This window comes from Paramacrobiotus metropolitanus, unplaced genomic scaffold (assembly GCF_019649055.1).
Source record: "Paramacrobiotus metropolitanus isolate TYO unplaced genomic scaffold, Prichtersi_v1.0 Parri_scaffold0000050, whole genome shotgun sequence".
NCBI classification, from domain to species: domain Eukaryota; kingdom Metazoa; phylum Tardigrada; class Eutardigrada; order Parachela; family Macrobiotidae; genus Paramacrobiotus; species Paramacrobiotus metropolitanus.
Window position 1 is genome coordinate 155,527 of NW_026570270.1, and position 121,896 is coordinate 277,422.

Sequence of the window (121,896 nt, forward strand, 5' to 3'; positions counted from 1 at the left end):
CACCGGTAAGTTCACCCTCTTGGATGACCCGGTAGAATTCAGCCTGCTTAATCTGATCCACCAGTTGATTGTGGTAAGCCAAGGCTTCCCGTTCTGTTGCGGTTAAGGCCGGTTGGATCGCATGCAGTACCGACTGAAGCTGGGGGGCCGTCTTGTGGCTCCCACCCGGCGTCGGTCGTACCTTCTGACGAGGCTTCGATGGGTCCGAAGCAGTTTCCCGCATCACAATCTCTCGGACCTGTTCGAGGGTCCGGACTTGTCTTGGTGGCGATGAGAACAGCTTCCGTTTCGGGCCTTTGTCCTCATCCCTATCCTTAGACCGAGGCTTCCTCGTAAACTTAGGCGAATCAGGGCCTCCGGGCTGGTGAATAGCCCTACCATCTGGGGTTCTCTCCGGGTCATCTGACTGTTCGGTCGGACGTCGGATAACTAGCACCTGTTCCGTTCGTTTTGGCCGGGCCGAACCACCTATTGGGGGTACCGGCAATGTTGTTGGCCTCGGTGCCTTACTAGTACTCGGTCGCTCCGGGGTTAAGTCCCGTGTCCGAGCATAAGCTTCCCGTTCCGCAGTGGTGGGTTCAAGGGTCTCTTCTTCGCCTTCTAAGGGTGGGACGTCCATAGGTTCACCGGGCGGCGTGGCTGGTTTGTGGCAGATGCTTTAGCCTGTTGGGCTTTTCGCTCTGCAGCCTCACGTCGCTTGTTACGGTAGTAACCCTCGGTGATCCTTTTTATGTCTTGCAGCGCCTGGATTAGGGTCTCCTCGGTGTCTGCAGACCTCTTCGCTGATAAGGTAAGTATGGTGGCGATGGTTTTTCGGCTCGTATCCAAGGTATTGGTGTCAACGTCGAGCCTTGCTACCCTAGGATCCCAGGCGTTCATAGCATGCAGTTGGGCATGCATCTCATGGCTGGCATCCTCGGCGCGCTGAAGTGCTCGCCGGATGGTGTCCTCCATTCCGGGTACTGTCAGTGGCCAATTTCCTGACGGTGGAGTAGCCGTCGAGGGTGGCTTGATGGTCGGTCTCCGGGTTGATCGGTCAGATGTACCCTGCTCTGGGGGTTCGATCTGCCTAATCCGAGATTGATCCTTGGAGGCTCGGTCTGCCTCTCGCCGTTCTTTGGCCTGTTTTTCTTCTTCGTAATCCCGGATGAAGGCCCGAGAGCCAAAGCACGCATGATTGCAGCTGAGCCTGGCTGTACTGGTGTTTCGGAGTCTCCGGGTGTAGGAGTATGCGGGTTGCCCGGGTATGGTTCTCAACTCCGGTGATGTCACCATCCAATTTGAAGAATTCCGCACTGTGGCGGTCGCAGAAGTCTCGGCGAGTCCGCATCTCGGTCAAGATATTATTTGCCCGAGTCATCGCTTCAACTATGTAGGGTTGAGCGTCGGGTGGCAGGACTCCCGGGTCCGCTATATTTTCCATCGCTCGCACTACTGAGCGGGGTTAAAGACGTTGAGTCGGTGCAACCTGTTGGGTCGCTACCGGCCGTTCCGGTTGCTGCGGTAAGTTCGCGGGGGTTTGGGTCGGCGGAGTAGCCGGAGGCTGAGTTGCCTGGTTTGTCGAGGCTTGGGTCGGCTGAGTGGCTGGAGGCTGAGGTGGAACCGTTTTGCGGCTCTCTTCCTCATGCTTCCTTTTTGCCAGTGCCACTTCTAGGTCGGCTTTTAAGCTCTCCACATCCATCATGGCCATTACGTACTGGTCTTGGATCCGCTCCTTCAGCTTCTTCTGAGCCGGGGTCCGATCCTCCAACTGATTAGCCTGAGCGGTTAAGTCCCGGGCATAGCCTTCGTTGAGGGCTATGTCATCACGGATGGTTTGGATTTCCTGCTCCGTCGGGGCTGGTTGAGGTTGGATTGGCTCTGGTGGGTTGACCCTTGAGGGTCCGGGGGTCCGAGGTTGCGGAGGTCCCGCTGGTTTAGCCTGTTGAGGTCCGGAGGTCCGAGGTTGAGCCTCCTTGTGGCTTCTTTCCTCAAGCTTCCTCCGGAGCTTCTCAGCATGTCCCCGAGCCATGTCACGCTGTTCGGTGATGGTCCGTCGGGTGACCTCATCGTCAGGCTGTAGCGTGGTGATCCGTTGGGTTAGAAGGTCCGCTGTTAGCTCAGTTTCGGCTAAGTCCCTCCGCAGTTCTTCGGTGGTTATAGTAACACCAAAGTCCATTTCTGGTGGGTCGTCGAACATTTCTATGTCCGGTGAGGGTATCGGTGACGGAGGTTCTGACATCGGCGATGGACTTCTTCCCATCGGTGGAGTGTCCAGATCTACCACGTTCGGGGGTGGGCCAAAGCCGGGGATCACTATTGGTTCTCCCCCTCGGCTGTGGCTTCGACTGTGGGTTGGGGTATACTCGGAATATTCGTCTGTATCCAAGTTCCCCTCTTCAGCAATACGTCGCTGCAGGTACCTAAGACAGGCCTCCAGGTCCTGTATCTCGTCTGGTGTGGTTGGGATCCCTGCTTCGGTTAGCGTGGCAACGTGGCGTAGATTGTGCGTTATGTTGTTAAGGTGGTTGTACACCCTTGATTGTTCCATAGTCTCCTCTGGGCCTTCCTTGGATAGGCTGCTTGCTTGTCGTTGAAAGTTCTTGCGTAGCTTATGGCCCTGTTCCAGGATCCCTCTGATCTGTTGCCATTTCCGAAGCCTTGCCTCGGTCTCATCGGGCCGGTTTGCTGGGTCATCGGAGAGGACTATGCCGTAATTGTCGGCACGTCGCTCAATGGAAGAGAGAAGTCTCGGGAGCTCGCGGGTTTCCCAGGGTCCTGTTGGGAGCCCTTCCCAGACGAGGCCTGTGATGTCGGCTGTTTCCCGGTTAACTTCGGTAATAAGGTCGGAGACTCGTCGGGCAGCCTCTTGTCCGTTGAGGCTGTAGGCCTGATCACGGCGTCTTATCAACATCATTATGATGTTGTCGCTGAGCCTCCTCCCTCGGTTGACTCTTTCCCAGAGTGCCATTCTGTCTCTGGCTCGGTCGTACGCTTGGCGGGTTGCGGGGCTTGGTTGTTGCCCTTCCGGTCCGGCTCCCTCAGTTAGGTTGAAAGCCGCTATCTGTTGTTCGACGTATGCCACCGCACCCTCCAGGGTCCATCTGTCGCGGACACTTGCTGGAATTCTGTCATGGCTGAAGCGTTCGACTTCTCCGAGCTTCAACTGGATCTCGATGATAAGTTTCTCAGCTTCCGCCCATTGTTCCGAGTCGAAAGGGTATCGGTCTCGGCGTCGGCGTAATTCCGTTAGGAGCCCGAGTCCCTGTTGCCGAGTTTTACGGATGGCCACCAGTGCGTCTGACTTGGCTACGTCGCGCGGGGTCGGTGACGCTGGGTTTTGATGATCATCGACGAGCTTACGTAAGTTCCGGAACGCTTGCCGGATTTGCTGGGCTTGCTGTGGGGTCGAATTGTTAGTTTCCATTGACCGTCGGAGAAGGTAAGAATCGTGGATAATGCGGTTGACGACCAGTTCCTGATCCAGATATCGAGGGTCAGTTGGCAGGGTTTCATGGTGCTCACGGTTGAGACGCACCAACAAGTCGTCTGCCTCCCTTAAGGTGGCATAGACCTGTAACCTATTCGGGTTCGCTTCCCGGTTGTCCGACGTTTCCGGTGGCGCGGAAGCTGATGGGTGACGCGAAGCTGTTGTTCCAGCCGAAGCCCCCATGGTTGTGGTTGCGACGGCTGATCCCCATTCTCTTCCTCGGCTCGTCGATCCGGGCACGTTATCCACCGTTCTCGGGGGTGCCAGAGGGTGTTCGTCTCGAGCCTCCTCGGTTAGGGCCTTTAGGGTCCAGTAGTGATCGCGGATTAGATCCAACTGTTCTTGTTGTAAAGGGGTTCGCGACAGCAGTTTCCGAAGTATTTCGGCTCCGAAGCTCAAGGAGCTGACCCACGTCTGGTCGGGTATCGGACTTTCCAGTCCTTCGGCTTGTAGCTGACCTCTCATTCCTTTCACGAGAGCTTCAGTCTGTCCGAGCAATGCGTGTGCTTCGGCCATTGAAGGGTGAGGGGGTGGGTTAGTCGATCCAGCCGAAGCCCCCGTAGTTGCGGTTGCTAAGGCTGATCCCCATTCCGTTTCTCGGTTCGTCAGTCCGGGCGCATTATCCGCCCTTCCAGGGGGTGCCGGGGGTAGTTCCGTTCGAGCTTCCGCCGCCCGGGCTTTTACGGCCTGAAAGTAGTCGAAAGCCTCCTTCACCCGGGATTTTAGGTTCTGGTGGTGGCCTTGGAGTAGCTGGGGTTGAAAGGGGGTTTGTGTCGCTAGCCTCCGGAATACTTCAACATCCCTGTTCAGGATGTGGATGTATGCCCGTAAGTTGTGTCGCGGTTCATTCCCCGAGGCTTCGACTTGTTGCAACCTTGGGTTCCGCATTTGTTCGATCAAGGCTCCGGCTTGTCCGAACAGCGCGATTATTTCAGTCATTGAAGGATTAGGGGGAGGGTTAGTCGATCCGGCCGAAGCCCCCGTAGTTGCGGTTGCTAATGCTGGCCCTCTCTCCGAGGCTGGAGTTTCGGAGGTTGACTTCCGGGCTCGAAGTATGGCCCGAGTATCCTGGATGTATTGTTCCAGTTCTTTCATCTCCGAGTTCAGTCGGGTCAATTCTTGCGCAAAGTCGGGATCGCTCAGCTTGAGAGCTTCTATCTTGCGCTGGACGATGGTCCATTCGCTTTCTGCTTCCATTAGACCCAATGTGAGTTCTTCCGAGGGTCGTATCTGCCTTCGCGATCCGGCCGAAGATGCGGCTGAGATCGGTTCAACCGTAATTGCGGCTGCCGAAGGTCTGGAAGTCGAAGGTCCGGCTGTTGAGGGTCCGGCTGTCGGTTGTGCCGGGGTTGCCTCCGCCGATGGTGTCGAAGGCTTCGGTCGTTTCATCATATGGACCGAGAAGGCCTTCGTTCCGTCCTCATAATATCGAGTGAACGGGGATGGTGTCCGTTGACGTTCCGGTCGAGCCGTCGCTGATACCACCGGAGGCATATTTGTGCCATCCTGACGTGGCGCCGCCGGTAAAGTCGGCTGTTGCGAGGCTCCAATGGGTCCGGTGACCAAGGGGTATCCCATCAGAGGGTTGACCACGCCGCCTTGTGGCTGGTTCATACCCATCTGAGTGTACCATTGCTGGAACATGGCGAACATTTGGTTCGGCATGGGATTCATCCCGGCTTGAGTCATCAGCGGCCCTATTGGGGCCGGCTGGATGCTCGTCACCGTAATCGGGATGTATGGTACCGTCGGTGGCATAACTGGTCCGGGGTTGTATGGTCGGTAGAAGTGGCGGGCGGATCTGACCTATTGGGTCGATCGGTGCTGCCGGTGCGTTCTGACCGGTGGCCGCGCTCACATTCACCAAAAGTCCAGTCTCATCGAGCATAGTGCCCGGTGGCAAGGTCTGAAGGGGGATCGTCCGGGGTTGAGTGACCATCCGTGACCCGACCGTTAAACCTGCCAAAGAATCTGCCGCTATGTTCGCATGCGGGTTTATTACCTGTGGGATTGGAGTCTGGGTGGCCGAACGCGTTTCAGCCCGTGAACCCGATCGGTCGTGCGGGTACGGCTGGGGTCGTCGGTTGTCGCGTCGGCTGCTGTTCGATCCGCTCGATGGAGGGTCTCGTCGTCGGTCAGACATCGTGATAAGAGGCTATTAGGATAAAGGAGATACGGCTCGTTAGCATTCTGATTAGGCCAAATAAATTCAACTGAAGATTCCATGCACAACTGAAGAGGTTCCATTCCGACACCAAAGGTCCATTCTTAACTAAGTCCTAGCTAAGCCCTAACTTATTCTAAGTTAACTATGGCCCTATGTTTGTGGTGTGGTGGGTTTTGTTGTTTTGGGCTTCTTTAGTGGTTTGGTCGGTTTGACCGGTTCTGCCCGTCCTTCAGCAATCCTATCGAGGATGTCCTTGTGTGCTTCATCTTCGGCCACTTGAGCTTCTTCGAGTACCTCCTGAGCCGTTAGCTTAGGCTTCTTAACCGTCCCGTACTTCCGCTTCGGAGCCGGGGGTTCAACCGCAGTGCTGGTTGATGCTGCCGGGACCGGTGTGTCGGGTCGTTTCTTCACCGGTTTCTTCTCCTTTGCCGGCTTCTCCTTCGGTGATTTGGGCTCCTTAGGCTTGGTTGAGGTAGCCTCAGGTTTTGCGGCTAAGTCTACCGACTTCTTCGGGTTAGCCTCGGATGATCCGGTCAAGTCCTTAGGCTTCTCCGGGACAGCTTCGGGTTCATCCTCTATCACAGCCTGCTTCTGCAATTCCTGCAGAGCTGGTGTCTCGAAGTCCGACGGGGGTTTCTTCCTCGGTCGGCCACGTCTTCCTTTCGGTTTAGGGGGTTCCTCGGGACTTAGTTTGTCGGACGGACCCTTATTGGGGTCCTGAACCGACGTTAAGTCCGGTTTCTGAGGTTCTTTTGCCGGTTCCTTCGGCTTTTCTTCGGCTGGATTTGCCTTCCGGGCCCGGGTATTGCGAGCGGGCTGACCCTCATGGGGGTACGGCACCGTTGCAAGGTTGTTACCCGGGGTTCCCTCGGCTTTCTTCTGGCCGTAAGATCTGGTGATCCGCCGACGCTTGTTGCTTGGATGATGTTTACATCTATCCACGGCGACGACGTCCTCCTTTCCGGTTTCGACGTTGCGGAGCCATAGGTTGTTGGGTCCCTTATAGTTGAGCACTGTCCATACTCCATCGTACCGTTCCTTCCTGGTAGGATCCTTATTGGGATACTCTACCAGGACGAGGTCTCTCTTCTGGAAGTCCGGTACCGATTTCCTCTTGTTATAGAGTTCAGCGGCCTTTTCGAAGGCTTCGTCGATGTTCGTCTTCGCGATGTCGTGAGCCCTCTGAAGCCGTTCTTTCATCCTTCTGATGTAGTGTTCCTTATCGGTGTAATGTTCCGGTACATTGGTTCCGGTAATGACGTCCTGGGGTATGGTCATCTCACGTCCGTACAACATGTAGTAGGGTGAGAACCCGGTGGTCGCGTGTTTCGCTCGGTTAATTCCGCACACTACGTACTGTAGGTTCCGGTGCCATCGGTGACCATCCTTAGCGTCGCATTCCTTCCTGATTCCATCCCAAATCGTCTGCATGGAACGTTCAACTTGGCCTTGACCCTCCGGGTGATAGGCTGTTCCGAAGGTATGCTTGATTCCGAAGATCTTAGCCACCTTGGCGAAAGTCTTAGCCGTAAAGTGGGATCCTTGGTCGGTATGAAGGTGGGTCGGCATGCCGTACTTTAGGACGACATCCTCCACGAAGAATTTTTCAAATTCTTTTGCCGAGTTAGTCTTGGTCGCTCGGGCTATGGTGAACTTGGTGAACTGGTCGGTGACGACCGCGATATACTGGTAGCCTTTTGACTCGGTCCGAGGTAGGGGTCCTTTGAAGTCCGCATAGACTCGGAACCATGGTTCGCCAACTTCCATCTTCTGGAGTTTACCGGGTGGTTTAGTCCGGGGCTTGTTCACCAAGGTACACCGGGGGCAGTTATCCACGTAGTCGTGGACGTCGGATAGCATCGGGTCCCAGTAGTACCGAAGCTTCGCTGCCTCCAAGGTCTTCACGCGGCCGAAGTGGTTACCAGTTTTTCCGTCGTGAAGTGCCCGGATGATGCCTTTTCGCATGAAGAGCGGGACCACAAACCGTCGTTCCAACTTGGTGTTGTGGGTGGTCAGCCGGTACAGTATGCCTCCGCTCATCTGGTAATGTTCCAGCAGCTTGGATTTATGGTCAAGCTGGTCTTGGTTCTCAAGTTCGTCGATCAGCTTCCGGAGGTGAGGGTCCCGGAGTTGCAGTCTACGTAACTCCTTGTTGGACTCCATCGGCTTTTCCTCATCCTCGGGTTCGCCTTGTGAACCCGGAGCCTCCGGTCCGTTGACTTCGGTAGTCCGTACCTTTGCGATTCCGACCCTTGACTCGCCTTGTGAGCCCGGATCGTCCGGTACGACTACGTTGATTACCCGTACATCTGGGGTGGACAGGTCATTCCAGTCGGAAATGACCTTACATCCGGGCAGGGGGGTTACCTTCGGAACGGGGCGACGCATATTTGTTGTCTGCCTCCATTCAGCTGCCACTCGGAGAGACCTTACTTTAGCCTCATCCGTCCAGCCTCCGGGCTCGAGTATGAGGTCCGGATGTTTTCGGCTCTTTTCCTTCATTTCATGTCGTTGTGCCCGGAGAGACCTTATTCGGATCTCATCCTTGAAGTCCTCAAAGTTGGGCACTTGATCCAATTCTTCATGGGGGTCGTTGTCATCGGGTCGTTCAAGGGGCCAACGAGACAGAGCATCCGCATTATCGCAGAAAACTCCGGGCTTGTACTCGATGGTGATGTCCTTCCCTTGCAGAGCCAAAGCCCACCGAGTTAGCCGGGGGTTGATGCCGGGTCTATTGGACTCACAGCGCATCAGGTTCTGCAAGGCTCGATGATCCGTTCTAACAGTAAAGGGTCCGTGGTCAATGAAGTGTTTGAACTTCTGGACGGCCCAAACTACGGCTAGGCATTCCCATTCGGTGACTCCATAGTTCTTTTCGGCTCCGTGGAGAACTCGGCTGGCAAATGCTACGGGGTGTCCATCTTGTGACAACACCGCGCCAAGTCCGGCTCCACTGGCGTCGCATTCGATTACCGTCTTCTTGGTCGGGTCGAACTTTGCGAGTACCGGGGCTGTAGTTAAAGCCTCCTTAATGCCATTGAACTCCGCTGTATGGTCGTCCGTCCAGTCTGTCCGGATGGAATTAGTCTTCCGAAGGAGTTCGTACATCTTTGATGTCCGCTGGGCGTAGTTACGGATGAATTTGCGGTAGTAGTTGGCCAACCCGAGGAACGACCGCAATTGGCGTTCTGTTCGCGGGGGTTGGTGTTGCGCAATAGCCGCTACCTTTTCGTCATCGGTCTGGACTCCGGCTTTGCTGAGGACATGTCCGAGGAAGGGTAGCTTGTCCGTCCCAACCTCACACTTCGAGGGTTTGATGGTGAACCCGGCCTCAAGTAGGCAGTCCAGGGTGGCTCGGAAGGCTTCCTTGAATTCTTCGAAGGTCCGACCAAAGAAGATGATGTCATCGATGTACGCAAAAACACCTTTCTTGCGGGCTTTTGCGGTAATCTTGTCGACATGCATCTGGAAGGTTGCGGGTCCGTTGCAGACTCCGAACGGCATCCGGTTGAGTCTATACATGCCTTCTGGCGTGACGAAGGTTGTCATGTCTTTCGAGGCTTCGTCCATTGGGATCTGCCAGAAACCGGATTGGCAGTCGACCTTGCCGTAATATTCCATCCCGGCGCACTTATCCAGTAGCTCGTCCGGGTTTGGAAGAGGGTAGTTGTTCTTCTTGGTTACTGCGTTCAACTTGATGTAGTTGATGCAGAACCTGGTTCCGACGGAGCCATCCGGGTTTTTCTTGGCTGCCAAGACCACGGGGAAGCTCCATGCTGCGTCGGAGGGTTCAATTACTCCTTGGTCCAGCATCTCTTGGACGTGTTTGGAGATGAACTCGCGACCCTTCCAACTGGTTCTGGTTGGATTCATCTTTATAGGCTTTGCGCCTTGGACATCGATGACGTGGGTTACTCCTTTGACGTCACCGTAGGGTCGCTTTGAGGTTGGGAAGACAAGCCGATACTCCCATGCGATGTCCCGTAGAACTTGTCGCTGCTCGTCGGTTAGGTTCTCTCCGAGCTTCATGGAGTTAATGGCTTTCTTTTGTTTTTCAACGGTTGCCGGGTCTTCGTCACATTCTTGGGTAAGTCGGACCCGGGCCCTTCGGTCGTCCGTCATATGTTCGTACGGCTCGACTCGACCCATTGGGGTTCCTTTCCGGATGGTTATGTCCTTATTGGTGTGATTTGCCACGAGGATGGTGAACTTCTTCCCGTCATGTGGGGTCGGACCATCCTTCATCTCGACGCCCTCCGCTAAGGCTTCCTCGGAGCCGAGGTACATTAAGTACTTGTTCTTAGCGGGGTCGACTTCTATGTCGAGGGTCACGGTAACTTCGACGATAGCCCTAGGGAGTAGTTGGACCTTCTGTTGGGTCCTTACCGTAGTGGCGTCATATTGTGTCGTCCTCGGTAAGCTGAATGGTCGGTCTCCATGCTGCGAGACTCGGGCTACTCCCATCGGGATTTCCCATTCGATCCCATCATTGTCGGGTTCAAACCCGTAAGTGTCGCTGTAGTGCATGTATCCGATCTTCGCACCCCTTCGGAGTACCTGGTTGTACTCTGTCGCATTCTGGACCTTGAGCCATGCGGTGTCACAGGTTGGTCGGATCTCCATCGTGTCTTCGATCGGCCGAACCCCGGAATGCTTCCGTCGGAAGGATTCGAAATGGATATCCCGCTTAGGATCCATACTTTTGAGGGTTCGTACCAGTATGGCACAGGTTGAGAAGGGTGGTAGAGTGCACTTATTCTCAACGAATACGGGTTGCCGATCCTCGCTCTTATCCTCGGTATGGAGCTGAAGACGGTTAACGGTTGGACCTGTAGCTATTGGCTTCGGCCTCCGTACCCGTTTCCATGGGTTATAGACGGTCTTCTCAGACTTAGTCTGTCGAACCGAGGCTGTCTTCGGTTTAGCCGAGGCTCCGTCAGGACTTGTGTTTTTATCGGGTTCAACTGGGTTGCCTCCGACGAATGTCGTCTGTTGGGCAATCTGTTCGTCATCGGTCTGAGATACCCGTTGTCCCACCACACGGACGTCGTTCGTGGGGCTGCCTTCCGAGGATTCAGCTTCGGAGGTATTAGGGTCCTGTTCCAGGCCCATTTCGCTGGACGTAGCCGAGGTTACTGGGCTGTCAGCCGGGTGAGAAACCGTAATTGCGGTTAACTCAGCCCGTTGTTGGCCCGAGCCTCCGTTCTGGGGTTGCTGGGCTTCCTTTGAGGGTTCGTTGCCGGACGATCCACCTTTTGGGGGTTCGTCCGGGGGTGTGTCAATTCCTACCCATAGAACCGAAGGGTCGAAGCCGATATCGTTGTCATCGTCATTATCAGAAGTATCCGAGGAGTTGTTGTCCGAAGGGTCGGATGGCTCGTTATCGGAGTCAGTGTCCGGTGAGTCGCTTGTGCTCTGGACATCCGAGGCCTCCGAGTCCCAATCTTCAAACTCGTTGGCTTCGCCTTCCTCCGCTGTTACGGCGGATGGTCCGAGTAGACCGTCAGTAACCCTAATTGGGGTCTGCTGAGTCGGTCCTTCCCACCTTCCCGGTTCGGGAGGTCCAGGGGATGGTGGCCTACCATGCTCCCAGACTTCTTCGTTCCGAGTTCTGAGGGCTTGGACGATCGCTCCATTGTTGTCATGGCAAATCGGGCATTCCAGAGCCATATATTGTTGATCCAGGGCATGTTCCCGTATGTTAGCCAGGCGGCCCCCATTTTGTGGGTGCACAGCCCCTGCTAACCTTACTTTCTTGGCCTGGTGCCAGTTGCAAGGCTCGATCGGAGGTTCGGAGTCCGGCACGACCCTAATTATGCGGGTGTCTTCGCCGTATCGACTCCAAAAAGAGGCAGTGTCCAGGGTACCGAAGTGTTAAGGGTCCCGGAAGTGCCACATAAGGCGTCGGCCCAATTCGTGGGACTGAATTTCCAGTATCGCTGGTATGGGGAGCTGATGTTCCGCAAATTGTGCGTGGAGTACAATCCGCTCTTCTTCCCATTCGATAATTTCCTCCTCTAAGGCTTCGGTTAGGTTAATTACCTCTTGGCATTCCTCCCTTGCGGCTCGGATCTGGTCATCCGTCCTTGCCCGACTCGATCGAGTGCGAGTCTTATACCGACTGTCCGGGTTTCAAGGAGGTGTCGAATGCCGGAAAACCAAGTTCGGTACCTTTGGTTAAGTATACCAGAGGCCGATGCCTCTGGTATCGGGATAGACTTTAGTATCCCTCGGACTGGTTCCAATCGGGTCGTCCGTACTTTCGCCAAGTATTGTTCGATGGCGTTATGGATCTGCAGCTCCGTTACGAGGCTTCGTTCGGTATCCGAGCATTGTGGGCAGATCGGGGGTCCGGGGTTTATCGGTTGCGCAAGCCGATTTATCCGAGCCTCGTTCGCTGCCGTGCCCGATGCCTCTGGTATCGGGATAGGCTGCACTACACCCGAAGATGGGTTCCGCTGACCCTCATTGGGGGTCGTTGGCGCCCGGGTGAAGACAAACTTGGAATGCAGATAGTCGCATCCGAGAAGTACAGGAACGTCCGAGTTATTGGGTTGGACGTGAAAGGTGTGGGGGCTGGTGAATCCTTGCAGGGTGACCGGTACGGTACAGCAGTGGGTTACCATGAAGGCGACTTGTCCGCCGACACCAAGTATTTTGGTGAAATAGCCCAGGGTTCAAGTTTAAGGTTGTTGGTCCGGCAGAAACGCTCCTCTATTAGGGATGTTTCGGCTCCGGTGTCCAACATGGCCATGGTTGTGGCTGGTCCAATCTGAACTTCATGTGTCCATGCCCGAACTACCTTCGGTCGTCCGGTGGTCTGTAACGGTTCAATCGTTACTTCTCTAATGGTCACTTCGACCGGGATTAGAGGTGTTGTTGATCCGCCAGGGACACTATTGGTGTCTGCACGCTGCGGTGATGAGATTATATCCGGCCTCGGTAGGTCTACTCCGTCTTGTGGGTAACCATCCGAGGGTCGGTGTGGACTTAGTCGTTTTGCCGGGGCTGATGAGCCTGGTGGTCCGGATGGAACTTCCTTAACCGAGTGATTCGCCTCTGAACGGTTAGCTACTCCGTCCATCAACGATTCGGCGGTTTCCACCGGGTGTATCCGGCTTGCTATCCGTTCTTCCATGGATGGTTGACCTTCTCGTAGGGTTGAGAGGTTATATTGCATGTTGAAGAACGTGCGCGATCCGGTTACAGTTCGTGCCGGTTGTCGCTGGAAGAGGTCCGCCTCCTGCTGCAGACAGTAGGCGGGCACCTGTGCCTCCAAGGGTACTGATTCCCAGTCTTCGAAGTACTCCGTTACGTCGTCGGTCGGAGCCTCCGGCCGTCTACTTGGTTGGCCTACCAAGGACGGTTCAGGCGTCATTCTGGCGTCCTGTGAGGTTGCGGGTCGGCGTCCCGATTCTCCGCTTGGCCCGTGGCTCATAATGCCTAATTGGGCACTGAGCCGTCCGGGCAGCCTGGTGACGTTTCTCGTCCCGGCTGGTCGGGTCCGGTTTCTCCGGCCGACATCCCCGGCTTCACCTTCTGGGCCTGGGGGTCCGGGCACGTTCTGTGTCCCGGCTGCCGATCGGATCCAAGTTCCTTGGCCGATCCTCCCAGGTACCTGTTCCGGTCCGGGAGCCGCATTCTCGGCGTGGCGAGGTTCGGGTCGATTCTCCGAGTATCCGAACCGGGGATGTTCGGCGCCTAATTGGGCTGCCGTCCCCGCCGCTAAGATTCTAGCGGACTCGCTGACCGTTGCGGAGGCTAAATCCTCGTTGAGGTTCCGAGTTGTGTCCAAAGGGTTAATCCGGTTAGTGGGGTTATCCTTATCCGGTGGTTCCGTTGGATGACAGAGGTCGAATGAGTCACCGGAGCTCACCGACCTTAGGCGTTTCCCTGGGATGTGCCCGGGACAGGCCCTCCAACTGCCGGTTGGTATCCGCCCGAGCCCCTATTGGGGGCCGGGGACGGCGGCAGTTGCGGCCGTTGGGCTGGTGGCGGGGTTGCCAATGGGGGTCGACCACCATTCTGGGGGTTCCCTCCATTTCCTTGGCCAGGCTGCCGGTTGGGGCTGCCTTGGCCGCCGAATCCGCCGGCATTCTGCTGACGGGGGCGTGGGGGTGGTACGATGTTCGGATAATTCTGATTCGCCGAACCTAACGGCCATCCGTTATCGTACCGGTACCTCCAGTCCAGGTACCATCTCCGGTTTGGATTATCTTCCAGCCGGAGGTTGGCGTAGCCACAACTCGCTTGGTTGTGGTTGCCCCATAGGCAGTGACCGCAGGAAAACGTTCCGTCCTGGGTCCACTGAAAGAACTTAGCTTCCATCCGGTCGACGTACGTCGCCTGCTGGCGAGCCTCCTGCTGTGGTGTCCGAGGCTGCCGTTGCACATTCTGGGGCTGGCCGCCTCCACCCGCGCGGTTGCCGAAGTTTCCGCGGCCGCGATTCCCGCCGCCACGTCTTCCGCCGGAGCCGCCATATTGTGAGGCTCCGCCGCGTCCATATCCGCCTCCGAAGCCATACCCCTGGTTCTGAGGTTGGCCGTAGCCGGAGTTCTGGCCATAGCCCTGTTGGGGCTGGCCGTAGCCGGGGCTCCGAGGCTGGCTGTAGCCCTGTTGGGGCTGGCCGTAGCCGGAGTAACCCTGGCCCTGAGGTTGGCCGTAGCCGGGGCTCCGAGACTGACTCGGTTGGCCACTATTTCCGTAGGCCGGCGGCGTGACCATGGTCCCTGTTGGGGCCCCATTCAGGTTCAACGCCGCCATTGCCGCCCAAGTCTGTTCGATTTGACCGCGGGCTTGAGGGGGTGGTGTCGCCGGGGGGCTCTGTCGGTGGAGCCCCGGTTGCACGTTCTGGTAACCTGGCGAATTGGGTTGGATGTATCCGGGGGCCGGCGGAGTGGCTGGGACGGGAGTCGCCGTCCTAACGGTGATGTAATTGGTGGTATTGCCACCTTTAACCACCTGATACATCGGCTTTCCCCGGGTGAAGTCCCGTACGTAGTCTCGGAACTCACGCGTCGTCTTCGGCATTCGGACGTCCAGAGCTGCCCGAAGGATTGGCTCCGTGACGTTCGTCCGCAGGTAGAAGACCGCCAATTCATCGGTGAGGTTGCCTCGTTGTTTGAGGTTTATGATGGCGTCATAGTACTGCTCGGGGATCTCTTGCCCCAGCATGTACTTTCTGGTAGTGATGTCCGCGACGGCCGTGACCTGTTTGTCAGGGTCCATGAATCGGGCCGCAAATTGCTGCAGCCAGTAGTCGACGGTCCATCCATTTTCTTCGGGTTCCAGAGTTGACTGGTTCTGGTACCATTCCAGGGCTTGTCCAGTTAGGGCAGCCTCCAGCTCTGTCATGAAGGCAACGTCCGTCATTGCGACGCCGTCAGCCTCCGAGCGGTAGATTCGCTGGATCTTTGTGATCCAGCCTTCCACCGTAGCCCCGTCGCCGTTGAACTTCGGCAACTCTGCCCGATTCTTCCGAGCCAAGATCCGGTTGTTCCGCTCTTCGTATCGGCGCCGGCCTTCCTCGTAGCCTTCCTGTCGGGCTTGAGCAATGTCTTGCTCATCGGGTGGTGGGGTCTGGCGCTGTTGGACCGCCGGCATCGCCTGTTGGGCTACCGGAGGATTCCAGGCCACTGGGTAGGCCGCTTGCTGGTTCTGCGCAGCCGGGGCGGGTTGAGGTGGGTAAGGCTGTGGTTGAGGTTGAGGGTATGGGTTACCATTGGGTACCGGCTGGGGCTGTCCAGGTCCAGGCGGAGGATTCTGCGCTCCGTACCCTTGGTTCGGTGGCGGGTTTGGTGCCACATACCCAGGCATCCTCTGAAGGACTCTGTTGTGGTCAAGCCACATCCCCGGTGGTATCACCACATATTGATCAGCTTGGGGCGCCGGACCTATTGGGTCCGTATTGCCCTGCTGAGGCTGGTAAGGGACATTGCCGACAGCGCCCGGGCCAACCAGACCTATTGGGTCACGGTTGTCTTGCCGGGGTTGGTATGGTCCATTGCAAGGATAACCAGGGTATACTGGGTCAGCCCAATTGCGCTGCCCTGCCGATACGGGTTGTACTTCGATCCTCGGCGCGTACGTGTTCTGGGAGCTTGAACGTTGTCGGTCCCGATTGGAATTCCCCGAATTGGGTTGGGAACTTCCCGCCGAAACGTTCGTCGGCGGTCGAAGTCCTATGCCAGGTCCGTTTACCGGGGCTCGGAGGTTCGAGCCTCGGGGCTGGTCTTGTCCGGTTGAAGTCGATGTTACAGGCCTGGTTCCGGTTGAGAACATCGTCGTTGTGGATGTTCCTCCGTAGGCCGTAGTTGTTGTGGTAGTGGACTGGGTCGGTACATTGGGAGTAGCCGTCGAAGTGTTTCGTTGCGGCTCCGGGGCTGCCGGTACCAACGGCGGCCTCGGTACGGGTCCAACCGAAGGTTCGTTCCGAAGCATTCCGACCTGATAGATTTGACCCTGGAGAGCCCCCGTTTGACCTATTGGGTTCAGCAAGGGGTTATCTCGACGCAGGTAGTCATCAATCTGCTGACATTTATCCTGTTCTTGGGTAGTCCGGTAGGACGGGGGTTGCTCGGTCATGGAGTCCTCAAGGTAGGTCTTTTCCTCCTTAAGGCACGCGACTTCGATGCCCAGGTCTTCTCGTTCCTGGGCCAGCTGATTGTACTTGTCGCACAACCCGGTGTATTTGCCGGTTACATCCGTGGTGTAGTCGTAAAGTTCCTGTTGGTACTTTAAGAGACGGTCCTGGTCCATCTGCAGTTGGGTCTTCTCGGACTCTAACTGTATGATCCGGGCCCGTTGAGCCTCGATGACTGCGAGTTGCTCAACGCGAGCCTGTTCGAACCGAGCCGTTTCGTTCTGAAGATGGGTGGTGAGGGCGAGGATCTGCTGGCCAAGTTGGGCCTGGCATAGCCGAAGGTCTACGGCTATACCCTCTGGGTCGTTCTGGTTCAGCCGAAGGTTCTCGTAAGCTGTCCGGAGGAAGTCGAGCTCCGAATTTAGTTCGTCGATCTCGCCCTCCAGGCCGATAATGCCCTGCTTGAGATGGTGGTTCTCCTCGCGGTACTCATCCACCCGGTCGAACATCTTGTGGAGTTCCGCCGAGCCAGGCTCGGAGTAGCCGAGGGCCTGTAACCGCTGCTCCAAGTCTTGGCGCAGGGTGGCCACTTCGGCCCGAGACTGCTCCAGCATGTCCTGGAGTCTGGTGACTTCGGCTTGTTCATGACGGCAGGGCTCTTCAGTTACTTGCAACTGGGCCTCTAACTGTTCGATCTCCTGGGTCAGGTCATCAATGACGGTGTTCGCACGTTCAAGTTCGGCAGTGAGCTACTTGCGCTCCTGCTTGTGCGATGCTACCGTCTGGGACAAAACGTTCTCCGTCGATTCAACGATGTTTTGTCCGGCTAAGAGCTGATTTTGTAGCTCGTAAATCCGTTGACGGAGGACCTGTGGGTTATCGATCTTCTCCGGTGGGGTCTTCGTCAGGTACCGCCGGGGTGTGTAGTCCGAGGCTCCGATGTGTGAGCCTGGATGTTGCTTCGGTGACGGAAACCTGAAGCCCTTTCTGCTGTCCGGACGCTCGGTCACCTTATTGGGTAACACGGTTGCGTCGAAGACATCGTCAGTCGGTGATGGAGTCTTATCAGCCCCGATGTCCGAGGGTTCGAACATCGGTGGTGTAGCCGGGAGGTCCGAGGTTGACTTTGCAACCTTCGGTGAAGCCGATTTCGACTTACGGGTAACTTGTGAAACCTCCATCCGGCTGGCTCGGGTCAGCATAGGTTCACTGCCGGGGGTTATGGGTTTCGGGGATGACGGTCCGCCAGCCGAGGTTAAAGTAACCTCGGTAACCGAACCCTCAACCTCGCCCGTGGAGGTTGCAACCGACGAGATCCGGAATTTGACCGGGAAAACGGCTTTCTTAGCCGAAGAAGTGGGGGTTGCCGGCCGGGTTCTGGATGTTCCAACCTGTTGGGTCGGAGTCCGGGCCCCGGTATTAGGGGTCCGAGCCTCGGTGTCCGAGGCTCTAGCCGACTGCAACCTTCCCGTTGGTGATTTGGAAGTCCCCGAGGTCGGCTTCGATGAGTTTGAAGTCCGAGTCGGAGTCCCAGTGAGGGTCGTCGGGTCCGGTGTGGTCACCTTCGGAGTCCCCGAGGGTCGTCTCGGGTCCGGCGACGTTGATTTCCGACTCTTGTCCGGAGATTTGGGGTTATTGCCTGTTGGTTTGGGGCTTTGAGCCAGGGTCGGTGGGGACTTAGTCGGTGAACCCGCCTTGTGGGTCACCCCCCGTGTCGGTGATACCGTACCCTTCGTTTGGCTCGGGCTCATCTGGCCTTGCCTCTGTTTGGATCCAGCCATGCTGCCCTGTTGGGGCTGCACAGGGTCACCCATGTCTGGTGACACCTCGGAGCTACTTAGCGCCGGGCTTGAGGCTCCATTGTCCGGGGTGATAGCCGGGAAGAAGACTGGCGAGGCACCTATTGGGTGCACAAGTCCAGCCGCAGGCTCGGAGTTCGCAGTTTGACCTATTGGGTCATCCAGAACCTCCGGCTCAGCCTGTGGTAGCTCGAGGAACGTCCGGTCGTGTGCGTCTTCGAAGCTATCCTCCGGTGATTGGGTGAAGTCGTTCGCCAGGATCCGCGCATCTCGCTTCTCCTTGGTCGATTTGGTCGACTGGTTGGATTTACCGGACTTACTCGATCGGTTGGAGTCCGACGAGTGAGGGTCGCTACCCGGGCCTGCATGACGGAAGGTGTACCCGCCAGCATTGTCACGTCGGGCGTAGCCTTGGTCGAACTTCCGTTCGTACGGGTTCTCTCGACCGGACATCTTCGGTGGTAGCTCTATTGGAGCTATGAAGTAGCCTCCGGGTTGTCCCTTCGGCCAAAAGTCAGACTATCCCTATTGGGGACTTGTCCGAGGCTGATAAGGCTTTTTGCCTGTTGAGGGTCCGAGGGTCCCGTGGGGGGGCTAGGGTCCGGTGGGGGGCAGAGGTCCGGTGGGGTGAGGGGTGATGGTGTGGGTGTGCTTGTACTACTTGCAACTCAGTACTGTTGTCAATACAGGGTACAGCTTACGTACGTCCTATACTACAGCACTGACCGCTATGACGTCACACACCGTTAAGTGGTCTTGCAGATTACTGCCTACGTCACGATTCTGCGCGCCGCGTGCAAAATTCCAAAAAACAGTGACTCACTACGGGCTTATAACATAGGGAATCTCCCCGTTATCCTGATTGGTCAGATTTTAATATGGTAAATCGGCCGTCGTGACGTCACAATTAATTTTTAATTTGAATTAATTATTTTTGCCGTAGGAAAATCGGCGAAAATTCCGGAAAAATTAAGAAAAATTATTTTTCACCGACCAAAAATTAATTTAGCCGGGGGAAAGTTACTCCCGTAATTTTTCGTAAATTTAGAAAGGTTGTTAACCGAGGCTCAGAGGGTCTACACCGAGGCTCGAGGGTCCGACCTAGTAAGGTTGGCTAACCCTATTTTACCCGTAAAAAGATGTTTTTAAGCCCGTTTCTCCGGGTGAAAAAGGTTTTTAGCCGACCGAAACTAGTTTTCGGCGGTGGAAAATCAAAATGGCCCGGCTATATCGGGTCTACTGAGGCTCTACAAAGTTTACCGAGGGTCAATCGACCCTTTTTACCGGGTGAATCCGAGTCGTTCCGCTGGGTTGTCCGGTGAATCCCGCGCTGTTATAGTTGCGGGTGCCACTTAAGGCAAAGGCGACCCCGATTGATGAGGCTGAGAGGGTCCGCGAGGGTCCGTACCGTCCGTTCTGTCCGGGGATCCGCGGAATCCGCCAATCAACCCGGGCAAAGTCCGTCCAAGGTCGTTTCCGCGAGGAACGTTCCGTCCACGCGCAGGGAGAAGGGTCTGCCGAGGCTTTCTGCCCGCAAGAGAGAGAAAAGAGACCAGACCGTTCTGGCTGGCGGCGATCAGATGGGGATGGGAACCTTCGGTTCTCCCCTGTCTTCTCGTCGGCCGTTACGGATGTAGGTCTACACCGTGGTCTCAGAAGGTTCGCAGAAGGAAAAACTCAACGATCTGCTATCATGTGACAGCAGGCGAACAAAGGCTCACGATAGTGAGAGAAGGCTTTATTGTGGATAGCAATAAAGTGAGGAACCAAAACACAAAGGCTCGAGGTGCGAGCAGTATCGTGAAAGTACAGTGAATGATAATGCTAGTGAACAAAGTGAACGGCATATCGAGCCAAAGCATGGGAAAAGCCTATGCGGCATACTGGGCAGATCCAACACGAGCGAACGAACGCTGATAGGCCGAGATGGAGAAGTGGGGCGTGGCTCCGCCTACATCGAGGCCGATGATTGGCCGAGACGTAAGGCTGGGCGGAAAGCTGCCTGAGTCGAGGCCGATCTAGCGCTCGACAGCGAGTGCGACTCGGTGTGAGTCAGCACACCGGAAGCGGGACTGTCGCTGGCTGCCTGCTCGTAGGCTGCCATAGCGACTGGCCCAACAGTAGCCACGTCATAGTGCATATATATTTCAGAATTTTAGCATTTCCATAACATATTGTTATTTGTTGGCTATATACCGTATTCTACACTGTGTAGCATATTACAATATAGTAAGTTGAGTTTCACTGTGGGTTCAAGGCTTCCGTACGTACTTCTTACAAGTTTAGCCATCGTACATTGCTGACCTGCCGTCGCTTGCATCCTTCCACCGTTTCAGAGTACAGGGGCAGTGTAGAAGGATTGTACTGTACGTAACAAATAGCCAATGGAGAAGGAACTGAAAGTTGCACGCGTTTGCTCAGCGCTCATAACGTTTACGCTGATTCGCTGAAGTGTTGAGCCTTCCTAGAAGTACAGTCTTACCATTATTCTCGAGGATTACCGATTTAGTGGATTACGGAGAAATGTAAATCTTAGGTTAACGTCACAATTCGAACCGTTTGGTATTAATTGCGAACGCGATTTCAGTGCTTCGTCATTACCCGTTTCGATCGGTCATCGTGATTTGTGATTAACACTTTTAACAGTAACTGCTGCGAAATGTTCCTAAAGGGCATCTGGCCTTATGGCGCTGTGGATGTCAGAGATAGCCAGGGACGAATCCTTCATGGATACGTGGTCGACACCAGGGGAAAAGACGGTCTCATCGTGGACTTTGACTATCCCCAGCACCGTGCTGTTCTGGTTCCTCTTGCAAACTTCGTTGACGGCCATCTTTCCACGGGCTCTGGTGATCCTGCGCTGACCGTTGGAGATACCGTACAGGTGCTGTATCAGCTTTCTCCATTGGAGCCATGGTGCTGGCAACCCGCCACGATCGTAGAGGGAGGCAGCCATCATGAGCATTGCGCGTATGACTACGCTTTTGTGGAGATCTGTATGCCGGACGGGAGGACGGTGCGGGATACGGTAGGATGGTGCCGTGTGCAGCCGACGGGTGACATGCCAGCGTGTCACTGGGAGAAATCACCCAATAAAGTCCCGTTCAAACGGTACACGGTACAGCAGGCACTTCTGTTTCCGCAGCTGCTGGCGGTAACGCAGCTGCCGGACTTCAAGGCAAAGTGGAACAGGATGACCGAGACAATTGCCGTGGATGTGACTGAACGAGGAGGAGTTATTTGCCTAGCGCCATCGAAGCAAGCAGCGCTTTGCATCCAGGCTACTGTTGTAAGTTCTTGCCTGGGTTGCGATGTGGAACAATTTTCCAGCTGGTGGTTTTTTTCATACCAGGCATCGACAATATATCCCACTGGTGTGTTCGGATTGAACGCGTTGCTACAGAATGTCAGGAAGCGGAAACGGGAAGATGGTACGGACACGACAAATACCTCCATTCTGGTAAGTATTCGAAGAGATCCACTAGTTTCCACCTCGGTCTCATACATTACGGGAAACTGAATGTCCATTTGCACCGGACAGCTGTCGCGTACATGATGCACGTCAAAGTTGGTATTTTTACCGTGCGTGTAAACCGGTGTTCCTGGTTTTGTGACTCATTGGCTATAGCGGGTTGCGCAACATAGTTAAGAAAGAGAGAGAGAAAGACAACGGTCAACGATGCTGCTCGCTGCTCAATCAGCTACAGCCAAAAACCGGTTTTAGGTGCAATCAACCTAATATGCAGCGTATAAGCGACAACTGAGCGGTTTTATGAATGATTTCGTTGAACAGCGTTACTGAACTAAGGCCTGTACTGCAAGTTATCAGATATGTGGTTTGTTTGAAGAAACACAGAGAAGTTTTTTTGAATGGTTATGGTTTTGCAGGTGGGACCTGCAAAAGTGCATGCGCCTTGCGCACGCGCCGGTTTTCGCATGCATGGTTTGCCTGTTGAGCTGCTAGCGCGAATCTTCTCTTTCCTGAATGCCTGCGAACGTGTCAAAGCCAGTGCGACGTGCTCCGGATGGAACACCATCCTCAAATCCGCTCCGTTAGCCGCGTGGGTTGAGATCGATACCAACCACTGCAGTGACGAAATGGTGGCCGGTTTGGTGGACAAGATGGTGCGGCCGACCACCAGGACCCTGGTCATCACCAGCATTGACCCGAAGGACTGCTGTATCCTCCGTCCCAGTCCCATCCATATTGTGCTCGACATTTTACACGCGAAAAACCTGAAGATCCCTTGGATCCTGCTGGCATCCTGTAACATCTGGAAGTCCTCGGTCTTGGGCTCGCAGGCCGGGGAGTGTCGAGCGGAATTGTCGGCACGGTGGAGTGGTGTCTGCGAAAAACTGGTTCTGAAAGACACGGTGATCGGTGTTACATGGGTGGACCGCGAGGAAGTGGCGATTTCGGAATCAACGATGCAAAAATGGCAGTCGGGAGCGTTTGACGGGTTCATTTGGAGGTTTTCAGATGGTGGCCGCTCGGAGTGGATTTCGGTTCATCGCCGCAAAGTGAAAATTATCAACACCCAGGTTAAAAGAGAATTAACTGTGTTGGATCTTGTTGAGTAAATTGCCATGGCGCTGTTGCGTTTATTGTTGTGTTTTACTTTATTGCTTCATAGAAGGAAGATTTCCTGCTAGGTTGAAAACCGTTATTAGTTAGCTCGAGGTTGGTCGTAGCGGTTTGTGCAACGTTGTCTGTTTGAAATGTGCACTTTCAATTTTGCTGTTGCTGTTGCTTTTCAAGTTTGCTATTGTTTTCTCGATAATGCACTATGTAGACTTAATGTACATAGTACAATATGTAGGTTACATACGTTTATGAAGTGGTGCGCAACTTGTTTAAAAGTTGGTAGTACTTGGTACCGTTACTGTATAACTCATACACAGTAGACTCTAGCTGTTCGTGAAAGATCATACTACAGACAGATACTGGAAGGTTGCTCATGGTTGCTAAAAATAATCACAAACATACAAGCAGCTTGGCAGTGGTCTAATTCGCATTTCGTGTAAGAGATGCTGGTCTGCGCTTGAAGAGTTGAAGTTATACATAACTACGGTCATCGTGCTGCTGAAACGCAGTCTTACAAACACGATTCAGCTTTGAAGAAGATTCAATTATCTAAGGAGCTGACGAAAGCTTTTCTTGTTCATGATCATTTTTTCCTTTATTCGTACCAGAATGTTACTCTTTTGTTCTTCGCCATGATTATTCGTCATAGGTTAGTTGGTAGTTTTACGCGTGGATGAAGTTACTTACGAGTTACGCATGCGTTTTCTATACTTTATGTGTGTAAATGTAAATGGATTGCACCTTTTATGCACCTACGTGCAACAAAAAGTATACTGTTTCGAAAAGCCGTACATGTATAGTAGTTTGGCGCTGGTTAGTCTTTTTATCGCTTGTGTTATCAGCAAAATGAACTACTGTACTTAATAGTTGTGCTGCGCAAGTACATGCAAGTACCAGCACTCAGCATTGGTCGATTGCATCAGGAATAAGCGGTAATGTTTTCCAGCGATGGATTTACCTAGTATCATATCCACAAACCGAGAACCAGCTACAGTATCGTGCCGTACAGAGGAAGTACCCCGGCTGTTACATCATGGTCGGTGGGCAGTTAATCCATCGTTCGTTCGATCAAACGCTGCCTGCATATCTTTAAGCGATAACGCAAATCAAAATACGCGTATGTGCGCTTGATGCAGAGGACTGAGAAACTGAAAGCACGAGTTTCCTACAACATTATTGATCCATCTGTCGCGAAGCAAATTAACAAAATGTCTGAAACAGAACAGCCTGTTACCGAGAAAAAACACGTCCTTTTTCTCTCATCGGCGGTATTTGGGCACCTTCTGCCGCTTCTGCAACTAGCCCGCAAAACCAGTCAAATCCACGATGTGACTTTTATCGTCTCGCAGCTGCGAATCCGTCAATTACGTGAACGAGGCGTTCTAACTAAAGAAGACGAAGCGACAATCTGTATGGTTGGTTTAATCGACGGTCTCGAAGAAAGCGGTGATTACGAAGGGTCTATCGAAGGTCTGTTTGCCATGATCGAAAAAGAGCGCGAGCTAACCGATCAACTTTTTCCGGTTCTGCCGTGCACAGCGGACTCGGCGATCACTAACACCAAGCTGGCATTACTAGACCGACCGTTACCGCGACCGGTCGATGTCGTTGTCGCCGAGTGGGCAGTATTCTTCAGCGGTGATGTGCTCATTGACCGCGGCGTCAAATGTCTTCTGTTCTATGCGTTCTCCGCGTTGATATCCATCAATAAAGTGGATGTGGATGAGAACACCCCGGAGCTGCCGAATGACGCCTTCTTCTCGGACTGGGAACGCTATGACGATGTCTCCATTACCGGCGTGCCGGAACTGTACAAGAAGGCGATTTGTAAGAGTCGTCAGCGACAAGTGAGAATGTTGCAGGGAGTCTCGGGATTCGTTTGTCACTCGCTGGAAGAGTTGGAGCCGGATGGTTTGCAACGGTTCCAGACACACTGGCAGACCAAAGGACGGCCGGTCAGGTTTGTCGCACCTTTGTTTGGTAAGGAGATGGCTAAAGGCGGAGAGGACTTCGTGAATCAGTGGCTGGATAAACAAGCAGAACGCAGTGTGCTGTATGTCAGTTTTGGATCGACAGCGCTGCCGTCGGTCGAGCAAGTCCAAGGTATGGCATGTAACAGCTAGATTTTTATATGCACCTACGGGATGTGGGAATGGTATTGGTGACCGCTTCGCACATCCTGTGATTAATGCAAACATATGACTGGAATTACTGGATCACTATAAACTGCCAACTTATTACTGCTAACAAAAAATTAAATAAAGCGAATTGATAATCTGCTTGGGTGATAATAGTCATCATAATACCCTCCCACAATGCACGTACATACGTCTGCATGGCTCTACTTTACCTTTGCTGATTTAAAAAAAGACGAGAAAGTCTTCCAAACTGATTGCATTTCATCGTAATTTCTAACAAGAGGCAACTCAACAACGTTTACAAGCACAATGTGGCGTTGCACTACGATTTCTCTCCATACAGCTACTGCTCGTACGAATTGACTTCCACGGAGGTCGACTGGCGGTGAACGACCAGGGAAGTCTTTCATGTTATGGCCAAAACATGAAAGACTTCTCTGGTCGGCCACCGCCAGTCGAAAGCGTCAATCGGGAAAGTATATTTTGCAGAGATTGCCAAATCGCTGCTGCTTTTAAAGAAACCGTTCATCTGGTCCTTGAAACCGGCCGAACATTCCCACCTGCCGCCAGAACTGCAAGCCTCCATTGCTAGCCAATCGCTATCCAGCACCGGTCTGATTTTGCCCTGGGTGCCTCAACGCAACCTTTTAGCCCACAAATCCACCGGCGTGTTCTTGACACATGCCGGATGGAACAGCGTGCTGGAAGGTCTCGATGCCGGCGTACCCATGGTCTGCTGGCCCTTGCTGGCCGATCAGTATCCCAATGCGGAAAGACTAGTCAAGCGGGGTGTGGCGCTCACGGTGCCGGGAACCGGGATGAAGTTTTCACGCACGGTGCCAGCGGAAGAGGTCGTTGATATTGTCAGTACTGTGTTTGGAGATGATAAATTTACAAGGCGTGCTTTCACAACCGGTCAGATTTTTAAGACGGCTGCAATGCCTGGTGGTAGTTCGTACAAAGCCGTCCACAGATTCATATATGATGATATTTAATGGTTGTTCCATTTCTTGCAAATTTTTTACAGTTACTGAATTTTTAATAGCAGCGTGCTAATCTAGTTAATTAACTTCTGTCACATTGTTATGATAAATGCCAGTAATAATAACCCCGCAATAAGCAATTTGACTTGAAAGCCTTTGATTCCGCTGTGCACTGTCTCACTTGCGGACTTCGCAAAATGCGCATGATTAAAGAGATTCGGGTAGTTTACCGGTTTTGGACTCTTGCTCGCGATTATCCTGGACCTGGATCCATGTGAATATGACATTAATCCACGAAAGTGTTCAGTTTGATTCACCCCAGTGCGTACTATAGCTTAAGAAATGTAGAAATAATTTTAATATGGAGAAAAGAAAGTTTATGAATAAAATGATTTCGGATCGACTATCCCATACAAAGGCTCTGCAGCGTGCGCTTTAGCTCACGATCAGGGATTCTGGTTACCGCGAGCATCTCACTGCATCTCCATTCCCGTTTGTACAAGCCTGTCGACAAATTGAACATGTAAAGGTACGTCTGTTTGTACAGGTAACGCGGAATTAGCGTGATGTTACCGACTTGCCTCTTGCCGCAATGGCCACTACACTACATTTAGCTAATAACAAATTGTTGGCCGCAGTTAGACCGTCTGTCACCGGCTTCCATCCAGTCATCATTCTTATTAATTTTAACAATACCGGTGTGACCGAATATTTGGCTTTCTTCAGCCATGCCCAATGCATGTAATGCGTAAACAGTGTGGCGTGGTGCGCCGTGGTGCGGAGATGGGAGACTGGCATAGCCCACAAATTTGTAATTTTCACTGTATTTTTGTATGCTCAGTTTGTCGACAGCCCTTACAATGAGAACATGGAATTAATCGTGTTTATGTAGTTTTTTTTCACATCAGCGCGGTGCAAACATTTACGTAACACAATTATACCCCTTCGATATTACCAACCAGTGCAATATTTACGTAAGTAATTAACGCTAAATCTTTTAAGCACCCAGCAGTATTGTTGGAATGTCAGATCCGTACACAGTGACACACGTGTGCCGCATTCACAGCTCCTCGCACCTCCATTCAGCGCCTGTCATATTTGTCCATATCCCTGTCATGTCGCATGCCGTAATGCCCACCTCCCCATCAGCTGACCATATCGGAAGTAATTGCTGGCCCCGGCATCCCCAACCCAGGAAGCACTTCCTGCAATTATAGCTCTATTGATACATCCGGCACTGTCATCTTCGCCAAAGCAATTAAAACTTTATATATACACAATGTCGTCTGTCAAGCGGCGCGTAATTCGTTCCAACTGTCATAACAACTCCCCATAAAAATTAACCAAATCAATGCAGCCTCGTGTACATTTTAAACGACTTCCCCTTCTCTACATCAGTCGGCGGGTCATATTTTTCACGGTCGCGTGACACGCGGGGTGATCGAACAAGCCGCCACCCCGCGCTTTTTCTCTTCCTCCCCAGCTAATCGCCTTATCGCATCCCTTCATTATTAATTCTTTTGTACAGATTCCGCTTCATATGCAGCGTGGTAACTAAGTAGCTCTCCTTGAAAATTTCCACTTGATCGATTTACGATCAATTACCATCTTTTATCACCCGCCGGCCGACCATCCCATTAAAACGCTTTACGGCCGCGCCATAACATCCGATCCTGTTCCCCGTCAATGAGGAGATCGCGAGCAGCCGTTGTGGTCTATTTAAGTAACAATCACCGTGGTGCTGCGTAGCAGTGGACACGCTTTAGTGTCTCGGCTGATTATGCAATCGGCATCCTAAGTGGAGCATATCGGCATTCCGACGGCGGTAGATGTTTTGTTGTCGTGCTTGTCTGCGGCGTGATCGGAACGGGTAAACCGTAACGCGACATAATAGTGTGTACTACGTGATGCATCCGTCGGAATCCACCCACTGTTTGCCGCGCCGCTGCGGGAGCGTTTTTTCATCGCGGCTGTAAATTGTTTGGGAAGCCGTAGTTTTTTCTTGGTTAAATCAAAATTCAGACAAGCGGACGTTTGGTTTAGTAATATACAGCTTCGCAACTTCCGGTCTTTTCCGGTCCAGAAGAGGTCGCGCCGGATTCGGCGCGCGCTGGATAAAATGCAGCAGCTATTTAACAACACCATTAATCCCGTTTTTGTGTTCAATGATTCGGCGTTCGACCAGTTGTCCCGTTTCGATTCCTGTGGATTTCCCCGGTTAAAGGACATGTCCGCCGAATCACGACGGGCTATTAAAGACATGCAGCTGGTGACGACGATCTCCTATCCCATCTTCCTGATTATCGGGACGATCGGCAACAGTCTGGGAATTGGACTGTTGGTGCGCAGCCGGCAGATCGCGCGGGCGGCTGGACACCGGACAAATCTCAGTCCGCGGGATATCTTCCTGGTGGCGTTATTTATTACGGATCTGATCTACTTGTAAGTGAATGAAGTTCAGTCTTCGCATAAAATTAAATGAGCTGAAGAATGTATGGCGCTGACAACGAGCATCGCTTTACAGTTTACACACATACCGTGCATAGCAAAGCGATGATTAAGCCGCGGGAGCAAGAATTTCACAAGCATTTGAAGATACGCATGGCCATTTTACTGCTTTGTATAATATGAGCCTTATAAAATGATTTATCTTTACGAGCAACGTAGCCTCGTAACGCAAATTACATATATATTTCCACTTTAAAATCTGTTAATTTAAAATCTGCGTAGATATTGAACAAATTCTGTTATGCCAACTGCCAAGTTAACTACCGTCGTAAATCGCACAAATTCTCATGAAACCGTCAAGAAAAATTTATAGAGATCATTATGCAATGATAAATTTAATTATTTACGGGATTTAACCTAATTACTGAACAGATTAATATTTTGGTGACCTCAGGTGAAAGCATCAAGGTATTTGAGTAAAACGCGAGTGCTGTTAATACAGCTGGAATCCATGAAGATAAAAATAATGATACGAGTATGCAAAGTTAATGGTAATGGTTTATACTTTTTTGAAGCGAATAGCTAGCACGTTTCCACGATAGGGTATTGCTACATAAGGAGTTATTGCACCGTGTTTTTAAATCGTGTAAATAAACATCAGATTCACAGTAAAAATTTCCCTGCTTGCATTGCGTTGTTAGTTAACGGATAATAAAAACAGGGCGTAAATATATAAACAATATAAGTTTTCGTACGAAATACAAGAACGGAAAACGATGAACTCGTAAGTCCTGGAGATATAAATGTGTCTTGAACCGAATAGTCGAGTACCAAATAATGCAATAAGCGATTTTTACTTTAAGGTGGGTATTTTTGATGGTCTCATGGGGCACCGGACTCCTTGTGGGACATGGTGACCCCACCAAAGCCCTGCCCTTCATTAATTTCCATTTGGCGACGAACGGTATTTGGATGTACATGTTGACCATCACGATCTTCGCTTCGCACGGGTAATCACACCTTTTTCTAACAGCTGACAATTTATTCATCATGATTTCGGCAAACGGTGTTTTCGGGGAGCTTCGCTGTCATTATTGCGCAACCAACCGTGAAATTTTATTTCACGTTGCGTGACCGTGGTATACAGATTACGCTCATTAATTCTGTCAGTACCGTATGATTATAATTTACTGCGCCCGGTACACACGATGAAAACAGGGATTTTCCTGTGTTGACAGCATCCTGGTGATGTTCTCCATTGACCGCTACCTGGCCATGATTAAGCCCATCCACCACAGCGTCTCCATCAAGATCCGCAAGCGCATCTGTTTCGGGTTGGTGGGCCTGACGTACTTCGCCGCGGCGGTGATCTGCATGGTGTCGCCCTTTGTCTACTATTATGTGCTGGAGCATGGTCGGCCGGGCGGAAATAGTAACCTACCCCGCCATTATCAGGCCTGGATTAATGTCGATAAATGGTTTGACGTATGTTACAGGCGGAAGCCGTTCAATACCTCATTAGCGAACCCTAACGATGTATGGGGTTATGTAAGGGAAGCCGCACAGACGGCCTAACGCCGATGTGGGCACGCTACGCACATAAGCAATCCGATAATCATTCCTGACAAATAATGATGATCGCCAGCGCATGCATGAGCAACTAAAACGTCTGTTAAGAGAATGCCGTTAAAAGCAATGTCACTTGTTTTTTAACCCAGTCGCAAATAAAGCAGAAAATGGTTTAGTTCGAACCTTAAAATATAGAAAATGACATATTTTGTGCACGCGTTATTTCAAAAGGTCAACGCAATTTCTATAAAATTCGGTAAATCCTTGACACCACGAAGTCCGCAACTGCATGAAACGGAATATAATAATTCTTGAAGAATTAATTTTTCAGCTGTAATACAGCTCCTATATATCGTAAATTAGTTAATAAATAATGGAATATGCTTTTATCTCTATAGTTTTGTACTGAATACCAAGCTAGGTACTGGAACCATAAGGTCCTTCTTAATACAACAATTACATAACTGTGCTTGCATATAATTATTTGTACACAATTATTATTACTTAAGTCTATAATATAATATATTAAATATACAAATTATTTGACAAATGATTAGTCTAGTTAACTATAATCGGATCAAATTCTAAGTCAGTAACCCGGTAACCGAACACTCTGTAGGTCATGTTTCGCGTTGGACCGGCACTGATCATCATCATCGCCAACATCCTTATCATCTGGAAGCTGTACCGCTCCCGCAACGTAACCGGACGCCGCATCGAAGTACACCACGGCGTGCATAAGAAGGAGATCACCATCGTATACAGTAACGGCAATAACCCGCACCTCCAGTTTCCCCAGCCCCAAGCCATGCGTTCCCCGCTGACTATCCTGTTCAGCAGCTGCGCCTTCTACCTGGTGACGAACGCCTTCGACATTGTCCTGGCGATCATGGAGATGATGACCCTGCAGCCGATCTGCGCGTTCCCGCATACGGATTTCCAGAAATATGTCGATCAGCATCTGCCGATTTTTCTCCTCTTCAAAAATTCCTACTACACCTTCTCCTTTCTGTTCTACATTGGGATACAGGTCAATCTGTACCGGAAGATGAAGACGCGCTTGTCCAGCAGTCTACGCTCGCGCAGCAGCCTCACAACGAAATCGTAGTGACGGGAAAACTTGCATGCTTAATTTTCGTCATTCATGCTTGGTTTTCAGTTTAGCAAAGCCATGCTATGCTCTTTTACACTCTTACCGCTTGTTATCTGCTTTAGCTGACGTAAAGTACAACTTTATCGGCTTTGAAAATGTATGATAATTTTAACAAAACTGCAACGCTGTCCCAATAATTACATTGTAACTGGCGAGAGCGTAAATCCAGTTCAATTCTTAGCTTATGTGAGTACAGTGTTGCAGAGAAATGAGATTATTTGTGGAAATACAGTATACCGCAAAAGCTATGTATAATTTTGGCTTCTACACTGGCTTCTAGTCAGTTCATGGGCAGTGCTTTAAATTCATGAGTGTGGAGTATATTTTGAGAAGTAGAAAACGTTCTCGAAGTACTCGTAGCATATATAAGAACGGTACCTCAGTACCTGTACTTTGACATTTGGTCCAGAGTAATCCGTCTAGAGAACCGCACATGTATGTACTTGTGGTTTTATCTGATAATAAAAAAACCGAAAAGCGCTTGCACGGCAATGAAAAGTGTTATTATCGTTGTCTCCGTTATACCGTTATGTGTTTTTACTTCTGAATTTTTCGATTTTTCTTATCAGAAGCCAGTAAACATAGAAACGCACGTCGAAATATTTAATATCTACGGTCTACGTTTATCAAAGTTCGATTTGAAAATGATTCCACTACTACCTGTTGTAATTTTAGCAGTTGTCAAGAATAGCTGGGTTGACAGTAAGCCACTTCCGGCGGCAAATTTTTCCTTTGCCACTAATCGTCTACTGGATATGTCGCACTCCTTATCAGCGGAGACTATATTTTGGCAAGGAGGCGGGTACAATTTTACCCTCACACATCAGGATTACGTTACGGAAGCCAATCTCACTTTTCGCTCGGGCCACTTTATTGCCGGTGAGCATGGAGGCACGCATCTGGATAGTCCGTATCATCTCAATTTTTCCGCGTAAGAAATATTTACAAACAGCACACCTACAGTGCTGCGCATATGCACTATATCAAGACTACGAGTACATTTTTACGAGTACTTTTATATGTACTTCAACGGACAACCTATGTATATAACATATTACGTATGGATGTTTATAAAAAATTGCAAGCATAGGGGGAACCAGTCTGCAATTTAAGAGGATCTTTTTCTGATTTGCCGATCATAGATGAAATACACTTCACGTTTTGTAATGCGTAAATCCTTGGCATTTATTTTTTTAATTAAATTAGTTTAATTGTACATGTACAATCCTTTGTTTTGTCGGGATTATTCTTAATTGCATCTAATGTTGATTTTAATTTCTCTATCTTGCATCGGTTTTTTTCCAGTATTAATAATATTTTAGGAAATATTATTAATGTCCATGATTTCGCTTTTAACTATATTATATCGGTCAAACAAACACAAATGAAATACATTTCCGGGTTGTCTTAGTTCTGAGCGTAACAAAAATCTTAGTGAAGTCCCTACAGTTGCAGCTCAAAGTCCAAAAATAAAGTATAGTGTTCCAATATCTTTGTGATTTGTAGAAAATATTCAACGCGTTTTAATGCTCGATTTATTATTAGGGACGGCATGGCCGATCTCACACTGCACCAGTTAACCGGTCCCGCAGTCCGTATCGACATTGTCGACAAGGTCAAAGCCAACCTGGATTACCAGCTCAGTGTCGACGACATTCAAGCCTTCGAGAACAAGTACGGCCGCATCCCCGAAGGCGCCTTCGTCTTCATGTACTCCGAATGGGGTCAACGCTGGCCGGACTACCGGAAAGTCTATAACACCGAAACCCTCGCCGACGGGCGGACCTATCATTACCCCGGCTTCCATCCGGAAGCGACGGAATTCCTGGTGCAGCAGCGTAACATCCGCGGCATCGGTGTGGACTCGCCGTCCACGGACAACGCCCGTTCCACGGAAACCATGGGCGCCCACTTGGCGCTGGCCAAAGAGAACCGGCTGGGGATCGAGCACGTGGCCAATGTAGATAAACTGCCGCCGGTGGGCGCTTTTGTCATCCTGGCACCCATGAAGAGCAAGGCCGGCACCGGCGCCCCGGTGCGGGTGATTGCGGTGCTTCCGGAATAGAAGACTGTGAATTATAAATAATTGCGCGATGTTGCAGAAGAACGCTGTAGGGCTTGTTGTGATTTTGTTAGTCATGTAGTGCTTTGTCCCGCGCTTTGACAATGACAGTAAACTTTTCTGTGGTTGATGTTATTGTGGGTTTTTATGTGTCACTGATCATCCTGACTTTATATGTATGAGAAAAAAATTTATTGCTCTTCGCTCTCCAGGTATAATTTGAAAGACAAAAATTTTGAGATGCGTTGCAGCCTTGTTGTTAGAAATACCGAGATACAAAAAGGGTTGTGCATTAACCTAATGAATTTTTATTAACCTTGAAGCAGCGTCACTGCATCCAGACTTTCATTACTTTAATGAATGTTGCCAGATAAAAGAACCTGATTGTAGGGTTTTGCTGGGCAACCTTTAATTTTACTGTTCCTTGTTTCTAGCTTCGCTTCGGTCTTAAAGTGCTAGCCGGAAGCGGTGAACTTCCCTAGTACGATCATATCCATTTGCATCGTAGCGATGATAATTACCGTACAATAGTGCTTTCTCAAACAAAATCGCGATAACCATTAGTTAATGATAGTAAAATTGCAACACTATAAATTAAGCGCTCGATGCGATGATTTCGGGAAAGTCTTGTGCTCGCAAGCTTCCAGGCGCCAGCCAACAAGCGTCACTTTAAAATTTCCCAGACAGCCTGTCGGCTAACATGCCAACAGCGTTGACCGATATTCTTTGAAATAATATTATGTACAGACAGTTGCAGTCAAAGCCGTGGTAGTTTTATGAATGGAGAGTTTGTATCCACTTGTTTCGATAAAAGAAGAAACACTGGATAACGCAGGTCATGTGGTGCATTGGATATGGAGAGGCAACCACTGATACGCAGTCGAAGAAGGAGGGATTGTGACGACCGAATTATGATATCATTGTTTTATCAAAGGTTCTCATTGACAAGCTTAGCGACAATTAAATTCTACAAATCGATCACCTTATCCATACTCTTTAAATTATTCTCCTGTGAGAAAAATGTTCATATTGTGAGATACGCATGATAATCAATAAGGCGGTACTTACAGACTAACTATCAAATTGATATTTCGGTTTATAATAACCGAGGAAACCCGGTAGAGTTTTCATTACGCAAATTGTAGTTTTTCGTTGCAGCAGATGCTGCAATGCGATCACCCTAGTTTTTAAAGGATTTAGCTTTCAAGCATTTTATGCACTGCATTTCTGTGATTTGTGTCTAAACTTACATGGCTCCCAGTGCGAATACACCGTACGAAATGTCTGATACCAGTAGGGATATTATTCCCGTAAAAAGAGTATCTGCCCTACGCTTGCGAATGGACGCAGCCGTCTTTGCACAAGAAATCCAGGATATGCGCACCAGCACAGTACTCTGTGATGTGGTTCTGAAAGGAAGCGAGCGTTGGGCGGAAGGTATACGCTGTCATCGTTTGGTACTTTGCGCACATAGTGTGTATTTCCGGGCAATGTTTACCGTCGGTTTACGTGAATGCCATCAAGAAGAAGTGCAACTGCAGAATATACCGAGCGATATCTTGAAAAGGTAAGGCGATAATGCAAACGAATACACTGTCCACTGTCCCGACTTCAGGGATTGTGACAGGTGTTGCAGGTAGAATTATTTAATGGGAGCTACCTTTTTATTATTTGCCATGAGTTTTGATTGAAATCGACAAAAAATACTAATCCATTCGCTCAAAACTAATCCGGTTAAGTACGAAGTTTTGCAAATCTGGATGGTGTTGCACCTATGTCGAAGCAAATACAAAATAAAAGCGGTGTTTCGACGCGGTCTAGATCTTATCTATGTAGGTTACTAATTACGCAACGTGGCTTCCAGTTGCCCATATCAGCTTATAATTTAATAATTACATGGCATATTTGCAGTTTGATCAATTACTGTTACTCATCCGAAATTTCTACTGATGAAGACAACGTTGAGTTGATGCTAACGACTGCTCTTTTCCTGGTAATCCCGCCGATTGCCGAAAGATGTTGGCAGTTCTTGGAGCGTCGACTGGACGAGACAAACTGCTTAAAATTGTACAACTTGCCCCAGTGCGAAATGCACCAACCAAAACTGGCTGAAAACGTCAAGGCAATGATGTTGCGTCATTTTCAGACCATTTGTCATTCTCCAGCCTTTTTGGAGTTAAACAAAGATAAGGTTTGTGTAAATATGTTTTATTGTTAGCTGAATATCGGTTTCTTTAAGAAAACATTTGTTTTGTATTTTCCTTGGTGCAGGTAACTGAACTGATAAGCTCGGATGATTTGTACGTTGACCGCGAAGAAGAGGCTCTCCACGCGGTCATTCGCTGGCTCGACCATGATATTCCAAATCGGCGTCCACATTTTTACGAAATTATACAACACATTCGCCAGGCATTTTTGAGTCCCGCTTATTTGCATGCTCATCTGGTTGCGTTCCTAAACGCGGTTAAGGACAGTCCTGTGCATGAAAAGCTACATGTTGAAAGTTATCTGCACGAAATTCCGAACCGCACAGAGGAAGCGATTTTGTCGCAAAACCGCTCACGAAAGTTTTACGGTAAATAAGTATCTGCAGACTGCAATCCAGAATTTTAAGACTTACGTTTGATCTTATACAGGTATGACAAAGGTCATTGTGTGTGTTGGAGGTGAAGCTATAAGCGGCGGCAGTGCTCTGGACTGTGTTGACTGTTTCGAGCCGGCCAATTTGATTTGGTCCGTTTGGAAAAGACTGTCATACAAAGTGTACGGTGCCGGTCTTGTGAACGTCGACGACCAGTACCTGTTTCTGTGTGGCGGATACAATCCGTTAAATGGCCGCTACATGAAACGCGTATCCCGATACAATCCAAATCTCGACAAATGGGATGAAATGGCGGATCTTCAGACCGAACGGGTTCATCCTGGCGTGGCCGTATTGAATGGCTATGTTTACGCACTTGGTGGGCGTGGCGGCAATCGTGAAACGATACAAACCATGGAGCGCTACGACCCAGCAACCAATCAGTGGCAGTACGTGGCGAGTTTGCCGATATCGTTGTCGCGTTTTGCCGCTGTAGCTTGCAAGGGTCGCTTGTACACGTTTGGAGGTTTTACGTCAGCCGGTATCGCGACCAATTCTTCCTTTTGTTATGATACTAGTACGGATTCCTGGTCCGAAGTGGCCAGGATACCTACGCCGCGATATTTCTGCTCGGCGTGTGTTGGACCAAGCGGTCTGATCTATGTTATTGGTAAAGGTCACCGTTTCGAGCTCCGGGAGTTTTGTTCTGACGTTTTGTTTTGCAGGTGGCACTAATGCTTTTCCGGTACAAAATAATCTGTCATGTGTCGAAGCGTACGATGTATGTGCAGACGCATGGCTGGCAAATAGTGAGTACAGCAACTGGCCAATGGTAAATAAGATTTCTGGTCGATCCAAACATTGATGCTGCTGTTAGGATTGCGAAGGTTGTTAACAGAATATATCTGTATCAACAACTCTGATACCCGTGTACATTAACGGAAGTATCTGAAATTTTTAGCTAGCATGAACAAACGAAGACGGGTAGCGGGAACAGTGTGTGTAGATGGAAAGATCTACGCTTTGGGAGGTTTTGATGATGGTTATGATAACTCCATGGAAATATACGAAGAGAAGACCGATACGTGGAGTATACAAGAAACTAGGATGCTTAGTGCCCGTAGTGCATTCGGATGTGTAGCAATACGTGTAAAAAAAGGTAAAACGTACCATTATTTCATAATTTTTATAAAGCATGAATTTGTGATCTCTGTGCTCTTGTAGGGTGAACTGACCATAGACAGCGCTCAAGCGCTAAAATGAGGAGCAGACAACGAATGCGCAATACAATCTGCGCCGATACGGTTATTCTGGAGATCTGTTTTTTACCAAATACTGCGGTAATTCCTGTTCGTCTTTTATTTAAATTGTGTACAGACTGATCTCATAATAATATTATCAGGCATCTTTTTTTTACCGGCGCTACATAATTTATTGTTCAACTGACGACATTAAAATCATTTCACCATCGGTAGATGTGGCGTATCAGATTTGGATTAATATCGGGTACTTGTAGTTTTCTTGGCAATTTTTTATAATAATTAGTTACGAAAACGCACTTACTTGTGCAAAACGCACGAACTTGTGCAAAACCAGATAGAGTAATTCAAGTCTTAGTTTAGCCAGATAGAGCATCGTTACAGTAAAATACGGTATGTGTTTAAACAAATCTCTTTCTTGCACTCAAAGTTCATTTCGCAACTTCATATTATACCTGCAACAGCTCCTTTGTAAGCCATATGGATAAGAATGAGTGCAAATGTATGTCTGATAGCCACAATCAAATCATATCACAGTATTGACGTGTACTGGCGTCCCTTAGTACACATCGGTACTACTTTACTACTTCTACCCCTACAACTAAGGCTTAGGCTTTACTACATCTTTTACGCGAGTCCTGACCCCGAGTCTCTACTTCGACTTCTCAGAAATCCCCAGCAGAGAACTTTGACCGCGACTTGCCATTTCGACGTGACCGCGCTTCGATGACGTAGCTCAACCTATTGTTCTAGTGTATTAGTTGACCTCATGTTCTCATTTGTCCACGTGTAGTGATGCAGCGGTGTGATTAGTCCACGTGTCCTTAGATGTCTCTTATTGGTTAGATTCTAAATCCTATTGTTCTCAGATCCGTACCTGCGCGTACGAAGAGCCAGCACTTGCGGTGCCCACGGCTATATAAGGCGCTCGTCGCCCACACAAATGTCAAGAGTTGTAATCCCAACAAAAGTAGAGTCTTGTTACTCGATCTGATTAACTTCAGGCTTTTTGCTCTGGTTTTCTCTTTCCAAGTGAGGCTGTTCAAACTGACCTCTGGGTGACCTTTCACCTATTGTCAGGGGTCATTCCTCTCTACTTCGTCGACGTGCATTATCATCTTCGGATAGTCTCGTGACGTAACAGGCTACCCACTTGATCCCACTTGATTGCCGTGACCTTTCGGTCCTTCGATCTTCATGCCCTGTAGCGCCAGGTTGATGGATTAGTCATACTCATACGCTTCAGCTACCATCTAGCGTCGGACAGGTAACGTATAACTTCACGCATCCCTTGTGTTTCCTTTCGTGTCTTCTCTTTCAGCAGGCTTTCTAGTTCCGGATCCTCTTCTTCATCCTTGCATATCATCTCATACTTGTACATCAACATCCTTAACCTTTCGCTCCATGAAATACATAAGAAGTTGAGATTAAGAGTCGCTCTATTCCCCCGACTGGTCGTGGTCCGGGAAGTGCATTATTTCCACCGCACAACCGCTTTATTTATATTTTACTTTCCCTATTGCACGACAGTATGATTAATTATGCGTCATCACTTGCATTTAATGAAATCTCATCTGGTGAATATTGCATGGACTGTGTGACTGATGTGTTTCAATTAACCATGGAGAAAAAACTGCACTTATTGTTAATACGGTGCTTTCTGCACGCTTTTATCTCACACCTATATTATATTTTCCAATTTGGCAATTTCACAGATTTCATGGCCAGGTTGATCCAGCTGGTCTGAGGCAATGTGTGTTATACGGGGTCGGAATTTCTAGTGCTTATAAACAGTTACGATTATGCAAACTCCATAGTTGTCCAAAGCCCAGTTTTGTTATTGTGAAAGTCCGCGAACACTTGCTTATCCATTTTTCAAAATTTCCCAGAATTCTTGTTATGGCGACGAAATCTACGGTCTTCCCGGTGCCGGGTGCCATTCTGAAGGCTGTTGTTTGCGATCGAAGTGCCACGTTTCTCCTGCAGAACACTTCTACTCTTTCTAACGAGGATGTACGCCCTGGTGATGCGTCTTGCGATGTAGTCATGAAAGGAAGCGAGGAAACGGCTGCAGCTATGCCGTGTCACCGATCGGTTTTAAGCTGTTGCAGTGGTTATTTCCGCACCATGTTTAGTATCGGTTTGAAGGAGTGTTATACCGAAGAAGTCCAACTGGAGAATGTTTCAAGTGAAATCCTAAAACGTGGGTCTCGTTATGCAATATTTTTGCTCTATTTGCAATCGAGTAATAACACTTTCCACTGATTTGTAGGCAACGAACTAACGAATGCACGCAGCGTCGAGATTATCCTTCATTCTTATATTTGCAGTTTAATCGATTTTGCTTACTCGTTGGAAATCTCAGTCCATAAAGACAACGTCATGCCGTTGTTAGCGGCTGCGGTGTTTTTGGAAATCAGCCCAGTGGCGGCCGCTTTATTTATATTTTACTTTCCCTATTGCACGACAGTATGATTAATTATGCGTCATCACTTGCATTTAATGAAATCTCATCAGTGAATATTGCAGGACTGTGTGACTGATGTGTTTCAATTAACCATGGAGAAAAACTGCACTTATTGTTAATACGGTGCTTTCTGCACGCTTTTATCTCACACCTATATTATATTTTCCAATTTCCCTATTGCACGACATGGCGCCCACCGTGGTATATTATATTTTCCAATTTCCCTATTGCACGACATGGCGCCCACCGTGGTATATTATATTTTCCAATATTTTCCCTATTGCACGACATGGCGCCCACCGTGGTTCAAACTTTCCCGATGGAGCAGAAAGTTTAATTTAATTTGATAGTACAATTAAATTGATGGTGCAGGATGGTTGGTGGTCAACTCGAGAGAGCCCACATTTAAGAAAGTCCGTTAGGAGCCACTAGTGTGGTGCAGGAGGTCTGCGTTCCAGTACTGACCTAGGGTAACCGAGTCCCCCGGTTGATTGATGTATAGATTGATTCGCACTTAGCGATATATATTTTGGGTGACAATACGGACTGAGAACAGTATAGGCACTTGAAAACTGTTCGTGTATGCGGCACTTTACGTGTCTATGATTGAAAAAGCACCGTAAGACCATTCGAGGTCAAAATTTCCTTTCATTTTATTTTTCTTTTCTGAACCGGGCAAGCCAGAAAGACTACGTGAATTTGAACGGCAGAACCAGCAGGATTAGCTGAGTGGAATTGTAAGTCAAACGTGCGAAAATTCGCAGTGTATTTTTAGCCGTTCTTTAATATTGAATCTTCGTAAAAATGTCGAATTTTTGTAAATATGGCACATCCGAGTTAGCGGAATAGCCATCGTACTACAATTTTGAAAATTTTCGGTAATCAACAGAGCAGATATAGCTGTCTCTTGTTGTGAAACGCAGTGTCACTGTTAACTGGAAATCAGTCACAGTGTTGTAACTAGCGGTTAAATACGATTCGCAGTTGAAACCTTAAAGGTCAGCTGTAAATACGAAATACGAGTTGCTTACTTACGCTTGAGTGCGTGTTGTAGCAACGAGATTCATACGAGTTTGTTACGCATGCTTGAGTGTGTGCTGTAACAACGAGATTTTCGGACGTGTTGTTTCGGTACCGCGGAGGTTGGTATTGAGTCAGCGTCGTCCTAACGAAACGGTGTTGTCAGGAGTCACAGCTTTGAGTAGCGTACGTGTATTTCTGTCAAGAGCCGTGGGTCATACGAGTTGGTTGATTCGTCAATCAACGGGAACAGTGTAACTTTCACTTTCTGAATCCAGTTGTAATTGGTAAGGTTAGTCGCGGTTGCATTGCAAACAAAATGTCAGAATCAGCAGATTTAACTGTGAAACGAGATGGCTTTTGGCCATTGAGAAAAGTTGAATCAGAAAGATTGCAGTCGAAAGCGGTTGAAAGCGGGTTTGACACTCGTTTTCAGTTTCCGAAGAAAGTTCCCCTTGGCTTAATGTATAGGGCAGTAGGGTTAGAACCTCCGGAGAAAAAGAGCGCGTACTGCAGTCAACAATGGGTTGACTGGGAAGACAAAAATTCAACGTTGGTAAGAGCTCCGAGTTACTATAGCACTTGGTTCTCGCACGAACGGTCTATCCCGTCAGCTTATTTGAATATGTCAGAAGCAGAGTTTAAAGCAGCAAAAGAATGGGCGACTTTGAATGTCACTGCGTATAAGGCAGAAGTGCAGCAAAGAAAGGAGTCAGGTACTGGTAAGAAATCTCGGGATACCATAGTTATGTCAGATGGGCAGTTAAACGCCTCGGTAATTATTGAGAATTCTGGGAATGCGGTAAGTGAGTCGTTGTTGGACTTGGAAGATAGTTCGGCTTCGAGTGCACAGAAAAATGGCATGACTCTGTCCAGTATGCAGTTGATTTCAAGTCAGTCAGTTGGTACGGTTAATCCTGGGAAACAGGTAACTCCGTCAGTGGTAAATCCAGATCAAGTGGTGAATCCGAGGAGATTGGTGATGTCGCAACTGGTGAATCCACATTCAGTAGGGCAGTCAGTAAATATGCAGAATGCAGAAGTGGTCAGTAATGCGGTTGAAAATTTGAATTCAGCAGTGGTAGGGAATTTCGTAACTCCGTCCAATATGGCGAGAGAACGTAGTGCAGCGGCTCAAGTTAGCGATGAACGCGGGTTTGCTATGAGCAATGATCAGAATAATAATACGGTTGGCAGTAATTTCCTTGGTAATATTACGATGAGAGAAGGAACTCCTTTTTCTGAAAATTCAGATGATGAAAATAATACGGCGTTTAATTGTGAAAAGTCATTGTTGGATGAAGATATTCCTTTCGATGAAAATGCGAATAATCTTTTGCATCCTCTTCAGTCAGATTTGCGGCATTTCATTTTTGAAAATGATTTTGATCCTTTAAATCAGGAATTTGCGCAAGAAGTAAGTGAGGTTGACGCTAAGTTGAAAGCTTCAAAATCGGAGCAAGAGGCATTAGCAGTCACTCGTGATTCATTGGGTACTATGATTCGGTGTACAAAAAATTATGTTGCATTGTGTCTTAGGCAATTGCAAAATAACGATGAGATTAATCGGTTGAATGAAATTTTGTCTAAAGATGATAAATTGAAAAATAAATTACACGGTGATATTTCGGCTTTAAGGCAGCAGTTAACGGCAGTTCAGGCAAGTAATGCAGAACATGAGAAAAATGTCCGTACACTTTCGAATAAGTGTCAGGTGAATGAAAAACGTATTCGCGATCTTGAGGAGGAAGATTCTCAGTCGTCGAAGTTAATTTTGGAAAATCAGGAGCTTAGTGCTCAGTTGCGGTCAGTAAATGAACATTTGCAGAAAGTTAAGGCGGAAGCGTCAAAATTGCTTGGTTCGAGTAATTTGCAGGCTTTAGCTGTTTTCAAAGAAAATGAGAAGAAATTGCTTTTGGAAATTGAGCAGTTAAAAGTTAATTGTAAATTGGAATGTAATGCGAAAATTGTTGCGGAAAAAAGATTTGAAATCAGCTTTGAGTAGGGAACGTAAGCTTAATGCAACGCTTGAGGAGAAAGAGAAACTAATTCATTCAGTTGGTGTCAGAATTGACGGTAAAGATTCCGAAATTCTTGATTTAATGCAGCGTATGGAAAAACTGCGAGTTGAAGCAGAAGAATTGAAAGGTAATCAGATTTCGCATGAAAGAGAGTGGAATTTCGAACCTGAAGTTCGTGTAGGTACGGGTAACTTGGCTTTTAATCAGCCACCGGCTCACAGCAATATTGCACAGATGTCAGGTCAGTCTCAGGGTTTTGTACCGAGCGGTAACGTGAATAATTATGCTAGCGGAAGTAGTCAGTTTTACGCGGGTAATTCAGTCGGTAGCAGCAGCAATCAAGTTTGCGGGGGTGAAAACTCTCTCCGAGTTCCCTTAGTTTCGCGTAATGACAGTGGTCAGTTAAACGAACCGAGATCAGATCAGCCTCGTTCGGCAGCGTCTCGTGTTAGGCATCAGTCGCAAGATAGGCGGCATACGCAGGCGGTTAATGTAGGGCATGTTCCCTTGATTAATGTTGAAATACCGGTAAATAACGGTATCGATGATGACGGTAATGTCGACATGGAAGACGTGAATGCAGCGCCGGTTGGTGGTTTGGCTGCACAGCAGAATGCGAATCCAGACTGGCTTGGTGTGATTAAAATTATGGCGGAGGCGATGAAGAATGCAAACTCCAGCAAGCCGAGTAATATGATGAAATTACAACCGTATGAAGGTAAGCGGAAGTCAGGTTCGATTGAACATTGGCTCACGCAAGTTGATCAGTGTCGATTGTCGAACGGATGGAGTGATAACGATACGTGCAGGCAAGTTGTTGGTGCATTGAAAGGTAACGCAGTATTATGGTTTCAAGGTTTACTTCGCGATAAACCAAATCGCGATTGGGAAAATTTTTATAAGAAAGAAATTCTTGAACATTTTAATATTGCGACGTCTCCGGCAGATATACGCAGGGGAATGACGGCAAGAATTTTTCGAGACGAAGATACAGTTGATAACTATGCGGATAGTTTCATTAAGTGGTTTAACGATTTGGAATTAGGCGATATTGAGAAAACTAGCATTTTGCTTGAAGGATTGAAAAGTAATAAGCCAGATTGGTACAGGCATTTATTTATCATGAATATTACTGATCCGTATGAATTGATTAAGCATATGAGAGAGTTGGAAAAACTTCAGAATATTCTCGGTGGTGAGAAAAAGTCTCCTGAAACTCAGCGTGTAAGTTCAGGCGGTAGCAATGGTTTCAGCGGATTTAGCGGCACTTTCAGAGGTAGCCGTGGTAATTATGGAAGTCGCGGTAATTATGCAGCGCGAGGTAATTCTTTCCGTGGTCAGTATTCAGGGCGTGGAAATTATACACGTCAGTATGGTAATTTTGGAAACAGTAACGGCGGTAACTGGAGTGGTCAGCCTGTTCAGATGGTTCCACCAGTTTATCAGAATCCGGTAGTTTTGCAGCAGCCTGTGTTGTCCTCAGTACAGCAACCAGTGTATGCTCCAGTTCAGTTGTCGAATCCAGTGCAGATGCCAGATCAGCAGTCTTTTGTTCAGGTAGCGCAACAGCCAGGTAGTATGGCGATGGCTCCGGTAAATAGCGGTCAGCCAGTTCAAAATTTTCAGCCCTTGCAGAATAATCAGAATATGATGAACTCACAGAATTTTCAGAATCAGGGTAATTTTAGGCAAATGGCGCCTATGAATAATTTTCGCGGACAGAATAATTTTAGACCGAGATTTCAGAACGGTAATAATTTTAATCGCGGCGGTTTTAATGGGATTAATGGTAATGGAAATTTTCGTCCTCGGTTTAACGGTAATTTCGGAAATGGTAGTAATAATTTTGGAAATAACGGCGGAAATTTTTCGAATGATATTCGAAATGATCAGCAGCAGAATAGTGGTCAGTTTAATGAGAATCAAATTCAGAGAGACAAGTGGAGATTGTCGAATGGTAGGGAAATTTGCTATAAGTGTCACGATTTGCATGCAGCGTCAGCATGTCAGCGACCCTTAGCGTATCCTCGATTGATCGAACCGACTACAGAAATGCTGCGACGTTATGGTGCGCAGGTAAATGTGATTGAGTTCGAATACGTATGGCAGAAGAAACCAGCGCAGTGCAACACGACGGAAGTTATCGATATGTCGAAGTATCCAGCGTCAGAATTGGTAATTCATAAGCCGACGTTAGACGCGCAGGCGTGGTATTGCACGATTGATGTGAATTATAAGCAGGTTAAGGTCATGATCGATACAGGTTCGAGTATTTCGATAATTTCTTTTCGATTAGCGAAGAAGTTAGATTTGCATATTTTTCTATGTCCGAGTCATGTTAAGGGTATGTTGGTAAATACGGCATATAATGGTCAGCACGCAGTTGAACCTTTGTCGACTTTAATTACTATTCATGAATTCGGTACGGCATTTGAGCATACGTGTTTGGTAAGCACAAATTGTGATCGTGATCATATTATTTTGGGAATGGACTTTTTCGTCACGAAGCCTTTTATTTTGGACTTCAGTTCTATGACTTGGCGTATGATTCGTCAGAATTCGTTAGCAAAACTTCATGAGAATGCGTTAAGGAAGACTTGCGATATGGATGAAATTGTCAGAGAGCATAATTTCGTAGAGTTAGCTCCAGTGCATACGTATTATGGTAAGTCGATTCCGGCTTTAATGCAGGCGAACATGTTGGGTTTTGCTCCGTATGCAGAATTTCTTCCGTACAAAACAGCGCATAATGTGTACATCGGTGCACCAGTCGATATTTGTCAGATGGAAATGGATTACGCGGTGAGAAAATGGCCGAGAGTTTCAGATTCGATTTGTTACGCAGACGTAGATAATTCGGAATCTCAGTTGAGTAATAATCAGCAAGCAGGTGGCGGTAAGCAAGTTTGCGGGGGTGTATCTCAATCCACCGCCCAGCAGAGAGAAGTTACGAACGATACGGCAGTAAATCGTAGTGTAAGGGATTCAGAATTAGCGGATGTTCGTAAGCGATATGATAAATTACTTGGTCATAATGATGAACCGGTAATTGTGAACAATCAGAATTTTCGCGGACAAAATAACGGCAGAATTTTTGAGGAAGAAGTTTTCAGTATTACGAACTCAGGTGAACAGCAAGTTTGCGGGGGTGAAAATAAGCGTGAGAATGTACGCGGTAATGATGAGAATGTGCGTAGTTATGCGGTCCCACCCGCCCAAACCCTTCAGAATAATTCTCAGAATAAGAGTATTGTGCAGCGACGTACTTTTCCTGATTCGAATATGGTTAAACGTAATCAGCATTTTATGGAGAGAGGTATTAATCAGCCAGCGGTTAGTGGCGATAAAGCGGCTAATAATGGTAAATCTTTGACGATTGCGGGTAAGAAATTGAACGTAGTTCCAGTCGAACAGAATAACGGTAAGAGAGTGCCTGTTAAAAGTGCACAGTATAAAGTTGATTCTGATTGGAAACGTTGGATGATACCGAGACTTGATCCGGAAACGCGTGAGATGAAACCGAGTCTTGCGGACTTCAATAAGGTCACGTTTTGGCGAGCACAGCAGAGAGCGCAGGGTGACGCTAAGTGTTGGTATCATTTGCATTTAAATCCTCATAAGGCAGATACGAATTTCATTAAGGAAGAAATTAATTGGTTTACGATTTACGATGGAGTTTTATGTCATAAGAATGAGGCGCGAGGCGCTAAACCACGTATTTTTGTACCGTATCATTGGCGTGTTAAATTGATTTTAGCAGTACATGCGGCGGTTAAGCACGAGAAAATTTTGAAAGATACTACGACTTATCGTCTTTTGGTTGAAAAATTCTATTGGCCGAATATGCTAGTTGAAATTGATCATGTCGAGTCGAATTGTAAGTTCTGTTATCCTGAGCATCGGGATACACGTCCTCCGAGACATCCAGATCCGGCAAGTAATGAGTACTTGCAGTCAGATTTGTCGAAAGATGAAGTGGCAACTTGGGTTGATCCAAAATATACGAATAAGTTCGCGGTGTTGCAAGGAGAAACTGGAAATTTTGTCGATGGAAAATTTGTACCGGCTGAAGGCAATTACGATGTTGACCTTGGTAAGGCACCTGTCTCAGCGGAAGACCAGCGTGCTATGGCGAGAGCTATTTCTCGAGTGGATTTTGACGGTCCTATTCAGGTAAATAGTCCAGGAGTAATACGTGGTCCGTTACCGAGTAGTCTGTTGGATCCGATTAAGCGGAATAGAGTAGATGCGGCGTATAAGAAGAGTGATAAGCCGACGAAGGCTAAGAAAAAGGGTAAGAAAGTGACATTTTCAGGAATAGCTCCGGCAGATGATGATGAGTGGTCAGTTCCACCTGTTCAGTCGAATGTTAAGCAAAACGTTAGACAGTCGAATGTTGAGAAGAGAAATCTTCGGAATGGGTCTGTTCCTCGGAATGAGTCTGCTTTTCGGAATGAGCCTATAGTTGAGTTGAACAAAGACGTACCTGTGGTGAGCAATGAAACGGCACGTCTTGTGAATGAAGCGGCAACGAAGCAGAATAAACCGGCAATTGATTTTCGCACTATGGAAGTTTTTCCTCAATTTGCGGTTGATATTAAACCTCGGTCCAAAGGTGTGATTCGTGCTCGTATAAATAAGTCTGAATCTGAAATTGCTGATTTGGTGAGAAATGGTTTGGTTGAGCAAAATTTCGAGTATGAAGGTAAACGGTTTGGCAATTTGCTTCTGTTTGACGGTGTGATTGATGTTAATGAAAATGGGTGTATAATTTTCTGTGCAAATTGGCAGTTTGAATTATCCTATTGCGAAATTTAGCTTGCGAGTGTTGGGCAAAAAAACTCGTTAATAGGAAAGTAGGTGTCGATAATATTGACCGAGATACGGAGGAAATGGTCAGCAAACTCGAGTCTAAGCATTTGGTGTCGGATTCTACTTTCGGAACCCCAGCGGTTATTGTCCAGAGGAGTAACGGGTCAGTAAGTTTAACTGACGATTGGCGGAAATTATCGCATGGAATAAAGGATTTACCGAGGCGAGAGTGTCAGGTAGCCACTATGGAAACAAAGAAGGTCGTTAGTACTGAAGCAGTAAAGGTTAGTAGTGGACCGCCAATTCAGAACGGTAGGCAGGAAATCGATATTAGTATTGAAGGCATGTTCGAGAGTGTGCCCGAGTCAGAACTAAATATAGTAGTTTTAGGAAAGCAAAAGGTCGTGGAAACTGTGCCGATCCAGGCAGTACAGGCGGTTAAGGAAGTTGTTTCAGTACCGGCAATACAAAGTCAGAAATCAGTAGAAATTAATACGGCAACTATGAAGCGTTTAGCAGATTTTAGTAAATTAGGGTTAGTACCTCAATATCCGATCGAAATTCAGCCGAGAAATAGGGGAGTTATACGTGCTCGTATTAATAAATTCGGAAGTGAATTAGCAGAATTAATTAAAGGCGGATTATTGGAGCAGAATTTCGAGTATGAAGGTAAAAATTGCGGTCTATTATTGTTTTGTGACGGTATTGTTAAGTTTGATGAAAATGGTTATTGCGGTATAATTGTTGTGAATAATTCGGATGATTCGATAGATTTATCTGAAAATTTTTATTTGGGAAATGTTGTTCCTGTTGAAGAAATTTACTCAGAAGGCGAAAACTATTATGTAGTTAGTAGCGGCAGTCAAGTACAGCATGTTGATGCATGTACAGTTGAGAAGCCGGCGGTAGTACATAAGCAGGTTGAATCGGAAGTCAACCTCATGGCAGTGCAACACAACGTTGTTGAAGAGTCTGTAGTACCAGTAAATGTAACAGGTTATGTGGAAGTACCAGTAGAGTTGCGTGGTAAATACGTAACACCGCAAGAGGAATCTAAGAAAGCGGAAGCTCAATGTATAGAAGTTGTTAAAAATGACGAATCTAAAGTGAAAAGTAAGCGGTCAGGGAAATCTAATAGTTTGCCTAAATGGACTAGACCGAAAACGAATGATGGTGACGAATTTTACTTTCCGTCTAATGCGGAATGGGACAGTAAAGCTTTTTGGTTGGAACAACAACAGAGGTGTGTAGATATTCAGTCATGGCGCAATTTCTATAAAAATCCGAAGAATGTAGATTCTGAGGCAGTACGTGCGGAAGTTAATTCGCTGTTAGTGGAAAATAATGAACTTGTTCGTCATAAAACGCCTGGTAGTGAGCGGTATAATTCGCATATTTTTATCCCTTTCCAATGGCGTGAGAAGCTTATGTTAGCTACGAATAAACGGGTTAATTATGAGAAAGAATTCGGTCCAGATATGACGATATTTAAATGTTTATATGAAGTTAAAAGATATTATTGGCCTAATATGAGAGAGGAAATTGAAAAGTTTGAAAGCAAACTCCCTAGGCATATTTTTAAGCAGAAATGGGGTACGAGTTGAGGAAACTGTACATTGCAGTATAAGTGTTGTTAATTTTAGTAGACATGAAATGATGTAGTGAAGCGGCGTGTACGTAGGAGCTGCAATAAGCGCCTATAGTTGCATAATCAGTAGGCAGTGCTTAATAATGAGAATTCGTGTTGAAATTAGCGATGTGAAAATTTTTATTGTGGAAATCAGTAATCGCATGTAGTGTATTGGCTTAAGTGCACTTCCACAATGCTGTCAGCATTATGATTAATTAAAGATTAATAGAGCTGTATGAAGTCAGAGCAATGGTGAATTTTGAAATAAATTTTTGTCGAATATTGTAGTGCATAGGCAAATTCATAGGGACAGTTGGCTTCAGTTCACTGAAAGTCCAGTCAATTTAAGAGACACAGCGGTTAATTGAGTCTTATGCAGCATTTAAATGGAAACTTTAAATTTTTCCTTTTTACTTAGGAACATATGGTACAATATACTTGTAAGCAGAGGAAATTAGGTCGTATGAGTTATTATTGTTTTGCGGTATGTGGAAATCAGAGTTCGGTGTTGTGGAGAAATTGTAGCTTAAAGGCTAACGAAGTACTGCATGTCGTTCAAAGCGCTCATCACACTAAATGTGTAACTATGAACGATGTTAGTCAGCAGCAGGCTGGCTAAGATAATTTTCTTTTACTGAAACTTCGTAGTGTATTGGTCCAGTGTGGATGGTGATAGATGCAAAGTACGGACAAAGAATATCCTGGTTGTTTGCGTATGAATTTGCAAATTTAAACAATTTTTAGAATCACGGCATAGTTTTTATGAAATCGTAGCAGCATAATTCGGTTGCAGTATGACTTTAAATAATAGGAGTAAATATGGAAGTTGTAGTGAAATGGTTATAAGCATTTCAAATCCATTCGAGTAATGTTCTCACAGCTCAAGTAAACTTGAATGACAGATTAAGTCGGCGCTTCGGCGACTTAAAATTTTATTTTTGCGTATAAACGTAGCGAAGTGAGTGTTTGGCAGATTCCCGTTGAACATAGCGTTGGCTTAACAAGAAAAACAATGGTTAATGAAAATTCAGGATTCATCCTTCCTTTTTGTGAAATATCGAAATGAGGAATAATGTAGGATAATCTTCCCATAAATAGCGGACATGCTATTTTGCAGTATGATTCTGATCTTGAGTGCAGATGGGGTGAACCGTAGTGTTATGGCTAAAACGCAGGGAATTCCATATATTGTTGTTTGAATCAGTCATTGATGCAAATGTGGATCTAACCAGTACAAGGCGGTTAAAGAAATTTAAGTTTTTTATGCACAAAATAGTTTTTGCACAAAAGATGTCGGTAAATTTTTAAAATTAGTGAACAAAAGGAAGTAAGAGAATGGGAGATTATGAATCGGTATCTGCTAGAAGTATAGCAAGTATTTGAATATTGCAACATGATTTCGAGTAAAGTTAGATACAGTAGTGAGTCGTAGTACTGGGGTTGAAACCCAATCCGATATCCGTTTAAAGAACCAGATCAGTTAGTATAGTAGCGGATTTTGCCAGCGCTAAGGTGGCTTGAAATTTAAGTTTTTGCGGATTTACTTAGTATTAAGGCTTGGTGAGCAGCAAGCCATCCACGGCACTAAGTCTTTAAAAGTACGCGTCAAAGTGCGCACGTTCCGATTAAAAGTGAAAATGTCAGAATTTAATTTTTTGATTTGGAGAATATGTTTTTACATAAGGAGATTTTGTTTTGGAGCGAAAAGCATCAAAAGAAGTGCGAAGGAATAGTTTTGGATGCGGTTATGAAATAATGCATATTGCGGCATGTGTGGTTTATTTGTAGTAAATATGAAATTTCGTAGAATACTGGCGTTAAGGTTCAGTATCTGCTGGTCTCGAAACGGTACGCATACTTCACTTTGAAATTCGAGCAAACGATTATTGAAATTTATTTTTATCACGAGTTTGTAGAATTGCGGCAGAGCACGGAGTGGCCGTCTCAAGCCAATGCAGTATGTGAAAATTGGTATTAGCAAATGTGGAAAAGTGTGGTGTAATGACAGCTGCAGTTCTTCTATGCTATTGTTGTCAATTAGCAGCTAGTAAAATAAAGGGAAAAGTTCGTATTTATTTTTCAAGATAATAATAAGAGAAGATTAAGTTTTTCATAAAAAGCGGATAATGTAAGAAAATCGAAATGCTTATGGAGTATGTGTATTTTTGACGAGAAACGGGTTGCAAGTCACGCAAAAGCCGTTTGATGACGTAATTCTCAGCACGTGCCAGATGAGCGGTCAGCAGTAGTGTGCTTTGTGGGTCGCGGAGTTTTGTGTTTAAACAGTGTAGTTTAAACAGTGTAGTTTGCGCGGTGTAGAACTGTCCATTAATTTTGATGGTGAATTATGAATCCTTCTCGTATTGGAAGACTGGATATTCTAGTTCAGCACTTTGATAAGTTTAGTTTTGAGAAGTCTGTCGAAATGCCGGCCTTGATTAAACCTGATGCGGAAGGTTTAATTCGCAGCGGTGCGAAGACGATCTTCGTCCGCCAGTACAATCGTAAAAATGGCGAGAAAAGTGTGTTTGTGACTACGGTCGAGGACGGACCGGAGGCGGAGAATTCGGAGTTTTGGGTGAAAGTTCACAGTCTGGTGGACGAGCAGTTGCAGAAAACTGCGCAGCAAGAGAATGCGGGTCAGAATTGACCAGTGAAACGTATGAAGGAAGTGCGTGGAATTGTCGTCTCGGTATTCTGTTATTTGGGCTTTCGGTGAAAGCCTGTCTAATTTTGAAATCTTTATTTTTGTCAGATTTACGGATTTAAAGCTTTAATTTTGTGATGTTACGCGGTTGGGAGAACTCAATGGCGTAAGTACTGTGAAAATAGCGGATGGAATGCGATTTTGCGGTATTTGTTGGCAGAAATTACCTATTGCGTTGATGGATTGCGAATTTATGAATTTTGTTAGAGAATTTGTTCTTCTTCAGTTTTGAACACTTCCGAATTGAAAGTGTTCGGTATTTGTCAATAAACTTGACGTCGACGGTGTATTTCCGGTTGTTGTACAGTATTACGTACTGAATGTATCCCAGTGGGGATATTGCTGTCAAAACTCGTAGAAAGAGTTTAAGTGTATGGAAATGCTCCGTAAAATACAAATCAGTGTGATGAATAAATGTGCACACTTCCGAATCGTAAATTCTAAGTATTTGGGAAGAAAGAGGACTTCCGAGTACTCGGTGTAGCATGACACAGCAAAATACAGAATCCTGTATCGTAGCGCAACGAAGTAGGTAGTAGGGGTATGAGTACAGTGTAGAGAACCCAACAATTTGGGGATGTTCTGTGTAAATCTCAGACGAACGCTTTTGTCTGTCAGATATAAATTTAAGGTAGAGAACTTAATCCCCTATCATCCTGAATGAAAACGAAGGAGAAATTGGCGGTCTTTGAGTAAAAAACAGCAGTTCTGTAAAGATCAGTGGTGTGGTGAGCTTAGGCTCAATAAAACAGCGGTATAACGATTGCGCAATCGCAATGTTGTGGTTTTCGGACTTCGAAATTTTTGAAATTTTAACGCTCTTATTCCTGCGAGATTTTCGTTCGTGGTTGGAGCAGTTTACTCGTTTGATTTTTGAAATTTAGCACTGGGTAGTGCGGGAGTATTGATTTTTATGATGGCAGCAGCTTTTCGTGCGGATAAGAGCGGACAGGAGTTGATTGTTCCTGTCACTCGTGTTGAGCCAGTAGAGAGTTCTGATGCGGAGAATGTTGTTGTTTTGCGAGCGGATGGCGAACCTGTTGATTCACAGCGACCTGTGGCATGTCGCCCGTGTGATTTGAAACGACGACCTGATATTAGTGGTCTGGAGAGAGCGTTGGAAAAGCTCGATCTCAACGAGGAAAAGAAAGCAGCGAAGAAGCGCGAAGCAGTTACTGGAATTTCAGTGAAGTTTGGTGTCAAACGTTCAGGATATTTTACGGTATTTCGTCGAACGGAGGTTCCGATTAAAAATACGACCATGCATTTGAAAGGAGAAACAGCCCTGGTGAACGAGCTGGTGCGGAAACTAAACGAGCACAGATTGAAGATTCGTCGCGTTTGGCAGAATGGTCGGATTGTGCGGATTTTGGGTCCCACTTACACGGTTCCGTGGCGATGGTCGGCAAAAGTGAGAAATCGTCCGATGCAGCACTTTCGGTGGTATACGTTTCCTAAGGATCGTCAGTGAAGCTGTTTTGTAACTGTAGTGGATTATGGTGTTTATTTTTGGGAAGAAGCCGTCTGAGAAATGAGCATTTCGATGTGTACGGTAATGATTCCGGTATGACTACGGTATGATTGTCGTATTTTGTTGGATTTGTATAGTGATCTCTTTTGTTATGCGTGTCGATGCGGTATTATCTTGAATAAACAGTCAGTGGAAATTGTACAGCGTGTGAATAAATTTGTGGTCTAATTATCGATGCGGTTGTATGCGGAGCCAGTGTGTAAAAGGCAACCACAGTAGAGTATCTGTCAAATGCGGTAAAATAGAGAAAATTTATAGGAAATTCGTAGTGGCCGAGTGGTTAGCGAATGCCTCTGGGTGAATCACCGGTTAAATTAACAATTGAACGTTACGAGTTCGAGGCCAGTGTAGGATAACATTTTTGGGACTTATTTTTGCCGGAAGCGATAAATAAGGTAGCAGAGTCGAGTAAAATTTAGTAGTGTATAGGAAAACAAGAAATTGTGGAATCTGGAAGATAGCGTGGTGGTTACGATCTTCAGTGAAGTCGAGTGTTTAAAACCACAGTCACGGGTATCAATCCCAAACGATTAATTTTTGTAGTTTACTTAGTGAATTATCGGTAGTTTAGTGCAAAGATACACGGTGACGCCGTAATCAGTTAAACTCTGTGTAACTGGGATCGAGTCCCTGGTAAAAATTTCATTTTTAGTATTTATTCGGAAGTAGCAGTATGTTGCAACACGTGAATGGAAATTACAAATTGCATCAGAAATCGTAGTGTAGGGTTTCAGCAGACAATTCTACAAGGACCCGAAGTGAAAACGACAAAAAATAACAGACGTGAAAACAGTTGGTTAAATTATAGGAAAAAATTTCACCTTTTTGTAATTTAGCATAGGGATGTATTTTCACTTTTAGCGGTATGAATTTCTGTAATTTTTAGTAAAGCCTCATTAGCGTAGTGGTGGAAGCCACGGACAACGCTACGATCACATACACTTGAGTAGTTGATATCCTGTCGGCATACAAGGTTGATCCTTCAGAAACCAGGATAGCGCTTGTAGGCAACTTTTTAGCCTTATTTTTAGCGAAATCTGTAGTGTCTTATGGGTAGTAACCATATAGCATCAGGCATGAGAAACCTTCAAAAGCAGCATTTGTTTCATGTGTTCTGGAGTTCAATACTCAGCACAGTCATAATTTTTGGTAAATTTTATTAGAATTTCAGTAGGATTTATATTTGTAATTATAGGGCAGTATGTATTGATAATCATCAGCGATATTTAGAATTGTACTTTTAGTAACTTCGTAGTTGGCGCAGTGAGTGCGGCCTACGTGATATTTTCGCATTGCACACCAAGAGAAACTGGTATCAACTCTTCAAAATAATTTTTGGCGCGTATTATTTTTCAGTGGATGTATCTTCCAATCAGTAACTCACGGAAAAGCCAGAATGTTATTATTTAGCAGAAATTATAGTAATTTATAGGAAATCAGTTTTTGTTTTGGCGGTGTATGCAAACTTCGATTTTAGCGGTATGTCAAAGTTGTAGAGCAGTGGCTCTATCGAACGAGCGCATCAGGAGTTATGACGAGAAATCTTACGTATAGCAGAGCTGAACATGTAGTAAAAATTCCTTTTTCTCTTATGGAGTAAATTTTGGGTATTTTGTGATATTTTTGCGGATAACAGTTTGTGTCAGAAAACCATAGAACATCAAAACCATAGCAGTACAGATGTTGGCGCCCCTCGGTGTCATCTCTCCACATCTGTTACTAGCTAATCCAATTATATTTTCGAATGAGTATGGCAGATTTTTGCTTTATTGACGGTGGAATATGTGAATTTTAGTAATTACTATAGGCAGAAGTAGTAGTACAGTGGCTATAAGATAAATCTGTACAGCAGCGTTATAATGTATGTTCAAGTGTGAAAAACTATACAGCATGATTTGGAAATTCCTTTTATTGGAAAATCAGTAGGAAATTATTTTTGGATGAAAATGCGGATTTCAGAATTTATCAAGTTGTGTTGTAATTCAGTAGCGGTAGTTATGACGATTGTGTATTTCCGTATGGTCAGCAGTGAATCAGTATGACGAATCCAGTACGTGAGTCAGTATTGCGTGTTTTGAGCGGCAGAATTTTTCAGTGTTTTAGTCTGAGTTTGCGAGAATTTCAGTGGCAGATATTTGATTTGAATTATTTCCTTGTGTTGAGAATTTTGTATTATCATGTCGAAGCGTGGTGAAATTATTAAGCAGCACAGTGGTGCTCAAGCTCTTTTGTTTCCTGAGAATGCATTTGATGATCGCGTGAAAATGGCAGACAGTGTGAGAGAGCGTGTAATGGAAGATCTCTCTTCCAAGGTTCTCGATTGCCATGTGAAAGACGACCTGAAGAACGAACCTAATGCGGCGAAAGTGGTGGAGAAAGCGAATGTTGAGACTCCAGTGCAGTCTCGTGAAGTTCCGAAAGAAGCGGAGAAGACGACGACCAGTGGGTCTCAGCAGTCAGCTATGAGTAAGGAAGAAGCGGACAAGGAGTTCTTTCGCAAGTATTATCGTCCCTATAATCTTCCTCAGCCGAGAATTGATCCTCATTTTCCTCATGGTTGGTAATGGACATGTTTTCGATTTTATGGAATGGTTCTCACTTAGTACCTTGATTTATCGGTGATTCTAGCTTTTATTCAGAGATTTTAGAGAGATTTCCTTGTGCATATGGAGCAGTATTTCTCAGCATTTTAGATATATTATTGGTGGATGTATCGGCGTTTTTGTTCAGTATTTAGTTGTAGATTTATTCAGAGGATTTATTAAAGATTTAGTTGTCGGTTTTGTGCGTATTGTTATTTGCGGATTAAAGCGGTGATTTTGCAGTGACTTTATTTGTCTGTGTATAGCAGTGTGTCATCATAATAACAGCGGCAGTAGTGGTGTTGGCGCCCCCCGGTACCAGCACACCTCACCATTCACTCGCCGTCTGTAACACCAAAAATCCAGTAAACACAGGAGAAAAAGTAGAATTATAGAATATGAGTAGTTATTATTGCACGACAATGGCGCGTAATCGTTTGTTCCTAGTTATTTTGGATGCAGGAAATGTGTATTACAGTATGAAGAAACAGTAATATTGTAGTATTGAAATTCGTAGTGTAGTGGCGTGAGATACCATCTCCAGACGTCGGTTTAGTCTACCTTTAATAACGAGTAGTAGTGGAAACTTTAGATTTTTGCAGTGAATCGTAGTATTTTTATTTCGGTGAACTTCGTAGTGGCCTAGTGGCTTAGAGATCTCGCAGTAATAATTTAACACGAATAGTAACAGCGATGATCGGAGTTCAACTCCTGACTTGTAATTTTTGTTTCGTAGCGTGTTTATTTTTAGTGGAATTATCGAATTTCGTAGTAGTCGAGTGGTTATGAAGTGGCGCTACAGATCTGGACATTGTCATCGGTAGCAGTATAGCCATAGTTCGAAACCCGAGCAAGTTGTAATTTTTGTATTTCGGAATATGTATTTTCGCGGAATTATGTTGTTGGAATTCTAGAAACTTTGTGGTAAAACTCAGTATGGTATTAGTAACAGTAATTTTTTAGTATTAGCGGTGTTGTAGTGTTGTAATTTTAGTAATTTGCGTAGTGGCGCAGGGTACATGTTTTACAGATCATAGTAGTTTCTGTCAAATAGTAGGACAAGCAGGTCTCGAGTTCAACCCGTGCTAGCAGTAGAATTTTCTTTTTCCATTCAGTTTTGAGCAAACGAATGACTTTTTAATTTTAGTAAATTGTAGGAATTGTTTTATGAATCATGAAATAAGCGGAAATTAGATTTGTAAAAATTGAGAACTGTTGCGGTAATATTTACCGGATTGTTATAGTCAGTTATCCAGTAACAGTTTAGGGCGTAGTAATTTACGGCATTGTTGTGAAAATTCGTAGTAGTGCAGCGGGTCCATTGATTAGCATATGTTAAGCTAAGTCAGATTTTAAACGGCTTTACTTCCGTAGCACTTGTTCGATTCCCCTTAAGGGCGAACTTTTTGCAAAACTTTGGTTCTGTTTTTGTGTTGTCAGTATTCAGTAATTATTTTCATTAGTATTTACGGTGAAATCACTTGAGAAATTATGAATCTCATGTTTGTGGTATTTATGCGGATAACCTTTTCCTACTTCGTATTACTCAGTGTATTATTAGCGGCTTTAGCAGTAGCAATATTGTCAGCAGTTTTACTTCGTACTTTTATTTGGATTTCGTAAAACACAGAAATTTTACTTCGTATTGAACATTGCGGCAGTATCAGAGTACGCCAGAAAAATAAAATCAACATAGAACTTTTCACCAGTGTTCATCGCAGTTGAACAGTATTCACTCGGTAATTTGTGCAAATATACAGAATAAAATCGCAAAAGGCGATCTGAATAAAATCGAACGTAAATATACAAGACGTAAGAGAAAAGATAAAAGAAATAAAATCAATACATCAATACAGCAGACACGGTAAAAGACTTCGTAATTCAGTTCTTCTTGAAACGCTTGGCAGCAGGAGTTTTCAAATGCAGAGATCCATCCGGTTTACGTGAGAAAACCATAGCAACTGATTTAGGCATGTCTCCACGTGTTTCAGTTCCTGGTGCGTTAGGACGTTCAGCAATCACGGTAGTAGGATCGCGTAGCAGAGATAGCGTGTCCTCAGCAGTTTCGGTTTTTGGCAGTAGCGGAATAGGATTTGCGGCCAAGAGTCCACACAGAGGCATCGGCCCATGCATCGCAGCAGCATCGATTTTCATGGCAGTTTGACGCAGAATACTTTGTGCCTCAGTTCCGAGATAGGGAATTCGTACTTCGATAGTAGTTCCTTCGCGAGCACAGCGATCACAGCCACGATTATGCTCCTGAACCAGCATTCCTGTAATGATAGTAAATCAGTAGGAAATTTATACAGAAATTGTAGTTGCACAATTCAGTATTAATAGTCAGAAACTGCAGATAATTAGCGGAAATATATAGCAATTAATTTTGTAAATATTTAGGCGGAAATGAAAAGTATGTAGATTTGTTGTGGTAATTGTAGGGAAATATTCGCAGTAAATTATAGGAAATTATGCAGTAATAGTTATGCGGAACTAAGAGATACAGTAAGCGGTCAATTATTTTAGCGGTTTTATCAGATTTTTGTATGTGTTTGATCTTACCGACTCCTCGTGCTAATTCGTCCGACAGTCCTTGAGTTCGTCGATCAGTCATTTCGCGGTATACGATCGCACTCACGAACTTGTCTCCTCCGATAGACGTTAGGCATCCAATTTCCAGTAAGAAGTTTCTTTCCTTGTGGTAATACTTGATCCAGTTGTGTAAGCAGACAGTGTATGTTGTTCGGATGATGCGTTGAATTTCGAATTTCGTCATTGCGTATCCTCCTTCCTCCAGCACAGTCAGAACAGCGTTTCGCAGTTGCAGTCGCGTGGTAATTTCCTCGTTGCGATCTCGCTGAATTCGTGACGATACTTCCAGGAAACAACGTCCTTCTTTCACTCTTTTGCGTAGGAACCCAGAAGTTACAGCAGTCTCGATGTACTTGTCGATGTTCAGCATGGTGAATTCATGGTGTGCGTTGTTCAGTGTAGCCTTCAGATATTCAACATCCACGTAAAATCCAGAATCGGTGTGACGTCCAATGATAGTTCGGACGGCGAATTGGAAAGCTTCGTACAGTCGCATTTTTCGTGTGTAAAAACTCGTAGTGTCACGATCGAAAATTTGTTCGATACCAACATGCAGTCCAGCAGGAGCAGTAGATAAGGCAGTAATAGCGTTTAGCATAGCGGACATTTCAGTAACTATAGGTCACGCTTTAAGAAATATAACGTCTCAGTAATTCTGGTAGGAAAACGTATGAGGAAACAGAACTGAAAATTTTTCGGAAGCGGTGATGACTTTTATAGGCTTATAGCAGGAAATTGTGCAGCGTGTTCAGTGTATGTGTGTATCGCCCTTGTATGGCAGTGTGTCAGTGCAACTCGTAGTACGTATGTTCTTCTCATGTATTGTACGCCTCAGTACTTTAGCGCGTGTTTCAGTGCAGATGTACAGTTTTACTTCTTAGAATTATGGAATTGTTAGTTTTTGCGGTCAGATTTTCAGATTATCAGATTTTAAGTAGTAGGATATCTTTTTCCTTATTGCACGACTTGCGCCCAATCGTGGTTCAATATGCGGAAATAACCTTCTGAACAGGAAAAGTCAACTTTGCGGTAATTTCAGTGTAATTAATAGCGTATGGTTAACCCTCGTGGTATGGCAGTCTTGTGTACAGTAGGTTGAGAGTGATGACAGTGCAGATTTGTTGTGGTTTTTAATTCAAAGAGATACCGACAGTGTTGTGATTTCGTCAGAGCAGTGAACTCTTTTGTTGTGGTTTTTCGATTTTTGATATTTTCGGTAATCATGCCTCCTAAAGCGATTAAGCGTAAGCGGGAAGAGAGCTCTTCTTCTTCTTCTTCTTTCAGTAGTAGCAGTTCGAGTAGTAGTGTTAACTTTGCTGATGAATCGGAAGTGTCCTTCATTTCGATCTCCAGTATTCCTTCGAATGAGTCAGATGTGACGGAAACTCAGAGATTTTTGGCAGATGTTGATCCTTACGCAGTTGATTATATTGTGAGAGAACCTGATCCTGAAATTGGTAATCGCAGTGGCGTAGCAGATGTTGAGAGTGTGCACAGCGGCAACTCCAGTGCAGGTTTCGAGAAATCAGCGGAAATGTTCGATTGTTTTCAAGAAGACGGGAAACGTTATAAAGTGATCTCTACGACTGATACTGAGAGTTTTACGACCTTGATATCTACTCCCAGCGAAACATGTGATGACGAAGATGAATGTGCGTCGTGTTCAACTGGTCCTTTACCTAACACAGCGGAGAGATTAGCTAATCTGGCGGATGTGAATGTTGAAGTTGAGTCAGATCGCAGTTCGGAATTTGAAGAGCAACCCATGGTGTATCACGAGAAAACTCCTCCAAAACGTGACGATAAAGGTAACATAGTCCTTCATCCTGGAACTCGTTTGTTTTTGAATGGCAAGTTGTACCATGCCGGAAAACTTATCAGTGTCAAGAAGTTTAACCATTTTGTGCGTAATATGTCCAGAGAGCGGAACCGATATCTTAAAACTCAGTATTTATTCGCTCATCCTGATTCGATTGAGAGTCTAAACTTGATTGCGCAGTTGCATCGGAGAAATGACAGCGTCGTCAACTTTCCCACGCGAATGATGTTCAATGGCGGGTTATTGCATTCGCAGCATGTTGATAAACCTTCCCCAGCTGCAGTGCGGAAGAGGCAGCGGGAAATCAGTCCTGAAATTGTTGAAATTCCTTCAGTTGTGTTGTCGCGTGAATCTTCTCCTGAAATCCCTGTTCAGCGTCGTAAGAAGCAACGAACTTTTTGAACCCTTTTGTTGTCGGTTCGTATTTGTTGTGTTTTTACTTGGAATGGTGTGTAGTATTACGGTAACTACGCGGAAATTGTCTTTTGTTATTTGCAGTCGTCGTACAGGAATGGTAGTATTTTTGTGGCAGTATTTTTCGCGGTATTTTCTAGTTTTTACTCTGGTCGTACGGATCGGTGTACTATGACGTATTTCACTTTTTATTCGTTGATCAGTTTTGGTGTATTTGTTCAACAGCGGCATGTTTACGTTGCAGTGTGAATACCGAATATCGTAGTGTTATGGCGTGTACTTCGTACGAAATGTTCATCCTGTGTTTGTAGCACGCTTTGATAAATTAAGGCTTGTGCCAGTGAAACTTTCCTTTTTTGTTGAATTATGTATAGGTTAGTAATTTTTGCATAGATATTAGCTTTTGTTGTGGGTGTTGGCATATTTGTCAGAAGCAGCTTATAGTCGTGGTACAGTAGTATGTGGATTTTCGTAGTGTGAGCGATAGCTTATAACACACAAGTGGTCATTTTGAGTGTATTGAGCAGCAAATTGTATTGCTTGCAGAATAATCGGTAAAACTTCAGTTTTTGGTATTATTTTTGCAGTATGAGCAGTGTTAACCTTGTCAGTGTAGGAATTCGTAGGGTGATGTACGGTCTGAACGTAGGTGATCTTGAACGTTGAATTTGTTCCAGCTTTGTGAATAACATCAGTAAGTAGTTGAATTTTCCTTTTTCTCAAAATTGATAGCGGTGTAGTATTTTTGTGCGTTCCCACCCTCCCAATCCCGTTTCAGAAATAATTATGGATGCAGCATGAAATTGGCAGTAGTATTTTTCGTGATTGTTCGTAGTAGAATGGCTCTATGAGAACGGTGCTCCTCCGGTTGCAGCGGTTTAAATCAACTGTTTCTTCCATCTTAACACGGATTGTTGGTAATTTACCTTTGTAAATAGAACTTTGTCAGTAGAATTTTGAAATAACTTTTTGCGGTAATAACTCAGTATTTTTGCTCATAACGATAACAACATCAACGATATGCGGTAATAGTGTTGGCGCTTATCGGTGTCACCAATCCGCACTATTCTCTTGCATCTGTTTTAACAATCTGTCAGTTTTCGAATTTTGATATTCAGCGCTATGTGCAGTAATTTTCATTTCGGTATCGGTAACTCGTAGTCCAGTGTTTCAAATGGAATATCAACCAGTTAGATCAATGTGTCGTTATTAGCAGTGCAGCATGTGATTTTCGGTATTAATTTTTGTTGAACTTCGTAGTGTAATGGTTTTATATCACTGTATCGGCGGTCATTAAAAGCTCACTCCAGCATATATGATATTCGCTTGAAATATTCATGAATGCAGAATTTTCAGTACCTTTTTACCTTTTGCGGCATGTTAGCAGTAACTTTTAGCAGTATCGGAGTATCGTAGAGTAATGTTCGTGTATGCAAGGAAATCGTACCAGAACCTTTCCTAATAACTTTGTGCGGTATGAGATTTTCGACTTACCTTTTTGCAGTACTTCGTAGTAGTTCGGCTTGTGGGTGTAGATAAAATTGAGCATTGAGCAGGATTCCTTAAATGTTGATATGCAGTAGTTGAAATTTTCTTTTTTGTAACACCATAATAACATCTTATATATCTTAACAACATCTTAAAACCATAATAAGTCTTGGCGCCCCTCGTTGGCCCTTAAAACTTTTAACACCTTCAGATAATTATAGATGCGGTATGTGTATGGTTAATATTTTCGGTATCGGTAGTTTGTAGCTGGTCGGCTTTGTGTTATCTATACAGATGGATGTGTGTAAAGTCTTATGTAAATTCTTGCGGTATTTAGCATTTCAGCAGTATTTTTAGTAATTCTCGTAGTTTATCGGCATGTGAGTCAGCGCGACGGTCAACGGTTTTCTTTAATCAACAGTATGTTAGAATTAATGCAGATGTTCAGTTTCATAGAAATTATCTTTTTGTCGAGATTTCGTAGTATATGAGCTTTATGAACGGCTGTGTTGCAGGACTAATTCGTGATTTTCCAGATATCAGTATATGCAGTATGTAATGCCGTCCCAATATTTTTGTGAAATTTCGTAGTAGAGTGGTGATAACGAATCTGTGGTGATAACTGACTAGTTCGGACAGATCATGTAAATTCTCACTTAAAAACTTCCTTTTCCGTATATTTGTATTTGCAGTTTGTCGGCGGTTGAACCTTATTTTTGTGAATCAGCGTAGAATTTCGGCTTTAGTGTGTGTTTCTCATCATCCAGTTATAAGCTTATAAGTCTCAGATTTTGGTGCATGTAGCAGTAAAACTCCCTTTTTCGTTGAATGTTCGTAGTTAGACGGCTTAAGATCCAGCAAATCCTTTATATCGTCTATATCTCTGTAATAATATTGTTGTGTTTAAATTTTGAACTTTTTACCTTGTTTTTCGATATTACCTTTGCAGTATGATTTTCAACAGTCTTTAATTTTGTGGCTTATCGTAGTGTTTCGGCTTTAATCGCTTGTAGATCTTTTATCATTGCATCTTAAGTGCAGATTTACTCTTCATTTTCAGTAGCAGTATAGCAGTCGGTTTTAGTTTTTGTTAATTTTCGTAGTATGTTGTCAGTCTAAGCGTTTTGCATTGCGTATCGTCTGAACTTAGTATTTCCTTATCAGTGCAGTATGATTAGTAACTTTTATCTTTTTAATTAGCTTCCGTAGTATAATGTCTGATGGTTCGTTTCCTACCACGTTTCACGGCTTAGCGCAGATATAACTTTCCTTGTTGCAGTTAGTCTTTTAATCCTCTAATTTTTATTAGTTATTCGTAGTATAACGGTTGTCAGTCGTCTCATACATCCACTTTCAATACGGAATAACATTTAAATGATCAGTCTTTAAAGCACTTAATGCTATAAACAACATCTTTTTCAACATCTTTTTAATACGATAACACCCTGGATCTCATGGACGTTCCTGCTCTCCGCCTTTCCACCTCCTTGGACTTCCGGATTGCCAGTTACGCTCCAGGATCCGATGACCTATAACACTCAAACAACTTACCGGATCAAGCGATGTTACTTACTTTTGATGGCACCGGATAGTCGGGATGGAATTTGGCGATAGTGCTAGATGTTGCACGCACTATGCGGATGGAGCAGATGTTACTTTTTCCTATGTCCCTATGTTCCTTCCTCTTCGTTCCACGTCGTTCCGCAGAGCTTCACTTTTGTTCCACTACGATCCAGAGAAATCTCGTTTGCGGGGGTGACGTGTACTGGCGTCCCTTAGTACACATCGGTACTACTTTACTACTTCTACCCCTACAACTAAGGCTTAGGCTTTACTACATCTTTTACGCGAGTCCTGACCCCGAGTCTCTACTTCGACTTCTCAGAAATCCCCAGCAGAGAACTTTGACCGCGACTTGCCATTTCGACGTGACCGCGCTTCGATGACGTAGCTCAACCTATTGTTCTAGTGTATTAGTTGACCTCATGTTCTCATTTGTCCACGTGTAGTGATGCAGCGGTGTGATTAGTCCACGTGTCCTTAGATGTCTCTTATTGGTTAGATTCTAAATCCCTATTGTTCTCAGATCCGTACCTGCGCGTACGAAGAGCCAGCACTTGCGGTGCCCACGGCTATATAAGGCGCTCGTCGCCCACACAAATGTCAAGAGTTGTAATCCCAACAAAAGTAGAGTCTTGTTACTCGATCTGATTAACTTCAGGCTTTTGCTCTGGTTTTCTCTTTCCAAGTGAGGCTGTTCAAACTGACCTCTGGGTGACCTTTCACCTATTGTCAGGGGTCATTCCTCTACTTCGTCGACGTGCATTATCATCTTCGGATAGTCTCGTGACGTAACAGGCTACCCACTTGATCCCACTTGATTGCCGTGACCTTTCGGTCCCTTCGATCTTCATGCCCTGTAGCGCCAGGTTGATGGATTAGTCATACTCATACGCTTCAGCTACCATCTAGCGTCGGACAGGTAACGTATAACTTCACGCATCCCTTGTGTTTCCTTTCGTGTCTTCTCTTTCAGCAGGCTTTCTAGTTCCGGATCCTCTTCTTCATCCTTGCATATCATCTCATACTTGTACATCAACATCCTTAACCTTTCGCTCCATGAAATACATAAGAAGTTGAGATTAAGAGTCGCTCTATTCCCCCGACTGGTCGTGGTCCGGGAAGTGCATTATTTCCACCGCACAACCGCTTTATTTATATTTTACTTTCCCTATTGCACGACAGTATGATTAATTATGCGTCATCACTTGCATTTAATGAAATCTCATCTGGTGAATATTGCATGGACTGTGTGACTGATGTGTTTCAATTAACCATGGAGAAAAACTGCACTTATTGTTAATACGGTGCTTTCTGCACGCTTTTATCTCACACCTATATTATATTTTCCAATTTGGCAATTTCACAGATTTCATGGCCAGGTTGATCCAGCTGGTCTGAGGCAATGTGTAAGTTATACGGGGTCGGAATTTCCTAGTGCTTATAAACAGTTACGATTATGCAAACTCCATAGTTGTCCAAAGCCCAGTTTTGTTATTGTGAAAGTCCGCGAACACTTGCTTATCCATTTTTCAAAATTTCCCAGAATTCTTGTTATGGCGACGAAATCTACGGTCTTCCCGGTGCCGGGTGCCATTCTGAAGGCTGTTGTTTGCGATCGAAGTGCCACGTTTCTCCTGCAGAACACTTCTACTCTTTCTAACGAGGATGTACGCCCTGGTGATGCGTCTTGCGATGTAGTCATGAAAGGAAGCGAGGAAACGGCTGCAGCTATGCCGTGTCACCGATCGGTTTTAAGCTGTTGCAGTGGTTATTTCCGCACCATGTTTAGTATCGGTTTGAAGGAGTGTTATACCGAAGAAGTCCAACTGGAGAATGTTTCAAGTGAAATCCTAAAAACGTGGGTATCTCGTTATGCAATATTTTTTGCTCTATTTGCAATCGAGTAATAACACTTTCCACTGATTTGTAGGTAACGAACTAACGAATGCACGCAGCGTCGAGATTATCCTTCTTATTCTTATATTTGCAGTTTAATCGATTTTGCTTACTCGTTGGAAATCTCAGTCCATAAAGACAACGTCATGCCGTTGTTAGCGGCTGCGGTGTTTTTGGAAATCAGCCCAGTGGCGGATGCATGTTGGGAATATTTGGAGCGACATTTAGATGAGACGAACTGTTTGATGATTTACCGTATGCGCCACTGTCAGATCCACCGAGAAAACCTAGCACAACGAGCTTGGAAACTGGTGCTTCGGCATGTTAGCAGCATTTCCCATGACAGTGACTTGCTAGAACTAGACGAAGATACGGTATGTTTGTATCACTAGCAGTGCTTGATATAAAAATCCAAAATGTTGGTCACTACTCACACTATAACCACACTCGTTTATTTTAACTATGCTCTATTTCGTCGGTTCCTACTCTACTCGGTAGTGCTCGCATTTTTCTCACAGTATACTGCCATATTTAAAGCATCTGTACATATGTGCATGCCCCGAGTTACGTGAAGCGAATGCCTTTCCGCTGGTTGCAGCTAATTCGGATTATTCTGTCGGACAACTTGAACGTGGATAGCGAAGACGACGTTCTGGATGCGGTTTTCCGTTGGTCTCATCATGACCTTACTGAACGACGATCAGCGCTGAAAGAAATTTTGCAGTTTATACGAAGGCCCTTCCTGAGTTCGCGGTCTATTAAAAATAACAAATATAAAACGGTTGTAACGGATAAAACTGTCGATGAGCAGAATGGTGCAGTTGTGGAGCTCAACGAATTAAGTATACAGGACCAAGCTACGAATCGGGAAATGCCAGTGTCCTCTTTGCAACAACGTCCGCGTAAATTTTATGGTAGCAAAAATTATGGTAGCGTAGTGACATGGCAACAGAGTTGCCATGTCACTACGCTACAAAAAACATACTGTAAAATGGTGGCTTACCATATTAGTCATATTGCATGCAAATTGCCTTTCAGATTCGAGAACGGTTATCGTCTGCGTTGGAGGGGAGGTTGATCGGAGAGGCTGGGCTGGACTGGACTGCATGAACTGCTTCGATCCTGTCGATCGTGCATGGTCGGTATGGGCGCCAGCGCCGTATCCAGTATGCGGCGCTGGTCTCGTAAACATGGGCAACCAGCATCTGTTCTTGTGCGGTGGATATCTTCCCTCCGGAAAATGCAAAACACTACATGTTCACCGCTACGATTTGAAAACCAACGACTGGGAACAAATGGCGCCCATGCAGGCTGCACGCTCCTTCTTCGGCGCAGTCGAAGTGCATGGTCTGATTTACGCTTTTGGTGGGTATGATCCTAACGATAAGCCGCTATGCAGTGTTGAACGATACGATCCGGTATTGAATCGATGGCAGTTTATGGCCAGTTTACCGATGCCGTTGGGGAGTTTCGCTGCCGCCGCACACAACGGCCGTATTTACACATTCGGAGGCTGTACTACTTCCAATAAGGTCACCGGTATTGTGTTCTGTTACGATCCACCACTGGATTCATGGAGCGAGCTAGCGACGATGCCGACTAATCGCTACTTGTGTTCCGCATGTATCGGCCCGAGCGGACAAATATACGTCATCGGTAACAGTATTGACAAAACCGGTAAAAAACTTGATGGTTTTTACGATCATATGACGTATTTTAGGTGGACGTGATAGGCCAGCCGGCTCTAGTCTAACCTGTGTCGAAGCCTACGACACCAGCACAGACTCCTGGTTGACTAAAGGTAAGCCCACGCATCTGTAAACGCAAAAGGACATACCATAATAGCATACGTACATAGCGTAGTTACGTTAAATGCATTTGCCAATGCAGTGGACAGTTCTGCAGCTATCGAATTCTGCAATTTTCAGGGGATATGAATACTGCTCGCTGTTGCGCCGCCATCGTACATGTGGAAGGAACTGTTTTCGCGTTGGGAGGGTTCGGAATCAACAGCAACAGCAGTTCTGTGGAAAGATACTACGAAGAGTCAGACAACTGGACCATGCACGAAAGCCCGTTGCCCCATCCACAATGTGCCTTTGGATGTGTCACAATGCAAATCAGGAACGGTTAAGAAAGTGTTTGGTATTCAGGTTGAAGTAGGGAATTGAGTTTCACTTTTGGGCATCGCTGGCTTTTTCGTTTACTGTAAATCATGAATCTGTGTCTTTCGCGAATTCGCACTCGCTTCAGAGCCGGCTTGCTATCCTGAGTGTCGGTACTGATTTGTGAGTACGATCATCAAAATTAAATTAATTGTACTGATAAGGAACGCACAAATAGCAGGCTTTTGACAGGTTGCTATTTTGTACTTGCGGAGACCTTATTAAAATTTCGCTCTCAACTTGAAGGCTGTTAACGCATTTAACAACCGTAAATACAACACTTCACGCATATGTACTAGAGAACTGAACTCATTTGGCGGCATATCAAAAATTAACCTGCATATAACCTGGGTAACCAGGATGTACATAAATGGGAAATGTACTATGTAGGGCAGAAATGGAAAACTAAACGGAATCAGCACTGTATCGCACTCCTTAACCGGTCTATTTATGCTATTGGAGGATACACCGACGATCAAACACTGAAATCGGATGAACGGTATGATCCGGTGACAGACCAATGGGAAACCGTGGCCAGTTTACCGATCCCGTTACATTCTGCCGCTGTTGTGGGGTACCAAGACAGGATTTATTTATTTGAAGGGGTTGCATAAGATAAATCATTTCCTGGTGTTTTGTGCTACGATCCAGCAAAAGATTTCTGGTGCCGACTGGCCAACATGCCCACTCATCGTTTGGTGTTTCGGTGTGCGTTGGTTTTCGTGCGGTAACGCAGGTTCAGTGCTCTGTAATGGGCACTTCAGAAAACGCATTTAAAATCAATCTTCACACAGGTGGACGCTTAAGGTGCTAATTTGTAGGAAGTATGAAAAAGAAACAAAGTGGGGACTGTTTAGACGAAAAGATATACGCTCTGAGCGGATTATTATTTAGTCTATCATCACGAAAGCGATACTATAAAGCGATAGCGACCACGGCTAACCCGTGATTTATGTTGTAGGTACATAAAGTACAATTAAGTTTTGATAAGGATTCGTCTAATCAAGTTCGTGCTGGAGCCACTTTGTATTCAGACCGCCACCGTAACTTATCAAGATAAGCAGTGCATTTCTTCGGTTTCTGTTCTTTAATTGATCGAGGATCCTCCAACCAATATTCTTGCGAAGAGCGTAGAAATGCAACACGACGTCATTCTTTACGGTCGCGGGCCCAGCTCCTGTTCCTGGCGGGTGCGTGCTGCCTTGGCGATAAAAAATATCGAATACAAGCACGTTATTCTCAGCAGAAATGAGCAAGACAAAGAAACCCAGAGGACACTGCTGCAAATTAATCCACTACGCCAGGTTCCGGCGTTGTATATCGATGGGCATACGTTGACGCAGTCAGTGGCTATTATGGAGTATTTGGAAGAGACGCGTCCGGAACCGGCGATTTATCCCCAGAATCCGTTAAGCAGAGCGCAAGTGAGGCAGATTGTTGAGCTGATTAATTCGGGGATACAGCCGCTGCAGAATTCCGGCGTAGCACAGTGGTGCAGCAGCGACGAAGCAAAAAGTACGGAATGGCAGGTAAAACATTCGGTGTGCTGCACTGTACTGTACATCAGCATTCCTTTCACCATCAGTAAAACTTCTCTCTTGTTTATCCGAGTGAGAGTGCATTTGCTGACACTATACTTTGTACAAACAAATTTTTGAGAGTTAAAAAACATTTAAGGTTCAGTTAAATAAAGTTGTGTGGGAGTATATTTGTTGACCTTTGCTTTAATCCAGGAAGACGTTTTCAGACAGTGCATTTGCCAAGCACGAGCGTTCTTCTTCACTCTTAAGCGTTCATTTTGCCCGTTACTAGGTGTACTGGATTGAAAAGGGATTGACCGCACTGGAAAAACTTCTGAAGCAGACTTGCGGCAAGTACAGCGTTGGCGACGAGATTACCGCAGCGGACTGTGCGCTAGCTCCGCAAATGTTCTCAGCAAGGAGATTTGGTGTGGATGTCAACAAGTTTCCAGTAGCTACTAGTATCTACAAGAACTTGCTGGAGGTGGAAGCATTTCGAAAAACTCACCCCTTTAATCAGCCCGACGCATCGGAGCACCAACGTGGGCACATCGTTTGAAGCACAGATACCGGCGCGGATTGCAGTGCATCCCGACAGCACTTGCCACTTGGCCATACAGGAAAGGAGATTTCTTGTATTCAAGGGTATTCTTTTAACTGAATTGACGCGAATTTGTGTTTAGCGTGATTTTGTACATGCTCCAACCAGTACCATCCTAAACAATTGAATATTTGGTAACCCGTCCTTATTATTAACTTGATACACCACACGAGAGTGATTGGTTGGGTCTTTCTTTTGTACTGTAGAACTTGAATTAATTGTGTGCGGTTTTGTATGTTCAAGTAGTACATAATGTAGTGCTGCCGCTTAATGCTGTGACAAAATTGTTAAGTTCGCTATTTTACAGTAGCGCCAAATTTCCTCCCAAACAAAGTTAAAGATATACTGTAATTCAAATAATTAGGCAAACGCGTGTTCACGCCGCAACCATGTACAAAGTTTTGAACGTACAATTCGGTCGCTACAATGTCATAATAACTATCGTATACCAGTATCGAAGGATCTCAAGAATCACCGTTCCGCAAAAAATTAAATGTGTTTTTAAACGAATTAGTTATATCGCGCTTTCGAAATCATACGGTAGTTGTTCTTTACTCTGTGTACTAAGCGCATTTCCGCCGATTGACCGGCTTTTAAGTGGGTTACGCTGCGGCATGCAATTATGTCGTGGCTTGCCAGTACCGGCTCGGAAACACATCTTCCGTTCAACTAGATCAGTACAAGAAGGTACGTATAAGACTCATGAAACCGTATGCTCGCCGGCTCGCTGCCAGGCATAAAAAACTTCATGGACATGTTGGCGGCTGTAAAGCTACAAAGTTGAAAGTAGTATCGGCCGCATGCTTTTACGTACTGTGTTTTGGCTACCCTACTCGTAGTACAAGAATTATTGTACATTAAGAGCGCTTGCAACAGCAGCTGCAATCGTATACAAGATACAATATCGCTCTGTACAGTGGCGGTGTACACAATGGTTAATCAAACCTTGATAAAACTTTCAGCAATCAAAGCTTGCCGTGCATATAAATGAACATTATGTGGTGTTCATCACGACCAGCACTTATCTGCCTCAAGCGTCAACTGCCGCAGTGCACACCACCACAGCCGGGATCTCTGATTTTGCCTGCTTTCCGAATAAATTTTCGAACCGTCTCCACCATGAGCGAAAAAATGCAGCACGATACCATCTTATACGGAGGCGGGGTGAGCTCCTGTTCGTGGAGGGTACGCGCCGCCATGGCCATCAAGAATATCGAGTATAAGCACGTCATTCTCAGCACCAAAGCCCCGGATGAAGCGACCCTCAAGAAACTGCAGGAGATCAATCCGCTGCGCCAGATCCCGGCGCTGTATATCGATGGGAATACGCTGACGCAGTCGGTGGCCATTATGGAGTATCTGGAGGAGACCCGCCCCGAGCCGGCGATCTATCCCAAACATCCGCTGAACCGCGCGCAGGTGCGCCAGGTGGTGGAGCTGATTAATTCCGGGATCCAGCCGCTGCAGAATCCCACGGTGGCGCAGCGGTACAGCAGTGACGAGGCCAAGCAGAAGGAGTGGCAGGTAATGATTTCCCTGATTTATATATTTGTTTTATATTATATATGCAACCATTTCCGGCGGTAAGTGTAACCGCGTATAATATTTTTTTCTATAATTTATCTAAAGTAATATTTGTTTACGGTAGTACGTACCAAAAATCACATTTAACTTTACAACACATTTAAATCACATTTAAGTCTAACTGCAGATAGGCATTGCTCAATGCAACAGAATTGATAGGGTGAGCAAATATCGTGCAACCATTTCCGGCGGTAAGTGTAACCGCGTATAATATTTTTTTCTATAATTTATCTAAAGTAATATTTGTTTACGGTAGTACGTACCAAAAATCACATTTAACTTTACAACACATTTAAATCACATTTAAGTCTAACTGCAGATAGGCATTGCTCAATGCAACAGAATTGATAGGGTGAGCAAATATCGTGCAACCATTTCCGGCGGTAAGTGTAACCGCGTATAATATTTTTTTCTATAATTTATCTAAAGTAATATTTGTTTACGGTAGTACGTACCAAAAATCACATTTAACTTTACAACACATTTAAATCACATTTAAGTCTAACTGCAGATAGGCATTGCTCAATGCAACAGAATTGATAGGGTGAGCAAATATCGTAGGCAACTGGCTTAAATGGTATTACATATAACGACAATCTTACAACAAGCAGGCGAAAATGCAGTAGTTTCCATTATACGGTAGTAAAAATTTAATTTGCAACACAATTTTTTTACATTGATACCGAATCGCGCAAAACGTTTATTAATAAAGAACATATCGTACCACAGCTACAAAGTCATTTAATACCTGTGTAATTGTTCTACTATACGAGTACGAATAATGCATCGTATCTTTATTTTCGGGTAATCTAGAAATACTGCGAAATCTTCGAGGTATACAGAGTACAACGAAATAACGTTGCAAATCTATGATATTTCATTATTTTGAAAGACAGATTGGTTTTCCAATACGGCAGATAATATGATTATGACAATAGCGAAACATTTGACCCTGCTAATGTATTTGCAGTATCAGTTCGATTTTTTTCCGATTCTGCGATGTACTGTAACTACTTACCAGTTGTCCTTTTACTAGCCAAACAATGACTACACTGCAGAAAAGGAGTGACAGGTAACCATTTCTGTGCAATACGTGCGGATTGTGTATAATTTATAAATTATCAATAATTAATATTTTTATTTTTTATCATTATTGTTTTTTTTATTGTAAATCATCTGAAGTTTTATTCTACTGCAGTACACAAAAGTGACAAAACCATAGTTTTAAGTCTAATTGGGCAATTTGTCAACGCAACAGAAATGATAGATTGAGCGAACATCGTAGACGAATGGCTTATAACACTCGCAACGACGCTTGCCTCCTCCCTTTCTTAACAACTTACTGCCAAGAACTAAGGAGTAAGCAAGTTCGCGTATGGCAGGAAAAACCTAAATTGGGCGTTATTACATAATTTTTTGCACTGATAGCCGCGGAAAAAATATAGGAAATTTTGTTACAAATGAATAGAACGCTGGCCGGCCATGATATACTGCAGCAAATTCTATGTTAAACAAATGAAACCTGTTCAGGTTAATATGCTGTGTTTGTACTTTATTTTTTCAGCGCACATGTACTACTCACTCCGATACTCGTGTATTAAGAATTAGTTTGCAGGTCGAATTTCACATTTCGCAGCGGTTTTCACTTTTCAAAATCCTTATCATATTCCGATATTTTTTAAGGTGTACTGGATCGAGAAAGGCCTGACCGCACTGGAGAAGATTCTGGAGAAGACCAGCGGCAAGTACTGTGTGGGCGACGAGGTCACGGCAGCGGATTGTGCGCTGGCTCCGCAGATTTTTGCCGCCCGACGATTCGGTGCGGATATCAACAAATTCCCGTTGGCCGTTGGCATCTACAACAATTTGTTGGAGGTGGAAGCATTCCGCCAAAGTCACCCGTTCAATCAAGCCGACGCACCGGACGACAAACGCGGACAAATCGTTTAATGCTCAACCCAATTTTCGCTCAAATAATTTACAGGACAGATTTTTCTATATGTTTTCTTTTACAAAACTGCCGCTTTACATGAACGCGATTAAAAATTAAAATAGGTTATTTCAAGCGGCAGCACATTTGGCGTAAAGTAATTCCCATGAATCAAATATATGCAAAATATTTAACAGAGTTTTGTTTTCTAAAGCCTAGTTTATTGTTAGTCGCGCGCGTGCGGCTTGTAAACGAAGTTCTTTAATGCGGCAGTAAGCTGGAAAATTTAGAAACGATCGCCGAGTACTAAAAAATAAACATTACTGATTCGGGAATAAATTGTGGACCCGGCATAGTCTGCTTCGGTTGACGAAAAAAGAATTCATGTATGCCGTTAAGCAGGCTTTCGTTGGCAAAGTAATGTCTCTGTATATATAAAAGATTCTTCCTATATTACTGACTATAGGAGTATAATAAAAGAATATTTTAGTATGAAAAGATGTATCGGCACATCGAATCACTTTCAATTTAAATTTTTCCCCCTCTCTTCATCAGGAGTGTCCGGCTGGTTATTTGGATGTGTCCGTTGGAAATAGTCCAGTTTCAGCAAATCTTCAAAAATGCGTTTACAAGTGGGAGCACGATTCAGGTCCGCGCCGAAACGTCGCGTCGAAAACATCTGCGGCACTAACGCCAAGTCGGCAAAGGTTATGTCGTCGCCCACGCAGTATTTTCCGCTGCTGTCCACCAGGATTTTTTCCAAGACGCCCAGACCTCTTTCCATCCAATACACCTAATAATCAACAGTAACTTGACATTTTTCTTTCGGCGAAATTCGAAACGTCAACCCGCTGCATTTCATCGTTATACTTATAAAACAACCCTTTGGAGTCTGCAGTCGATAATTACGAATTTCAATATCGTAATCATCAACATTTAAAACCTACAATTTTAAGAAAATTCTAAAAAAAAATTATATATTTCGAGAAACATACCGCCCTTATTAGGCAAATATATACTAACCAGCAGAGCAAAGGTGTCAGGCAACCCGATTGTGCTGCTTATTTTTTTTTGTCAAAAAATGGAACAAGCTATCGCAGCAAGTTTTTAATTAAGAAGCTTGCAGGTTTTCAGGGCACAGCGTTAAATTAGCTATAGACCTGCAACTTGCAGAAGTCAGCCCTTACACTACACCATCGCCCGCCACTACATTTTTAACGACATGTTGTGTTTAACAGCTACCTGCGTCAGCAGTTATAACTAACTTATTTGTTTTCATTTTTACACAATTATATTTTCCAGTTTCAGAATAACAGATGTATTAATTTGTGCTAATTAATACTTAGTTGTTTTCCAAGTTCCATGCAGCGTACAACAAAACAATAATACCAATAATAAATTGTTAGTACTTAAATAACGATGATTACCTGCCATTCCTGCTGCTTCTTCGCATCATCACTGTACTTTTGCGCAACCGGCGGATTCTGCAGCGGCTGGATGCCGGAATTGATAATCTCCACAATCTGCCGGACCTTGGCGCGCTTCACCGGATCTTTAGGAAGTAGCGGCTTTTCCGGCCGGGTCTCTTCAATGTACTCCAGTATAGCCACGCTCTGCGTCATTTTATTCCCATCGATAAACAGCGTCGGCACTTGCCGCAGTGCATTTAGTTTTAACTTGTACTCCTCCGCATCCGCTTGGGTGGCACTGTAGGGATCGAAGATTTTCTGCTCGTATTCGATACCTTTATACACGAATGCGGCGCGGACACGCCACGACGCGGAGCTTTTAGCGTAACCGTAGAGGACCGGTTTTCTACTTCCGGTGTGCGATGCCATACCGCGAACGATGGGATGGAATAAACGCATGGAGGAATTCATTTTATAAGCGAATATAAGAATGACTTATTTTAAAAATATTTAATTTAAGATATATTATATGCGAAGAGTTCGAATTTTCGTCGAATTACTGCGCCAGTGTAATTTTTGTAAAATAAACCGACTTGTGTTTTAACAGTTATATGATCGGCTACTTAACGCGAGAGCAGATTTGCGGAATTAATCTGTTTGATATGTCGTATACAACGTATATCGGCTCGTATACAGACATTTTCATGTTCGACTTTTGTGGTAGATAAGAATTCTTGAGATATCGGTACGGTGAATCTTGCGAAATGACCTTTGGCTTTAAAGTTCACTGAGTACTTCAGGAAGTGGCAACGACAAATCTTATCACTTTTATTTATGTTTCGGCACCGATACATAGCATAACTATATGCTATACTTTTGCAAACGCATTTCCGGTTGCACACGAGCCGCTTTGTAAGTACTTGATAATCATAAATATACATAAATAAATTAATAGAAAAATAAAATAAATAAATCATAAATCAGCTTCTTAAAGTAATCATAACCATCCGCTTCATAAATTCTGCAAAATTATAAGCCAACTTTTTTGACAACTTTACCGTCGACTACAGCAATAAGATTACTTCGCATTTTTGTAATATCCGGGAATTAACGATCAACCAAAAATTTATTGAAAAAAATTCAACGACATGCATTTTTCTCTGGACAGATAAATACGCTGCAACCTACCAACCTCCCCATCCCTCCGCTCCATCAACCCCTCCCCCCTTCGCCCCCATAACACATTCTATAAAAATCAAAAAAACATCACCCCAAAAACGAGGAAAGAAAACTGGCAGGCAAAAAAAAATAAATAAATTAGACACGGATAAATTAAACGGACGCCGACTACAATTCTGCTTGTCACAACTTAGGACCATGCCAACGGGAGATGGTGGGACTGCCGCCCAGCTGGCCGTTACTGCTGTTCAGCCAGTTGTTCATGTTGTGGGCCGTGGCGGAGACGGCCAACGGCGGGAGGGACCCGGCCGGTCCGTCGGGAATGGACGGCTTACGGCTGACACGGCCCGGCAGCGTGTCTTCGGCGTTGGCCAGGGATCCGTCCCCGCGGATCACCGTCATGCAGTTCCACACGCCCACATGATCAGCTACAATAACCAAATTAAGCAACATTATTTTTATTTTTCATTTATTTCTTTTTTTTTATTTATGTTTCATATTTTTTCATTCTAGTTTCCATTTGTTAGTTATTCTTTCAAAATATATTCTTTCGGTTAAATAAAAATTAAATTGTCGATTTAAACAATTTTGCCAAACCAAAAATAGACAAATTTAAACAACATTTAATTTTTATATGTTTTTTATATATTTTCATGTCGATTTCTTGCTTCATTTCTTGAATTATTTTTTCACCGTATCATTCCCTGCGTTAAAAATAAAAATCAGGTTTTTGATTTTTATAATTTTGCAATGCCAAGTTTTCAGCGCAGTGACTGTGGTATACTCAAAATTAACTTCTATTCTCCCAAAAAGGTAAAGCTTCCTTAAAAAGAAAGCAGCAGTCTACTAATACACACGACGGTAAAACCGTTAGCAGTAAGCATTTAACAGTGGGTGAAATCGACCATAACCCGAACAGTATTCAATACTATTCATGTTCTACGTTTTTCCCTGTTCTCTTACCGCGCCACAGACGAATACATCCATCATCCCCCGAAGAGGCCAGAATCGTTCCGGTGATATTCCAGCTGACACGCCACACTCTCGACTGATGGTTTTTGAAGAGTCCGCGCAAACTGATGTCGTAGATTTTCGGCTGACTGCTCACCTGGTGCGTGGAATTCACGCTGGACACCGAATTGGAACGTCTGTACAGATAAAGATAAATTAAAAAGAAAAGCTGAGATGTACCTTCAAATGTTGAGTAATACCGTCGCTCTTTATATCACTTAATTCATTCAAAATCAAGTATAACCAGAGAGGAAAACATATTTGTTTAAAACTTTTATCTGTGAAACAGTGTCACCGCGGCTGCCGATCTCTGCTACTTATAACCGTCTATTTTTATAGATCTATATCTATATATTTTATAGATCTTTATTAAGCATAATTAAATCGAATAAAAAAGGAAAATTCTAGCTTAAACTTGGCATTATATTTTGTGCCCATATGAGCGTGATTCTATCCTGTCACAGCTGTTCGGAATACTATGGATGCTTCAACAGAGTCATTACACTACGATACCCGGCAAACTACACCAGTGCACACAGACAACTGCGCATGCCTGCAATTAAGCGTAAAGCCACAGACCAGGTCGAACTGTCAAAATTACTTTTAAGTAAAAAAACAAACAAAAATCAATTTCCATCCTATGTATTATGTACGAATCAGCAAAGCAACGTAGAATACATACTTGGAGGATGATTGCGAAATATTGATGATGAAAAGATCCCTGGAGGCCACAGCCAGCACGTGAAATGACCGGCCCAACGTATTGGCAAACGTCAAATCATTCACGGGTTCACTGATTTGGTTCAGCGTTTCCACCTTGCCATACCGCCTAATTTCACCAACATCAACAAAAATGAAGAGGTTGAAAAAACGTCGATATTCTTACATACCGTGATAAAAGAGACAGCAATACAATGCCTGGTGATTGTTGCCAAAAAATTTCAAATAAGCACCAACAAAGCGAATTAGCAATGATTGATAAGTCTAACTGCACTTTTTTATTATTCAAGTTTTCTGTTATTTTCCACAATACAACCCCGCGGCTATTTACACACCTGTCAATTCCCAACCACTAACTTAAAAATCATTTCGATAAGAAAATCATGAAAAAAAGGAAAAAAAATGAATCTTTGGTGATTTATTATTCAAGTTAAACTTTTCCGAAGTCTTGAAATCTCACCTTCCATTATCGATCAGCTCGAATAATAGCACCTTCCCGGGCGTCCGATCACTGTTAGCCGTGGGACTTTCGTCGTCGGTGCCGACCGCCAGGATCACCGGCAACAAACGCGACTGACTCCAGGCAATGCAACTCGTCGAGGAGAATTTGGATGAGAATTCATGCAGTGTCTGCCACTGGGACAAATTCGACTGGTCAATATTCTCGTAGATCCGGATCGTCCCGTCCGACGATGTCGTCGCCTGCCAACCAAGCATACAATTTCAAAAATTATTAAATACTACGGCAAAACGCGACAAAAATACATCCAATTCACGAAACATTAATAATCACAGTTTATATTCAAAAAAATTAGCAAAAATCCAAAATAAATATCCATAGTACACTAAAAATCGAGACATCTGCTAAAAATTTTTTAAAATTTTCCAACTGCAAAATGCATAATATCAGATTAAAATTTACTCGATTAAGTTCCGGTTTGTGCGACTTACGATCTGGAGACCCAAGTGTTTTGGCGCAAACTGCACATCCGTCACGGAGCCGCGACTATCCACAAAAGTGGCTTTCTTCACCCAGTGGCTCTGCGCAACGGAGCTTCCATCACCCACTAATTAAATTCACTTTTAAAATCAACGATTCGGGGATATTTTCCAGCGAAGAATTAAAACGCGCACCCGTTTCTTCCCACAGCGCCGCGGTGCGATCAAAGGAGCACGTGGCGATCAACTGACCGTACAGTGGATGGGCCCATGTCACTTTCCACACCGATCCCGCGTGCGTCTACAAATTTAGAAAAAATAGCAATCGGAGTGAACATCAGCGTAAATATCACGGTATTATCACCTGACGTAATACAACCTTCGGTATCGATAAATTATTGAGTAATTTGTCTTCATACGAAGGCTTGCAATATTTACACGAATCAGTACCTCTAGTCACCTAGTGAAACATCAAACAACGTACGCCTTCATAATACAGAAATCATAATAATAAATAATTTGTTCATTTATTTATCAGTATACACTAAATAACACCGTCAAGTCTCTTTAATTAACGATGAAAAAATACGAATAGAATGATGAGTGATGAAAAAGAATTTTTTCAATTTTAAATATAGCGCATGTGGAAATTTCTTGTATGTGAAAGCCTGTTTGAACGCGCTGAAACAGGGTTCTATCATAACGTACAGCGGGAAATACAGACAAACTACCAACCTTCCAATTCGCAGTTATTTTCCATGTATTATCATCTTGAAGATCCCAGATCTTGAAAAAACGTTAAAACCATAAACCCAAGCGACATAAAATGCGGATGATATCGGATTAACCTTGACGCTCTGATCGCTGGAGCAAGTGGCCATCCGACGGCCATAATAATCCAAAGCCACATCATGAATGAGATCTTTGTGCTCAGCCTGGACGGGCATTGCAATGCTCATTCTGAGCACAACCGGGATCGTCACCTCCTCACGACATCAATGACACAATGATAGGGATGGAATTTACACAAGCATTCCCAACGTCTCATACACAATAAACCCGATAAGATCATAAGACGACCGATAAACGTTACAAAACAGTTCAACAATCAACCACTGCGGAAGAGGAACTTTGACTGATGAAATTTTTCACAAAATCAAGAAACTCGCACGCATAGTGATTTCCAGTAAGCGTAAAACCCAATGGAAGCCGTGCCATGGAATTGGATGGCGGGTTGTATACGTATCCACTGAAATTCCAACGTCTTTTCCGGTGGTATTGGAAAGCGCTTTGGCATTTCCGCTTTACCGTATGCAGCACAAAAAAGCAAAACTTTTGCCAGTTTTCACTCGTTTCAGTGTTTTTGTTTCTTGGTGATCTGGATTTTCCAGACTTATGATGATCCGATCATTGTGTTACACATTTACTTACTAATATTTTGAAAGGTGCTATGGATGCTGATGTGGAAAGTATCCAGACAGAGAGTGGAACGGATGTTGTTGCTACTGAGAACAAAACTCCAGAGAACGTGAAATCTGAAGGTTCGTGCGTACTGGTACCTACCTAAAACATTTTTCTTCTGCGAAATTCATCCCTGAATTGATGATGTTGGGGCTGTTTAGAACGCAGTGAACCCTCCTCCCGCAGCCGTCGTCGTCGCAATGCCAAAGCCGCGGCCAAAGCGCGAAAGGAAGCCGAAGCCCGTCTGGGTTCGTCGCTGTCCTCACTTTCCTTCGATCACTCGCAGGAATCGCTCAACCTCGCGGAATCCCATTCCAGCCTGGCCCCCTCCCTCTCCACCCCTTCTGCCAGTACCTCGAAGAAGGGCAAGAGCAAGAACAAAGCCAAACGCCAGAAATCCGATCCCACCCGCCTCATGTCGCCGTTGAAGAACAAATGCCAGCACGAGGAGAAATTCGCCAAAGCATTGGAGACGCGCGAGCAGATTTTGTTGGAGAAGGCCGAGAAAGTGCGACTGCAGAGTAAGAAGGTGGAGGAGGTGCGGCAGGTCAAGGCGGCGGCGCTGCAGCAGATCCGCGATAATATCTCCGATAAGATGCAGCGCGCGGAGCGGATTCGCGAGCAGAAGATCACGACGATTAAGATTAAGGCACGGGATGAAGCTATCAAGGTGGATGAGATTAATTTTATCAATAATATCAAGTCGCGGAATCGGATTATGGATGTCATGGAAAAGGTACACAGTAAATTCGTTAGTAATTATTTTAATTGAATTTTTAACGTATTAATAAATTCGTAAAAAATTTTTTATCAAATTTTCTAATGGCGCGAGTGTGTAAATCTTTTTGCATCTTTTAAAGTGTTGTTTTTTTATTTTTCATAAATTTAAAAGAAGTGAAAAAGCATTTAGGGTAAATTTTTTTCCGTTGTAATTTTTCTTTCTCATGTTTGGGTTTTTGCGGATATTAGATTGGAGATTGCATTTTGATTTTTTCTACTATCCACTGTACTACGAGATGTTCACCATTAAGCACGGCCCGTAATTTCCTACCGCGAAGATGGTAAAAATTTGAAGAACAAGCCAGAACGAAGCAGATTAGTTTTAAGTGTGGTTAATGCAGAATTTTTGGGAAACTATGATTCCAGAAGCAGAACGTTTTAATGCTGTAAGTTGTTGGCACTTATTTCAAGTACTATAACAAATAAGTTATTTGTTATAGTACCTGCCTTGATTTTCACTGACTTAAACTATTTTATAGCGGAAGAAAAGGTTAATGAAATCGTATTGCGATTTTTGAGATCGCTTTCAAATTTCACTGGTTGTTTTTGGCTCTTGATTTTCTTTGTCGCATGTTTTTACTTTTGAGCTGTTTTACCGTTTTATGTGTTTTGTTGCACATTGCTCAATCTGTTTTACCAACGTTCAGGAACAAAAAATCGTGTTGATACGTAATATTGTACGTACTCTACGTAATACGGTGGTTAATTCTTTGGAAAAATTTGCATTATAGCTTTTACAGCAGAACATTGTTTCTGTCTTCACAAAATTGAAAAAAAAACGGGAAAAGGTTTTCACGCTAAAATTATTATTAAATTTTGTTGTAATCTCTTCGGGATTTTATCGTGCAGTTCTTTTGGTTATCTGGGCAGCAAATTGCTTGGAGTTGCTAGTGCACTGTACTACGAAATCTTTATAGCTTGACATGAATCGTACTTTCTTCCCGGAAAGGCAGAGGTAAATTTACTGTCCATTGTTGAATTGTTATTTTCTATCGTATCTCTTTTGCTGTGGAAAGCCTTTCTTCCGTTTTACAGTATATAATTTTGTATTTCACTTTTTTACAATCTTTTACCGGCGTTTAGGAACAGAAAGTCGTGTCGCGGCAGCAAATTCTGGAGGAAGAACGCGCCAAGCGTTACGAAGAGAACAAAGCCCGCGACGCCGCTGTGGAAGATCGCCGGCGTCAGCAGGAGCTGGACCGTGCGGCGAAACTGTCGGAAATGGAGGAGAAGAAGCGCATCAAAGTGCAGAAAGTCGAACAGCACGTCAACGAGCGTCTGCAGCAGGTGCGCGAGAAAGCCCGCGACCGGGCGCTGAAACTCTTCGCCATCGAGAACGCGCAGCAGGAGAACCGGAAAACCCTACAGGAAAAGATCCAGAAGAAGGTGGAGATCAGCACCCGCCTGCACGAGGAGCGCATCGAGTTGAAGCGGCTGCGGGCGCAGTATCTGCGCAGTCCGCGGCCGGGCTCGGCGGATTCGGCCAGCCACCTGCCGGATGTGGAGACGTCCAGCCGGTATCGGTCGCACACGACGGAGGTGTCGCCGCGGAAGGATAAGGTCATGAAGGGGAAGATTGAGATGCAGGTGGAGATTAACCATATTGCCGCGCGCTATGAGAAAATGGGGAAGAAACTGCGGACTAAACTGCTCAAACGAGACGGACCCGTTGAACCGGTATGATTAGTTAATTAACAAATTCTTTACAGAATTAATCGTACGAGAATTTAAAAAAAAAATTAATTCTGAAAGAAAGAATTTGAATCAAACGAAACTGCGAAAAACGGCTGATCGACAGTTTTGAAAACAAATTAATCGTACGAGGATTCTAATTTGTGTTCAGAACTGTCGATCGGCCGTTTTTCGCAGTTTCGTTCGATTTTCGGCTGAATTCCAGTCGAGTTTTCAGAAAACAGCATAAACATTTCTGCTCGACTGTTAGTAATTTAGTACATATGGACAGTACATTAGAAAGTTATGGACTGTTTGTGAAAACGCTGACTGCAAATTGTGACTGCAAGCTGTGATTCTGCGAAAACCAAGCAGTTCTATGGTTTTTTTTACTTTTTAATAACAAATTCAGAGGCAGTTTTATTACACTTGCTGCTTCCTTTTAAACGAATAAGAATACATTAAAAATTTGTAAGTTTTGGATGGTTCAACAAAAGATGTAAACTGATTTTTAAGGACATTGTTATGCACATATGTTTGTTGGTCAGCCGTTTTTCCAGCTTTGTGCCATTACTCTACGTCGTCACCATATTACAGTGTAGTGCCTACTGGCAAAGTTGTAACCTAATATTTCTTCGTTATGTCGGAACAGATGGTTTGTCAAAATATCACACAGTTACCCAACCAACCAACCTGATGACAAAGTTACAGTGATCTAGTGGTAGTTTTTATGAAAACCAGCCACTTGAAATCTTCGCAGATATTTCTGTTGCTGCCTTTTCTGATTTATCTCGTTGCTGACAATGTGAGCACATGATTGGATTTTGCAGGTGATACGGCAGGCGAAATGGGAAAGCGGAGATGTGTCGTCTGCCTTCGAATTGTTGGAGTGTTTGAAATACGCTACCGGTTGGGGGTCGTGGACGGCGCAGATCACCCAGACTCTGGAGCCGTGCCTGGAACGACTGGCCAAACAGCTCGTATCGGCCAACAGATCCAAAGATACCATGATGGTGAGTATGCTTACCAGGTGTCACGGTTAAAATTTGCTGTCCGGTTGGCTTGGCTTAAACAGTAAGACCTAACTCTTCGAACATTACTGTTAAGATTTATTAAAAACAACTCGGCGGAAAAGCGTTTCTGCTGTTGTATGGTCACAGCATAATTCGTTTCATTTTATCATAATAATATTATTGACAACGGTTAGGAAGTTTTAGGAGTTTCCGTGCCACATTCTACGTCTGATCCATGTTTGTCGTTGTAGAGTTACGTGGTCGATAACTTGATAGTGCTAAGCGGCGACAACTTAAATTGTAAAACTGGTAGCAAGTTTATACTTGCTCTTCCTTTTTTGACTGGGCCTGTCTTACGCGCGGGTGTCAATTTTTTTAATTTTTGAACTATTTTCACTCGTAATTGAAAATGTGAAATGCCCCGTTGGTTGTTTAATTATTTTTTGAAATTTTGTTGCAGGTTGTAGAATTAAAACGCGGCATTTTGCGCATCGTGGAGCAATCGGTCGGGATCATTGGTCTGTGCATGGGCGGAGACCGGCCGACCAATGTCCCGGAGAAGCCCATCTGTTCCGTGTACAATTTACTGTATACATTGCTGGCGTATGATGCCTTCCGCTTCCTCCTGGCGACCGATGTCTTTGTGGGTTTGGTGGAACAGGCCAAGTACTTCAGTGAATTGCTCGTGTTTGGCAAGACCAATGGCAAGCCGAAAGTTCCCGTGGCGGTCTTTGATAGCTGTTTCAAGGTACAAGAAAAAACAAATTTGAATCTTACTGTAGTTCTTGTTTAGAAACATCACTTTTACAGAGCATGTACGTAAAAGCTTTACTATAACTACAAATTTATTTATATTATAAACGTTAAAACGTGTTTTAAATTCGTTTAAGCAGCTTTCGAACTAACTATCTGTACAGACGGTAGACAGCGTAGTACAAGGGGTTGCTCCAGATGGCCTGGAGTTGAATGTTATCGCTTTATGAAACCAAACTTAAATGAGTGATTCGCAATGTTGTTTGAAAGGGTTTATCGGTTTCTAAGTTGAACATAACATTTTTGCGTTCATTTGCTGGGATAACATTTTTTGCGTTCATTTGCTGATATAATTTGTTTAAATTTGCATAATTTTAATTAGTGTCCAGCAGAGAAATTTTTGTACATGTCGGGGCCTTTACTGAATAATAATCATTAATCTTTTGCTTTTTATTTACCGCCAGAAAACTGTTTGTGTTTTCGTTTTGTTGAAAACTGTGATGTGCTCTTTATGCGCCTTTAATTATTTTATTTATTACATACATTCGGGTTTCTGTATTCTGCAGGCGTTGGAAGTTATGTTCCGCAGTTTCGAGCATTTCTGCCGCAAAGACATCCCCGACGCCATCAGCGAGCGCATCACCGACTTTATCCGTTATTTCATGACCTGCGGCATCCTGCAGATGATCGGCCGCTATCACACCCTGCAGCTGCACCAATCCGACGGGAAACTGCCCTATCTCCGGCGGAACTTCCAGTTCACCACCTGGATCAGTCGACTGATGTCCGCCCGCAAGGCAGCCGTTACCCAGGGCGACAAATTCAACGCCGATCTGGACTGCTGTGTACAGTACGAACTGTTGGTGTTCCGCGATGTCCTCAAATCGGCCCCGGTGTTCGGCAGCGTGACGCTGCTGTATGATTTGTTGCGATTGGGACGGTCGCGGCCCCGTTGTCTGGAGTCGTGTCAGGCGGAGATTCCCGAGGATTCCTACCGGGTGGCCGTGGATGTGGTGCGGATGTTGAGCTGTGTGGGAAACGCGGATCTCGTCCCGCTACAGGTATTTTTTAATTACTGTGTCAGTTTTTGAAATTGTTTTACTAATTATTTACTTTTTTGAATTTTTTTAAATTAGTCACGGTGCTGTTTGCCGGCGTTTGGTAAGCCGCTTCTGCATTTGTACTGACGCTTTCGTAGTTGAATGGCTCAATGATCTTTATGTACCTGTACATGAGCTGCATTATGCATATCGGGTTCATAACAAATTGCGTCTAATGCTCTGTTAAATGTTAAAAATTTTTACGGACTGTTTAATTTTTACTAATCTGTTTCACCGTTATTTTTCTTATAACGTTATGTTACCGATGGTTATGTCAGTTTTTTGCTGTTTTTTTTTTAAATTTCTTTAATTTTCCAAATTGCGGTTTGGTTTTCTTGTGCTTGTAAGCTGTAACGCTTTTTTGAATACTTTCCGGTGTTTGTATGAAATGGCTGCGTTGAAAAGCGATCCAAATTAAACGGGCTACAGTATATGCAGTTTCTTTATGAAAACTTGAGATGTTTTCGCAGTAATTTGATTTGCTGATTGGCAGCGGTTTGGTTTTGTGGTCGTTTGGTAGTTATGACCTGTTGTTACCGGCGTGTATCAGTTATTGCGGTGTTGTAGTGAAAGGGCTGTGCCCAGGGTAAGTTGAAAGGTGGACGGAATCCTTCAGTTTTGATAATAAGCGCCGCTAATTAATTTATTTGATTTATTCTGAGCATACAATTTTTATCTCTCTTTTTCTTGGATTGAGAAAGTTAGATATTGCGTAAATTGCAGCTCCGTTGTCGATTTTTAGGCTTCCGTCTGTAAGGCATAAAGTATGTTATCGTCAGTTTTAACTTGTGTTTATCAACCAGCGGGCTTCCTTACAGACCGCGTTTCGGGATTTAACCTTGAGCATTCAGTTCCGGCACATCTGCTCCTTCCTGATCGACCACTGTCTGACCTTTCTGGAGGAGCGGGCCTACCTGCTGCACGACGTCGTGCTGCTGATCGGGCAGTTCGCCTTCTTCAGTCCGGAACATCAGGACATTGTGCACGCCGGGCATCCGCCGAATCTCCTGCAACAGCTGGCACGCTTCCCGGTCGAGTACTTGACGGTGCGCATTCTACAGGATATTCTGCTGCCCACGCTGATTATCTGCTGCTATCAGAATCGGAAAAATTGCTCTATTTTGGCGGAGGAAATGGATCTGAATCATTTGATGCTATATATCAAGGTGAAGCATTGTTGTGACTGCCGTCCTCACAGATACTGTCAGATGTGTTGAGGAAATTTTAGTTCTTTTGTCTTTCCTAATTATATTTCTTGATATACTTAATTTTCTAAATTAAGCTTTTTCATGATGTTTTTTTAACCATTTTCTTAATGAATTTAATTTTTTTCTATTCATTTACGGTACATATAAGCGATTACAGCGGCTAATTTGCTGTAATTTTGACTTACTTTTCTCCCCAGCGAAACCCGTTTTTCTTAGCTGAAGAGTTGTGTTTTTTTAGTGCTGTGAAATGAATTTATGGCCAAGCAGAACAATGGAGGACCATCTTCGCGTTGCACTTTCCGCTACACCGCGTTATGGAAAAATGTTCAAAGATCACTTCGAAGAAGGTAAAGACAGCCGTTTCGACTTAGGATTGCTTAACGGTATGTTAAGCAGGCGTTAAATTATAATATAATAATTGGTGTTATATGTACAATTTGTGTGTTTGTAGATTTCTTGCGGTACGCGTTGGAGAACCGGTTTCCCCATTCCGAGTGGAATGCAGCGGCGGCGTTTTTCTATCAGAGTTCCGAGGAAGATGAGCATCTCCTCAATCAGCCCGAGGAAAAGCAACAGGATACAAAGGAATTCTTTGAGGAAATGTGCCTGTTACTGGAGTAATCTCCGCTGAAAAATCGATATGTGATCTGTACAATGAATCTTCTCTGCATGAACGACTCGGTATCACTTGTTTGACTACTGTGATTATTTTTCTGCGATGGGTCTGTAAATGTGTATTGCATTCGGTTTGCAAAAATTAAATTAATTTCAATAAAGCTTTCGCAACGAAACCGAAAATCTTATCAAACAATTCTTCCGGTTGATCAAACCCAAACAATTCACTGCCGCCACAGTTTATTAAAGTCGGTTAAATAACGGTGTGTTTTGTTAGCATTGTTACGTGTCAGGCTACCAAGGAACGGAATAATTACGACGGAAGAAAGGTAATAAAAACTACCGGAAATATATATCTGTGAAGTTGCCAGAACAATTTTCATCAGAATCAGAACATTTTTCATCAGTTTGGTGCTGAATTAGGCGGTTTCACGCGAACAACGGAACATCCAAAATTGCACATGCCGCGAGGTAGGTGGCTTTCGTGCACCGTCCACTGGACAGAATCTTCGTCGTAGACTTCGATGGAGTCATCGGCACCGAAGTTGTACCCTCCCAGGGCGTACATTTGTTGTTGCACAAGCCGCCCCTCAAGGTATCTACGTTGATTCAAACTCCCTGTGCAAAATTCAGTTAGACCTCGTTCCGAAGTTTGTCAAGGCTCACTGCTTTGAGAAACAGGTTACCAAAGCATTTTATACCTTTCATCTACCAATAACGTAAATCAGACCGTTGGGACCCACACATGCCAAATACCAAAACCGCGCCGTCGGCATGCTGGCCAGTTCGCTCCAGGTATGGGCTTGCGGATCATAGCGGAGTGTCAGTGTGGTACTGAGTGTGCTTCCACCGGATGTCAAACCTCCAGATGCGTACAGATGACCGTTGTATGCCACTGCGGCGGGTCTATACAGCCGTACCGGCAGATCAGCTACACCACCCCACCGACCTACAGAAGGATCGTATTGCTCCACGGCTTGCAACACGGTGCGACTTGGAGTTCCACCAACTGCGTAGATGCGGTGGTTCAGGGCGACGATTGAATGTCCGTTGCGGTCGTACTGCATCGGCGCCACTTCGCTCCACAGGTCGCGATCGAGATCATAGCGGTGGACGCGTCGCAGGAAGTTGCTGTGAATGTCGCCTGATGACTATCCGCAACACGCAAATACGTGCTTGTCGTCCACATTTACCAGGCCGGCGCCACATACAGGATATGGTAAACTCTTCGTCAGCGTCCACGTTGAACTAACGGAGTCGAAAAACTGCGCGCAGTCCAGAGTCTGGAATCGCTTGATCTCTCCGCCGAGGCACATAATGATTTGCTTGGAACCTGAAAACCCAGTCTCCAAGAACTTATTACTGGCATAATTGTAATAACTAGCAAAATTCCCTTGGTGAACTAAGGTTAATAATTTGCGACTTTATATGCAGTAATGTGCAAATAATTATTATGCAGTATAAGTACCGAATTGTATCGATTTTACCGTACGACTTGTGTGAATTATCAAGGAGCAATGCAGAATTCAGTAAACGTTCTATATCTTCCGCTTTCCATAACTGTCTTCCGTTGACGGCTGGTTCCTCTGGTTTGGGAGCATTATCAAATAACGTCATGTACCATTCCATGTGACCCTGGGCTAAGGGAGCGCGGACGCAAAAACCGCAGAACCGGGCGAATGTCCGGCCAGGGTCGGACCGGGTCGTGCTTTAGCCAGCGCACAACGGTTCCCAGAACTTCGTCCTTCTTTTCAACGCACAGACAGTCTTCACACAGCAAATCGATCAACTATATACAATAAAAACGAAAGCGTTTCAATGAAGCTGCGAGCGCATGCTTGAACAGCGCAGCTGAGCGTATATCGAATTGCATCGTACTGGGACGCGATCATTACCAAACAGCTGAAACGGATCGCTAATGAAAGCGGCAAAGTCTTTTCCTGGTTTTTATCGAATTGCATAAACTCGAAGGTTCGCGAAATGTCTGAAAAATTCTGCAGGACCATTGATTCAGCCTTGTCTGTTAGGATTGTTCGGTGCATCGATAACTTTGTTGTGTTGTTGTAGTGGACGGGCTGTGTTAGGCAACAGGCATCCACGTGTCCATTAATTTGTAAACGGGCATCCTACGGTTTCGATAATTAGTATTTAAACGCTGAAAGATATTTGATTTGTACAGAATGCCTAATTTTTATTACTCTCTTTCTTTGTTTGAACGGTTAAGATATCGCGTAAATTGAAGTTCCGTGTCGATTTCTAGGCCAAGGTTTTTCAAGCACAACCTTTGATTTTTAACCTGGGTGTATTTGCAGTAAACTGGCTGCCTTGCAGACGGCATTTCGGGATTTAACCTTGAGTATTCAGTTCCGGCACATCTGCTCCTTCTTGATCGACCACTGCCTGACCTTTCTGGAGAAGCGGGCCTATTTATTGCACGACATCTATTTATTGCACTTGACATTTATTGCACGACATCTTGCTGCTGATCGGGCAGTTCGCCTTCTTCAGTCCGGAGTATCAAAATATTGTGCATGCCGGGCATCCGCCGAATCTCTTACAACAGCTGGCACGTTTCCCCGTCGAGTACCTGACGGTGCGCATCCTGCAGGACATCGTGCTGCCCACGCTAATTTTTTGCTGCTGCCTAAATCGGAAAAACTGCTCGATTTTGGCGGAGGAAATGGATCTGAATCATTTGATGCTTTATATCAAGGTGAAGCAATGTCGTATACGTACTACTGTTCTCACGAATACTGTCAGATGTTGACCAAAATATAATTCCTTTGCCTTTCCTAATCATTTTTTTTTATTTACTAAATGTTTTAAATTCTAACTTTTTAATTAATTTTGTCTTTATATTTTATTCATTTATAAGCGATTAGAGCGGCTAATTTGCTATAATTTCGATATACTTTTCTCCCCAGTATGACCCTTTTTTTAAGCATAAGAGTTGTGGTTTTTTAGTGCTATGAAATGAATTTATGGCCGAGCAGAAGTATGGAAGACCAAATTTGCGTTGCACTTTCCGCTACACCGCGTTATGAGAAGATGTTCAAGGATCATTTCGAAGAAGGCAGCCGTTTCCACTTAGGACTAGTTGGGCGGTTTCACACGTACAACCGTACATCCAAAATTGTACATGCCCTGTGGTAGATGGCTTCCGTGCACGGTCCAGCGGTCAGAATGGTCATCGTAGACTTCCATGGAATCGACGCCTTCTCTATACCCTCCCAGGACGTACATTTTGTTGTTCGCACAAGCAATCCCGACATAGCATCGACGTTTGTTCAAGCTCCCTGCGAAAAAAAAGCCAGTTAGAGTGTTTTCCCGAAGAGTCTAAACTCGTGTGTGCTCATTTTACTGGAACAGGATACGGAAATCATACCTTTCCTCAGCCACTGGTTTGTCGATGTGTCATACGCTTCCACGGTGGATAGAATGTGGTTCAGTTCTGAATACTGCACGGTCGATCGGCCCCCTAACAGGTAATAATAAGCAATAAAATTAAAAAAATAATCAAAACATTCAGCAAATTAAATTATTCATTCGTTAAATTTCATGGAATATAATGGATATTAGCAAATTTTTACCAATAACATATATCAGACCATCCGGGCCCACACACGCCGTACACCAGAACCGCGGAGTGGGCATGCTAGCCAGCTCACTCCACGTATTTTTTTGTGGATCGTAGCAGAATGTGGTACTGACAACGCTTCCATTGGCTGTCAAGCCTCCGAAAGTGTAAAGACCACCGTTGTGCGCCACCGCGGCGAACCAATACAGCGGTACCAGCAGGTCGGCTACAGAGTGCCATCGATCTATAGCGGGATCATACCGCTCGACGGCTTGCAGAACGGTGCGGGTGCCGCCTTGAACTCCACCAATCACATAGATGTGATCGTTGAGAATGATAGTTGAATGTCCGTTGCGGTCGTAATGCATTGGAGCTACGTCGCTCCACACGTCGAGGCTGAGGTCATAGCGGTGGACGCGTCTCAAGAAGTTCCGGTGGATGTCGCCTGATGAATATCCGCCGCACACAAATAAGTGCTCATCGTCCACATTCACCAGACCGGCGCCAAATACAGGATATGGGAGACTTTTCTTTTTCGTCCACGTCGAGCTGACCGGGTCGAAATAGTGCACGCCGTCAAGCGGCGTAATTCCTACAACTTCCCCACCGGCGCAAACAATGATTTGGTTGCAACCTTTATGACCAAACATTCTCAAGAATCAATTAAGTTGTTATCGCCTCACGTACTCGTAGCAACTTTACGGTGTAAACTTTATGTATCATTTTAGCAACTTGATTTACTGTCGTAGACCAAAGTTTACCGTAACGCTTGCGTGGACGACGCTGCGACTCATCACCCACTGTTGAAGATTCTAGTAGATGTACTATATCTTCCAGTTTAAATAACGTTTCTTCATTGGCGGTTGATCCATCTTCCGGGGCATTATCGAACAAATTCAGGCACAAATACTGCTGACCAAACGATGAGCTGAGGAATCGTGGACGTACGTACCGCAAAATTTCACGAATGTGCGGCCATCGTTGGTCTGTGTCGTGTTTCCGCCAGCGTATTACAGCACCCAGAACTTCGTCTTCATTTTCAGCGCAGAGACCATCCATACGTAACAGCTCGATCAACTATACAAGACAACAAAGATTGTTTCAACAACCGGTTACAAGCCTGCTCAAAGAAAACGCCGAACCTGGTCTTTATTCACGTTCAGAAACTCGGAGCTTTGTGAAATTACTGGAAATTTCTTCAGAACCATGGTCTTTGCGTTTTCCGTCAGGCGTGGTCGGTGCGCCGCTGTAAGAGGGCAGCAAAAGGTCATCAAGCAGTTGGATGGATCCAAGTTTTTCTCCATGTATTCCCAGCATACATTAGTAACTGGACGAAAATCGAGAAAATGTGCAGCGACAAGAAGAGCGTGCACATTCTCATCGCTGATAATAATGTCCGAAGAATAACAAAACTCGATCAAGCTGCAATCAGCGGTAGACTGGTTTTAGCCAGCATTCGGAATGACTGTTAGCACAAACAAGCCAGTTTTTGCCACACTGAAGTAATAGTTACGAAAACCATGATCAGTAATCACTAACAGGTGCTGCGTTGCAGTAATTATGCTGATAATGCATATGTGTTGACTTCGAATGCAACGCAGAACTTAACTCGTTCGAGTATATTATGCAGTGACGTAAAAGTGTCGTACGTCTTAAGAACTTCACTGGGCACCTCCTTCAGTCGAACTTCCTTTTCTTGGCACTCTCTCAGACCGATGGTAAAAATGTTGAGGAAGTACGTGCTGTGAGCACTGAGGACCAGACGATGGCAGGGAATCCCAACGGAATCCTCTTCTTGACCTTTAACAACGACATCACACAGGCTCTCACAGCTGGGAGTGTCACGCAGCACACGCAGCATACTGACGAAACGGGCTTGATCCATTGGCAGTCTGACATAACGGCCCTCCTGAGGTAAAACACTTGCAGCTTCTTCTCTAATTGGTGGATTATTTGCCATTGCCATAACTGATTCGGAAAAGTAAAGCGGTTTGCAAAGTCACAAACTCGACATAAAGTGGTACAGAAATGGAAACAAACGGTGCTAACAAAACCGTTGCTGTTTTAAAGTTGTGCTGATGTTTACAAGAAATGTTAGCAGCAGAATAGCAGATTAATTTTTATCAGTATCCACAGTGATAGCGTAATCGGCCACTATAAACAAAGCAAAGATACTGAATTTGTACCTTTGAGCAGTGACTCGTGTATACAGTGTGCATCATCTGTGCACCCACGGGAACTTTGAGTTCTGAAGAAAATGAGCGTGAACGACAAGACTTGGCAATAAATAAGTTGGTATCACTTGTTTGCCCACATTAGTTTTCGGTTGTCGGGTTTATAAAATTAATGTGTACTGCAGTCTTTCAACTGGTATCGGTACTGCATCGTTTTAATAAGATGCGTTCATTTCAGTAAATACTTTCAATCCGACACAAAAACGCTCTCAAATAACGGTTTAAGCTGATCAAATCGAAACACGATAATTCATTGCCATCGTATTCTGGTAAATTCAGGAGAAATTAACTTCTGTTCCCTGCATTGTTACGTGCTAAGGCCACTAACCGAGAGCGAATAATGTAGACTAATTATGTAGTTATGACGAAGGAAAGCCAATAAGAAACAACCGGAAAAGATACCGCAAAATTATTAGTCGTATCACTCGTATGCAACTAATGTAAGATCTGGATGATGAATCTGACATGCATGAAAGACAAGACCTGGTATTTCAGCACTTATGACTACTTTGTTTATTTTTCCTCGATTGGGTCTGAGTATTATATGTGCATAATTGTACTGCATTGAGCTTTGATAAGATGGATATCCGATATTGAAAACCTTGCTTTCACGCCGACAAAAGTTCTCCTGAACAACGTTAAAAGCAATTAAGTACGAGGTAATAACAGCCCAAGAATTTATCGCCATTGAAAACTAATAACATTTATGCCTGACGTTGTTACGTGTCTGGGTTACCAAGAACTGGGTGTGACAAAAAAAACATATTAAAGAATTATTAGGAATAAGTCTTCTTTCAACCATTTCGTATGGGTCCAGGAGGTTTCCTGCGCACTACGGCACATCCAAAATTGCACATGCCTCGCGGTAGGCGGCTCCCCTGCACAGTCCAGCGGTCAGAATCTTCGTCGTAGTCTTCGATTGAATCATCGGTCATGCCACCTGTGAACCCTCCCAGGACGTACATTTTGTTATTAACACAAGCAGCTCCGACATGGTATCGACGTTTATTTAAACTACCTGTGTAAAAGGCAGTCAGACGGTTAGGCCGTTCCGAAATTAGTACAGCTGTTAACCCACAAGCTCATTCTTTTTGAAACAGAATACGAACCATACTTTTCGTTAGCCACTGGTTTGTAGAAGTGTCATACGCCTCCACGGTAGATAGAATACTATTACTGATTCCTACGTCGATTCTCGACATTCCCCCTGAAAGATCCTAAATACAGTAAATTATCACACCGGATACTGTGCGCGAATACGGTACTCGTACATAGCAAGGAAGTGTGGAACGATTTGTTCGTTCATTAACAGTTGTCTCGTGCGACAGTTACTGAACTTACACGCCAGTTAAAAGCGATCAGAATATTTTCGTTCGGTTGTAAATACTGTAACAGCAGCCGGTTTGACTGGTGTTCTGGTGGATTGGTTAATCCACCTTACCGCGATCTGTTCTTAGGATGTATACAGGTTGTCTACAGGTTGTCTACAAGGTGTCTACGGATGTCTACTGCTGTATACAGGCAGACCTTCTTAGACTCAGCTCGATGCTCTGCCTGTATACACCGGTAGTCATCTGTAGACAACTCGTAGGCACCACTGTAGACATACTGTAGTCACCTGGTTTCTTAGGTTTTCTTAGGATGTATACAGGTTGTCTACAGGGTGTCTACCGATGTCTACCGCTGTATACAGGCAGACCTTCTTAGACTCAGCTCGATGCTCTGCCTGTATACACCGGTAGTCATCTGTAGACAACTCGTAGGCACCACTGTAGACATACTGTAGTCACCTGGTTTCTTAGGTTTTCTTAGGATGTATACAGGTTGTCTACAGGGTGTCTACAGGTTGTCTACGGATGTCTACAGTGACTACAGGAAGGAAAAAAACGTCCCAGTTTTTTTCTTTGGTACGAAACGTTCCATATATACGATCTGTCGGCTGTTAGTGTGGGAAAGGCTGGCACGGTTGGCAGTGATGCTGACCGGAAGCTGACTACCGTTTACATTGTGACAACGGTGGGAGATGTACGATCATCCCATGGCGGTTAAGCAACACAACACAAGGTCATCGCAAGTGTTCATCAGCAAGTACGCAAGATTCAGCGAGCAAAGCAAGCTGAGGAGCAAGCACGTATAAGCGTGGGGCAAGAAGCGCGGAAAGCGCGTAGCAAAAAGTGCAATAAGCACAAGGGCAAGAAGCGCGGACGGCGCGGAGCAAGATTCGGAGCAAGCTGCAGCAAGACCAATTTCAAGATGTTTCTGACCTTGAGATGCGGTCGGTAAAATGTAGGAAAACAAGGATTCTGATCTTCATACAACAACCAATAATCAGTAAAGAAAAGCAATCAACACTCCTACTGGCGGTACAATGTAATGTGATCTATCGCTACAATACTCTGTACATACTTATCCGTACCGGTAGGCGGTAGCACACAGTACTGCCTTACCAAAAACGTAGATCAGGCCGTCCGGACCCCCACATGCCGAACACCAGAACCGCGCCGTCGGCATTCCGGTCAATTCGCTCCAGGCATCGGTTTGTGGATCATAGCGGAGTGTAGTACTGAGAGCGCGTCCATCGGGCGACAAACCTCCAAACGTGTACAGATGACCGTTGTGTGCCACCGCAGTGCACCGATACAGCGGCACCGGTAGGTCGGCTACAGCATGCCACTTGTCGACAGCGAAATCATACCGCTCAACGGCTTGCAGTATGATGCCACCACGATCTCCACCAATTGCGTAGATGCGGTCGCTGAGAATGACAACTGAATGTCCGTAGCGGTCGTAACGCATCGCTGCCACTTCCTTCCAAAAGTCGAAATCAAAGTCATAGCGATAGACGCGTCGACAGCAGTATGTACTTGGCGAATATCCACCGCACACAAATAAGTACTTATCATGCAGGTTAACCAGACCGGCGCCGCATACGGGATATGGTAAACTCTTCTTCTGGGCCCAGCTGGAGCTGATTGGATCGTAATATTGCACACAGTCCAGCGTCTGATGCGACCGGATTTCTCCGCCGACGCACAGAATGACTTGGATGGAACCTTTACTGACCCAAACAATCTTAACTTTGCAGCAATTTCGGTAACGACATCAGAAGGAATTCGCTTTAGTAAACTAATCTCATCAATTACGTATACTGTACTTCTGCAAGCAGATCACGGTATAATAAACCGAACCTTACCGTACGCGTACGACGTGCGTGGCCAAAATTGTGAATTATAACCGATAACTGTTGACAACAATAGACGTTCTATATCTTCGGCTTCGAATATTTGTCTTCCGTAGAAAAATTTGGAGCTGGTGCGTCTTCGGAAGTGTTATTAAAGATGTTCATGTAACACTGATGGAACGGAGAGCTGAGGAATCGCGGGCGAACGGTCCATAACACTGCACGAATATTTGGCCAGCGTCGGAGCGGATCGTGCTTCAGCCAGCGCAAAACGGCTTCCAGAATTTCGTCTTCTTGATCAACACATAGATCATCCGCACATAGGATTTCCATCAACTAGCAAAAACGAAGCATCTTATTAGACTTTTGGCAACACGTTAGCGTATGCTTGAACAGTGCAGAGCATATATGGGTTTAATTTGCTCAATGGAGAGGCGACCAATGTCAATCAATTAAACTTAATGAAAGCCGCAAACCTGGTCTTTGTTGACTTCCATAAACTCGAAAGTATGCGAAATGGCCGAAAAATTCTTCAGAAGCATTGGCTTAACTTTCTCTGAAATACGTGGTCGATGCGCCGCGGTAAGAGGGCAGTACAAGGTCATCAGACAGTTGGATGGATGCAAGCGATCCTCTATGAATTCGCAGCATGCACTGGCAACAGGAAGAACGTCCAAAAGATGTGCAGCGGCAAGAAGAGGGTGTACATTCTCATCGTTGATAATGAGGTCCGAGGAATAACAGTAGTCGATCAACCTGCAATCAGCGGGATTAGGGGGATAGCCACGATTGAGAACGACTGTTAGGTGGCAGCATACCATTACTATACTCTGTAGTCAAATTCGAGTGAATGCAGTACAGTAAATGTACGTACAGACTCTGTACGTACTGTACTGTACTCACTAGAATTTGGAATCCCCTAAACCTACCCTAGCTTTCTGGGTGTAAAAGATGCCGACGCCTAGTGCGGTCGTCTATCGCAAAATTGATAACAAAAGTAAAGGCACATTTTTATATTGCAAGCTACAAAGTAAGAATATTAAACACTGGAGAGCAGGAGAAAATGACAACATTTTAATGCAACAATGCAATAGCAATTACCGTACATTTTAAGAACTTCCGTTGGCACATTTTCTAAGCGAACTTCCTTTTCTCGGCACTCTTTCGGATTGTGGTAAACATGGTTCGGAAGTACGTACTGTGCGCACTGAGAACCAGACGATGACAGGGAATTCCAGGGGAATCATCATCACAGGGGGATTTTTTACCTTTAACGACGAAGACACTCCAGGCAGCATCTCGCAGCCTGGAGTGTCACGCAGCACCCGCAGCATGCTGACAAAGCGGGTATGATCCATTGAGAATCTGACACCCTCCTGAGGAGACGCACGGCTCGTTACTTCCCCAAACAGTACGCTATTTGCCATGGCTCATTCCGAAACAAATTTAAGTCAGCAATTTAATAAGCTCTTAATAGTGGAAATGGAGAGATGGTACTATAACCATAAGCTTCAATCCAAGTTGTGCTGGCATTTGATAACTAGGTCCTGGTACCATATGTTACCAGTGGAGTAAGTTTTATCATATGGACCCAGATAGCGTAATCGGATACGAGTGTGTTAATCGCAAAGATACAGGATTTCAAAACTGATAGCTTCCTAATGTAATTTTTAAACAAAAGCGTCTGGTTGTAGCCGTAAGGATTATGCGTAAATCGAAATCAATGACGAGAATAGGAATTTGTAAGTTGTGCATAGGGTTCAAACTCGTAGTCGTAGTTAAAGTACTATTCAGTTTTAACGAACTCGTTATAAGATATGAACTACTGTATTTATTTGTTTACGTGACCGCCCAGAATCACCAGGGACCGGCCAGAGGCTTTCCTCTCGGAAAAATTCCATTTTTTGTGTGAAGACAGATTAGGTAGCGGGAATACCTAAAAAAGTAGTTTCACCAGAAATGGTCCGGTGGGCGTGGCCAAAACCAATTTTGAATTTTAGATGATGCAATTATCTACGTATATACAGAGCTACATATATCTATATATCTGTATAGTCTATGTATGAATTCCACTTATTACAGTACTTCCATCAAACTGAAGTGCGAGAATTTATTGCATTCCAGTTTGTTAAACTCGGTTGACCAACAGCGCGAACTGTTGAAGCATTATTACTTGCCAAGGTCACTAACCAAAAACGGCCTAGTTATGACGAAAGGAAACAAATAGAAACCACCAGAAAAAAAAAGGATACATCTATTTTCACCCGTATTGTAATAAATGAGGAGGTTTCACACGCACAACGCCACATCCAAAATTGTGCATGCCTCGGGGTAGGTGGTTTCCGTCCACTGTCCAACGATTAGATTCTTCGTCGTAGACTTCGATGGTATTGTCGACGCCATCGTTATACCCTCCCAGGACGTACATTTTGTTGTTAACACAAAGAGCTCCGACAAGGTATCGACGTTTCTTCAAACTCCCTGTGTAAAACGCAGCTAGACCATCTTCCGGAAGTTTGTACAGGTTCATTGTTTTTTGAAAAAGAATACGAAAACATACCTTTCCTCAGCCATTGGTTTGTAGAGGTGTCATACGCTTCCACTGTGGTCAGAGTGTTGCTATTTCCTCCTTCGACTTTCGACAATCCCCCTAAAAGTTCGTAACTCAACTTCGTAATACACCAAAACACCGTGCCATGCACCTATAGTCAGTAGTCACTACGTAGTGGCTCGTTCGTAGTGAAGCCTAGTCTAGGCATAACAGGTTAACAAAGGCTTAACAGGATAGAACAGAGGAAGTGTTTCTGTGATAAAATCTGTTTTATATTGGTATTAAGTTAATACCAATATAAAACAGATTTTATATTGGTATAAAACAAACTTATGGTTAATACTATTAACTATAAGTTTGTACGTGTATCGCGATAAATTAATCTTACCAATTACATAGATCAGACCGTCCGGACCCACACATGCCGAGCCCCAAAACCGCGCCGTCGGCATTCTGGCCAGTTCGCTCCAGGTATCGGTTTGTGGATCGTAGCAGAATGTGGTATTGACAACGCCTCCAGAGGCTGTCAAGCATCCAAATGTGTGCTTCGCATTCCTTATTTCGCAGCTTTGGAACGAGCTGAAACTTCCTCAAGAGTCCTATTCAAGCATCGCCTGTTTCGGCGCCAGTTTGGATCGCATCAAATGGACGGAATTACGCTGGACCAAACGTTTCCTTAATGCTGAGCACTATCCTTTGTTGTAGATTTCTGATGAACTGTTGACTGTTTTGTTATGTGCCGTGCTTTCGTTTATATGAAAGCACATTCTCTTCTGGTAGTCTACAACCTCGTGCAGGGTTGTCCTGATTGTTGTAGACGTTAAGCTGATTAAACAAAACAAAACAAAAACAGACGACCGTTGTGTGCCACCGCGGTGAATCGATACAGCGGTTCCGGCAAATTGGCTATAGCTTGCCAGCAGTCTGCAGTACAATCATACCGCTCCACGGTCGGCAACACGGAGCGATAGTGAATTCCACCAACAGCGTAGATGTGGTTGTTGAGGACGACGACTGAATGTCCCATGCGTTCGTAATGCATCGGCGCTGCTCTCGAGCTTTGAGTTCCTGGATTGCTTTGTTGTTCTGAATCAGCCATGGCGAATAACGAACTGCTGACAATGAGAGAAGATAAAAGAAGTGTTTCCTCTCAGGAGGGCCATTATGTCAGATTCCCAGTGAATCATGCCCGCTTCGCCAATATGGTCCGGGAGCTGCGTGACGCTCCCAGCTGTGAAATGCTGTGTGATGTCATAGTCAAAGGTCAAGAAGAGGATTCCCCTGGAATTCCCTGCCATCGCCTGGTCCTCAGCGCTCACAGCATGTACTTTCGCACCATGTTTACCATTGGTCTGAGAGAGAGCCAGGAAAGGGATGTTCGCTTGAGGAATGTGCCCAGTGGAGTTCTCAAAATGTACGATATTTGCAAATTATACCAGACTTTCTCATGTACTTTCTAATACGTAATGCTCCGCACTAGTAGTCAGCACCTTAGAAATACTGTACGTGTTCTGCAACGTAGCGATACTTCTATTGGGTTTAGTAACCAACTGCAGTGCGGCGAAAACGGATAGTTTTGTGCTAACAGACGGTAACAGTCGTTCTACATCTGGGCTAATTTAGCATACCGGTGATTGCAATTTGATCGATTACTGTTATTCGACGGACCTTATTATCAACGATGCGAATGTACACGCTCTCCTGGCTGCTTCACATCTTTTGGATATTCTTCCGGTGGTCAGTGCATGCTGGGAACATATGGAAAACCACTTGCATCCATCCAGCTGCCTGATGACCTTATGTTGCCTTCTGACCGCGGCGCATCGACCACGCTTAGCTGAAAACGTTAAGGCAATGGTCTTAAAAAATTTTGCGGGCATTTCGCGATACGCTGAATTCCTGGAAGTCAGTGGTGATCAGGTCTGCCACTTTCTTTAACGATCAAGTTTTGTTTTAACGTGTCACATGATCGTTAAAGCAAAACTTGACCATTCTTTAATTCTCCTTGAAAAAAAACACATAATATCAAATGTCCTGAATTACATTAATCAATACGTGCTGTGCATTATTCGAGCATGCGTTGGCAGGTTTTCTAAGACATGTTTTGTGTTTTGTTTAGCTGACTGAACTGCTGTCTGCGGATGATCTCTGTGTTGAACATGAGGACGAAGTTCTGAGTGCCGTTGTGCGCTGGCTTAAACACGACCCGGTCCGACGCTGGCCAAATATTCGCGCAGTGCTGCGGTTTGTGCGCTCGCGGTTTCTAGCTCAGAGTCCCATCAACAGTATATGACTATGTTTGATAACGCTCCCAAAAACGAGCCACATGTCCATGAAGGACAGTTATGTGACCCGGAAGATATAGAGCATTTACTGATGTCTGCAAACAACCTTGATACTTGGGCAAACGGCAAACGGCAAACTTTAGTTTACTAAGTGAAATTACTAGTCAATAGGTTATCATGAGCCAATTGGTTGAGATTGCAATTGGCTCGTCACAGGTTCCTCCCAGCTGATCCCAGTCATCATGTGCATCGGTGGAGAAATCGAGTCACTCAAGACTCTGGATTGTGTGCACTATTTCCACCCAATCAGCTCAACGTGGACGCACAAGAAAGCTTTACCCTATCCTGTATGTGGCGCCGGTCTGGCAAATGTGGACGATAAGTACATTTTTGTGTGCGGTGGGTTCTCGTCAGGTGATGTAGCTACGAACTTCTTAAGTCGTGTCTACTGCTATAACATCGAGTGCGACCAGTGGAGCGCATTGCGTAAAGTACTAGTACTTTATTTCCACTACAGTACTGTAGTGGAAATATTAACGTAAGCACGAAATCTAGTTAAACTTCTGGCGTTCACAAGAAGTCGTGTTGATATTTAAGCAGATTAAGTTTATCAGTGTCCATACTGATAGCGCGATCGGCTACTTACAACGCCATTATACATAATTGAAATTTTATCTATCTGGTTTAAGCTCGAAGCCGCAGGATATTTCACAAAATTTGATAGCCAGATAGTTCGTGTGCATTTGAGCTAAAACGGTTTATGCTTGCAAGTTTATGGCGGGAGTAGTGGGAAAACATACTGATAACGCGAACGGTCAAATGTAGGCAGATGCACGAAAAGTCTCATTATGGACCGCTCTCTTTCCAGTTTTTGTACAAAAAGAAGCTACGAGTACATAGTATGAAGATTGTGTTTACACCGAAACACGATTCGAAACACGAAACACTCGTAGCATTTTATCCAGTTTTTTAAATGAATTTTAAGTATGCAAATGCGATAGTTTTCGTTCCCGAAAATGGACAGATGGCGACCGTGTTCAACCCGAACCATAGTTCCAAATTTTTTGGTCTACTTGTAATAAGACTTTCAAGTGTCCATTCTTTAATGTGTCCATTCTTTTTTAAGTGTCCATTCTTTAACATGTAAACCTCGGTTTTTTTTATTAGTGTCTATCAGTGCGGGTTTGTTCGCTATGCTACAGTAATCAGCTATTTTGCCTAAATAAAAAGTAATCTGGTGTCCATGCATGTACACGAATTCGGTACCATGTACAAGTACTCTGTATGTACAATACATCTTCTTCAATCAACTCGTCGCCAGTTCTTAAATAATTGTTGTCAAACTGCAAGCAGCAAGTCGAAATTAATAAAATTCATGTTAACAGTACGTGCATACGTATCACAAAGAAACTATCACTGTAAGGCTGGCATCACGAACCGCTGCACAACCGCGTGCAGCAGTGTTCTTAGAAAACATCTTTAAAAACATGTAAAAATCAGGAATCATGGTGACATTAACCAGTCCTATAAACACAGCTGCCGACTACCAATTCAACATAATAAGAGAGTCGCGCCGCTTTCGCCGGCCACTAAAAGCTGCCGGTTCATAGGCAACAACGCCAACCCGACACAATTGCCCTTGAAGACGTCCGCCCGGATCTTGGTGGTCACCAGCGACGTCCCGCCGCGCAGCACGTCGCCCACCACCCCGAGGCGGTTGCCGGCCAGCAGCGCCACCAGGTCGGCGGTGTGGCCGCGCTGCGCCAGTCCGCACTGCAGCAGCGGTTCCGAGAAGGCGGCGATTTTGTGCACGAGACGCTCGTCTGGTTCGCGCGTTAAATCCCACACGCAGACCACGTTGTCGCTGGCCACGGAGACGAGCCGGGTCGGGCTGAGGGCCAGGAGTTGGAAGATGTCCGAGTCGTGCGCTTTCCACGTGGCGCTCATCATGCCGGTGCGCTGGTCGAACACCGAGATCACGCCTGCATAAAACGGATTCTATCGTCTTTCGCACAGCGACACAGGTTATTTTTAAAATGCCAAGAATTCAGTTTTTAGTAGTGTTCGGAAGTAGTTGCTTTGAATTAGTTGGTTCAGTGTTGCGTAAGAAGAAAAAGCGGTTTTTCGTTAACGCTGACAAAAAACCAATTCATATAAAATACATATATAAAAGTACATAATATATTCTTTCAATTTTCTATCATAAGTTCCGCTACTCTTCTACGCATGCCCATTTCGCATGTTGGGAATAAACCGAGCTTTTAGTGCCCGTGACTAGTATCCACTGCACTACGACATTTTATCGCATAGCACGAGCTGCAGTTTCGAACTGGAGTACAAGCGAGGGTGAAAATGTTTTCAGGTAACGCTAAAGCGCTTTCTTAAAGAATCTTGTAAAGAAGAGTCCGTAAGATAAATAAAGAGAAAATAAAAAAATTTAAAACAATAATAATTCAAGAAAATTTACGAAATTAAATTATACTTCTTGTTTTAAATAAAATTAATAATATGCCACAAATTCTGTGCCATCGAATACATTTTCGCGAACGTAAAGTAGAGGTACAGAAAGAAAAAGCGGCACAGTTGACCGGTTAAATTCTCTTCATTTTATCAGAAACATACCGGCGGAGAATCCGCAGGCGAACCAGGAATTATCGGGCGCCGTCACCAGACAACGAATCAAGCCGGCACTGCCGTAGGACACCTTGAACTGCCCCCCGGCGCAGGGACCCCATTTGCTGCGCACGTCGTAGCGGCTGACGTGGCACAGTTCGTCGGTGATGTATCCGATCAACAGTGTGCTGCTCGGCGAGGAAGAAGTGTCCATGCAGGTGGCTTGCGTCGGCACTTCCGGTCGGTAAACGGTCACAACGGTCCTAACGAAAGCATTGCATCTATTCCATATTGTTTTTTCGAATTTATAAGTTCCATCAAAGTATTCAGTTTATGTACTTATTTTGAATTAAATTTATCTAATTTATTCATTATTAAACCTCAATCAATTAAAAGACTGAGGTAAAAAAGTTAATTAAAAATGCCTAAATCTGTAAATAAGACTTATGGTGCACAAATTTTGTGCGCTGATTTTTCATCCAGCAAAATTAGCGCTGCGCAAAATCACACACCAGGGATCCCAAAGGTGAACCGCACCGTCACAGGACGCCGCCAGTCGTTCACGCGCCATGAACTTCAGCTCTGTAACAGGCTTTTTATGATCGACATACATTCCTTCCGCCGCCGTGGAGCTGTAGTTGCCGTCGCCGGTGTTGCGAATGGACCACAAGCGCACCGTCTTGTCCTTTCCGCCGGACATGAAGCTCACTTCCGAGTCGAACACGTACAGGCTCTTCACCGAGCCGGCATGCGCTGCAAACATTTACGAATGATAAACTGCCGTTAAACTGGAATAAAATATCATATACCGGCGAAGGTCTGCAGCGGAATCTGTTTCACGTTCCAGGCTTCATCGCGGCGATCCTGTCCGATCTCGTTCTGCCAGTAGGCCAGCCAGTTGCCGCGCAGAGCCCGATCTGCGCCCGCTTGGCTGTCGCGCAGCAATTTCGCTTCCGCCGCCTGTGATTCTCTGAAAAATACAATTTTTTTCAGTTTTCGTTAGCCGTACGTTTGTACAGATGTGTTACAAAGTGTTATCCTGCAGCGTGTAAGCTGACACATACAAAACGCAGCCACTTACTACGCTCATAAGACTACATATGAACATAAGTTCATATGTAGTCTTATGAGCGTAGTAAGTTCAAAACAAGTTCAAAAAAGTAACAAACGTAGTGCACTGCCTTACATGTCACGCACGACGGTTTAAAGACGCAGGAACATTGGATATTAGTGATAAAATAATAAATTGTAAGCTAAAGGTGCTTATTTTTACTCATTTCTTACAGTGCTACTCATTGCCATAAAGAAATAAGGTGAAAAACAAAACCGAATTTTTTCTGGCTTACTTAACTTTTTTTTTAAAAATAAAAAAAAAGAATAAATGTAAAAGCACGCCAGAAAGAACGCTAATTTTAAGAATATTCTGTTATAATATACCCGGACTCCTAACCAATGAGGAAACTGGAAGCATCATTTTAAATCCTCAGTATAAGCTGTATAACTAATATATAATTATTTTAAATTATCAGTTATTTATAATTATAATTATTTCAAATTATCCGTATAAGCACCAAACTGATTTTTTCTAATTATATACACAAAATGTTAGTAAATCTGAAAAATTTTCAGATTTACTAACAGTGAGAAAGAATATCATGTAAGGGCGGGACGCCCCACCCTCCTGAGTAGCTATTCGCTGTTTCTGGGGATTTCCACCCCGCACATTGCTGCGCTGTTTTTGACGGACCTGCAGCACAGTTGCACTGGCTGCAGGATCCTTCCTCATTAGTCTGGTGTTGCTGCGCCACGGTGCGCATTAGATTCTGCAATAAAGCCTCATCCGGGTTCACCGCTGTTCGCTGTCGAGGATACGCGTGGCGCCCATACGGCCCCGCGTTATAATCAGCATGAAAATTCTCTTTTAGTATCTCCGTACTCGTAATCGATGACATCAACATCCAGCGCACTGGCGTTCACCGCCGACGTCTGTCTCCGCAGTCCCTTCACTTCCGCTTCCTCCCCGCCGAACCGCTGACTGCGCGTCGATGCCCCGCTGTTGTGCCGGGACAACCTGGCCCCCGAAATACTAATCGACGGCTTCTCGTCGCTGCCGACGACCATGGCGTGCAGGAAATCGGAGTTGATCAGCTTCTCGTCCATGTGGAACTGTCCCAACAGCGCGCAGAAGGGGATGTACGCGTCCGAGGCCATCTCGTCGGTGAAGACGGCCTTCAGTTCCTGCAGGGTCTCCTCGCCGTCGCTGCTGTGAAAGGGCGCCGTGCTGGGCGGGGACAGGGCGGAGTCTAGGGAAAGGGTTACCGGGGTGCCCACGGTTAATTCGCCGCTGGATTGGTCTTTTTTGATGGTGATGAACGGAGAGCCGTGCGGGTCAGGGGGCGGATCACGGTTCGGCGATTTTCGGCCCGGCACCGGAATACCGTCTACAAAAACACCGCGAATCAGTGAAAGAATTGCGAAATCAAATAAAACTAATCTACAGCAACGGAGAAAGACAAAAATTAATATACCATGATTTAAAGTACAGTCGATGGTTCAGTGTTGCGGAAGAAAAATCTGTTATTCGGTGACAAAAAAAAACAGTAAAAACATTCATAATATGTATACTTTCTACTGGTTTTATTATGATTTTCGTTATTTTTTTTCGTACGCTCACTTCGCATTATTTGGATAAACCAAACTCAGGTAGACGACCACTATCCACTTCACTACGACATTGTGCTACATAGCGAACATCGCAATTTCTAGTTGCAGTACACATACACGTTAGATTGTTGGAGCGAAACTTACGCACCTATTTCCAAAATTAATTATTTCTGGTTAGGTAGGTGAAATTAGGTATTTTCAGCTGTCAATGTGCTATGCTAAAACAGTGAGCCAGAACCGTCAGAAAACCAGAGCCTCCCCCATTTTCCTATATCTGGACTGTATTCTGCGCTACATTCTACACTTTTAACTGCTCCATTTAACCACAGAGATCTCTTCAAGATTGCTGGTAATAACGTAGCGCGCGTCATGATGCGCTTATGGAAATCATACCATTTCTCAGTTATTTCAAGCGACTTTACAAAAATCGTAGAGACACCAGACCTGGCGGAGTCGGCGAAGTTGGTTGGGCGCTGTACAGCTTCGTGAACACCCCGAAAAACGTCACCAACAACGGGCTGGTAATCATTGTCCTGCAAAATGTCAGTATACACCACCAGCTAAATTTATACTATGATTTTAATACAAGAAAAACTGAAAAAGAGCAATTTCCAAACTCTAACCTGGCAGATTCCCGTCCAATGCGGCTGGCCAGCGTGTAGACCAGATTGAGCCACTTGAGCGTCAGCAACCGGCGGGTGGCGACGCCCGAGGGGAAGATGTGCAGGCCACTGGTCAGCAGTTCGACGTGGGGGTACAGGATCTCGTTGATGATCTGGAAGGGCAGGTGCTCGTACAGCGCGGCCTCCGTCACCTGAGGCAGGATCTGCTGCATCATCTCCAGACAACCCAGCAGTCCCGCTTCGTTCATCGGCGTCAGTTTCCGCAGGGCCTCCTTCACCAATTCGGCGCAGTATGAGAAGTAATGGTCCCAGATGAAGCTGCGCCCGTATAAGGAAGCAATGTCCATCAGCACCTGACTGACACCCCAGGCGGCCACATCGCCTATTCATAGAGAAGTGCGTATAAATTATAAAACAAACTCCTATCGAATATTAAAATTTGTGTTCAAATAATACAAAAAATAAATGTGGATATAAGTTTATCATTATTTGATTCTGTCTTTTTAGCCAGCGTAAATTTGGCCGCTCCTTACAACGCGCTGTATGGAGGGGAATATTATTCATGCCATCCGTAAAGGCAAAATCTAGCGCAACAACTGTGCTGCAAACTGCACAATCGGCTTACCAGGCTGCTGCTGCACTGCAGTGTTTCAAGTTCCTATTAGTATACGTAACGTAACCGCAGGTTCGGGTTGGCGGTACATTGCGTTTACGTGAACAGCAATACCACCGTCTGCTAAGGCACCAACTTCAGTATGCAACGCCGTTATTTATGAACCTGCCCAGTACAGCAACGAGTTTTTCATCTGGTTATTCGCTAAAATTCGATTAGTAAATGAATTAGTAAATAACTTTTATTTAGCGAAAGCCAAATCTTACTATTTACTTACTATTTACTATTGTAGCTGAATATTTACTTACTTTTACTAATTTCGCCATAAAACTTTACTGTTTACTACACATTTAATTTTAGGGAAGCATTTATTTAGTTTTATTTAGTAGCACATCACTAGGGAATACAATACTAATCCACTTTGTAGTGAGATCGTAGAGTAACGGCAAATAATCAGGGGTACGCATAGTGTTCGCCAAAAGCTCAAACTACTAAGCAAGCTGAACAAGCATTCGAATCGGAAGCAATCTTGGGAAAGTTTTTTTAAACAAAATTTGCATTAGCGTTGGCAAAATTTCCTGCTTTAAAGTGTCATGCATCCGACAATCTCACCCGCAACAATAATCGGCGAAATCAGATCTTCATTCTGACCGACATCCAGCTGCACCGGCTGCAGTTTTTCCTGTTCCGAGTAGCACAAGGAGAGCGACTTCAACAGATTCCCCGAAATAAACCGCGATGTCAGGACGGGACCGATTTCCTCCGCCAACCAGTTCAAGCTGCTCATCACGTGCGTTTGTACAATATCCGGTGCATCAACCATCACGTTATCCTGCAAATTAATCGTCATACTACATCATCCCGACAACAAGCATTTAAAAAATAAATACAAAAATAAAACTTTGTCTTAAATTTATCTCAATATTTATTTTTCGTTAAAAAACTATTAAAATAATGTTAGAAAAATAAATTGAAAATAAAAGAAACCCATTAAAAGTACTGACCAATACGCCACCGTTGTCGTCGTCATCTAGCGTGAAAATCTGCTCCTCCTCCACAGGAACACTATGCCCAGTTTTCCCCGTCCTCTGCAGCATTTCTTCGACATCCGCCAGTTTCTCGATCAGCGGAACCAGCCATACCCGCAGGAATACTCCCATACCCAGCCGCACGGCCACGCTCTGCAGGAATTCCGGCTGGAAGAGCTGGACATACGCGTGATAATCGGCTTTATCCGCCGGCGGGCCCTCACCGTACACCTGCTGGATCAGCGGCAACAGCATCTCGCCGAATCTGTCCACGCCGCAGTATTTCATCACGGTGTCACTGAGCACGACCAGCCACTGATGCGGCTCGCTGGACTGACTGAACAGCTGCTTGAGGAAGGTGAACGCCAGTTCCCGGTCGCATTCGTCCATGTCGTCCAGCACTTCACTCAGTATGCTGTGGTCAGCTGCAAATGGAAAAATCTCCATGAAAAAGAAGATTCTTTATTGAATCATTAAAGTTTAACTTCTAACCTCAAATCTGCGACAGTTCAGTGCATATTTTAACACCGATATCAAGAGCGTACCGTAATCTGCGCCGTTCTGCTACGACATTTTACGTCTTTCAGCCGGCGCTGTCTTAGCTCTCTTGTACTGTCTTTAGCTATCACGAACTTTCTTCGTTAATCCACAGTGAAAATTTCAAATATACTGTTAATATAAAAAAGCTAAAAGAGGTGTAATTTTTAAATCTAAATTTTAAATATCGCTTTTCAATAGTGGACACTAAAATGTTAAGAAATAATGAACTAAAAACATATAATTGTTTATACTGTAATTAATCCTAGCTAAAGGTACTTTAGAAAAATTTGCTCTGCTAACCTGTCAACGCGATGGTAGCCGCATACTGATGGAATTTCTGCATGTACCGGGGAAAGGGAAGAATCCTCTCACAATCCGCCAGAATCTGCTCTGCTCCATAGGGAAACACTTTGCTGCTGAGCAAGGCTCGCACCGCCCCACCCAGCTCCGCCGGTAATTTATTCTCCACTGCGGCGAAGGTTTTCTTCGTATAAGCCACTCGCTTCGATAGCACGGAAAAGGACGGGAAGTAATGCGGCATGTGACTGGACGCGAAGATATCCACGGCTAGGCACGTCACGCTCTGCAGATCATTGCGTAAATAATACAGTACCGTCTCGGGTTGTTTCAGCGGAGGGACGAAATCGTCCAGTAGCTTCGGCTGCTCTTTATCCACCGATATGCAAAAGTCAATGAGGACCTCCAAGTTTTCCAAATGCTCCAGTGGGCTCACTATTAAGAACATCAAAGCATTTCACTTTAGATACAACGGATGCTGCAAAATGCTATTTAAACATCATCCACCTCATTTTGCGTTTCCTCACATATAATAACATTACTACTTCAACTAAAAACATCCTTATTTCTAATTAAAACCGTCCAGAAAAATAGACCCAATAACAAATCCGCGAAATTGGACAATAAAATATACAAGTACAAAACCTAAAAAAATATTAAAAAAATATTACAGTACAGTAAGAAACAAAAATGGAGAAAATTCTGCGTAAGCGAAGGAAGCTGTGCCTGCTTCCACAAAAAAGTAATTATTCATGTAATCAAGTTTTCCACTGCCAAAACTGTACGAGCCACGATTGTCAGAGTGCATTTTGTAAACCGCTTGGCGACCCGACGACGCTGCGATCTGACTACGATTCCTGACTAAATCAGCAGCTTCCATGTTCTTACAGTGCGCGGATTGATTCATCGAGCAAGTTTTTAAAACGCCGGACTCCGTAGTAAATCAGTAACATAATCAGTCAATTTTTAAATTCCAGCCGTCAATGAAAAAAATCATCTATGGACCAGGATGCGCAATAATAAACTAATTGCACTCACATGTTTCGCACATATTCCCATTCTCTATAGGCAGCGCCATCTCCACATTATCCACCGACACATCATCTCCAGAGTCCTCCTTTCCCACACTCAAATTATCCCCGCTGCTCCGCCTCTTCATGCCCTTCGCGCTGACCTTTATCAAGGGAATCGGCTCGCGGGCAAACCAAGGCAGTACCCGGAATTTTGCTGGATGCGCCACCGCGAATAACTGCTGGATGCCATGATTCTTCAGCCCCCGGGGCGGCAGGTGCATCGAGAGTACCACGTTCTTGGCCTCGATGGCTTCCTTGCCGGTCAGTTTGTAGCCCGAAGTTCAAGTCGATCCAGTGGTGGAGATGCTGCGACACGTAGTCGCTTTCCAGGGCAGCCCTGTGAAACTGCAGGAAGGCGCGGACGTCGGGACACCAGGGCGGGACGGCCAGGTCCGGGAGATCGGGGTGGATGGACTGGAAGATGGTCGGGTCGGAGAAGAACTCGGGGATGCACTCGTCACACGACCAACGGTATAAGCGCTCCATTCTACAGACACCAGTAACCAGTAACCACTATTCCTAATGACTATGGTGAACTGTTTCGTCGAAACTAAAGTTGTTTTTTCAACCGATATATAGAATATGCGTAGACCGTAGTCAGCTGATCACTACGTGTATTCTTCCAAGTTGTATTTTTATTACTATTTTTCGTAAGTAAGCTTTTACTGATTAAGTATTGTCGAGGTTAGGCTTCCCTTGAAAAACTCTGTGGCCGCGTAACGCGTTTACGTCTATGAAAATCGTTTAACTTGCAATCTAGTTAAAAGTTAATAACGGATCGGATGTAAAAGCAACTAGGAAATTAAAAAAACTTGATTTGATAGTCGGACTGTCCAACTTGGGCTTAACTTAAACATCTTATTTATACGTACAACCTAATGCCGGATTGGAATGAGCGCCCACACACTACAATTCATTGACACATTTTATAAGAATATGTTATTAGCTTTAGTTGACTGATACTCTGGTAAATTTGTAAATACGTAAAATCGTCGTAAATACTAAAATATACAACAAGAGCGAAATCAATAAAATCTTATCTTCTACATTCTATCTAACGTCATCAGCTGCAGCATACGTGCACATTCTAATAAGTCTCAACCTATTCTGTACGTCCTGATTCACCACTACAAATATTCTTAGCAACAAATTTTATTTAAAAAGACGCATATTCCGTGTCCGCCGGGCCACGGAGTACGACAATTTTAACACACACAGCTAATCTAAACTTACGTGGATGGATATTCCGCCGGCACCCAGCGTTTGCGCACGTGCTGACACAGCACACTCTTGGGAATCCTGCGTGCTTTATAGATGTAGAAGGTCAGATCGCTGAACGTCTCGGGAATGTGATGCGCCAGCATTCCGTTGTCGGAGGCTTGGTAGGTCAAATCCAGCTGGTGATCACCTTTGGTCAGACGGTACTTGGAGCGGGTCAGATCGCGGTAGCCCTCGGTGGAGGAGCTGAAGTCCACCACCCACGGCATGATCGGATGGTAGTCGGGATGGCCGAAGCAGCGTCCGGCTGCCCGGTTCAAAGCCAGAAGGTACTCGAAGTTGGTAATCTTTCCCAAACACCATAATGTCTACAAAACATTATGAGAAATCAAAATCTAAATATCAACGAATAATTTAAATACAAATGACTAATCTAAATATCAACGATATGGATACAAAAGCAGCTAAACAAAAACAGACAAAAATGTAACTCCATATTCTAACACGAAATATTTATATCTTAATTATTGGACCATACACCATACAGAAAATATCCGATCCACCACTTAAGCAGCCCATGCACTACCATATATTCATCAATTCAGTCCAACGCCATCTCCCATAAAACGCCAGCCAAGGTATAACAACCTTCCCTACAGTATATCATGCATCAACAACAGTGCTTTTATGCGCACCTGTAATCCGGACAACTTTAAAAATTCGCAATGAAAGCCACCGAGAAATTCAAAAAACAGTCTGCAAAAAGTATTTCATAATCGATAATGAATCTGTCAACAGCAGCTCAGTCTCAAATGGCCATAAGCTTTGTTCGAGCTATTGCACTACGATTCCACACTATGCGGAAGCAAAAGAGAAACCTGCGGAAATTAACTGCTCACTTCTCGTCCCTTTTCATCGGAATCACTTTAAAAATAAACGTAAACAAGAACGACAAAAATTCAGTAGTAATTAGTAAACTAACCGTCCACTCGGAGATTTTCCCAGCATCCACATCTTCCGGATCCTCCTTCCGCTTCGTCTCTTCTTCACCGGCACTTTCGTCCTTGATAACCAAGCGAATGAGCTCCTCAAACAATCGGATCGGCTTCATTTCCAGCCACATATCGTGCCGCACAACGAAATCCGTTAATCCCACATTGCCGGCGAGAAATCCCTTTCTCTGCACGGCCGCCACCGCCTGGATGCACTGGTACAGGATGAAATACTTGGCCGCATCGCAGGCCAGCAGGTTACTGGAGAAACGCAGGCAGTCGATGATGGTAAAGGGACGGTACGGGAGGGCCACCAGGAAATGGTCAACCATACAGGCAACAAAATATGGACGGAGAATATTCGGAGGAGTCGCCGGCGGCACTAAAATTAACCCATGGCTGTGCAGCAAGAAAAGTATCTATACGATTCACATGGAAACGATTTACAACAACAGCAAACACGGTGGCATTTAATGTATGCGATTAATGTGAACCGATCAGCATGTATGTAGCAATATCTTCGAAACAAAAAAGTTGAAACCGTTTCAAATCATTCCATCATTATAAGACGCTATTTGCTATACAGTCTATGCGTAATTTATGAGAGTAATAAACCTCCATTTCCGAGACCTGAATCGTTTACCACTTCACTACGATTACACACCATGGCAAAGTATCGAAAACACATACATATTATGATATTTCCGCTGCTGAATTAGAATAGTTCAAGCGTATTATTTTAAAAACATTATTTAGTTAGTTCAAAGCTTCGCAGGAGAATTTTATACGTGTATGGACCAATGCCCCAATTATATGGAAGCACGTCTTGCAAGCCCCTTAGAACTTTTTCGCATCAGTATTTTACAATTTTTATTAAATTTTACACACTAATGTTGCTTTTTACAGGTACACGTTTTCGTTTTTAAAGAATACAGTCATGTTGCCCATTACTGCGATTTTAAAACTACGCAAACGCGCTACTGTTCAGCCTGCAAAGCTGCAATTCGTGCAAAGAATTCAAGCTGACATTTTAACATCACTGGCTGAATTTACCGATTGACGCTCGCCCGGAAAAGTCCAAAAAGGGGCAGGACAGGACCGACTGACACACTTCCGCCACGATATCGCCGGCCATTTCGTAGACGGGTTGCGGGAGGGGCGCGATCACCGCCTGGATGCTTTTGGGATGTTTGCGCAGAACGGCGGCATTCTGTGCTTCACCTTGCATTGCCTAGAACAAAAAGCAGACACCAGTAGAAAACAAAAAGGGGAAGTGACGCGGACTGCTCCGATGGCACCGGGGATATCACGCTCGGAGAAAGCTGAAAATCGGATGCTGCATGTATATTCCGGACATACCGAAATCCGCGAAAAATAGTTGTCTTCCGTCCCATCACCATTCTCGATCATTTCCGGAAACCTACAAATATAACTAGGTATCTGAATTATGCCAAATAATTCTTCAACCGTGTATCCAGATAAAAATATAGCAACATAAAACTGTGAAATGCAAAAGAGCCGTAATAAATCTCATCCCCAAAATTTCAGAAATAATAAATTAATATTAAATAATTTAGTACGTAATCTTGCCGTTAAGTTTTGTTGCTGGAAAACCGGCGATTCCCCAGAAAACCATTCAAATTATTTTCTTTTTATTATTATAAAATAACCGAAATCGCTGCTAACTCATGTCTATTTCTTGTAAGGTATACTCGCTTTCGACTTTGCTAGCCTGACGAAAAACAAAACAAAACACATACACAAGAAAAATTAGGAAAATTTAGCTACTCAGAACACTGGGTAAATACTTCCATGCACTCAAGGAATCCCCTTGTTACTGCAATCAACAACACTACTGTGTGATGCCGTTTAAAAAACAAATTCTATCAACGGGAAAAATCAAAATTGTGATCAACAATAATCCTGCCACGAAGACTCTGCATAGGAACAACACCGCTACTGAGCCAGCGCACTACGATTGCTCACATTGGATCTAACCTGCGTAAAGCATTGCAGTCAAGTTTTAACTACGGTTCAAAATCGCAGTTCAAAACGTTTCACATTTCAGACTACAAATCAATCGTTTTTCCCATGTAAACGTTTTTTTTTAAACGACGCTTCGAAGAATTCGAAACGAGAAATTTATTTCTGTAAATTAATGTTTTTAATACTCTTACATAGAAAAATTAATCAAATTAAAGGCTCACTCCATAAAATATAATGAATCGCGACGAAAATAACGATACAGCAGTAGACATTAATTAGCTACTAACATTTTATTTAATTTTCTTTATATCGGAAAAACATGGGCAAATAAATTCAAAATTTTATTTCATATCGTTGGAAAACGGTTCAAAAAGTTTGAATTTCGACTTTGCATTTAACTTTTTATTTTTGGACGCAAAATCTAATGACGAACCTCTGTACAGACGCCGACGGCAGTAAGGGAACATAAAACATTTCCACAAAAATCCATTCCGTCCCGTCCTTGGCGTGAATTCTCCCCGTTCCGGAGGCTGCCACGGGAGGCTGACTCAGCAGCAACTCCACTTCGATGTCGCTCAACTCGGGCAGCACAGGTGCGTCTTGGAAGCAGGCACGACGCGTGTTGGACGCCACCAAATGCAGCAGCCACTCTTCCTGCACCTGTAGCACCCCACAAAAAATGCATAATCAATTCAGCAATCAGAAAAAAAGATTGCGATGTGCAAAAAGTAGACAACATGTTCAGCGTTTGCTGGGGTTTGGTTTTCTAAGCATACTTCTGCATCGCAAGCTGCTGCATTCAGAAGTTAAAACTGGCGAAACTTTTACAAGTAAAAGCCTACCAAACATAAACAGCGAGTGGGAGGATTGTCTCCATCGGAATGAGCATTGTGAAAGATATCGGAATCCAGAATACGAATGTGACTTTTGGGAATACAGAGATCGATTTCTGGGAATGTGCAGTTAGACATTTTTCAACGCTGCGCACACACGTCGCGCTATAAAATCATCTGGGAACTTGATTATCACACAATCCCATATTCAGTAAAGATCCAACACCAAACTAAAAAAATTCTCAAGTTCTGGAAACTGCAGGTGCCATTAAAATCACTAGTTTCAGTTGGAAAGAATTCTGAATGCGAAAGAAATCTTTTGAAACACGATGATACGAGCAAACCAAACGTGTACAGAGATATGTGCACATCATGATGAAATTCGTGACGGTGAAGATTTGACTGGCCCATAGACACATATGCTATAACAAATTTTCAAAATTCATAACTGTTAATTTTCGCGTTAATGTTTTTGAATATGCTTTAAAATACAGAATAATATATACTAGTAGGCATAACAAATGTTTTTTTCGATTTTATTTTAGGGTTGCGCACTATGTGCCTACGTAATTAGCATGGCTGTCTATGGAGAAGTCATTTAATTTGATTTAAAGATTTCTCGTAGGCGGCTATGTTAACCACGTATGCTCTCAGTGCCAAACCTTAAGACGGAAACAGAAAAAATCGTTTTGCCTAATAGTAGATATTATTCTATATTTTTAAAGCATACTCACAAAACATTAACGCGAAAATTAACAAAGTTATGAATTTTTGAAAATTTAAGTTATAGCATATGTGTCTATGGGCCAGCGTCAAATCTTCACCGTCACGAATTTTATTGCGCAATCATGATGTGGTGCACTGGCATATCTCTGTACACACCAAACGTATAACTCGTGCTGTCACACTGCAGTGACTACTGCACCATGCTGCATCAGCTGTTTGGAGTGGCGTAGTGTGGCGAATACGTACCGGGGGAATGTGCCCTACAGCGTCTGCATTAACCAACTCACAGCAGTCATTTCCGGTTGCATGCTTCGCTGCGCCAAACAACTTGAAAAAATTCTGCTTCTGTTTCTACTACCCTAGGGACTTTTTTCAATTTTTATAGACTTCCATTTTTGTCGTTGTAAAGTAGCTTCTCGATTATGAGCTTCCGTTCAGCAAACTGAAACCTGATTTTTGTAAAAGATCGACAGTTTGAAGGTATTCGAAGGGATTCCGTGGAGAGTTCTTCGACTTCATTTTATCTGTGCTGCTTTGCAGTCTTTGCTATACAGAGACACTGATAACCAGCCCGTGCATAATTTGGAGCTGTTGACTGTTTGTCCGTTCTGATGGAGTCAGCCGCTCCGCAAACTACCTCCGCTGCCACGGCATTAATCAGTCCCTCGCCGGCGCTGAGTGCCCGCAAGGAGAAACGCCGACAATGGTGGGCTAGCAGTCTGGAGAAGCGGCTGAATCCCGCGGAGACCACTGCGGATTCTGTAGGTCCCAGTCCCACGAACGTGACGAACCCTCCAGCCCCAGGTACTTCAGCTCGCACCGTGTTTACCATGCGGAATGAACTATTCTGTCATTTTTGTCACCAGACATACCTCATTCTGATGACAAGAGAAAAGATCGCGAGAAACGCCGACGCGAGATCATCGACCGACAGCGACAGAAAGAAACTGGTAAAATTAAAAACCGACGCAAAATGTAGTTACTTTTCGTAGTGATAATCAGCTAATAGATCTAATCTCAGTAAAGAGGTAAATAAAATACAAAAATTTTTAAGGTGATAAATGATTCCCAAAACGCTGTAGACAGTGATAGTGCTTCGCGAAATACACCAACTATTTTTTTTTATTTTCGAGCATATGGATATTATGGATGACTGCACCGAATAATTTTGCACTTAATTTTTTAGCTGAGAATGGACAAAACGGCGAGGATGAAGCCTCGCGACGTCGGCAAGATAAAAAGTTTATCGTATTTGTTGGACAAATTCCTTTTGATACGAAGGAAGAGGAGGTGAAGCGGAGATTTGAAGAAATCGCTAAACCAGGTACGATCGTTACCGAAATCCTTTTTTTCCGTTCTATATTTGGTCCTGGGTTAGGTAGACTGTCAGTGGTGTGGTTTAGAAGACTTAAAAACGATAATTCCATTCGTATCTCATTAGATCAGAAGATTTTGTGTTACTGCAGTACTGTTTTAAATTGTAACTGTATAGAAAATAAGAAGATCTTCAAAAACCGTTTTGTTGACTTTTTTTGTGAACTTTGGGATTACTGAATATTTTCTTGTGATCGCAGAAAAAATCAAAAATTTCCGCTGGGCCACCCATCCCACAAGCAAGCGCTTCAAGGGATTCGCCTACGTGGAATTTTCCAACAAAGGCGCTTACCGGGTTGGTATCGCATTTTTAGTAATTTTTTTAATTTTTTTTGCCAGATTTTTATTGTTGATTCATACATTTAGCGCGCGTTTGAACTGCACAACACGGTGATCAACGGCCGTCCCATCAACGTGGAGGCGACGAATCCTGGCGGACGCAAAAGTAGATTTCGCAAGGACAAACTGAAGTCTCTCTCCACCAGCTTCCAGCAGAAAGCCAAAGAGGCGCTGGAGCGCAAAGAACGCGACGCTGCCAAGTGCAGAAAGCCGAAACCACCATTGAATGAATCTACTGAAGAAACTAAAGTGACAGCTGAAACAGAAGAAAAATCCACTGCGGTTGATGAGAAAACCCACCCCGATGAAATAAATCAGAAGAAGTCTTCGAAAAAGAACAGCGAACGAAGAAAGCGTCCTGAGACCGAGGAAGTTGAATCCGGCGGAGCAGAAAAAGCCTCCCCATTTGTGCGGTTACCAAAGAAGCCGAAAACTGGTGAAACTCCTGTCGATTTTCAAAATTCTCATCCAGGAAGCAATGAAAAACCACCGGAAGTCAAAAATGAGCCAACTCCGGATTTTAAAAAGGGAAAAAATGCCCCGAAAAATTTCCCGCCGCGAGGGAGTTTTGGTGCGATGAATCAGCGTCATTCGGAGACGGCGAAAGCGTTCCCGAAGGTTTCAGGTGTTAAGCCCAGGGAAGCGCATCTCGCGGGGTTGGGCAAGCCGAAAGTGCATATTAAATTTGAATGAATGAAATTTGTTTACTTGTGCTGAAAATTGGTTTTGTATTGATTTTGACCGCCTTTGTCGTTTGATACCGGACAGCGTGAATTAGAGAACAAACTAAAATGAGAAAAGCTAACCAAATAGTGGACCTAATTAAAGCGCATCTGCAAGATAAAATTAGTAATTTCACGTAAAATGCATAACCATAATAATCATTGCAAGTAATATTACCAGCACCTGTTTTTCTTTCCTAAATGCTGATGAAGGGTATTTCAAAAATGCCAAGTTAATCATTTCAGGAACGTGAAGACTTTTAAGAATGTGAACGAATAATTTTAATATTAAGATTTTTTAAAGACCCAGAAACATAAATCAAGAGATATCGTCAGGGAAAAGAAAATATCAGTACTCGTAATCATGTACGAGGTACATATCTATATATGATATAATAACGTACAATACATGCATAAATTTGTAAAACGATACAATTCGCTCATACCTATCGTGAACAGTCCTGCACTATGTATGTACCATATTTCCTAGTTCCTACCTAGTCAATATTTCTTTTGAATGGTTATAGTTGTATACAATTTGGCACTAAAATTATGACTAACCGTAAGACAGTGTTGTTCGATAATAATACTAAATTTTAGTAGTGATATCGGATTACGTATTCTCACAACACAAGAATGACCACCATACGAATTTTTAACCCATATTAATCATAAATTATTTTTGGAGCACAACTGCGTATGGCCAGTACAATTTCTGAAATGAATATACAGTACTGCGATGACTACATCCTCTTAATGGAATAGTATAGAATTACAATACGAGGACTAAAACTCCAAAGCAGCCCAGTCAGTCGTGCATCCAATCGGCATAAGTAATTAAAATGGTCTGGAGCGTGATAACCCTATAATGGGCGGTAATACAACCTTAACAGCGGTGTTAAACGGCCCTCCAATGACAGCACTGACGCACTAATAATAATGGTACCGGGAAGACCCAGATCAATGCACAACCATTGCACTGTCTTCCCGGAAGAAGTACGTATGTTAAACTGCGTTATCAGGAGAAACCCTATCCCCTAGCGGTGTGCACACCCAGTAATGAAAATAATGTATACCGGCTCCACTGAAACCGTCTCAGTGCGGCTAAAAACAGTGTCTGGCACAATCTGCGAAATTATTCTCCTTCGTTCTTTTGAAATTAACGTTGTTTTTCTTCCGCCACACGGCGTTCGAAAGCTATTGGTGTTTGTTGTCGCAGAGGTCATTTGTGGCTTTTCTCGCTAATTAAAATTCATGATGAATTTGACCAGCGCCAACACAACCCAGCCCTTCAAAATCACGGATCTAATCGGGCATTCCGAATTCTTCGCGTTTATGGCTATCTATCTGACCGTATGTTTTGTGGGTAGCATTGGCAACTTTGTCACCACCGTGGCTATTTTGGCCAATCAGCATATTTGTCGCAGTTGCGGTTTCCTCATTGGTCACTGCATGATTCCCTGTACGATACTCGGCGTAATCAACGCCGTCATTTGTATCCTGGACCACCGGAAAATCATCCTAGACGAGACGATCACGACCACCCAAGGGGCGCTCATCTCCTGGCTGCAGATGACGGCTTTCGGGGCGTTGTGGTGGATGGAACTGTGCATTGCGGTTAATCGCATGGTGGCCATCTGCCTACCGCAAAACTACCGGCAAATCTCTGATAAAACCACCATGACCTTTATGGTGCTGTTTGCTTGGCTTGTCGGCGGGACGAACGCCATGTTCGGGTGTTTCGGAATCGGTGTACGGTATGTGGTGTCGCCGTTGGGCAACCCCGCGACGAAGCAAGTGGACGAAAGTGGAGCGTTTTTCAATATTATCCGTTTGTATTTGCCGGCTTCGTTAGCGGCGGGCTGCTACCTGGTGACCTATGTGCAGTTGTTGGCGTTCCGGCGCAAGCGCGGCGCCGAGGTGAATGATTGGATGGGGTCCAGTGAAAAGGTCAAGCGGATGAAATCTAGGACGCAGCGGCTGCGCACGGCTAATATGGTGTTTGTGGCGTTCCTATGGAATTCGTTCTGCTCGTTGAGCATTGCAGTATGCTTGGCGTTGCTACCGGACGCTTTCTCCCGGACCCCGATGCTGATTTTGTGGATATCGTTGCTCATTACTTTTGGATATGTTGCGAATCCGGTAAAGTGCCCGCTGATTAGCACTTGAATGTTAACGATATATACGATATACTGTAACCTTTTAAAAAGACTCGCCTGCGTGTAATAAAGCGCTTCTCTTTATACAAGCTTTTATACCAGCGTGACTGTCGATAACAAGTATAATAATCTTATATTTTAAATTTATATAGTATATACGGATACCACGTCCTAATTCTAACACAAGACTTTCGCTTTACGTAGGTTATATTCTGCGTAATGAACGACGATTATAAAATCGCCATAACCAGGCAAGCGAAATCCGGAATGTGCTTGGCACTTACATACAGAACGAGAAGCCGATCACGTCTTTCCGATACCGGTCATCATGGATCAGGAACTGTTTACAACTGATTGTCCTGCGCGTGTTTTGAGTGTGATATACGCTTCGTAATAATCTCTCTTTATTCCAATCGTGCTTTCCAATAATCCATCTTGGACACGGAAATGTAGTATGATTAAACCTGTTGTCAATAAGTGGCAACAGAGTTTCGATTAAAAACTGTTTTGCGTCAAATACTGGAAATGATATATTCCGGTTTTTGTCTTACGATTGCTAACTATTTCGCGAGTATTAGCCGAAGATGCTCCATCTAATTAGAGTATTAAACACCGATAGTGATGATTCGAGGCTTCTTTGAACGCATTCCAGCCTACAATTTCCCGTTGCAGCCCACAAGTCAGCAAGTATGGAACTCGACTTTATAATGAGTAATGACATCGATTTTCCTGCTTGACAAGCCACTTGGCCATTGTATTATTAAGTAAAATACTGATATATAGAGTACTGGCTGATAATCTGTGGGTACGAAAGATGCGATCAGACCAGATTTACCATAAAACATTAGGTGAGTACCATGTACCCATCAGGCGAGAGGGTCAATCCGAGCGGCAGACATGGACCATGGTTAGCCGGAAATTGGCACACCTGAAGTTAACCTTATGTAAGTCGGAACTGAAGCCAGTACATTTTCCTGGTAATGTCGGTTAATGGCGTCAGCGAAAGCGTTAAATGGCTTCAACAACCTGCGTCGAATGTAAGGCAAAGAATAATTATCTTTTCTTGGAAAGCAATAACGATGTCGAACGTACTGTCGATACACGACCGATTCCTTGGATGAAAAGCGAAATATGTACTCTGTACAAGCAGCTGCATGCGAACGAATGTTTTAATGTCGCCAAAGAAGTACAATCGACATAAATTTCGGCAGTACTTGGCTTAACTAACCAGTAATTTCCAACATTGCTTTTTCTCAAAAATAGACAATTTCTTTT

The 121,896-nt window shown here is 44.7% G+C and overlaps 17 protein-coding genes across 21 annotated transcripts; 11 read left to right on the top strand and 6 right to left on the bottom strand.

Moving 5' to 3' along the window:
• The first annotated feature begins 20,676 nt into the window (after positions 1 to 20,676).
• LOC129592098 (uncharacterized) lies at positions 20,677 to 22,735 on the top strand. Its single transcript, XM_055488063.1, has 3 exons — positions 20,677 to 21,306; positions 21,370 to 21,477; positions 21,906 to 22,735. Exons 1-3 carry the CDS (start codon positions 20,677 to 20,679, stop codon positions 22,596 to 22,598), a joined length of 1,431 nt encoding a protein of 476 aa, XP_055344038.1. The 3' UTR covers positions 22,599 to 22,735.
• Positions 22,736 to 23,717: 982 nt separating this feature from the next.
• On the top strand, positions 23,718 to 25,872 carry LOC129592173 (uncharacterized). Its single transcript, XM_055488145.1, has 2 exons — positions 23,718 to 24,705; positions 25,230 to 25,872. Exons 1-2 carry the CDS (start codon positions 23,733 to 23,735, stop codon positions 25,733 to 25,735), a joined length of 1,479 nt encoding a protein of 492 aa, XP_055344120.1. The 5' UTR covers positions 23,718 to 23,732; the 3' UTR covers positions 25,736 to 25,872.
• Positions 25,873 to 27,142: 1,270 nt separating this feature from the next.
• On the top strand, positions 27,143 to 31,176 carry LOC129592146 (uncharacterized). Its single transcript, XM_055488116.1, has 4 exons — positions 27,143 to 28,165; positions 29,035 to 29,181; positions 29,410 to 29,656; positions 30,360 to 31,176. Exons 1-4 carry the CDS (start codon positions 27,843 to 27,845, stop codon positions 30,846 to 30,848), a joined length of 1,206 nt encoding a protein of 401 aa, XP_055344091.1. The 5' UTR covers positions 27,143 to 27,842; the 3' UTR covers positions 30,849 to 31,176.
• Positions 31,177 to 31,197: 21 nt separating this feature from the next.
• LOC129592147 (isatin hydrolase-like) lies at positions 31,198 to 33,240 on the top strand. Its single transcript, XM_055488117.1, has 2 exons — positions 31,198 to 31,824; positions 32,439 to 33,240. The coding sequence occupies exons 1-2, from the start codon at positions 31,331 to 31,333 to the stop codon at positions 32,956 to 32,958; spliced, it is 1,014 nt and encodes a 337-aa protein (XP_055344092.1). The 5' UTR covers positions 31,198 to 31,330; the 3' UTR covers positions 32,959 to 33,240.
• A 951-nt stretch (positions 33,241 to 34,191) lies between these two features.
• On the top strand, positions 34,192 to 36,943 carry LOC129592099 (kelch-like protein 5). The gene is made up of 7 exons (XM_055488064.1): positions 34,192 to 34,522; positions 34,867 to 35,146; positions 35,227 to 35,530; positions 35,592 to 36,206; positions 36,262 to 36,345; positions 36,498 to 36,695; positions 36,761 to 36,943. Exons 1-7 carry the CDS (start codon positions 34,206 to 34,208, stop codon positions 36,763 to 36,765), a joined length of 1,803 nt encoding a protein of 600 aa, XP_055344039.1. The 5' UTR covers positions 34,192 to 34,205; the 3' UTR covers positions 36,766 to 36,943.
• Positions 36,944 to 59,376: 22,433 nt separating this feature from the next.
• Positions 59,377 to 60,139, top strand: LOC129592100 (uncharacterized). The gene is made up of 2 exons (XM_055488065.1): positions 59,377 to 59,962; positions 60,075 to 60,139. Exons 1-2 carry the CDS (start codon positions 59,377 to 59,379, stop codon positions 60,137 to 60,139), a joined length of 651 nt encoding a protein of 216 aa, XP_055344040.1.
• A 4,578-nt stretch (positions 60,140 to 64,717) lies between these two features.
• LOC129592149 (kelch-like protein 12) lies at positions 64,718 to 67,645 on the top strand. Its single transcript, XM_055488121.1, has 7 exons — positions 64,718 to 64,844; positions 64,982 to 65,296; positions 65,429 to 65,708; positions 65,933 to 66,248; positions 66,373 to 66,990; positions 67,055 to 67,135; positions 67,263 to 67,645. The coding sequence occupies exons 2-7, from the start codon at positions 64,992 to 64,994 to the stop codon at positions 67,466 to 67,468; spliced, it is 1,806 nt and encodes a 601-aa protein (XP_055344096.1). The 5' UTR covers positions 64,718 to 64,844; positions 64,982 to 64,991; the 3' UTR covers positions 67,469 to 67,645.
• A 912-nt stretch (positions 67,646 to 68,557) lies between these two features.
• LOC129592227 (probable maleylacetoacetate isomerase 1) lies at positions 68,558 to 69,936 on the top strand. The gene is made up of 2 exons (XM_055488206.1): positions 68,558 to 69,028; positions 69,312 to 69,936. The coding sequence occupies exons 1-2, from the start codon at positions 68,636 to 68,638 to the stop codon at positions 69,576 to 69,578; spliced, it is 660 nt and encodes a 219-aa protein (XP_055344181.1). The 5' UTR covers positions 68,558 to 68,635; the 3' UTR covers positions 69,579 to 69,936.
• Positions 69,937 to 70,532: 596 nt separating this feature from the next.
• On the top strand, positions 70,533 to 73,485 carry LOC129592223 (maleylacetoacetate isomerase-like). The gene is made up of 2 exons (XM_055488201.1): positions 70,533 to 71,144; positions 72,888 to 73,485. Exons 1-2 carry the CDS (start codon positions 70,608 to 70,610, stop codon positions 73,152 to 73,154), a joined length of 804 nt encoding a protein of 267 aa, XP_055344176.1. The 5' UTR covers positions 70,533 to 70,607; the 3' UTR covers positions 73,155 to 73,485.
• LOC129592224 (maleylacetoacetate isomerase-like) lies at positions 72,888 to 75,182 on the bottom strand. The gene is made up of 2 exons (XM_055488202.1): positions 74,562 to 75,182; positions 72,888 to 73,927 (listed from the first exon to the last, which is right to left on the bottom strand). Exons 1-2 carry the CDS (start codon positions 75,012 to 75,014, stop codon positions 73,658 to 73,660), a joined length of 723 nt encoding a protein of 240 aa, XP_055344177.1. The 5' UTR covers positions 75,015 to 75,182; the 3' UTR covers positions 72,888 to 73,657.
• Positions 75,183 to 75,428: 246 nt separating this feature from the next.
• On the bottom strand, positions 75,429 to 79,543 carry LOC129592220 (nucleoporin SEH1-like). Its single transcript, XM_055488195.1, has 8 exons — positions 79,241 to 79,543; positions 79,128 to 79,178; positions 78,588 to 78,693; positions 78,405 to 78,520; positions 77,914 to 78,155; positions 77,416 to 77,562; positions 76,686 to 76,870; positions 75,429 to 76,150 (listed from the first exon to the last, which is right to left on the bottom strand). The coding sequence occupies exons 1-8, from the start codon at positions 79,349 to 79,351 to the stop codon at positions 75,906 to 75,908; spliced, it is 1,203 nt and encodes a 400-aa protein (XP_055344170.1). The 5' UTR covers positions 79,352 to 79,543; the 3' UTR covers positions 75,429 to 75,905.
• Positions 79,544 to 79,740: 197 nt separating this feature from the next.
• LOC129592218 (S phase cyclin A-associated protein in the endoplasmic reticulum-like) lies at positions 79,741 to 87,141 on the top strand. 2 transcript variants are annotated; one of them, XM_055488190.1, is made up of 9 exons: positions 79,741 to 79,933; positions 80,015 to 80,589; positions 81,717 to 82,310; positions 83,135 to 83,317; positions 83,778 to 84,065; positions 84,637 to 85,131; positions 85,989 to 86,336; positions 86,617 to 86,761; positions 86,830 to 87,141. In XM_055488190.1, the coding sequence occupies exons 1-9, from the start codon at positions 79,843 to 79,845 to the stop codon at positions 86,997 to 86,999; spliced, it is 2,889 nt and encodes a 962-aa protein (XP_055344165.1). In that variant the 5' UTR covers positions 79,741 to 79,842; the 3' UTR covers positions 87,000 to 87,141. The 2 variants fall into 2 exon arrangements, with proteins under 2 accessions (XP_055344165.1, XP_055344166.1); XM_055488191.1 differs by having other exon boundaries at positions 86,617 to 86,725; positions 86,830 to 87,140.
• A 556-nt stretch (positions 87,142 to 87,697) lies between these two features.
• On the bottom strand, positions 87,698 to 88,309 carry LOC129592101 (kelch-like protein diablo). The gene is made up of 2 exons (XM_055488067.1): positions 88,187 to 88,309; positions 87,698 to 88,144 (listed from the first exon to the last, which is right to left on the bottom strand). Exons 1-2 carry the CDS (start codon positions 88,307 to 88,309, stop codon positions 87,698 to 87,700), a joined length of 570 nt encoding a protein of 189 aa, XP_055344042.1.
• Positions 88,069 to 92,637, bottom strand: LOC129592219 (kelch-like protein 12). Of its 3 annotated transcripts, none has more exons than XM_055488193.1 (9): positions 92,220 to 92,637; positions 91,713 to 91,992; positions 91,332 to 91,647; positions 90,584 to 91,204; positions 90,379 to 90,471; positions 89,290 to 90,289; positions 88,889 to 89,119; positions 88,481 to 88,782; positions 88,069 to 88,326 (listed from the first exon to the last, which is right to left on the bottom strand). In XM_055488193.1, the coding sequence occupies exons 1-6, from the start codon at positions 92,534 to 92,536 to the stop codon at positions 90,087 to 90,089; spliced, it is 1,830 nt and encodes a 609-aa protein (XP_055344168.1). In that variant the 5' UTR covers positions 92,537 to 92,637; the 3' UTR covers positions 88,069 to 88,326; positions 88,481 to 88,782; positions 88,889 to 89,119; positions 89,290 to 90,086. The 3 variants fall into 3 exon arrangements, with proteins under 3 accessions (XP_055344168.1, XP_055344169.1, XP_055344167.1); XM_055488194.1 differs by having other exon boundaries at positions 89,276 to 90,289; XM_055488192.1 differs by having other exon boundaries at positions 89,192 to 90,289.
• Positions 92,638 to 93,343: 706 nt separating this feature from the next.
• Positions 93,344 to 96,031, bottom strand: LOC129592226 (kelch-like protein 1). 2 transcript variants are annotated; one of them, XM_055488204.1, is made up of 3 exons: positions 95,252 to 96,031; positions 93,919 to 94,011; positions 93,344 to 93,822 (listed from the first exon to the last, which is right to left on the bottom strand). In XM_055488204.1, the coding sequence occupies exons 1-3, from the start codon at positions 95,598 to 95,600 to the stop codon at positions 93,599 to 93,601; spliced, it is 666 nt and encodes a 221-aa protein (XP_055344179.1). In that variant the 5' UTR covers positions 95,601 to 96,031; the 3' UTR covers positions 93,344 to 93,598. The 2 variants fall into 2 exon arrangements, with proteins under 2 accessions (XP_055344179.1, XP_055344180.1); XM_055488205.1 differs by having other exon boundaries at positions 93,344 to 94,021.
• A 6,096-nt stretch (positions 96,032 to 102,127) lies between these two features.
• On the bottom strand, positions 102,128 to 115,624 carry LOC129592217 (WD repeat-containing protein 81-like). The gene is given in 18 exon segments (XM_055488188.1): positions 102,128 to 102,803; positions 103,444 to 103,697; positions 103,947 to 104,187; positions 104,244 to 104,404; positions 105,371 to 105,875; positions 106,543 to 106,631; positions 106,722 to 107,103; positions 107,947 to 108,166; positions 108,339 to 108,787; positions 109,203 to 109,634; positions 110,238 to 110,547; positions 110,549 to 110,759; positions 111,506 to 111,858; positions 112,473 to 112,864; positions 113,536 to 113,713; positions 113,842 to 113,902; positions 114,902 to 115,128; positions 115,311 to 115,624. Coding segments are annotated over 18 exon segments (5,025 nt in total). The 5' UTR covers positions 115,440 to 115,624; the 3' UTR covers positions 102,128 to 102,372.
• Positions 115,625 to 116,384: 760 nt separating this feature from the next.
• LOC129592221 (uncharacterized) lies at positions 116,385 to 118,565 on the top strand. The gene is made up of 6 exons (XM_055488196.1): positions 116,385 to 116,507; positions 116,568 to 116,831; positions 116,894 to 116,977; positions 117,214 to 117,351; positions 117,602 to 117,696; positions 117,768 to 118,565. Exons 2-6 carry the CDS (start codon positions 116,639 to 116,641, stop codon positions 118,431 to 118,433), a joined length of 1,176 nt encoding a protein of 391 aa, XP_055344171.1. The 5' UTR covers positions 116,385 to 116,507; positions 116,568 to 116,638; the 3' UTR covers positions 118,434 to 118,565.
• The last annotated feature ends 3,331 nt before the right edge of the window (positions 118,566 to 121,896 follow it).

What these genes read in the sequence shown, in the direction of transcription:
- LOC129592098 (XM_055488063.1), top strand. Translation starts at nt 20,677, where the DNA reads ATGTTCCTAAAGGGCATCTGGCCTTATGGCGCTGTGGATGTCAGAGAT. An exon ending in TTTGCATCCAGGCTACTGTT is followed by an intron (nt 21,307 to 21,369) that starts GTAAGTTCTTGC and finishes TTTTCATACCAG; the next exon opens with GCATCGACAATATATCCCAC. An exon ending in CGACAAATACCTCCATTCTG is followed by an intron (nt 21,478 to 21,905) that starts GTAAGTATTCGA and finishes ATGGTTTTGCAG; the next exon opens with GTGGGACCTGCAAAAGTGCA.
- LOC129592173 (XM_055488145.1), top strand. Translation starts at nt 23,733, where the DNA reads ATGCAGAGGACTGAGAAACTGAAAGCACGAGTTTCCTACAACATTATT. An exon ending in GTCGGTCGAGCAAGTCCAAG is followed by an intron (nt 24,706 to 25,229) that starts GTATGGCATGTA and finishes TATATTTTGCAG; the next exon opens with AGATTGCCAAATCGCTGCTG.
- LOC129592146 (XM_055488116.1), top strand. Translation starts at nt 27,843, where the DNA reads ATGCAGCAGCTATTTAACAACACCATTAATCCCGTTTTTGTGTTCAAT. An exon ending in ACGATCTTCGCTTCGCACGG is followed by an intron (nt 29,182 to 29,409) that starts GTAATCACACCT and finishes CTGTGTTGACAG; the next exon opens with CATCCTGGTGATGTTCTCCA. An exon ending in ATGTCGATAAATGGTTTGAC is followed by an intron (nt 29,657 to 30,359) that starts GTATGTTACAGG and finishes AACACTCTGTAG; the next exon opens with GTCATGTTTCGCGTTGGACC.
- LOC129592147 (XM_055488117.1), top strand. Translation starts at nt 31,331, where the DNA reads ATGTACTTGTGGTTTTATCTGATAATAAAAAAACCGAAAAGCGCTTGC. An exon ending in TATCATCTCAATTTTTCCGC is followed by an intron (nt 31,825 to 32,438) that starts GTAAGAAATATT and finishes ATTTATTATTAG; the next exon opens with GGACGGCATGGCCGATCTCA.
- LOC129592099 (XM_055488064.1), top strand. Translation starts at nt 34,206, where the DNA reads ATGGCTCCCAGTGCGAATACACCGTACGAAATGTCTGATACCAGTAGG. An exon ending in CCGAGCGATATCTTGAAAAG is followed by an intron (nt 34,523 to 34,866) that starts GTAAGGCGATAA and finishes GCATATTTGCAG; the next exon opens with TTTGATCAATTACTGTTACT. An exon ending in CCGCTCACGAAAGTTTTACG is followed by an intron (nt 35,531 to 35,591) that starts GTAAATAAGTAT and finishes GATCTTATACAG; the next exon opens with GTATGACAAAGGTCATTGTG.
- LOC129592100 (XM_055488065.1), top strand. Translation starts at nt 59,377, where the DNA reads ATGCCTCCTAAAGCGATTAAGCGTAAGCGGGAAGAGAGCTCTTCTTCT. An exon ending in TCCAAAACGTGACGATAAAG is followed by an intron (nt 59,963 to 60,074) that starts GTAACATAGTCC and finishes TAATATGTCCAG; the next exon opens with AGAGCGGAACCGATATCTTA.
- LOC129592149 (XM_055488121.1), top strand. Translation starts at nt 64,992, where the DNA reads ATGGCGACGAAATCTACGGTCTTCCCGGTGCCGGGTGCCATTCTGAAG. An exon ending in TCAAGTGAAATCCTAAAAAC is followed by an intron (nt 65,297 to 65,428) that starts GTGGGTATCTCG and finishes TTATATTTGCAG; the next exon opens with TTTAATCGATTTTGCTTACT. An exon ending in CGGACAAATATACGTCATCG is followed by an intron (nt 66,991 to 67,054) that starts GTAACAGTATTG and finishes GACGTATTTTAG; the next exon opens with GTGGACGTGATAGGCCAGCC.
- LOC129592227 (XM_055488206.1), top strand. Translation starts at nt 68,636, where the DNA reads ATGCAACACGACGTCATTCTTTACGGTCGCGGGCCCAGCTCCTGTTCC. An exon ending in CAAAAAGTACGGAATGGCAG is followed by an intron (nt 69,029 to 69,311) that starts GTAAAACATTCG and finishes GCCCGTTACTAG; the next exon opens with GTGTACTGGATTGAAAAGGG.
- LOC129592223 (XM_055488201.1), top strand. Translation starts at nt 70,608, where the DNA reads ATGAACATTATGTGGTGTTCATCACGACCAGCACTTATCTGCCTCAAG. An exon ending in CCAAGCAGAAGGAGTGGCAG is followed by an intron (nt 71,145 to 72,887) that starts GTAATGATTTCC and finishes ATATTTTTTAAG; the next exon opens with GTGTACTGGATCGAGAAAGG.
- LOC129592224 (XM_055488202.1), bottom strand. Translation starts at nt 75,014, where the DNA reads ATGAATTCCTCCATGCGTTTATTCCATCCCATCGTTCGCGGTATGGCA. An exon ending in AGAAGCAGCAGGAATGGCAG is followed by an intron (nt 73,928 to 74,561) that starts GTAATCATCGTT and finishes GTTGATTATTAG; the next exon opens with GTGTATTGGATGGAAAGAGG.
- LOC129592220 (XM_055488195.1), bottom strand. Translation starts at nt 79,351, where the DNA reads ATGAGCATTGCAATGCCCGTCCAGGCTGAGCACAAAGATCTCATTCAT. An exon ending in GGCGCTGTGGGAAGAAACGG is followed by an intron (nt 78,521 to 78,587) that starts GTGCGCGTTTTA and finishes GAATTTAATTAG; the next exon opens with TGGGTGATGGAAGCTCCGTT. An exon ending in GAGCTGATCGATAATGGAAG is followed by an intron (nt 77,563 to 77,913) that starts GTGAGATTTCAA and finishes TGGTGAAATTAG; the next exon opens with GCGGTATGGCAAGGTGGAAA.
- LOC129592218 (XM_055488190.1), top strand. Translation starts at nt 79,843, where the DNA reads ATGGATGCTGATGTGGAAAGTATCCAGACAGAGAGTGGAACGGATGTT. An exon ending in AGAGAACGTGAAATCTGAAG is followed by an intron (nt 79,934 to 80,014) that starts GTTCGTGCGTAC and finishes GGGGCTGTTTAG; the next exon opens with AACGCAGTGAACCCTCCTCC. An exon ending in GAGACGGACCCGTTGAACCG is followed by an intron (nt 82,311 to 83,134) that starts GTATGATTAGTT and finishes TGGATTTTGCAG; the next exon opens with GTGATACGGCAGGCGAAATG.
- LOC129592101 (XM_055488067.1), bottom strand. Translation starts at nt 88,309, where the DNA reads ATGTGCCTCGGCGGAGAGATCAAGCGATTCCAGACTCTGGACTGCGCG. An exon ending in CTGTATGTGGCGCCGGCCTG is followed by an intron (nt 88,145 to 88,186) that starts GTAAATGTGGAC and finishes TGTTGCGGATAG; the next exon opens with TCATCAGGCGACATTCACAG.
- LOC129592219 (XM_055488193.1), bottom strand. Translation starts at nt 92,536, where the DNA reads ATGGCAATGGCAAATAATCCACCAATTAGAGAAGAAGCTGCAAGTGTT. An exon ending in TGAACGTGAATAAAGACCAG is followed by an intron (nt 91,648 to 91,712) that starts GTTCGGCGTTTT and finishes TGTCTTGTATAG; the next exon opens with TTGATCGAGCTGTTACGTAT. An exon ending in AAACCAGTGGCTGAGGAAAG is followed by an intron (nt 90,290 to 90,378) that starts GTATGATTTCCG and finishes TTTTTTTCGCAG; the next exon opens with GGAGCTTGAACAAACGTCGA.
- LOC129592226 (XM_055488204.1), bottom strand. Translation starts at nt 95,600, where the DNA reads ATGCGTTACGACCGCTACGGACATTCAGTTGTCATTCTCAGCGACCGC. An exon ending in CGGCCTGATCTACGTTTTTG is followed by an intron (nt 94,012 to 95,251) that starts GTAAGGCAGTAC and finishes AGGATCTTTCAG; the next exon opens with GGGGAATGTCGAGAATCGAC. An exon ending in AAACCAGTGGCTAACGAAAA is followed by an intron (nt 93,823 to 93,918) that starts GTATGGTTCGTA and finishes CCTTTTACACAG; the next exon opens with GTAGTTTAAATAAACGTCGA.
- LOC129592221 (XM_055488196.1), top strand. Translation starts at nt 116,639, where the DNA reads ATGGAGTCAGCCGCTCCGCAAACTACCTCCGCTGCCACGGCATTAATC. An exon ending in ACAGCGACAGAAAGAAACTG is followed by an intron (nt 116,978 to 117,213) that starts GTAAAATTAAAA and finishes TTAATTTTTTAG; the next exon opens with CTGAGAATGGACAAAACGGC. An exon ending in TGAAGAAATCGCTAAACCAG is followed by an intron (nt 117,352 to 117,601) that starts GTACGATCGTTA and finishes TTGTGATCGCAG; the next exon opens with AAAAAATCAAAAATTTCCGC.